The 119,654-nt window shown below is 54.7% G+C and overlaps 4 protein-coding genes and 1 long non-coding RNA gene across 22 annotated transcripts; 2 read left to right on the top strand and 3 right to left on the bottom strand.

The window, feature by feature from the left end:
• Positions 1-2,370: 2,370 nt before the first annotated feature.
• Positions 2,371-20,385, bottom strand: LOC116746007. Of its 11 annotated transcripts, none has more exons than XR_004347603.1 (7): positions 20,264-20,385; positions 18,429-19,616; positions 16,747-16,854; positions 16,449-16,556; positions 13,923-14,085; positions 3,817-3,942; positions 2,725-3,033 (listed from the first exon to the last, which is right to left on the bottom strand). It is a non-coding gene; the product is annotated as an uncharacterized LOC116746007 (long non-coding RNA). The 11 variants fall into 11 exon arrangements; XR_004347601.1 differs by having other exon boundaries at positions 20,152-20,280; XR_004347604.1 differs by lacking the exon at positions 20,264-20,385 and adding an exon at positions 19,752-19,868.
• Positions 19,914-24,581, top strand: SPHK1 (sphingosine kinase 1). 6 transcript variants are annotated; one of them, XM_032617187.1, is made up of 6 exons: positions 19,914-20,041; positions 22,127-22,330; positions 22,666-22,818; positions 22,924-23,018; positions 23,099-23,214; positions 23,510-24,581. In XM_032617187.1, exons 1-6 carry the CDS (start codon positions 20,026-20,028, stop codon positions 24,309-24,311), a joined length of 1,386 nt encoding a protein of 461 aa, XP_032473078.1. In that variant the 5' UTR covers positions 19,914-20,025; the 3' UTR covers positions 24,312-24,581. The 6 variants fall into 6 exon arrangements, with proteins under 6 accessions (XP_032473078.1, XP_032473077.1, XP_032473082.1 ...); XM_032617186.1 differs by lacking the exon at positions 19,914-20,041 and adding an exon at positions 20,048-20,428; XM_032617191.1 differs by lacking the exon at positions 19,914-20,041 and adding an exon at positions 20,048-20,565.
• Positions 24,582-25,457: 876 nt separating this feature from the next.
• On the bottom strand, positions 25,458-81,920 carry UBE2O (ubiquitin conjugating enzyme E2 O). 3 transcript variants are annotated; one of them, XM_032617183.1, is made up of 18 exons: positions 81,410-81,920; positions 38,600-38,659; positions 38,362-38,472; positions 36,283-36,401; positions 35,646-35,709; positions 34,834-34,977; positions 34,406-34,515; positions 34,119-34,269; positions 33,425-33,897; positions 32,946-33,100; positions 32,584-32,696; positions 32,362-32,490; positions 31,656-31,745; positions 30,196-30,892; positions 29,821-29,957; positions 27,988-28,191; positions 27,833-27,890; positions 25,458-27,686 (listed from the first exon to the last, which is right to left on the bottom strand). In XM_032617183.1, exons 1-18 carry the CDS (start codon positions 81,830-81,832, stop codon positions 27,016-27,018), a joined length of 3,909 nt encoding a protein of 1,302 aa, XP_032473074.1. In that variant the 5' UTR covers positions 81,833-81,920; the 3' UTR covers positions 25,458-27,015. The 3 variants fall into 3 exon arrangements, with proteins under 3 accessions (XP_032473074.1, XP_032473075.1, XP_032473076.1); XM_032617184.1 differs by having other exon boundaries at positions 36,283-36,380; XM_032617185.1 differs by lacking the exon at positions 81,410-81,920 and adding an exon at positions 38,886-39,307.
• A 9,515-nt stretch (positions 81,921-91,435) lies between these two features.
• Positions 91,436-93,666, top strand: AANAT (aralkylamine N-acetyltransferase). Its single transcript, XM_032617512.1, is given in 6 exon segments — positions 91,436-91,476; positions 92,275-92,510; positions 92,822-92,976; positions 93,369-93,432; positions 93,435-93,605; positions 93,608-93,666. Coding segments are annotated over 6 exon segments (726 nt in total).
• An 885-nt stretch (positions 93,667-94,551) lies between these two features.
• RHBDF2 (rhomboid 5 homolog 2) lies at positions 94,552-106,527 on the bottom strand. Its single transcript, XM_032616096.1, is given in 18 exon segments — positions 94,552-95,929; positions 96,630-96,783; positions 96,962-97,062; positions 97,214-97,289; positions 97,512-97,606; positions 97,701-97,764; positions 97,898-98,007; positions 98,366-98,527; positions 98,711-98,785; positions 99,008-99,119; positions 100,124-100,318; positions 100,478-100,596; positions 100,944-101,072; positions 103,408-103,545; positions 103,547-103,612; positions 103,697-103,892; positions 105,213-105,340; positions 106,361-106,527. Coding segments are annotated over 18 exon segments (2,484 nt in total). The 5' UTR covers positions 106,505-106,527; the 3' UTR covers positions 94,552-95,509.
• Positions 106,528-119,654: the final 13,127 nt, after the last annotated feature.

The raw sequence follows: 119,654 nt of genomic DNA, 5'->3' as shown, positions 1-119,654 counted from the left end.
TTGAACTGCCCCAGGGCCTGTAGCAGCCTGACCCACATTCCAGCTGGCTCTCCAGAATTACTGATGCACCCACCCCCTCTCTCCTAGAGCAGGTGAAAGAGAAAAAGAAAGAAAGAAAAGAAAGAAGGAAAGGGAAAAAGCAAATGGGCTATGGGGTAAATAGCTTAGACCAAATTATTTACCTGCACACAAGTTCAGCCGATGGACCCAGCCATAAGCCACGTTACCTTCTAAAACTAAAGAAAACCACTTCCCTTCACATTTTCCATATAGATATATTTTTTCCGTATATATATCCTACAGAACCCCTCAAACCTTAATATACCCAAAACTAAACCCATCTTCATTTTCTCAGTTCTCTCCAAACTGCACCTGCTCCTCTATTCCCTCTGTGAGTAAACATAACGTGAGGTTCCCAGTCAGTAAGTCTCAGGAGAATCCTTGACTCTTTCCTTTCTCTCGCTTTCTGCATGTATCCATTTATCCATCTATTAACATTTACTGAGCACCTACTGTTTGCCAGGCCCGTTTTAGCTGTTTGGGATACTTTAGAGGAAAAAAAAAAAAAAAAGACAAAAATTCCTACCCTGGAGAGGTACATCTAGCAGGGGGGAGAGCAATTTTTAAATAAACATAATAATTGAGTAAATTATGTAGTGTGTTAGAAGTTGTATTTGTTTCATATTGCTGTGGTAATAAATTACCACCAAGTGGCTTAAAACAACACAAACTTACACAATCTTAGTTCTGGAGGTCAAAAGTCCTAAAATCAAGGTGTTGGCAGGCTGATTTCCCTCCGGATGTTCTGGAAGAGAATCCATTTCCTTGCCTTTTCCACTCTCTAGAGGCCACTTCTCTCCTTGGCTAGTGGTCCCCATCCTCCATCTTCAAAACCAGCAGCCTAGCATCCTCAAATCTCTCTCTCTCTCTCTGATCTTTGCTTCCATTCACATATCCATACCCACTCTGACACCCTTGCTTCCCTCTTATTAAAAACTTTTGTGGGGGCTTCCCTGGTGGCACAGTGGCTGAGAATCTGCCTGTCAATGCAGGGGACAAGGGTTCGAGCCCTGGTCTGGGAGGATCCCACATGCCGCGGAGCAACTAGACCCGTGAGCCACAACTACTGAGCCTGCACGTCTGGAGCCTGTGCTCCGCAACAAGAGAGGCCGCGATAGTGAGAGGCCCGCGCACCGCAATGAAGAGTGGCCCCCGCTCGCCGCAACTAGAGAAAGCCCTCGCACAGAAATGAAGACCCAACACAGCCGAAAATAAATAAATAAATTTATTTAAAAAAAAAAAACTTTTGTGGTTTTTAATAATAAGTCCTCCCACCTTCTTCACCCTGCTGTGGGTCTCTCACTATGATTAATAATCAATTTCTCTGATGAGAAATCACAAAATTTAAGATTGGAAGTACCCACCTTCTCCAAGCCTCAGTTTCTAAGTTCCTACAAACTTACCTTATTTCTCCACTGATAAGATAGGGAAGAAGGGTCATAAAAGATGAATTTGGGATAACCATTTGGGAGCTACTTATGAGAAACAGCTGCCCTCACAGATTGGCTCAGGCATGGAGGGAGGAGGCTGGGATTTAGGCACAGAATGTCATGGGAAGCGCCCTCAGGCTAGGCATTTAATCTCAGCCTGGCATCAAGAACTACAGAACCAGGGCTTCCCTGGTGGCGCAGTGGTTGAGAGTCCGCCTGCCGATACAGGGAACACGGGTTCGTGCCCCGGTCCGGGAGGATCCCGCATGCCACGGAGAGGCTGGGCCCGTGAGCCATGGCCGCTGAGGCTGTGCGTCCAGAGCCTGTGCTCCGCAACAGGAGAGGCCACAGCGGTGAGAAGCCCGCGTACCTCAAAAAAAAAAAAAAAGAACTACAGAACCATGCTCTGTTTTAACATGAAGCCTCATAAAAAATGAACATTCAGATTACACTGTTGGAAGTTTTCCCGCTTTATGACCTATGTATAACAATCTGTGTGGTGCTGGGATGGCTCACAAAATGTATCTGGGAGAAGGAACCCCTAGTGACCTCCTGGTGCCTGGCACGTGGTAGGGGCTCTACTCGTATCTGTGGACCCAACGAGTGATACAGAGAACAGCTATTTTTTTAATATAATTTATTATTTTTATTTATTTATTTATTTTTGCCTGCGTTGGGTCTTTGTTGCTGCGTGCGGGCTTTCTCTAGTTGCAGCGAGCCGGGGCTACTCTTCGTTGTGGTGCGTGGGCTTCTCATTGCAGTGGCTTCTCTTGTTGCGGAGCACAGGCTGTAGGCACACGGGCCTCAGTAGTTGCGGCTCGTGGGCTCAGTAGCTGTGGCTCACGGGCTCTAGAGCGCAGGCTCAGTTGTTGCAGCGCACGGGCTTACTGGCTCCACGGCATGTGGGATCTTCACGGACCAGGGCTCGAACCCGTGCCCCCTGCATTGGCAGGCAGATTCTTAACCACTGTGCCACCAGGGAAGCCCCAGAGAACAGCTATTGAGATCTATTATTGATTTCTAATTTAATTCCACTTTGTGAGAGAACACACCCTAAGTGAATTCAATCCTCTGCTACGTGTTGAGACACGCTTGGTGGCCCGGCATGTGATCTATGTAGGTAAATACCCTATAGGCACCTGAAAAGAATATGTGTTCTACAGTTTGGGGGGTGTGTTTTACATCTGTTGGTTAGATCGTTTGTGAGTTGTGGTCAAATTCTCTATTACCTTAATTATTTTTCATCTGCTTGTTCTCTGATTGTGGAGTTTTTTTATTTTTCCTTTTAGCTCTTCAACATTTGCTCTCTAAATAGAGAGATATCATGTTGGTTCTGTTTCTTTTCTGGAGAACTCTGACCAGTACAGGGTCTGGACTGAGTAGAAAGACACTTCTGCTCATTTTGCAAAGAATGTGTTTTTTGCAGCTTGAAGTGAGACCTCTCTTGCTCAGTTCCAGTGGTTTTTTGTTGTTGTTGTTGTTGTTTTAATGTTTCTCTATAAAACAGGCTGATCCTTGAGGCTCCAAACCTGCTGGACATTTCCTGCAAAAACAAAGACAGCTCTGCTCAGTGCAAGTTGACATTTCCATATTCAACCCAATTTCAGTTTTCAAGTCATAAAAAAAAAAAAATCCTGTTGCTAACTGGGCTGCAGGTTCAGCATGAATTATGGAAATATAATCTCCTCTCTTCTAAAAACTAGAAGAGAAAGCACAGGTTCAGATTTGGCACGAAGAATTGTCCAAGAATGAGCAAAGACAAAGAGGGGTGTGTTCAGAATGGCTCAGCCTTGTCCCCAGGGAATGAATTATTCGGAAGACGAGGTCAGTCTTTGCAACAAAGGAGAACACTTTAGGCAATGATTCAGAGGTGTTGCTTCCATGTTGCACTACTCCGACATGAACTTTGGAAAAATGTGAGACTTTTCCCTGTTCTCGTTGCCTAAGCAGGCCCAAGCAAGCTGAGACCGAATGATCTTTAGTTCTAAAAATAATACCGACTTGGATCTCTAAGCTGATTCTCTCCATAGGACACCAGAAACCATGCTGGGGGCGAGGGCAAAATACTGGGCAGACAGAGCCGAGCGCGCTGGGAGTGACCCTTCCCAGCTTCAGCAAGGGCAGTGGTAGAGAGCAGCTGCCCTGCCGGCCGCAGCAAAGTCTGAAATGGAATCCAGCATAGAGTCTCAGTAGGACAGAACCTCTTCTGTCATGGGGTTTTCAGGAACTCTTGGTGGAGGCCTTTGGAGGCATTTCAGGGTATCACCAATACCCATACCTCGTTGAAGACTTTGATTCAAGGTGAGACCACAGTGCCTCCTAGTACCTTCTAGAGTCTGCCAAACAGGAGACGTCTCCTCGCCCATATCTCCAGATTTACAGCAGCACACTGGCAAGGCAGGCTCATAGGGGAAAGACATGGAAGGAGGAAATAGGCCACGGGGAGTCGGGGCTGAGAAGATAGAAGGTTAAACATTAAGGAGACAGGTTACAACAAATCATGGACCAAAATAATTCAGAAAGTTGTAAGGTTCCTGGCTCAAGTGACCTAACTGTGTCAGGTTCAAGGGGATCCAGGCTCTCTAATAGCTAAAACCCCCACATGATACAAATATCCAAAAATAGCTCTCGTCCATCCATAAACGGGAACATTATGTGGTCACTTAATGCCCCAGCTACACCAGCTCCCTGTCGGCAGTGAGACGCCACAGCGTGTGTAGATGAGTGTTATCTCGGGAGCCAGGCTCTTGGAGCCCACTCTTAACAGCTGTGTGATCCCGAGCAAACAATTATGTCTCCCTGTGCCTCAGTTTTCTCCCCTGTAAAGTGGGGATAATAATAATAAGTGAGTTAATACATGTCAAACCGAACAAGGTCTGGCACGTATGAGCTATTAGGTGAAGGGAGATGGGAAATGTTTATACGTATTTATTAGATCAGGGGCAACAAGGAAAACAAACCACGTTCTTTCTTTCTTTCTTTCTTTTTTTTTTTTTTTTTGGCCGCGCCTAGCAGCTTGCGGGATCTTAGTTCCCTGACCAGGCATTGAATCCTCGCCCTCCGCAGCGAAAGCGCAGAGGCCTAACCACTGGACCGCCAGGGAATCCCCAACACATTCATTATTTTAACAAAGAATTTAATATAGAGAATTGGTTAAATGGGTATTGCAAGACAGAAGCGGCAGAAAGCCGACACTGGGAGACCACCCCCATGAATGGGGAACCAAGAGGACAGGTTGGGATTATGGGATTCTAGAAGCCTGGAGGAGGGGTCCCACGGAGCTGGCACTCGGATCTCCGGCGAGGAGGCACTGCCCAGCTTGTGCGGTACCTCTGAGAGGCACAGAGGCAGGTTCTGGGAGCGCAGGGACACTGGGGCCTGGAGCCAGATGTCACCATTGCCAGGGTGACGCTCGGGTGACCAAGCAGAGCAGACAGGAAGCAGCGGCCCTTGCTCCCCTTCCAGCCGTGCGGGCCCCACTAGCGCCCCTGGCGGCAGAGGCTGGAAGGGAGCGGCCGCAGAGGACAAACGGGCTTCGCAGAGTCCCGGCAGCATCACGGAGCTGCGTGTGGTCCCCACTCGAAGCACTGCCCCTCCTCTCCTTCCCCACAGCCTCAGGACAGCGGATTGGAGGAGGAAGAGGGTGGGGTGCTCAAGGCCAGAGGTTTAGAGGCAAGCCTGAATGACAGTGTGGCCACAAGAGGGAGAAAGCAGGGCAGACTGGCATGTGGGTTTTAGCATTGGAGAAGGGGTGGTGGTCCGGCCGCGACCGCGAGAGCCGGGGCTGAGGTCAGACGCGGATGAAGATCATTCTAGGTCGGAGAGAGATTATGGCAGGCGTCCAACTCCCAGAACCTAATGTTTACGCGTTCTCAGAACTTGGAGCCAAGAAGATGGTGAGCAGGGAACAGAGGCGTCAGGAGTGGGCAACAGCAGAGGGGGTGTTCAGAGTGGTGAGCCCGGTGGCAGAGGGTCAGAACAGGGAGGGCTTTGCAGGAGGAAGAGAGGTGTTCTGGAGGCCGCCTGAGGAGCTGGTAGGACTACCAGTGCGGGGGCAGGAGGCAGGGCTCCGTCGCCCATGAGGGGGCAGCTCTGGAGTCAGACAGACCTGGACTCAGTCCTGTTCTGCTGGTTCACCTGGGGGAGTCCATCGACCTGTACCTACCTTTCTTCATCTGTGGAACAGTGATCACAATAATACCTGCCTGGGGGTGGTGGTGAGGACTAAATGAGGTGATGCATGTGTGACAAGGTGGAGGGAGGTGCCTGGCAGGATCTTTCCTGCCTTCCAAGAATTCCCAGAGCCTACTGCCAAGAATTAAAATGCACCCCACATTCTACATTCAGAGAACTACCAGCCGGGAGCTGGCTGGGAGATGCCATGCAGCACTGACTCTTTCAATCCTGTGTGTAATCCAGCATGTGGCTGGCCTTTGTCTGGTCCCTGGGAGGTCACCTCTAAATCCTTGGAATTTCCTGAGCGATAGAAGGGTCAGTTATTCATGGTGGGCCCCTCCAATTCTATCTGATAGTTTAGGATAAACCACGTGATATCAGCTCAAACTCTGGGGAAGGAAGGGGAGCTAGAGATTGAGTTCAATCAATGGTCAATGACTTAATCAACTGTGCCTCCATAATGAAACCCCAATAAAAACTCTAGACACCCAAGCTCGGTGAGCTTCCTTAGTTGGCAGTGCTCGGCCAACAGGGTAACGTGTCCCTGAGGACGCCAGAAGCTTCAAGTTTGGTACCTCCCCCCACCACGACCTCACCCTAGGTGTCTCTCCCTGTGGCTGGTTCAGATTTGCATCCTTTTGCTATCATTAAACTGTAATAGCAAGTACAGCACTTTCCTGAGTTCTGTGAGTCATTCTAGTGAATTATTGAACCTGAGGGGGTAGTGGGAACCCCCGAATTTGTAGCCAGCTGGTCAAAAGTGAGTGTGGCCAGGGGACCCCCAAACTTGCTGCTGGTGTCTGGACAGTCTTATGGAGGATGGTGGTCTTAACCTGTGAAGTTTGGCCCAACTATGGGTAGTTGGTGTCATGGCATCCTGCCTCAAGAAAAAGGGAGAGAGGAAGGGTGAGAGGCTGCTTCTTCATGAAGACTGGCTTTTCTTGAAACCAGGTGGGGGTGGGGAGGGTTGGGGACACAGTGGAGTCACTGTAAAGTGTGTGGGACAGTAGAGAGGAACATCTTGTCTCCCACTTGGCTGTCCACTTGGCCGTGGGCTGGTGGATCTGCCCTGGGGCTCCTGCAGTTTGGACAGTGCCCAGAGGAGCTGGCATGGTGGGCAGTCAGCCAGGAGGCAAAGGACTGGATCCACCCATCCCCTCAGAAGATGGGTGCAACCCCACAGCCCCAGAGTCGGATCCAGAGTGTGGATGGAATTGCAGATTCTGGGATTTGGGATTGGGGAACCTCCTCAGAGCAATAAATATGGCATGAGGCCACCTCCAAAGGTCAGCAAGAATGTGTAACCAGGGGAGCCCCTTGGGAGAGAGTCTCTGCTGGCAGTCCTGTGGGGCGCCCACTTGTCCACACCAAGTCTAAGGAGCACTGGTTCTCGGCCAGGGCAAGGTTGCTCCCAGGGGACATTGGCAATGACTGGAGACATTTTTGGTTGCACAACTTGGGAAGTACTACTGGCATCTAGTGGGCGGAGGCCAGGGATACTGCTAAACAATGCACAGGACAGGTCCCCACAACAGAGGCTAATCCAGCCCCCAGTGTCAATAGTGCTGAGGATGAGAAACCCTGCTCTACAGAATGAGTTGGGTCAGCAGTAAAGACCCAGGCACAGGACAGCCACATCACCGCCCCCAACTAGTCACCACAGGAAACACATCTGTTTTCTATTTCTCTCCCCTCCGCCTCAACCTCAGAAGTAAGCACAGAGCAGTGGGCGGCTTGTGAGAGATAGGCCTTGTCCCTGCTTCAGTGCTGGAGCCTGTGCTCGAGATAAGTTTCACTTTCTTTCTTTCTTTCTTTCTTTTTTTTTTTTTTTGGCCATGCCCACGGCTTGCGGGACCAGGTAATCAAACCCGGGGCCCCTGTAGTGAAAGTGCTGGGTCCGAACCACTGGACCACCAGGGAATTCCCAAGTTTGAGTTCCTAAATGGACCAGTCTTAAACTCCCAAGTGGGGCTGCCTTAATAACAAAAAAAAGTGACTGGATCAGTGGAATCAGATCGAGGTGCCTTAATGGGGAGTCTTTCAGCCAGTAACAAAGGGGGTTTGGACAGAGCACAGCTGGCGGTGGTTACTGGAAACAAACAAACAATCAACCTTTTCTTAATGGGCACTTCAACAAGACAAGTCTTCCTAATGAAACTGTGCTCAGCACAGTGTCTGGCACAAAGTAAGAGCGTGATGAATGTTAGCACTTGTATTAAGAAGGAAGTGGAAAAGCAGCAGCTTCCGGGGGTAGAGAGAAGGCTTAAGGATGAACGCCGTCAGGCAGGGTAGCTGGTTTCAGTTAAAGCAAGGAGACCCAAGGAAGCTGGGGCGTTGATCAACACGGCGCTGGGGTTCCTGAAAATATATTTGAAGGAATCTTGTTCTTAAGCTACAAACTAGTTTCCTTAAGGGTGAAGCAGTTCCCTAAATTTGTCCCAATTCTCAATTCCTAAGGTAAGTAACTGAGAGCCCCTAAATATGGCCTCCGTCAGTCCCTCCTCCCCGACCACGGGGGAAGGACCCTGGTTCCATTCCCTGGAACCTGGGCTGGCCTTAGTGACTTGCTTGAGCTGTAGAATGTGGCACAAGTGATGGCCTGGGACTTCCAAAACCAGGGCATGAGAAGCCACACAGCTTCCGCTGGGTGTCCTGGAATGATGCTCTTGAGACATTCCCTCTGGGAACCTAGCTGCCATGTCACATGGAGAGTCCACACAGGCACTCTGGCTGACAGCCCCAGCTGAACCAGCTGACAGCCTGCCCCATCTCAGATGTTCAGCCCACTGACATTGTAATCACCTGAGTCCCCAAGTGAGAACCACCTGGCTGAGCCCAATCAACCCACAATGGACCCAATAAATTATTGCTTCAAGCCACTACATCTTAGGGTGATTTCTCACTCGGAACAGATAATTAGAACACTTCCCTAGGGAGTCAAGTACTTGAAAGGTTTCTGAAGAAACATATGGTGCTTTCTTGGATGAAAACTTAATTGTCTTTCTAGTGATTGTCCAAGAAGGGTTTGCACAAGTGGGATATCTGGGCTGGTGGAAAGATACAGGTCAAACACCATTCCAAGCCCAAGTTCTAGCCTAGGCACAGTACCAGCTCACAAGCTGGGTAACCCTTGACATGAAAGCATTCCAGCTCCCCCCGCACCCCGCTCCCCGTCCTCCCCCACCTGCCCATTTCTTCCTCCTGTCACTCCTTTCCCATTCTTTCGTAAATTTTATTTAATTTATTTATTTATTTATTATTTTTTGCAGTACGCGGGCCTCTCGCTGTTGTGGCCTCTCCCGTTGCGGAGCACAGTCTCCGGACGTGCAGGCTCAGCGGCCATGGCTCACGGGCCTAACCGCTCCATGGCACGTGGGATCTTCCCAGACCGGGGCACAAACCCGTGTCCCCTGCATCGGCAGGCGGACTCTCAACCACTGCGCCACCAGGGAAGCCCCTTCCGTAAATTTTAAACCACTATTCCGAACAACCACCATAGAAACACAGGTTCTTAGAAATCTGACCTATATCATGAAGGTACAGTGTGATGAGGTGGAGGGGGCAGGAACTTCCAAGGCTGACCCTCAGGGTGAGAGTCCTCATGGTGGGAAGGTAACTGCATCTGCCTTTCAGGGAAGGTCGAATCCCCCCCGGTAATTAAATACCAATTCGATATTAAGAAAGAACATTTTCAAAATTGTATTACTGTCCAATGGGGAAATAAGATTTAATTGAGTTTTTTTTAATTCACAAGAGCATCTGCTTTGACACACCTAGTGGGAGTGACTGTAATAACTGCAGAGCCTCCCCTCCCCCCCTTTTTCCTGGAGCCTGGGTGGTAGCCAGGTTTGTCACTATTCCCACATTCCCAAGCCAGTGTCTGGGAGGATGTGGGGAGAGGCTGTAATAGTACGTGTCATTTCTGTACTATGCCTGACTCATTTCCAGACGTGAAATAGTCAGTGGGACCGTGACAATTCATGATGTTCTTGAATAAGAAAGTTTTTTGTGGCAGTTACAGAATCTCTGGGAGGCCTTTGAGTTTGCCTGCCTGCTTGGAAAACAGGCTTCAGATCTTCCTTTTATGCTAAGTCAGTAGTTCCCACATTTGTCTGCATATTTTTTTATCTATTTTTAATTTTTAAATTTTTTGGCCTCGCTGCACAGGATGTGGGATCCCCGACCAGGGATCAAACCTGCGTTCCCTGTATTGGAAGCGCAGAGTCTTAACTGCTGGACTGCCAGGGAAGCCCTGTCTGCATATTAGAATCACTTCAGAGCTTTGAAAAACTCTGAAGCTCGGGCTACACTCCAGACCAGTTAAATCACAATCTCTGGGGGTGGGACCCAGGTATCTGTAGTACTGAAGCTCCACCAGGGGGTTCCAATGTGCTGGCTAGTTTGGGAGCCCAGGTGCCAAATGACCCAGAAAGGAGATGGGTCCATCAGCTGATCCCGTGGCTATTGCCAACTACCTCCTGCTGTCCTTTAGGAATATCCCGAGGCCAAACCCACTTAGAGCCCTCAGCCCTTACCACGTCTGAGCCATTTGGAAGAGCCTTCACAAATAAAAAGGGCTGGATTTAAAATTTTTCCATCTCTAATGTATTTTCACTTTGTTTAAATTTTAAGTATATTTCTTCCCAAATATAAAAATACACTGGGCTTCCCTGGTGGCGCAGTGGTTGAGAGTCCGCCTGCCGATGCAGGGGACTCGGGTTCGTGCCACGGTCTGGGAGGATCCCACGTGCCGCGGAGCGGCTGGGCCCGTGAGCCATGGCCACTGAGCCTGCGCGTCCGGATCCTGTGCTCCGCAAGCGGGAGAGGTCTCAACAGTGAGAGGCCTGTGTACCGCAAAAAAAAAAAAAAAAAAAAAAAAAATACACTGCATGAGTGGTTATCCTGTGCGGGGCGGCGAGTGGCTGGGAGGGCGCACCAGGGGTCTCTAGGATGTGCTGTTTTATTAATGCAGGTGTGTTAGTGCATAAATTCATAGTTTATGATCTGTGTGCTTTCCTGTATATATTTATACTTCAATAAAAACTCCACACAGCAAAGTGCTTCAGTTATACACACACACACACACACACACACACACACACACATTCTTTAAAAAAAGCAAACCTCGCACATATTGCATAACTATGGGGGGAAATACAGAGAAATGAAAAGAAAATAACAGTGACCAAAGATCGGCATTTAGGGCCCCCACAAGGTGACACTACTTTTGAGACAAGATAAGTCCCTCCAAATAATGCCACCAAAGCACTGGCGGCCACCCCTCATCCCTGAAAGAAGAGGGAAGGAGCCTCTGAATGGTTCCATGAGGCGGACATTACTGGACTCTGAATAATTTAGTGACAAGAAAGATTCTCTCTTTGATCTAATCGGGCTCACCTGAGCCCTCTTCTGACTAGGTCTCGAACCCTGGGCTTCTGTGTCCTGCTTTGCAGAGTCCACTTCTAGCAAGAATCCTGCTAAGTCAGTTTAGCCAGAATCCCCCATCCTCCGTGTCTGGTCACCTTCAATACCTGTTGAGGTTCCCCATCCTCCACCACCCTGGGGTGATGTCTGAGCCCCCTGGCCTGCCTTCGGCAAGTTCAGGTAGGTCGGTTTAGCAAAAATCTCCCCTTTCCCCTGATGTTTCCTCTTAGTAATCTTCCATCCACTGACCCCGATCTGCTCCCTGGCTATACATTCCCACCTTTCCTTATATTCACAGTTGAGCCCAATCTCTACTCCCTCCCCCGCCACTGCAAGACCCCAGGTAGTGGTCCCTGCCCCCATCAAGATGGTCCTGAAGAAGTCCTCCTTCCCCTTCTTCAACAAATGCCTGGAATAAATATCTACCACCACCCAAATCAGAATTTCAACTGCATCCTTAGAAATGGACTTTTTGTGCATCACAAAAGAATGATCCTGAAAGGGTCAAGGCTGGTTCAAGTCCCTCATTTATTCTTTTTTTTTTTTTTTTTTTTTTTTTTTTGCGGTACAAGGGCCTCTCACTGCTGTGGCCTCTCCCGTTGCGGAGCACAGGCTCCGGACGCGTAGGCTCAGCGGCCATGGCTCACGGGTCCAGCCGCTCCGCGGCATGTGGGATCTTCCCGGACCGGGGCACGAACCCGTGTCCCCTGCATCAGCAGGCAGACTCCCAACCACTGCGCCATCAGGGAAGCCCCCAAGTCCCTCATTTAAAAAAAATAAAATAGGGCTTCCCTGGTGGCCCAGTGGTTGGGAGTCTGCCTGCTGATGCAGGGGACACGGGTTCGTGCCCCGGTCCGGGAAGATCCCACATGCCGCGGAGCGGCTGGACCCGTGAGCCATGGCCGCTGAGCCTGTGCTCTGCAACGGGAGAGGCCACAACAGTGAGAGGCCCGCGTACCGCAAAAAAAAAAAATAAATAAATGAAATAAAATAAAATAAAATAAAATTTGGGAATTCCCTAGAGGTCCGATGGTTAGGACTCTGCACTTTTATTGCCGAGGGCGCAGGTTCAGTTCCTGGTCAGGGAACTAAGATCCCACAAGCCAAGGCGTGGCCAAATAAAAAAAAAAAAGGAATAAATAAATAAAGTAAATGAATATTTAAAAAAAAATTCGGATGAATGCACATAACATAAAATAAACAAGTCAGTGGCATTTAACACATTCACAATAACTAGTTCCAAAACAAAACCCATAATACAACTGTCACCTAAAATAAAATCACCCAAAACACAACCCATATCCATTAAGCAGTATCTCCCCATACGCCGGCCAACCACCAGTCCGCTTTCTGTCTTTATGGATTTACCTATTCCGGACGTTTCATTTACATGGAATCACACAATATGTGGCCTTTTGTATACGGCTTCCGTCACTTCTTTCACATAATGTTCGTGTGGTACATCCACACTGTAGCATAGATCAGGACTTCATTCCTTTTTACGGCCAGATGCTATTCCTGAGTATGGATATGCCACATTTCTTTTACCCATTCCTCTGTTGATGGACACTTGGGTTGTTTCTACCTTTCAGTTATTGTGAATAGAGCTGCTATGAACATTCGTGTACAACTTTTTTTTTTTTTTTTTAATTTATTTTTATTTTTTTTGCGGTACGTGGGCCTCTCACTGTTGTGGCCTCTCCCGTTGCGGAGCACAGGCTCCGGACGCGCAGGCTCAGCGGCCATGGCTCACGGGCCCAGCCGCTCCGCGGCATGTGGGATCTTCCCGGACCGGGGCACGATCCTGTGTCCCCTGCATCGGCAGGTGGACTCTCAACCACTGCGCCACCAGGGAAGCCCTCGTGTACAACTTTTTGTGTGGACACATGTTCTCAGTTCCCTTGGTTAAGTACCCAGGAGTGAAACTGCTGGGTCATGCAGTAACTCTATGTTTAACTTTTTGAGGAACCTTGCGTCTCTCCTTTTTTGGGCCCCGCCACGTGGCATGCGGGATCTTAGCTCCCCAACCAGGGATAGATCCCGCACCCCCTGCAGTGGAAGCTCAGAGTCTTTAACCACTGGATTGCCAGGGAAGTCCCAAGGCTCTCCTTTCTAAAAGATATTTTTCAGGAATTCCCTGATGGTTCAGTGCTTAGGACTCCAAGCTTTCACTGCCGAGGGCTCGGGATCCCACAAGCCATGTGGCTCAGCCAAAAAGAAAAAAAACAAGATATTTTTCTTGGGGGTAGGGAGGAGGTTCAGTTAGGAATTTGGAATTAACAGATACACACCACTATATATAAAATAGAACAACAAAGACCTACTGTATAGCACAGGGAACTATATTCAATATCTTGTAACAACCTATAATGGAAAAGACTCTGAAAAAGAATATAGGTATATGTATAACTGAATCACTTTGCTATACACCTGAAACTAATACAACATTGTAAATCAACTATACTTCAATTAAAAAATTTTTAAGGTATTTTTCTCAAGGGCTGGTGGGTACTCCAGATTTGTTTTCCACATCTCTTAGGACCATTTCTTCACGGGCGACCTGCTAGTCATTGTTAAGTACACACAGATACCCAAGTCTTGGTTTAGAATCAGAATTAGGCTTCTGGTATTCCACTCAGGGTCCTCAGCATTTCAGAAATGCCTGAGACCTCAGAGACCCGGTCTTCAGTGTCCTGGGGTTTGCTTGTCTCCGGGCCGCCACTCAGCCTCTCCCCAGCCTGTGTGGCTCCTGCACCACTAATGGCTGCAAATCGGGGTAACAGATCTACCCCTGAGGACTCAACACACCTCTCCCCTTAGGATAACACTTACCCCTGCCAAGAGATGAAGGTGGCAGATCCGATTCCACGCTAAACATATTTTGCAGTTAGACTGTCTTCCCTCCTTAAGTGCTCAAAGTTCTCAGTCTGAGAACCGAGTGGTCACAGATACTTGTCACATGGCAACTGGAACCTCAGCTTAAAATGATGGGATCCTTAAAAAAAAAAAAAAAAAAGATAGGATCCTTGTGCTTGTTTGCAAATACCAAGTTCTGATGCTATGCATTTTTCTAGGTCTTGCCGAGTCAGGAAGATGGATTTGTCCTTCTAACTCTGCATCAGAGCCGTCTGTCTGTCCCTCCCTCCCTGGACCCATCAGCCTGCTGCGGGGAGCCAGGAGGAGGTGGGGTGTTGGACTGTGCCCTTCCTGGGCTCTGCATCACTGCAGCAGCCACCTGGCACCCGGATAGGGCTCCCTCCCCTGGATCCGCCAGAGGGATGCGGTTGGGAGAGCAGCCCACAAGCATTTCTCTCGAGGACTTCTGTGTACAGAACCGCAACGACTGCAGCTCTAGGAAGGAGACAGCAAGAGCAAAGAAAGGATATGTTCTTCAGCCCCCACCTATATGCTCCTCACGGTTCAGGAGCGCTCTCCAAGCCCATTCCATCTTCTGTTTGTTTTTTAAAAATAATTTCACTCCTTAGTCTGTAAGCTTTGACAGGTAATCACTAGGTTCCCCATTCTGTTTTGAAACGGGGAGTTTCAGAGGAGGCTGCTAGTGCCTTGAAGGAGAAATGACATCTCAGCTCATTTTCAAGGTGCTGGTCACGTTGCTCTGGTCAGCGCTTGTGGGCAATGAGCAAAAAGAACAACAAGCCGCTTTCGGAAACGGTTCTCCTGTCGGATCAGCACAGCATCACTCCCTTGGCTGCACAAAGCCTTGCGGGCACACGTGTGGAATGAGGTTACGGTGTCCCTTGCCCCGGGCCCCTCTCCTAGACCCCTGTCCAGCGCATCCTGTATACTCATTACTTAAACTACCAAGGCTGTGTCTGGACAGAATCGAAGGGTCTGACCTTCAGGAGGCCAGCCTCCAGGAAAGGGGAATTTCTGTTCTCAGGGTGTGGATAATAAGCCTCAGGCAGGCAAGCCCACTCCAGCCTCCCTCGCTTTGCAGCTTGGCAAAGAAGCACGCCGGCCCCTCTTTTGCCTCCAACAAATTGGCTTCTGTGGAGGAGGCCTGAGTGGCTGCACCGTTTGGATAAAAGACGAGAGAGGGACGCATCCCCAGGTGGCCACCAGGGGCCAGCAGGGCGCCTCGAAAGGGCGTTCCCAAGGCAGAGTGAGCATCTCCGGAGGGGGTGAGCTAGGACTTCACCTTTGCTCCGAGGAAGGGATCCATCCGCAGGTACCAGGAAACCACCCTAGACCGTTAGCGCTAACGCACTGTGTCCAGGCGGCTGTCTGTTTGCTTTGGGAACAACCCAAGGACATAGCTTAGCTTCAGAGAGATGTGAAAGTGGAAAACATTGCACAACAAAAAGCCCCCGGAAAACTGTGACACACCCATCCCCTCGGCCTGGACGCCAGGCTACTCCCAGATAAAAGCGGCTCGGCTCTCCTGCTGCCCGACCGACTGTAGAGGGGCCAAGCCCCTCTTCCCGCTTCCCAGAAGTTCTCCTTTTGGGAATCACCCAAAGCAGTTTGACACGTGGCTGATGGCTTCTCTTCCCTTGAATGAGAACGTTCACCAGTTACACAGTGTCTCCAAACCAGTATAAGCCAGTATAAACGAGTAAGTGATTACAAAGCACAGTTGGGTGGGGTGGGGACTGGCTGCAGCCTCAGAAGGGGATCATCTCTCCCCTCACAAGTATCCAGGATGGGGGATGGGGCGCTGGAGACCAGGCCAGAGCCCATGCTGGGCCCAAACCAGAGCTGATGTCAGCGGGAGCCTGTGGAAGGTTCCTAGCCACGGTTCTCCACGTGGCTGGCCTGGTCCAGACTTACCACAGAGGACAGAAGTAGCTGGACTGTCGGGTCACATGACAGGAGCTGAGCGGACCGCACATTTTGTGAAATACCCAGCAGGCTGCGCCCTGTGGTAAGCCCTTCCTGCCAGGCTGGAAATGGATGGGCTGGTCTGCTCCCCACCCCTTCCTCAGGTGAAAAGTCCTTTGCAAACCTATAATTACTATATTTAGTGAAGATGTCAATTTCTCTCTTTTGGGTAATTTGTTTTTTCCCTCCTGGGTAATTTAAAAAAATGGAAACCAGCTTTCTTTGCAGGGGCCTCTGCCGGATGAGTCAAAGACCAAAAAGTCTACAGAATCAGGTGTCGATGACCTCAGCAAGAGTGTTTTCGGTCCCACCACGACAAATGCTTATCTGGGGGAAACTAAGTTCCTGGTATGTGTTCAGTTGGTAGCACTGGGGAGGTAAGGAATGCTAGAACGAAGGTTCTGTAGCCAAGTAAGGACACGGTTCCCAGACTTTTCCTACCCAGCTGCGGTTAGCAAAATAACAGCCCCCCAAAGACGGCTGCGTCATAATCCTTGGGACCCATGAATATGTTACCTTATATGGCAAAAGGGATTTTGCAGACGCTATTGAGTTACGGCTCTTGAATGGGGAGATGATCCTGGGTTAGCCAGGTGGGGCCAATGTCATCACAGACAGGAGACCCTGTAAGAGGGAGGGAGAAAGGTCAAAGTCAGAGATGTGACAGCAGAAGCAGAAGTCAGACAGAGACCTGAAGATGCTGTGCTACCACCTTCGGAGGTGAAGGAGGGGGTCCTGAGCCGAGGAATGCAGGTCTCTAGAAGCTAGAGCAGGAAGACAGCACAGCCCCATCAATCCGTTTGAAACTTCTGACCTTCAGTACTGCAGGATAGTCAAGTGGTGCAGCGACAGGAACCCGGTGCACTAACACGAAACTCAGCTTTGTTCTCCCGAGGCCATAAGCCAAGGTGTGAGGTAAGATCTGAAAGTCAAGGTAGCCGGGGCACTGTGCAAGCCTGGGCAAAGCCACCCGGCAGCCAGTGCAGATATAAACAATTCCTCCCAACAGCGGAGGCGGGCAGGTCCAGCTCCCAGACACCTTTCCTGCGACACCCACACGAGCGTGCACTGTTGTCCTCTTTGGGGACACCTAGTATTGTTAGACTTTTTTAGTTTAAAGTGGATACCTCCATTCACACTAGAGTCCTGATAACTTATTGGTTTTCCCTCCCAGAGTAATTTGCTTTCGAAAAAGAACATGCCCGACAGAAGAGAAGGCAGACCCTGAAAGAACACATCTCGGCCAGATCTTTCACAAGGGAAGAGGGCCGTGTGACAATGAGGGCAGAGTCTGGGTGATGCATGTACAGGTCAAGGAACACCAAAGTTTGCCAGCCAACCACCAGAAGCTAGGAGAGCAGCCTGGGACAGACTCCCCCTCACAGCCCTCCAAAGGAACCGACCCTACCAACATCTTAATCTTGGATTTCTTGAGAACAGTGACACAGTAAATTTCTGTTAAGCCACCCAGTTTGTGGTACCTTGTTGCGATGATCCCAGGAAACTAATACAAATGCCTTCAGATGCCGGGCAAGCATCTGAAATGAGTGAAGTGGGTGAGGCTCGCAGGCTCCACGGGGAGGGCTGTGCCCGCGAATTCCCCTGAAAGGGATGTGTCCCTCTCAGCAGGCCTGCAGGTGGGGGTGTGTGGCAGGCAGAGCCCAGAGGCCCAGAAGAGACTTTGGTTCCCAGCCCTGGCGAGGACACCCGTGAGGAGAAGTAGGCCACGCAAGAGGTAGAGTTAAGCTCACTCCACCACACCCAGGGTGGCTGAACCGCCGCAGGGACAGAAACTCGTAACATTCCCTGCAAGCAGCCAAGAATCTTGTGTGACCAGTCTGCTCTCCTGGATATCCATGTGTGGCACACTCCTCAATGCCTGGCACGGTCACCAGGATCTCAGAATGGAAAACCACATCTGGGGCTGTCCCAGAACACAAGTCTTAAAAACAGTTTGCAGGACATCCCTGCAAACTGCGGTCCGGTGGTTAAGACCCCACGCTTCCAAAGCAGGGGACAGGGGTTCGATCCCTGGTCGGGGGGCTAAGATCCCACATGCCGCGCGGCGCGGCTAAAACAACAACAACCAAAACCAAACAAACAAAAAAATACATTAAAAACAACAACAACAACACAGTTTGCAGGGCTGGATACCTCCCTTCCCCTGCCCTTGCAGCCTCCCAGGCAGAAAGGACTTGAGGTCAAGGGAGGCCTCGAGGTCCTCCAGTTCAACTTGGGAGCTGAAAACCTCAGGAACAGGTGAGATGACAGGAAGCCTCTCCTAATAAAAGCAAGTCATTTGCCATCTGGCGGCCTTGGCTCCAAGTTTCCAGAGAGCCGGGCCAGGCCCTGTGAATGCCTGCTTTCTTTCTCTGAAGAAGAAAAAAAAAGGGGGTTCTCAGGTGTGTCCACCTGGGAAGGCTGCCCTCAAGCAGGAAGGAGGGTGGCTGGGGGAGATGGAAAGGCAGTCTCTTTCACCTGGGAGACAGGCGTTACCTGCGGGTTGGCGATCAGCGCAGATCAAGCCTGACTCCAGAGGCCCTTGGCCACAGCAGCTAGTTGCTTAACCAGAACCTGGATGATGAAGCCTGGAGAGGGCTTCGGGTTGCTTCCTCTTTCCCAGGGAGACCCAGCAGCTGGGTTACTGGGGCAGCTCTGTGGCAAGCAACCCACCCGGCCGACAGATACTCAGATATCAGCTAGAAGCCTGGGGTCAGCTGGGCCTCTCAGCCTGGGGGTTGGGACCTGTGTTTGCTTCTCAGCTCTGTCGGGAACTGGTTCAGTGGCTTAGGCGAGACCCTTCACCTCTCCGGGTTTCAGTTCCCCGTTATCAAAGGGGCAAAGCATCTTGCTTTGCTCAATCTTGTCTCTTGGGCCAGGGATGCTGACGAGTGTTTCTGGAGATGAAATAAAGCTCTTTAGAGAGGGGCTGGAGGGCGGTGTGGGCCTGGAGGGAGGCAGCCTGGAGGGGGGAGGTGACGGACAAGAATGAGGAGGGCAGAGCAGGGACCGTGGGGGTGGGGGCGGGGGCGAGGCCGCGGGGAGGACAGAGCAGCCATTGTGCAGACTGGAACCGGGGCCAGAGGGCTCGGCCCCTCACCTCCCTCCCGCTGGGCCCCCGGAGGCCGGATAATGAACCCAGCAGGCTGCTCCGCCTCCCTCGTCGCTCGGTTTCCAGTCAACCCCGCCCCCGTCCTGCCCCACGACCCCAAGGGCTCCAGCCCGGGACGCTGGGAGGCGGAGGGACCCAGTGGCAGGTGGGCTTTCTCCCTGCGGACTCGTGCACAGCCAGGTCTTCCTTTCCCGAGGGCCTCAGTTTCCCACCAGACTCCAAGGTTTAAGGCAGCAGCTTTTCAGGACTGATGGAAGTGCCCTCCCGAGCGGGGGAGAAGGGGGAGGCTGCCCTGGCGGTCTCCGCAGCACCCTCCCTCCAAGACTGAGATCTCGGGGAGCACCCCGCCCGCGTCCCGCGTCTTCTAGGCGCCAAAGCCCCGACTTTGAGCGGAGTCCTGGCGGGAGGAGAAGGCAGGCGAAGGGGGAGGAGAGGGATCGAGCCCCGGCTTCCGCAAGGAGCCCCCTCCTCCCGCAGGCGCTTGAGTCTCCGCGTCGCGTGACCGCAGCACTGTGGCCGCAGCGCCGCGCTCCCCTCCTGGCGCCGGATTCCTGGGGGTTGCGGGTGGGGGCCTGTAGGTTCAAGATCAGACCTCAGCGGACACCCGCCGCGGCCCTGCGAGAGGGCGATGCCGCCCCGCCCCCGCTTCCTCTCCCGGTTCCTAGTTTCGCATAGTTTCTCGACCCGTGAAAGCGTCGCTGAGTCACCTTCCCGGAACACGCTCGGGACGCTCAGGACCCAGCCAGGGCTGCCCGGGGGCCACGCAGGACGGAGGTGGCCACCACCCGGACGCGTGCCAGGCCAACGTGTCCCAGCCTGCGGCCTCCTCTCTACGTGGGGACACTTGGGCCCCGCCCTCCTCCCCTCCCAGGTGTTGGGAAACGGGGCCGGGCCGCCTGGGTCCTCTGTAAGAGGAGATGCGGCGGAGGCGCGCCCGAGTTACCGGGGCCGCAGAGACCTGCCTCTTCTCGACTTGAGGCGATGGGAAGAGAGAGTTGTGAGCGGGTGTCGGTGGGGGCAGGTGTGGGCGCGTGAGCACTTTGCAGCCTGGGCCTGTGCCACCTCAGCCTCCTACAGCGGTTTGGTTTTTCCTAACTTTGGCCCTACCTGGTCAGGTCGCCAAGTCCGCCTTGGTAACTTCCTCCTCTGGGTCGCCGCCAACAACCCCCCAGGGAGTTTACTCGAGTTGGTCGCGGACAAGTTCAGGTCAGACACTTACTTGCCGGTGATATGTTTATCACACAAGCTCCGATACACGAGTCCCGGGCCCGTTTGCATCTTCCCACTGAGCCAGTGGAGGCGGCGGGGGACACGCCCCCGATGCTTGGCTGCCCAATGCGGATGGGGACCCCTAGGCCTGTTTACACCGCCAAGCTCTTCTCGGGTGCGTGGGCCTGGATCGCCCGCTGCGGAGCAGCTTCTCTGGCCTAGGCGAGCCTCGATGTTGTCCTCTGTGAAAAAGATCCAACTTTTGAGGTTCTTGACAAGGATCCCTCCTCTGGACCTCATCCCCCGGCGCAGGTCGCCAGCCTTCCCCGGGACCGCTCGCCTGGCTGCCTCAGGCTCGGTGGCTGCGCTGCAGAGCTGCCTGGTCGGGAGGCTAAAAATAAGTCGTTGGGGGAGAACTGGAGCGGCTGGAGAGACGCCCCGTCACGGAGCGGGGGGCACCCGGCGGGGTCTGGGCCTCGAAATCCGGGTGGGATGGGACGGAGCGCGCGAAGCGGGCGCTGCTTGCCCGGAGCCGGCAGCGGGGCCAGTTCTGCCGGGAGACTTCGGGGCGGAAGGTCGCAGCGTCCAGGGACAGCCGAGGATCTGCCCGGAGCCCTGAGCCACGCGTGCCCGGAGTCCCACCCGGGGGCCGCTCCGACTTTGGGCGCCGAGGCGAGATCGCGTGAGGCCCGCGCCTCGGCCTGCGCTGCGCGTTCACCGTCGCGCGCCCGGGACGCCGCGCTCGCGGCGCGCCGCTCGTGGCCGGGCCTGGGGCTCCGCGCCTCGCCAACGGCCTCCGCCTCTCCTGCCGGGCCGCGGCGCCGCCTTCCGGCGGTCGCCTACTCCCAGCGTCCCGGGACCCAGGCAAAGGGCTGCGCGTGGCCGAGCCGTGGGCGCTGACCGTGCGGGGGGCGGCGCGGTGAGGCCGGGGACAGGCGGGCTCCAGCTATGCAGGGCGCGGGGTCCTCCCCCGCAAACGCGGGGAGCGCGGGGCGTGGCCAGGCCCGGGGGCGAGGCACAGGTCCCTCCCCGAAGTTGAGACAAAAGTTTGAGGCTGGAGACAGCGAGGCCGTGCAGTCAGCATTTGCCCGGCGCTCCAGTTGTCCCTCAGATGCGAGGCTAAGCCCGGGACGAGCTGCGTTCAGCCCTAGGCCACTGTGGGGAACGGAGGTGGCGCTTCCCCAGCAAAGCGGACCGACTGGGTAGGGCTGGCCGCCCGCCCTGTCCTCTCGCCGTGCGTGGCTCCTGGGCGGTCGGGGGAACTGCCGTGCACCGCATGGCCTCCGCGCCCACTCGGCTGCGGCCGAGGGAGGCGGCGGCTGGCGGCCGGGCTCCGGCTCAGCTCTTGCGCGACTCCGGCGCTGCTCCCACGAGCGCTGCGCGCGGCGCCGCAGAGCCTGGTCCTTAGAGGCGCGCGCGGCGACTCCGGCCGCTCCGGAGCTCAGGGTAGAGGACACGGCGACCCGGCTGTTTCGGGGCGGGGATCGCTCGCCCCGAACTTCGCGCCCTGCGATGTCCACTCACGTTCTGGGATTTTCACGCAACTGGACTCCCCTCCTCCTGGCAGCGCCCAGGGGGTGAGGACCTGATCCCCCCGCAGAGAGCCACGGGGCTCTGACTCATCGTCGGGCCGGAACCCGAGGCCCCAGGAAAGAAAGCCCCTCAGGAAGAGACCCTTTGCCTCTGGGGGTGGGAGCTCAGTTCTAGGACGGGAGCGCCCTTGGTGGCACTGGACCTCGGCTCTCAGGACCTCTCGGAAAACTAGGCGATGCCGGAGGCGCGGCTCCCCGCGCGTGGTCCCAGGACCTAGCAGGGCGCCCCCCACCTCAGGGGGCCGCTGCGGACTCCACCAGCGGTGTCTCCTCTCCCCCAGATCCGGCAACCGCAGGGAATGACGCGGGTGCCCCTACAGCCCCGGCTCCGGGCGGGGAGGGCGAGCCCCACAGCCGGCACCGAGACGCCCGCCTGGGCAGCACCGATAAGGAGCTGAAGGCAGGAGCCGCCGCCGCGGACAGCGCCCCGACAGCGCCGGGGACCCCCTGGCAGCGGGGGCCACGGGTCGAGGTTATGGATGCAGGTTTGTGGGGGCCTGGCGGGGAAGGCCTGTAGGGGGATCCCTTCTCTCTCTCGAGAGGAAGGTTGGCCCGAGTCAGCTGAACAAAAGAGGCTGGGGACGCCCGAGAGAAGCACTTTTCCCGACGAGACCGGAAGCGGGCCGAGGCTGAGCCAAGCCAAGCTGGCCGGGTGAGGAGCGCGGGGCTGCCGCTGGAGCTCCCCACCGCTCGAGGCCGCTGCCTCTGGTCAGACTCTGTTGGGTCAGTTACCCGTGGGTTTCAGGCACAGCGTTTCCACCCCGGTCCCCCTGCTGTGATCGTCAGCCCCCTAGTGGCCGGTTCGGGTTTGTCTTTACAGCGGGCGGCTCCCGGAACCCGCTCCCAAGGCCCTGCCGAGTGCTGGTGCTGTTAAATCCGCGCGGGGGCAAGGGCAAAGCCCTGCAGCTCTTCCGGAGCCACGTGCAGCCCCTGCTGGCCCAGGCCGATGTCTCCTACACGCTGACGCTCACTGGTGAGTGTCTCCCCGCGGGGATGCAGGGAGCATCCCCAGGCAGGGACCCGCCCCCACCCCCCCACCCCAGCCCCCGCCGTGATAGCCGCGCTGGTCTCTCCGCAGAGCGGCGGAACCACGCCCGGGAGCTGGTGCGGGCGGAGGACCTGAGACGTTGGGACGCGCTGGTGGTCATGTCTGGAGACGGGTTGATGCATGAGGTGAGGCCCGCACCGGGAGGCTGGGCCTGGGTCGTGGGGGTGGGGTGCTTCCCAGGCTGAGGCCACCTGCGCTCCAACAGGTGGTGAACGGGCTCATGGAGCGGCCTGACTGGGAGACCGCCATCCAGAAGCCCCTGTGTAGCCTCCCAGCCGGTTCTGGCAATGCACTGGCCGCTTCTGTGAACCATTATGCCGGGTGAGAGCCCAGGGCCACAGTGGCCCTTTTCCCCTTAGTGCCGCCCTACTGCCAGGCTTTCTTTTGTAAGTTACCATGCTCAGGGGTAACTTCCATGCCCTCTTCTCTGGCGCCTCGGCCCCTCCGTCTGGGGCCCTCTCCGTGACTCCAGCTGCTGCCTCCACCTGCTCCATCTGTCGCTCCTGCCAACTCCCTAGGGACTCAGTGTCGCTTCGCCCGCCCCAGCTCCCCAGGAGGAGGAAGGGGAGGACGTGTGAGGGCTCCTGCCCTCCCCATCTGACTTCTCCCTCTGCAGCTACGAGCAGGTGACTAATGAAGACCTCCTGACCAACTGCACCCGGCTGCTGTGCCGCCGACTGCTGGCGCCCATGGATCTGCTGTCCCTGCAGACAGCCTCCGGGCAGCGCCTCTTCTCCGTGCTCAGCCTGGCTTGGGGTTTCATCGCTGACGTGGATCTGGAGAGTGAGAAGTTTCGGCGCCTGGGTGAGATGCGCTTCACTCTGGGCACCTTTCTGCGCCTGGCGGCCCTGCGCACCTACCAGGGCTCCCTGGCCTACCTCCCTGTAGAAACGGTGGTCTCCAAGATGCCCCCCTGCCCCGCTCGGGACCAGCGGGCCCAGCAGGGCCCTGTGGACGCCCACCTGGTGCCCCTGGAGGAGGCAGTGCCCTCTCACTGGACGGTGGTGCCGGAGCAGGACTTCGTGCTGGTGCTGGCACTGCTGCACTCACACCTGGGCAGTGAGATGTTTGCTGCACCCATGGGCCGCTGTGCAGCCGGCGCTATGCATTTGTTCTACGTGCGAGCAGGTGTGTCTCGGGCCACACTGCTGCGTCTCTTCCTGGCCATGGAGAAAGGCAGGCACATGGAGTGTGACTGTCCCTACTTGGTGTACGTGCCCGTGGTTGCTTTCCGCCTGGAACCCAAGGACAGGAAGGGTGTGTTTGCTGTGGACGGGGAACTGATGATCAGTGAGGCTGTGCAGGGCCAGGTGCACCCAAACTACTTCTGGATGGTCAGTGGCTGCAGGGAGTCCCCACCCTCTGCGGAGCCACAGGCCTCACCCAGCCGGAGGCCACCTCCAGCGGAGCACTTATGACTCCACGGGCCTTGCTGTGCCTTAGTCTGTCTACTTGGTTTACTCTGAGCTTAGGCCCCTCCCTCCCACCCCAGGGACTGGAGGGCCTGTCCACAGCTCACATGGCCGGTCGGGAGGAGGAGGGAGACTCCTGGAGAAGGCTGGGAAGGATGGCTCTGCCCACCAAAGGCCAGGATGAGGTGCTGGGCTAGGAGTGTGGAGGCCACCGTGTTTTGTTTTGGGAGCCCCGCCCCCTGAATCAAATCCAAATAAAGCAACTTTCCCAGCCTACTGGTCTTATCCTAGGGGTTGGGGAGAGTGGGGTCTTGCTTCTTCCAGGGCTCTAGAATTTAACATGATGCCCAATGGTCCCTCCTGGATGGGGCAGTGCACACGGTACTGGCCCCTGGGAAGTCATTTTGGTGGTGGGCACAGGATCAGAGCTGGTCCCGGCTGCTTTTGTAGGGGTGGGGCCCTGCCCCAGTGATGATTATGCCACATCTGGCCTGCCTCTTCGCACAAGCGGGGAGACTGAGGCTCAGAGCGAGTATGTCTTACCTAGGGCCACACGGCCAGCGAGTCTCAGCGAAAAGAGAAAGTGCCTCCGAGTTAGGCGCACTGGGGAAAACTGGCAAGGAGCAACAGAGATCAAAATGGCAGGCAGCTGGAGGAATCTAGGGCTCCCTCAGCCTCCCCTGCCCTCCTCCAGCCCGTCCTTGTGGGAGAGTGGTGGGCAGGGGTTAAAAGGAAGCAGTAGGGAGGGGCAGATGCTACCCGCTCAAAGCGGGGAACCCTTTTGGCTTCAAGCCCAGGCCAGGTGCTGCCAAGTCAGCTCCCCCAGCATCTGGAAGGAGCTGAACCGGTGCAACTGGTCAGTCGCGGGCCCCTGGGGACCACGGCTACTGCTGACGCACTGCTGAAAGGTGGCTCTTGAGGAACGGGACACGGGCCCTGCTCGGAGGCAAAAGCACCGACCCACTGAACTTCTAGACCCTCATCTCCCTGCCCCCGTGAGTCCCCCCCGGACGGGAGGCGCGGAGGCGCAGAAGCAGGCTGGGAGGGGAAGGTGCCGCTGCCTCGAGCCTCCCCAGCAATAGGGATCTTTCCTTCCCCTGGGGAGGGTGTGTGAGGTGCCCCCGAGGGGAAGAAAGGCGACAGAGCCGGATGGATGGCAGAGGCAGGTTTAATGGTGCCACCTTGTCTTTTTTGTACATTGTAATGAGCCCAACAAAAAAAAAATGCAAGTAAAAAAAAAGTTTAATCACACCGCACTTTATACAGGTATCTTAAGCAGTAGGCATTCACATCTCCACATGAACAACGCACCGGGGAAGCACAGCCCCGGCGGCAGTCACCCCGGGTGATCCTCGAACAAGACACCGGCTCCGGCCCCGCCCTTCCCGCACTGCTGCCGGCCGCCCGCGCGGTGGCGGCAGCGCAGGTGCGGAGCCAGCGTAAGGCGGACAAGACGCATCATGCTTTGGCTTCTTATTTTGTCTTTTTTTTTTCTAGTAAGTTAATATCTTTGCTTTTGAGATTTATTTTCTTTCAATCTTAAATATTACATACATACACCAGAATTACACAGCTGCGATGGCTCAACAGCGTCCCACTCAACTGGAGCTTCACATTATCAAACGCTTAGAAAACTTGTAAACCTCTGGGCCCGTCTCCGCGAGGGAGAAGCCTGCCGGCCGCCTCTCCCACGTTGAGCCTGCAGCTTGTAAGTGAAGGGCTGACAGGCCTCGCTCTCATCCTCAGGGAGAGAGGGCTGGCTCGCTGTGTTCAGGGAGCTATATGCCGCCTCCCAGCGTTAACATTTGATAGTGGGAGGGGCACAGTCTACAGGAGGGGCCCTCGCACTTGCCCTGGCCTTGTCTGTGCTGCTGCCTCCCGGGGCCCTGGGATGGGGCTGAGCGGGGGAGCAGATGCGCAAGGCCCCATGGGACAGGAAGAGCAAGGCACCTACAGCTGTTTCCTTCCCAGCAGCTCCCTGGTCCTCACTCCATGTCAGCGTGTGAGGGCCACCACCTCTCCTGGGGGTCACCCTGAACCCAGCCTGGTCCCAACCTCTCTTAGAGAGCGAGTTCAACAGGCCCAAAGGCTCTCCTGTGCAAATGGGCCAGAGCAGAGCCAGGAGTCTGTAACGGCAGCTACAACTCCCAAGGGAGTGTTGGCGCTGGGAGACAGAGGGAGGAGGCGGTTGGTGATGGCAGCAGGAGGGCCTGGGACACTAGGAAGCTACAGTGGGACTGAAGAGGACAAAGGGGACCGGGGAACCGCTGGAGCAACCCACACTTCATGCAAGGCACGTCCACTCGTCCCAGGGGTCCGGCCCCGCGGGTCCGCACACACCTGGGCCCCGAGTTCTCCCGCGTCAGCCCCCACGAAAGGCCCACCTCCGACCTGAGGTGGAGATGGCGAGGGAGGAAGTGCTGGGACACCCTGCCTGGGGTGACAAGTGGAAAATCAGCAACAGGGTTCAGATTTTCTTTGCCACGCGGACCCTGCTTGCTGGAAGATTGCTTGGGAATAGAAATGGCAGCATCTCAAGAAACTTCCTGCACTTCAGCATCAAACTCACCTTGGGAAGAAAAGGGCAATGGGCGGGGCTTGCACTGAGGACGGAGGAGGAAAGGGAAGAGGGGAGGTTCCAGGGGAGGGAGTGAGCAGGCAGCAGCTGGCCTCTCCCCGCGGCGGCGCTCCTTCCTCCAGGGCTGGCTGACTACTTGTCCTCCAGGCTCTCGGGCATGCCTGCCTCCATCAGAGCGGCCCGGAACTGCGTCAGGACCCCCCGGATGCTCTTGATGAAACCCTTAGACAGCGGGAAGAGGGGGAAGCCGATGTCAGGGTAGCCACTCTTCTCAGGCAAGAAGCTCCGGTAGCTCTTTCTCCGCTTCTTTGGTTTGACACTGGGTGGCACTGAGGCGTCAGGCGCTGCCTCCGAAGTCTGGTCTGTGCGGTCCCTGCTGGCTGAGGCCGGGCCCTGCGCGCCGCCCTCCGAGTCTGAGCCCTGGGAGGCCTCTCCAGGGGCCAGCCCTCCGTCCTCAGGTTCTTCTCGGCCGTAGTCTGAGAGCTCGGCCAGAGCTGGCGGCTCTGGAGAGCTACTGTCCTTGGGAAGCCCGTTGGGCAGCGCTTGGGCCCTCTCCAGCAGGGCGTGGGTTTCCAGCCAGGACTCAATGCGGTTCACCAGCCGCCAGCCGCCAGTGCTGAAGTGCTGCCGGATCTCCTGCTCGAAGACCTCGGGCGGCCGCCGCACCAGCTGGGTCATGGACTGCACCACGCGGATGAGCGCCATCTCGTTGTAGCAGCGACTGTTCTCATAGCCCTCCTGCAGGCCGCGGTCGCTGTCAAAGCCGGCTTCGTTGTAGTACGGTTCATTCACCAGGATTAGACCTGCGGGGGGAGAAGCCCATCAGGCCCGCCCGATCTCAACCCCAGAGAGGAGACCAGAGCTACAGACAGGAGGTGGGGGACGCAAAAGCCAGAGTCACTGTGCCCTCTGGCAGCCCTGTCACCACCCCCGGCCCCGCCCACCGTACCTTGGATGGAGATGAGCACCTGGAGAAGGCTGGATTTGCTCGTCCACCTCTCTGTCCCCTAAAACACACACACAGTGCCATCGATCAACTCTGTCCCAGACACCCGTCCAGACTGGCCTCCCCCAGTCCTGACCAGGTGCCGGCACCGTACCCACCTTTCCAATCCAGGTGCCCAGGAGGCTGACGCACACCTTCCCATTGTCATACAGGTTGGGGTTCAGACGGCCACTGCACTGGGAGAGGTAGCAGAAGTGGGGGGGCACGGCTGGGTAGATGTTGGGGAGCTGGATGTCGAACAGGTAGAGCCCGTCCTCGTAGGGGGTGCGAGTGGGGCCCTTGATTAGGGCTGAGAAGAGGTCCTAGAGGAGGGAGGGAGGGAAGGCTGAGGTTGGCGGCGGGCTTCCACACGGGGCAGCTGGATGTGATCTTTTCCAGGGCGCTGTGCGGCTCCAGCAGGAGCAGCCCCCCTGGGACTCCAGACACTGCCCGCAACGGAGAAGCTAAACGCAAACATCTCTGTGCAGACCTGCTTGGCATCTTTTAACTCCTGGCACAAAAAGAATTTTCCAAGCCGGTTTGTATCCTACCAGGTTTTTTCCTTATACATCATTACTTGTAAGTTGCAGTCCTCAAAACAGCCCCCCACCCCCAGTGAAGCAAGCAACAATTACAACCCATCAGAAGATGAAAGAACATTCCAGGATGGCAAGGCTGCACTTGCTTTTAGGGAACTAGAAGGATGAGAGGAACTGGAGTCAGGGAAAATGCTGGGAGACCACTAGAAACTGAGGCTGTAAGTCATCAAGGAGACTCTCCACAGACACCAGAGATCCACACTGACTGTCGGGGTTGGGGGGGACCATCGCCAGGGCAACGTGCCGGGTGAGCAACGAGCTGGGAGCCGGCTAGGGCCGAGGACGAGCTGGTGACGGAATCCTCGCGTGTGCTTGGGACTGGAGCCACTCTGTGGGCCTCAAGATAACACACGATTTCCCTTTCCCTCTGAGTGAGATTTGGGTAGAAAGCGAACAAAAGAGTTCTTCCATCAGCAGAGCTGAGATGGGCTGGAATTTTCAAAAGGAATTTTACTAAAACCCAAGGAAAACGAAAAGCATCATCAAGAACCTCGAGCAGCCCTGACCACGCACGCGCTCCTGGCCCTGCCCTGGGGTCTCTGGCCGCCTGCAGGCCCATTTCAACAGTGCCTCTCTTTGTGGTCCCTTTCCTTTGGCCCCTTCCTCCAGGCCTGGGCTGGAGCTGAGGCCTCACTCGGACCCAAATTCAGTGTCTCGCATGGTGCCTGGCACACAGCAAGGCCCAGTGAAGGTCTGCTGAACAATAAGGTGGCAGATGGACCACGCTCGCTCACTTCTGGAACAAACAAGGAGGCACTCACACGCCTCCACCAGCATGACTCAAAACACGGGGCCCAGGTCACAGAGAAGTGGCAAATGGAGTGTGACGTGGCCACGGGAGGCTATACTGTCCTGTAGCTAAAAAGCAATGACCTACATCAGTGTGAATCAACATGGGTAGGTCTCAAAAATTACTCTGTTGACTGAAAAAAAAAAACAAGTTATAGATGACGTGTATGATGATGTGCTATTCGTGTAGAAGAAATCCTACAAGATAGGCTGGTTTATGGCGATGCACGAACACGTAAACACAGAAGTAGATCACCTAGAAGGAGACCCATGAAACTCCTGAAGTCATGGCCCCTGGGGGCAGGGTGAGGATTGGTCAAAGGCAACTATGACTTTTTCTAAAATGTTCTAGTTTTTCAAAAAACGAGAGAAGAGTCAGGTGATCATTACAATCTCAAGCTAACTTTTAAAAGGACGACCATCTGGTCTAGACACACACGTGGGACTCTTGCCAGCCGTGTGGCTCCCCCGGCAGAGCCTGTCCTGCCCCGTAAGGAGTCGCCGAGGCTGCAGCCTCTCGGGTGCCCGGCGGTCCCCAGGCCCGGCCCGCACCCGGCTACTTGCCATTCTGTCCTCGAAGGTCTTGACCATGATGCCGTCGGGCAGCGAGGTGGCCAGCAGGGCCATCTCCTTCCGCACCGTGCTGAAGAACTTCTTGGCTTCTGGAGGCTGGAACTCAATTTTCTTAAAAGAGTGATTTGCTAGAGGGGGAAAGAGAGTGGTCAGTTCCTTAGGGCGAGGCCTGGGAGCTCCACCTGGAGGTGCGGCGGCCGCTGGGAGCGCTCCCCCGACAGGTGGATGAACCCACATGCTCCCTGCCCTCCTCTTCTGGCATGGGGACTGGTGCCCAGGCCAGGGAAACGGCTCCCCCGCCCTGGGCGGCAGCCAGGGGCCAGCCACCTGGCCTCCAGATCTGGAACACACATGGGGCGAACTCACAGGGCGCAAACTCCAGCACCGAGAAGACCTCGCCCTTGGCGCTGGTGAAGGTGACCCCGGGCTTGCCGCCGCACTGCTGGCAGAGCACCGGGGTCTCGCTGGGCCACTCGGCCTTCACAGGCGACTGCCCCTCGGGCTTGTCCTCCTTGCGCTCAGTGTCTGGCACCGCCTCCATCTTCTCCTCCTCTGCGATGGCCACGTTGTCCAGGGTCTTCTTGAGGTTTTCCTGCAGCTTCTTGATGTCGTCCAGAAACTTCTTCTCCCGCGTCGGCTTCTCCGGCTCCGCCGTGGGCGAGGTGGGCGAGCCCGTCAGAAGCTGCTCCACGGTCATGTTCTTGAGGCTCTCCAGGATCTTGATGGCCTCTTTCAACTCCCGGAAGCTCTTCGGGGGCCCATCCTTGCCAGCCTTCTCCATCAGCCCAGCCACAGGGGCGGCCATGGCCACGGCTCCCTGGATGGCGGCCGTGGCAGCCTCCTCGCTGATCACCACTCCCTTGTCCTCCTCGGGGGCCGCTGGCTGCTCAGTGGCTGGGATGGGGGGCTCCTCTATCTTGGGGTGCTCGTCCTCCACCAGCCCATTGTCCGTCTCCCAGCTGTCACTGTCATCCTCCCACTCATCCGAGGACGCCCCACTGGTGCTGCCTTCTACCGAATCATAGTCTGACTCCTCGATCTCAGACTCGATGTTGTACAGGTGCTGGTGGGGGGAGATGGGGTGCGAGCCATTCAGGGGCGCTCTGCCAGGACCCCAACCCTCAGAGCTGATGGCGCCCTGAGGCCTCGGCAGCCACGCCACCCTTCCTCCCTTTCCTGCTCTGGCCTCCGCAGCTGGGCCTCTGTGCTTGGTGGGCCCTAGGCCCCTGAGAGGCACCTCCGCTGCCCCAGCCCCACCCATGGGCCCAAGGCCCAGCCAAGGCCTGTTCCAGCCTCCTGGCTGCTGGGCGCACTTGGTCAGCGGGGCTGTGTCACAGCCTGTTCCCGCCCCTGGAATGGCCTCCTGGACGAGGGGTGAGCCCCTTCCCCACCCCATGTTGGTGCCAGGAGAGGGGAGCTGGGGTGTGAGCATCAGCTCAAACAAGGGAGCGAAGAAGCAGCGTCAAAGACAGCCCTGCCGCTCAGAACCCATCTGCTTTCTCTCCCTGATCTGTGAAAGTTTTCCTAGAAGTGTTGGTGTGAAGGCTCTGTTTCTTAAAGGAAGCAACCTGTGTTTTCTTAGCACAGTGGATGGGGATCCAGGCAGATCTGGGAGGTCTGAGAAAATCTACACACGACTGGCAATCCAGCTGTAGGCTGCCTCTCTGCTTTCCCGACTCTCTCACCCCGGGGCTCTGGGTGTAACACTGCCTTTCCTTTCCCTGAGACCTTCCTCCCCCAAAGCAGACTCCCTGCCCAGGAAGATCTGAGCTCCCGGCCCGGCTGCCGCGGTCTGGAGCCGCGAGGTGGGCTCTGCAGGGGCTCACCTGGGGCAGGATGATGGTCTTTGAGTTATCAGCCCACACCACCTCCACCTTGCTGCTGACGTCCACACGGGCAACCTGGCCGACCGACGGCTGCAGGGCAAATGGGACAGGTTCAAAGGTGCAGCTCCCCAAGGGTGATGGCAGGGGCAAGGCCATGAGAACAGAAGGGATGTGGGCACCAGCCAGAGACCACCGTTGAGTAACTCGAGCACAGGATCCTTTGGTTGAAACACCCCCAATGCTCACCGTCCACTGAGCCCCCCACTCACTCCCTTCCTGCTCAGAGCACCCTGGTCTCTCCGGGCTTCCAGCCTCGGGACTCTCGTCCCCACTCTTCCTCTGCCTGGAATCTGCCCAACCCCACCCCGTGTCCCCACTTGGGCTCCAGGGCCCAGCTCAGACGCCACCTCCCCAGGCCTCTCCTGTGCTCCTGTAGCGCCTGACACCACGCTCGTGGCGCGGAGGACGGGAATGGGCTTCTCTAATAGGCCCGGGGAGCAGCTGTGTGAACGAGGCCTGAGCCCGGCAGGCAGGTGAGTCCTCGTGCAGGTGCTCGGACTGAGGGACCCCACTGCCGGCAGCCGCTCTCCTGGGGAAGGCGCTTGGGGTGGACACGCAGCCCGAAGGACTTGCAGGTCTTGGCTCCGGGTGCCACCTGGTGGCACCATGATGTACTGCAGCTGACACAAGGCCAGGGCGCACGTACCTCATCCTCCCTGTGAGGCCCTCCATCCTCAGTGTTGCCAATTCGGATAACAATATCGGTTGTGCGGAACCGGAAGTCAGGGTGATCGGCAATGTCGTAGACGCTCACATCTTCCTCCTCTCCAATCAGCTGGGAAAGGATGGGTGGTCGTGAGCGCAGGGGCCCTACATCCAGCCCACCAGAGCCCACCCTGAAGGAAACGTGGGGGCAGCACCCGCTCACCTCCACGTCGTCCCCACTCGGCCGCAGCTTGAACCACTTCACCATGCAGGTGCGGCCCACGTGGTCCCCAGACTGCACCACGCCGTAGACAGCAGGGTCCGGACAGCTCTGGACTGGGGACCCAGCGGGGAGGGGGGGGCGCATGACTAGCTAAGGCACCCTGGTGGTGCCACCTGCCACCCACCCACCCACCCCACTGCACGTCAACCACAACGGGGCCCAGAACCCACTGCTTCCCTGGCTCGGTCAGTGCAGGCCAGAAAGGCTCCCCGAGTCTTCAGAAGAGTGAGCCACCATCCAAGGGGAGTGTCCGTGATGCCCAGACCTCTCGCCCCTTCTTCCCAAGCCCCACCCGGCGCTACCTCGCTTGTCCACCACGAAGTCTCCAGGGCAGAACTCATTGTTGTCCAGGTGGTGCACAGGGAAGAGGTCGTTGGAGCGGACGTTGCACTCCACGGAGCCATCCTGCCACATCACGTCTGCTGAGGTCATCGTGGTCACCACCTCCACCGCCACCCTGCAGGGCAGGACCAGTGAGGAAAGGGCAGCTATGCTCTCTACCCACCGCCCCACCTCGCAGGCTTGGTAACCTGAAACCCTGAGCACCAGGCATCTCCTCCGGGAAGGGGCCCCCGTCCCACCCTCTCCCACTCCCAGATCCCTCCTTCCCACCCAGCCAAGCCCAGGCACCCATGTCATCTCGGCTGGGCGCCCCTGAGCCTTCGTGGGGCCTGCAGACCACGAACACACCCACGAGCATGTGAGCCTGGGTGTGCAGGCGTGTGGGGGCGGGGCGGGGGCAGGACACCCGGCCGGGAAAGGGAGGCGCCCCTGAGCTCACCTGTCCCCCGGCTTGAAGTCCCGACTGATCTTATTCTTCTTCCTCTTGTGTTTCCGCTTTAAGTTCTTGATGGACAAGGGGATGCTCTTCTTGCGACCTGCGCCGCTGCCGCTCTGGGAGGAGGTGGTGGAGCTGGCAGAGGAGGTCACCGAGCTGCTGTCGTCTGTGTCGTCGGCGGCCTCGTCATCGGCGTCCTGCTCGGCCGAGTGCAGCCGGTCGTCCCCGCCCTCCTTCAGTAGGAAGGGGGGCAGCTGCTCGCCCCCCTCGTGGGCCTCCTCGGGGCCCTCGTCCTGCATCTCCACGGGGCTGGCAGACCCATCGGGCGTCTCCTCAGGGCTGGCGGACCCTGCTTCGCTCTTGGCTTTGGCCGCCCCCTTCTTGCCTGTGTCCTCCACGGAATGGTCCCTGGAGCACCGGGAGTCCGGGGAGCAGGACATGATCCTCACAACCTGCTTCTTGAGGAGGCGCTTCACCTGCGGGGAAGGAATGGGGAGGGCGGGCGCTGTGGAGAGCCGGCTGACGCGGCCGGACCCCAGGCAGCTCGGTCTGAGGGGTGACAGCTGTACACACCTAACTGGCCTGCAAGGGTCATCGGGGCTGCCCCCCAAGGCCTAAAGCACAGACCTTCCTGCTGTGGAAATGGCTCCAGGCCAGTTCCTCAAACGCCCGCCAAGCCCCAAGCCCGAGGACATACCTTCTTGGCCACAGAGCCCTCCCCCTGGGCGCAGTGTTTTTCTGGACATTCACAGGCAATCCTGGCCGGCTCTACCTTGGCTGGGAAGACATACAGACAGCGCTCGCCGAGCTGCCGCTGAGCATGGTCAAAGCATCCGAGACGCTTCACCCTGGGAGGGGAGGGAGGAGAGGCAGGGGCTGGGCCAGGGGTTTCTCAGCCCCGCGCACCCGTGCCCGCGGCCCAGAGACTTGCTTGGGGACCGCCCCTGGGGGTGCTGGAGCGGGTGGCGCACTGGAGCCGCTCACCTGCCTAGGTTTTCCTGGGTGATGACAGAGGGCGGGGGGCTAACGCTGTCCGTGCCCCCTGGACAGAAGCTCTTGGTAATCCACGTGACCTTCAGCTCCACAACCTGCACCTGGGGGTGGCGGGCGGGACGGGGCCACGGTCAGCAGGCTCTAATGCCCTCTCTTTAAGCAGCTGTCCGGAGCCCACCTGCCCCCAGAGCAGGAAGCAGGTCCTCATCACGGTGCAGCACCAAGTCTGGACACCCCCAGAACAGGCCCACCCCTGCGGCCTCCTCACCTCCAGTCATGGCCCAGAGGACCTGCCACTCTCCACCCTCCCACCTTGCTCGGCCCGGGTTCCCTTGGTCCTCAGAGAAGCCCCACCCCAGGTGAGGCAGCGGGGGCGGGAGATCCAGGGCCTCACCCCCCTGTCCCGCCCCCACCCCTACCTCTTCGACCAATACGCGGAACTTGCTCTTGGTGCTGAGCACGGGCTTGACCCCTGACAGCCACTGGACACTGGAGAAGATCTTGGCAGGGCCAATGAGCACCTGGCCTGGGTAGAAGCCGTAGGAATCATCAAAGAAGAGACCCTGCAGGATTGGGGGCCAGAGAAAAGTCCCTGTGAGCACTGCCTCCTCAGGGGAGGGCGCTCTCCATACCCGCACCCCCCTGCTCTGCGCCTGGCTCCCGCTGGCCCCGCACCTCCAGCTCCACAGCCCCTAAGGCTCCGGAGCAGCACCTCCCAGACCTCAGGTGCATATAAATCACCACGGATCTTACTGAAATGCACGTCTGACCCATTCTGCTTCCAAGCCCTCAGGCCACAACAATGCTGCTGGTGCAGGGGAGGCACTTTAAGGACTAAAGCTCCAGAGGACAGGGGTCCCCAAACCTGCTTAATCACACACACTCCCCTAGTATTCTTACTGACAAACTGTGTCATGTACTACTGTTCTAAAATGTCAATTGCAGTAAAATATTGCGTACGCCCTAAGAAAACAGGAGACTTAAAAAGGATGAGATACAAAGTTAACGAAATGCAAAGAAAGGTCCTACTGCTTTCTGCCTACACCCAAACTTCCATACCTTTGGATACACACCGCCCCCTTTCTAGGAAAGCAACGGTGTAGAAGCAGTGGTTAGCCTGGGTCAGCTCCAAGCTCTCTGCTGAGAAGTCCCTCCTGCACAGCCCAGGGACTGAGGAACATGGGATGAGGGGCCCCCCACCCCCCAGGATCCTTGGGTGGTGCCAACGTACAGAGTCGCTGACATGCGGGCAGACATCGTAGAGCTTGGCACCATCCTCTGTGTTCATGGAGCACCTGCAACAGGGCACAGGGGCTTGGTTGGCACCTGACACAGTGCCTGAGTCTTAGGGGAGGCGAGGCAGCCAGGACCCCTTGTGGTGCCGGTCAGGATCTAAAGGGCTTGTCCAGAGGTGTCAATACGTCCACTCCCGCAAAACAGGCAATTCATCCTCCACCCACACCTCAGCCCCTGCACTGGTACAAGGAACTCTCCTAAAACAAACAAGACTCTACCCCCAGATCTGAGCGTTCACCACCATTAAGGTGCCTAAAATAAAGCATCAGCTCCTCTCGCGTGTCCTAAATGAAAATGCAGCTCTCCCGAAGCCACGGTACAGCCTAGACCAGAAACTGAGCCAGAGAACCAGGCCGGGCTGACAAGGAGACCAGCCCAGGGTCAGGTCCTGAGACTCGGGGCCCCGAAAGCCTGCAGCCCCTGGCATGACCCTCGAGGAAGCGAGACAACAGCCCCTGCCCCCCTTCCCGGGCCGCCCCGCTGGACGGGCTCCTCCGCGGGGAGATCAACAGCCCCTGCCCCCCTTCCCGGGCCGCCCCGCCGGACGGGCTCCTCCGCGGGGAGATCCGCACCTGGCGCCGTTGGATAGCTTGAGGATGATCTGGTTCTTCAGGTCGTAGACCTTCCCCAGCCAGCAGTCATAGGCGATGTAGTCCCCATACATGAAGGGCTGCAGGTCAGGGGGACAGGGCTGTGAGAGGTGGCCGATGAGGCTGGTGTCCAGGGCACCAGTTCCTCTTGGCCGCACAGACAGGTCCGACCTGATAGCTGCTGCAGCAGGCTTTCCCCTGAGTCCAGCTGCACCCCAGCTCCCCTCCCACGCAGAGGCAGAAGCTTGACGGCGTCCCAGGGACACAGGACACGTACGTGGGAGCGGGCGGGGGAGGGTGGTTATATAGACGAATAAGTAAAGTGATTTAAGCAAATAAATAACTCAACTGAGGATATCGAGAGCCAAGTCTCTCACTACTGGGGACGGCACTCACTAATACAGGAACAGGGAGGGCAAGAGAGGAGGGACCTGAGGAGCTGGACTGGGGCTGGAAGGATCAAGACGAACCCATACATCTTACACACACAGAACAGGCACGGACGTATTTAGACGTGTGTGTGTGTCTACCTATGTACACATACATGTATTCCCCCGTGTTGCCCTGAATAGGGCCTAGCAGCGATTAGCACACCCAGCGTGCATCCAGACCTTGGCTTTTGAAATACCATTTTCTGAAAGGAACCAGGGCTCCCTGAAGAAACAGCTGACTCTAGGCTGGATGAGAAAAAATACAAGATGGAAAGAAAGTGTTTAAAAAAAAAATGGTGGGGATATGTCAAAAGGACACACATGTCAGCTTGAAGGGGATCCGACTGGCCAAATGTGGGACCATTCAAGCAACAAAACAAATAATGACAGTAATAGGTTATTACCAACTGAACAAAACAGGAATCTCTGCATCCATACTGATGTAAAAAATGAATAAATAAATGGGACAGAAAGTACAGCTCTTCCGTACAGTAGATGCCAAACTGATAAAAACAAGTAGGCAACGATGGAGTCATAAAATCCCTATTTAGCAGCCACCGGAATGCTGGCTGATTCAGCTGGGAATTGTTAATGGAAGCTAAGGCTGATGTACGGGGGTCTGAGAAGTACCGGGTTATTGACACAATCCCGGAATATCTCCCCACAAAGCTGATACAGTCGCTTCCAACGGGGTGAATGCTGACTTTACGGTGGGGAGGCATGGCAGAGCCCCAGACGACTGGGGAGCAAACGGAATGTCCCCACCCTGCGGCCATGGGACGTTCCGGGCCAGCGAAGAGCTCAGCGGCACTTCCGTGGCAGTTCTGCCAAGAACGCAGGGCCCCAGGCTGGTCACGGGCACCGTCAGATGGCCCCACGCTCAGGGTCACCCGGGATAAGGAAGACAAAGCAAGAGTGGGGAACCTCTCCAGACTGAGGGAGATCAGAGAGCTGACAATTCTTGTGTGTGCTCCTGATGGAATCCTGGGTCAGAGGGGAAAAAGGAGATCGTTGGGACAACTGGATGAGGTCTGTGGATTGGACAGTATTGGGTCAAAGTCCTTGTCTGGGGCTCTGAATGGTGGTTAAACAGCAGAGTGTTTCTGTTTTGGGGAAATACACATTGTAGTACTTAGGGGTCATATAGCATCATACCTGTAGTTTGCTTTCAAACGTTTCAGAAAAGGGGAGGAGAGAGAGAGAGGGAGAGAAGGCAGTGGGAGGAGTGAGAAAGAGAGAGCGACAGAGGAGTACAGAGAGGTGGGGAAGGAGGGAGGAAAGGCGCTGGAGCCAATGCAGCGAAACGTCGCCAGCTAAGGAACCTGGATGTTGCAGGGGATAAAGGTACCTACAACTTTTCAGTAAGTTTGAAATCACTAAAAAAGTAAGCTGAAAAGAAATTTGTTCCAAAAAAAAGCATTAGAGGAGAAGGGAAACCAGCAGTCTCTGCTGGAGACGTAAAGCTGTGTCCTGACCTCGCGTCTCAATGGCTGACTCACAAGAAGCATGGTCAGGCTGCAGGGAGCGAGCTGACTGCTGGGCTTGGCCGCCCGGCCTGGGAAGGTGCCGCGGAGAGAACCAGAGCCCCGAGAGGGGAGGTCAGCAGGGGTGGCAGGCGGGGCGGGCTCACCCAGATGTGCTGCAGGTCCTTGCTGTTGACGGGGTAGACGATGCAGTTGGTGCCAATGAGCTTCACGGCGCAGTCGATGTTCACGTCGATCACCGTGCCACACTGGCTGTCCTGCGGGGGAGAAGGCATCCAGGTCCCGGCAGGCACCCCGCGGGGCCACCCGGCAGACCCGGCCAGCACATGCCCCAGGCCACCCCCGCCCCCAACCCTGCCCCACCAAGTGGGACGCGGGACTCACAGTGGAGCGCATGTGCCGGACCACATCCCGGGGCACCACGGAGCGGTCCTCCAGTTTCAACTGGAACAGAGAGCACAGGTGTCAGAGCACGGCCCCCAAAATCACCTACAGGATACAGTCTCCTCCCTACCTCTTAGTGAAGCGTAGCATACGTATAGCTAAGCGCACAAACCCTAAGCCCAGAGCTCGGCTTTGCCAAACCCCACGCGCCCCTCCAACAGCACCTGGATCAGGAGACAGCACGCCAGGTGCGACCTCCCGCACCAAAGGCAAACACCGTGCTCACCAGCGGTAACTCTGATCACGCTGAAAAGTGTGGCTACATGACAAACCACGTAAGGCCTCATTTTAAATTAAAGATTTAACAGCCCATTCTGCAGAGAGCCAAACATCTTGCTGTGAGTGGAATCCTTTTTCCAGCTTCTGCCTGCCCTGCACCCCTGCTGCCGAGTGCTGAGCAGGGTGGGTTGGAGGAGGAGTGTGACACTGGGCCGAGGGTCACCCTGAATCCGCTATCAGCCTCACCACCTTCTAATCTGGGCCCTCCTGCCCGGCCAGTCACAGCCTGCTCGTTATCGACTGCCCCGCAGAGGACTGCAAGCTGCTGAGTAACCGACTCTCGACTCTCGGGATGCCGGCTTCTGGAGCCTGGCCAACTGCGCAGCAAGCACTGACCCATCCCTCCATGACAAAGCCCCTCCCCCTGCCGGGCACCGGATGCCCCAGAGCAGCCCAGGCGGGAGACGCTTCTCCACTGGGCCAGTGCATCTTCCTTGCTGGCTCCCCAAACCTGGGGCCGCTCCTCTGTGGTTCTTCACTGAGTCCTGGGAACCGGTGCATCTCTGTGTGACTGCCCACCTCCCTGGCTCAGGCACCTCCAAGACCCCAAACCAGGGGGATGGAAGAGCTGTTCCCTCAAACACCCAACCAAACACTCAAGATCACTCCACCGCAGAACGTGGGGCCTGGAACGGTGACCTCACGAGAGGAGAACTGAGAAGGGAGACACGCGCTTAAGGGCACCGAAATCCTGGCAACGACTAAAGCAAACCCTGCTATTTAGTGGGATGTGACTTTAAAAAAAAGTAAAGGGGAAGCAATGGGCCCGCCATCAACAGGTGACAGAGATGCTCCTACAGGGACACAAGCCCGTGTTCCAGATGAGAGGGAGCCCCGGTGTTAAGCACACCGGACACTCACCTGCGCTGGCGCTGCAGCCTTGCAAAGCAGCCTCGCGAAGCCCTCGCTCCTGTAATAGGTGGGGTGAGTGGCTCAGAGGATTAACGAGGCAGTGAAAGCACAGACGGCCACCAGGCGCCTGGCCCACAGTAAGGGCTCAGCCAACGCTAAGTGCTGTGATCACCCCACCTGCCTCCTCTGCCCCCTAGGCGCAGGCTGAAGACCCTGAGCTCAGGATCCAAGATCCCAGGAGGCTGCAAGGGGCCACGTGGAACGCTGCTAAGGGTGTGCTGGGATGACAGTGCCCTTTTTCTAATTCAAAGAACCTCCCATCCTGGAACCCTCTGGGCCCCAATCCCTGGGTGGGACATGGTATTTTCAGTGCTGTCCCACCCTATGTCAAACCTCTGCTCTCATTTTAGACTTCAAAAAGCCACAACTGCAGGTCTTTCCAAGTTGCCATAGAAACCAGAAGTTGCAGTGAGGGGAAATCCACTGGGAGATGGCCAGTGCTGCATGGGGCGGGAGGTGACGCCATGCTTGGAGCAGCTGCGGCTGCGGGCACAGGCTGCCTCGCGGGCTCAGGGACCCTGAGGAGAGACCCAAGTTGAGTCTGCACATCATCCCAACCTCGGCGTCTGTGTCAGTCCCCGAGAGAGCTGCCAGGAAAGGAAGGGAGTGGGCCAAGTGCAGACCCTAAATCAGCACAGTCTTTGATGGGACACAGCCCAGCCTCGCTGCCCCCGATGGGGTACGGGAAACTGAGGCCCCTGCTCTGAGGCCGAAGCAGGAACAACACAGCCAGCGAAAGCTGTCACGGCAAGGACAGGGGTGGGTTTTCTCCCTCCTCCCTCTGTAGAACCTCTGCGAGGCTGTGGGGCAGGCAGGTCCCCGAGTTCCCAGGAGGGGGCCTGGTGAGCCAGCGTGTCCCCGGATGTGGCTCTCCTGACCTGCGCTTGGCCTCTTGCCCGAGCCTGACTCCCTTCCACCCTGAAGCTGGGTCTCCAGGCTCTTCTGATCTGGCATGACAATGACAATGACAGTGTAGAGCAGAGCGGTGTGGCAGGGAGGACAGAGGGGTGCAGGGGCCACTATTCTGGCTACGTTTCTTTTTTTTTTTCTTTTAATTTATTAATTTATTTTGGCTTCGTTGCTGCACGCGGACTTTCTCTAGTCGCGGCGAGCGGGGGCTACTCTTCATGGCGATGCACGGCCTTCTCATCGTGGTGGCTTCTCTCATTGCGGAGCACGGGCTCTAGGCATGTGGGCTCAGTAGTTGTGTCGGCCCCCGGGCTTAGTTGCTCCACGGCATGTGGGATCTTCCCGGACAGGGATAGAACCCGTGTCCCCTGCATTGGCAGGCGGATTCTTAACCACCGCGCCACCAGGGAAGTCCCTCTGGCTACATTTCTTTCCCTTGGGAATTCCAGAAAATGAGAACAAGACGCCTGGGAGGGCAAGGATGACTTGCAAGCCTCTCCATGCTCTTTCACAAGTTTCCCTTCCAGGTGCCCACGTCCCACCACACTGGGCACTGCTCCTTTCACATCCACCAGCCGCTCCAGCCGAGCAGCTCCCACGGAACAGCGCTTACCCACGTCCTCCTCGCCTCTCCCTGTTCCAGACACATGCTCCCTGCATCTCGAAGGCTTTCAGAACCCCTGCTCTGGAAGCCTCTCCTCACAGCGACAGCACAGCTGGTGTGTATTACACTCCATGCAGTTTTCTAGCACTTCCCGTGTTTTAACCTGAGAAATCCTCAACTCCACGAAATAAGCATACTGTCATTGTCTTTACAGATAAGTAAACCGAGACAAAGAGAAAATAAGTCATGTGTTCATGGTCACACGGCTCCTAAGTGGTGCCGCTGGGACTTCAACTCAGGCAGTCTAGCTCGAGTCCATTCGCTTAACCACAGAAAAAGCTCCTCCCTCCCCAGAGCAGTAGAGATAGGGACAGAGTAAAACACATTTCTGGCAGGTCCACACCCTCTGAAAGACAGTAATTCTTCTCCTGGTTATAAAAGCAACAACTGCTCTATTCATTTCTGGGGCACATGGCAGGCGGCTGTAGTGGCCTCTGCCTGCGGATCAGGGCCCTGAGCGCCCGCCGAGGCCGCCAGGTGGGAGACACCACCGGGTCTCAGCAGCCTGCCCTCCTCTGCTCCTCCCACCCTTGAGAGATCAGGCACCCAGATCACAGGCACCAGACACTGGAGGCTAACACCAGACGGCGCTGTGCCTGCCCTAGGAAAACGCCAGATTGTAAAGTGAAACTAAATCATGAAACGGAGCCACGTTTTTTGTCAGGCGCACCCTGGACGCAGTTTTAAAAAAACTGTTACCAGCGTGGGATCTGAGGTGGAAGGTGGATAGATTTTAACTGTCATTATTGGTTCTAGAATTCTGAACAACCTCTGAAGTGGTGAACTACTGTTTAACATTTCTTGAGGGAGAGCTGTAGCTATCAGAGGTTTCTGATTAACAAAAAAAAGCAAGACAAGAAAGGTAACACACCAAAATGTTAAAGTGTCTGAGTGAAGAGGGGCTACAGGTAGTTTTAAAAACGAACATCGGGGGCTTCCCTGGTGGCGCAGTGGTTGAGAGTCCGCCTGCCGATGCAGGGGACAAGGGTTCGTGCCCCGATTCGGGAAGATCCCACATGCCGCGGAGCGGCTGGGCCCGTGAGCCACGGCTGCTGGGCCTGCGTGTCTGGAGCCTGTGCTCCGCAGCGGGAGAGGCCACAACAGTGAGAGGCCCGCGTACCGCAAAAAACAAAAAAAAAAAACAATAAAAAACCGAACATGCATTACTTTGGAGACTTTTAACATGTTTTTAAATTGACGTATAGTTGATTTACAATATTGTGTTAGTTTCAAGTGTACAGCACAGCAATTTGTTTTTGTGGGTTCTTTGCAGATCGTATTCCGTTACAGGTTATTACAAGAGATTGGGTATAACTCCCTGTGCTCGGACACTTTTGTGACATGTCTGCGGGATGTGCCTGGTGGAATCCGAGAACCCACATCCTTTGCTTCCACTGCCTCCTCTGGAAACAGGAGTAGCAAACAACACACCTGCCCCGCATGGCGAGGATTCCTGCACCTGCTCTGGAGGAAGAGAGCCAGGCTTCAGGGAGGACAGGCACTGGTGAGATAAGTCCCGCTTCTGACTCAGCCTCCATTCTAGTGCAGCAGAGAAACAGACAGACAGGCACGTGTGTGCGTGCACACACACACACACACACACACACACACACAGAGGTCAGGTGGTGCTATGTGCCATACAGAAAACCAAGGCACTACCCAGGGTGTGTGGGGGAGAGGCTGGAAACGGGAGGGGAGCAAGTTATTTATTTTGAGAGGGTGACCAGGGAAGGCCGCTCCAAGGTGACATGTGACCAGAGGTCTGAGTGTATTAAGGGAGTGAGCTTTCCAAGCAGACAGAAGAGCCGCCCTGACGACCCTGGATGTTCGACGCCCAGCAGAGGCCAGCAGGGCTGCGACAGAGCAGCAAGGAACAGGAGGCGAGGCCAGGCGTCTCGGGCCTCAGAGAAAAAGCACCAGGGAAGGACCTGAGAGTCCGTCCTGAGTGACGGGAGCTCTTGCAGGTCTCTGAGCGGGGGCGGGGTCACGTTAAAAGCGTCATCTGGCTGTTGAGCAGGGCAGGGTGACCAGGTAGCCCAGTGGTTCTCAACTGGGGGCAACTCTGCCCCCGAGAGGACATCTGTAACGTCTGGAGACACGCTTGGCTGTCACAGCTGGGGGGTGGGTGGGTGGGGGCTGGTTCCTGGTGGTTAGAGGCCAGGGACACTGTTAAACATCCAACGATGCTCAGGACAGCCCCCCACAGCAGAGCATCAGCAGTGCTGAGGCTGAGGAGCCCTGAGGCTGTTCCCAGGAGAGCCTGGTGGCGCTGAGACCAGAGGAGGGTGAAAGGATCACTCTCCAGATCCTTTCTGAAGTTTGAGCTAATAGGTGCTCCAAGTGGGAAAGCAATTCAGTGGCAAAGGGAGGAGGGGGGACACCGCTGGAGGAAGGCAACATGGCAGGGGGGCTGAGCACTTCCGTCCCACCCCCATTTGAGCTCCAAGGAGCTCTGCCCTGGCCAGGAGGCCCACTCTCTGCCCCTTGCCCCGCGGGCTGCCCGAGGCGCACACTGCTTCCCTGAGCTGCAGCTCTGACGCCTAGCACTGACGGCACAGCAGGAACGACGAGCTGGTCCCGCAGCTCCTGGTCTTAGACTCTCATTCCCAACACTGCTCTCGATTGACCCTAACGCACCATATAAAAATGTTCCAAGGACAGAAAAAGGCAAACTGAGGCTGATCAACTGGTTCGAAGTACAAGGAAGCTGAAACAAGAAGTTACTTTAAAGTGGATTTGAACATCACATCCTGTAGGACTGGGTGGCCCTAAGGGCTGGCCTGCTCAGTGGGGGCTGAGCACCCACCTTAGGAAAAAAAGCAGGCTTCATACCTGGTCCCTAAGATCAGTATCCACTAACAGGGCTCCCAGTGTGAGAGGGGAAGAGGCAGGAAGTCCAACAATGGGCAAAGGAGGGCCATTAAAGGGGCCGAGCGTCTGCGTCAAGGCTGGAAGCCACCCGCCCGCCACTGCCATCTCCTGTCAAACTCCAGCAAGGCCAAAACACAGGGGAGGAGAGGCGGGTGTCCTTGGGACCCACAGCAAGAAAGCCGCACAGTCTTCCCTGGGGGTGAGTGACACGAGCTGTACCAGATCCTCGACTGACAATGGGTGTACCAGCACCCACAGCCTCGGGTCGCAAGGACGAGCTGTCTGCCAGTCCCACACTGTGCCCCTGGGAAGTGAGTGGGCGATGGGGGGGCCACGGCTTGCTGTGGCCCCCGGTTTGGGCAGTGTTCAGTGGCCTGAGCCAGGCCCTTCCTGGGGAGGGAGAGGAGAGAGGAGTGGAGTGCCAGGGCCAGCAGACACTCGGGAGATGAGGCTGTTTACCTAGGCCAGGACTCAAAGAACAGATTCCTAAAAGGAATGTAATGAGGTGAGGCCAGTGCTGGAAATTTCTAAAGGCTTGCTACTTCCCAAGGGGTAAAAAGAATCTGAGAAACACCATGCCTCCCACCTCTCATACAGCTAGAGCTGGGACAGTGGTCAATGTGGGGTGGGGTGGGGAGACTTCAGGGCCTCCTAACCAGCCCCTCTCACTCCCTCAGCCGAGGTCGCAGATGCTGAAGAAGGCCCCAGTCCCGCGGCCCCTGGGTCTACTTGGCTGCAAGCACCCCAGCTCACTGCGGTGGCCACCCAGCTGCACTCCAAGGCAAGATGGAATGGGCGACATGCTAGTCACTGGCTGAGAAGCCCAGCTCAGTCTAGGGGGTGAGAATAGAGGAAGCCATTCAGTAGGAACTTTGCTAATCCTAGGACTGAGGTCATGGAAATTTTTTTTAGTGCTTCCTATAGATTCAAGGCTAGAGAAGAATACAAATGTAAAATAAGGAATGTACACAGTCTTTAAGGAATTTAGAAGGATCTGGCACAGAGATGGGTGGGGAAAGGGGAAGGGCAGGCCCAGGGATATTAACTCCCTCCCTCCGACTCAAATACAATTTGGAGGCCAGAGAAGCTAAGATGCCAGATTGGGAAGTTTATCCCACACTGCAGAATCCTGAAAAGGCCTTGGAAATCCTAGAATGGAATGCTCCCTAGAGCAGTGTTTTTCCTTCTTTTTTTTTTTGTCTTTTTGCCGTGCCAGTCGGCCAGAGGGATCCCAGTTCCCCGGCCAGGGATTGAACCCAGGCCCTCGGCAGTGAAACTGCAGAATCCCAACCACTGGACCATCACGGAATTCCCAAGCAGTGTTTTTCAAACTGAGGGCTGTGACCCATTAGCGGGTTATGAGATCAATTTAGTGGGTCGTGGCCAACACTGGGTGTACCACATACAGGAAGGCTAGGTACCGTTTTTTTAATTTATTTTATTTTTGGTTGCATTGGGTCTTCGTTGTTGCACGCAGGCTTTCTCCCGTTGCGGCAGGCTACTCTTCGTTGCGGCGCGTGGGCTTCTTACTGCGGTGGTTTCTCTTGTTGCAGAGCTCGGGCTCTAGGTGCGCAGGCCTCAGTAGTTGTGGCACGTGGACTTCAGTAGTTGTGGCTCGCAGGCTCTAGCGTGCAGGCTCAGTAGTCGTGGCGCACGGGCTTAGTTGCTCTGCGGCATGTGGGACCTTCGAGACCACGGCTCGAACCCGTGTCCCCTGCATTGGCAGGCGGGTTCCCAACCACTGCGCCAGCAGTGAAGCCCCGAGGTACTGTTCTGAGAACCCTTTTCCAGGTGCGTATATAACATACATGTGTCCTGGGTCACGATGTATATATAATATGTTCTATGGCAGGTCACTTTCAAGAAGTCTGAGGGCCCCACCCTGCCTACCTGCTCTGCTGGCTCCCTCTGGCTAGGGTTTCAGCCAGTTACAAGCAGAGCGAGACCTCTCTTCTCGTCAGAAGCTGGTCTAGATCTAGCCCAAAACAAGAAAACAACCAAAAACCCTAGGATCTAAACGTTCACACACAGGTACTGTGGGAGTGGGGAACTTTTAATTCTTTCTGACATTACCTAAAATGTCAGTAAGTTGGCCTTCAGAAGAGTGGACCTGGGAGTGGCAGGAAATGGTACTAACTGTGGGTTGGAGCTGGGCTCCTCTTCCAGCTTCCAGTTCTGAATGGATGTGGGGATCTGACTGGCCAGTGAGTCTAGCGAATGCCCGTGTAATGACTTTCTCAGAGCAGTTGACCATCATGTGACTGAGTCCCTGAAAATCCAGCCATCAGCAAACTGCCCACCTGAGGATCGAAGGTTTTACCAGCAAACACCAATGGCCAGAGGGCCTCACATGCCGGGGGCAGGAGGAGAGCTGGAAATGGCTGGGCAGTGGAAGAAAAGGCAAATGCCGGTGCCCCTAACTGGAAAATTCTGTCAATCACGTGCTACAGAAACCATTCAACAGAAGCTCTGCTAAAACCCAAAGACTGGGGTCAATCAATTCAATAGTTCTTTAGTGTTTTCCATAGATTCAGAATGAGACAAGAATACAAACACATAGGTACGTGTCCTGGCTTTACAGAACTTACATTTAGATGGGGGAGACAAAATGAAAATACCTGAAAACATTTATACACGTAAATACACTGCCGAGCTGGGTAGAGAGCTAAAGATCCCTGTTTCCAAATGGCAGGTGGGGGAAGGCAGGAAGGGCCAGGCTGCAAAGGAAATGTGCATCAGAGATGCAGGCAAGGGATGCCACCCCCCGACCCCTGCAGATGAAAACTGGCCAGGCCTCTGTACTCTCAACCCCCAGGGGTAGCCCTGTCTCCAGGGACCCCTCTCTCTGATGGCACACCACAGTCCCGAAGCCTGTAATCAGGGCCGGCAATGCAGCATGACTGCATCACTGCTTGGAAACTGCAGCTGCGGCTTGCCAGCTTGCTGAAATGGTCCTTGCTGAAATGCTCTGCCCAAGGGGACAGAGAAAGGGGACTGAGTCCAACTGCCTGCTCAGTGAGGGGGAAGGACCGGGGAGCTGTGCCTGGCGCCAGGCCAGCTGGAGCCCAGGCAGCAGAGCTGGGTCTCTGCAGATGCTGCAGTGTTTGGGGTGCAGCACATGCGTTCCAGTGGCAAGAGCTGGCGTGGAGAAAGAACCCAGCACTACACCCAGTGTCTTGGCCCCGGGCTTATCAACCTGGCTCTAAAAAGGACAAAACAGCCCAGGACTCCCGGATTAGAAAGGAGGGTACAGACAGGCAGCTTTAGACTGAGAAGGCCTCCCTCCTCAAGAGGCATGACTAAAAGGTAGAAAAGTAAACAGCATGACGTCCTGTCTGTTCTCATGGCCGGGCTGCTGGGCATCCATCCCCGGGAGTAAGCAGACAGCAAGCCCACGGTCCAGGTGCAGATAGAGCCCAACACTGCCTTCCAGACCCCCACCCTAAGCCCCACGTGTCTGATGTCAGGTGAGTTCACAGAACAATGACCCAGGCTGGTAATCCCACGAATAGACCTTTACGGAGCCTGTGCTGTGCAGGAAAAAGCCCCACGTGGAGGTACTGCTCTGGTAGCTCTCATTCCACAGAGGAGGCTGGAGGCTCGGAGAGGTAAGTGACCTGCCCCAGGCCACCTGGCGCCAGGATTCCAGAGCCCTGGATCTGCTAGTGTCCTTCCTCATGTGCTGTGCGTGACCCTCTGCACGGCCCTTTCTACTCCAGGGCATCGTCCTGGATCTCGCTGAAAATGCAGACTCCCAGGCCCCAGCCCAGCTGCCTTAGAATCCACAGGTTAACAAGGTCTCCAGGTGACCCACGTGCACATCACCTCGTCTTCACGTAACAGTGGCTCTTAACAGAGGGGCATCAAGATGGAAGGAGGGCCCCATCCCAGGCTCACTGCCCACAGTCCCCAGGATGGTATTGTAAAAACAGGCATTCTGAAAAAGTTCCTAAAGTGATTTTGATACATATCTCCAAATCCTGGTTATTCTGACTGGCATTTTAAAGGCAGTAAGGGAGGAGGAGAAACAGCTAAAAGGGACTATTTCTGAGTCCAGTGGGGCAGGTCAAGCCCACTCTCAACTATAAGGGACCCCATGAGGAAGAAACACAGCCTCCCTGAACCCACACCAACCTCTGCTTGCTCCTCAAACACCTGTGGTTACTATTTCAAGGCATGAAATGGATCCCCAGCCTAGGGTACAGGGTATCACTCAGGCACCAACTGGCCTGGCAACTCTGGCACAGACCAAATGGCTCCTGGGGGCCGCTATTACCTCTTGGTTTGACCGTTAAGTCCTAAAAACCTGACTGACCGTGAAAAAGCAGAATCCCTGAGGCTGGGAGGAAGCGTCCCTCCATTCCTGCAGGCACAGTGAGACGAGGCTGCGGCTGGCCACACAGCCCAACGGCCAGGTCCTGCAGAGGCCACGGTGCTGCCACTCCCCAGCTGCATGCGCTAAGTCCTGTCACCTCCCTGGGCATCATCTGGCATGGGCAGCCCTGGGCTGGACAAGCTCTGGGCCCTTCCAGCCCCAGAGCTCATCCCCTGCAACGTCTCCAGAAGCCCTGGAGTCTACCTGCCCAGCACCTGTCCCTGCCGAGGGGCCACGTGGGTATTCCATTTGCAAAGTGAATCCCCTGAAAGGAAAAGATGGCACTGGTGCACACGGCCTGAGAAGGCCCCGGGACAGGAGCACCAGGGCAAAGCCTGGACGAGGCCCCTGACAGTTTCTCTCCCCAGGAACTTAGAGCTCAGCTGGAGAAAACAAGTACACAAAATAACATCTACAAAGACAGAAACAAGATGCAAAAATTAATGTACAGGGGCTCCCCTGGTGGCACAGTGGTTAAGAATCCGCCTGCCAATGCAAGGGACACGGGTTCAAGCCCTGGCCCGGGAAGATTCCACATGCCTCGGAGCAACTAAGCCCGTGCGCCACAACTACTGAGCCCACGTGCCACAACTACTGAAGCCTGCGCGCCTAGAGCCCGTGCTCTGCAACAAGAGAAGCCACCGCAATGAGAAGCCCGCACACCGCAACCAAGAGTAGGCCCTGCTCGCCGCAACCAGAGAAAGCCCGCGCACAGCAACGAAGACCCAATGCAGCCAAATATAAAAACAAATAAATAAATAAATTTATTTTAAAAAAATTAACGTACAGGTGCCTCTTGAGCTAGATGTCATTACTAAAAAGTCTTTTACAAATTGAAAGGATTTTAGAATCGGAGAGCTATTTCAAGAAAACCCACAGGAAATCTTATAGTATGCAAATTACCACCTTCTTATATGGTCGAAATTCTCCTCCCCTCTTAATGACTGCAGACACACCCACCTCAGCGATGAGCAGATACAGCCAAGAGAGAACCAGAGCGCGTGGGAGAGGGTGCGCTCAGCTGGATGGTGGGGTGGCACTAAGGTGCCTGCCTGGAGGAGGTGCGATCGGAGGAGGTGGCACCGCACGGGCCAGGGGGCCAGCAGGAGGTGCTCTCAGGCCCGGGTGAGCCTGGAGGGAGGGAGGGAGGAAGGGAGGGAAGGGTAAGGAGTGTCCGAGCGCCTCACAGACTTCATCTGGGCCTCACAGGCCCCTCAGGAGGAGGGTCCTGGAAACGATGTGCCAGGAGTGGGCACAGGGCTGGCACGCACCAAGTGAGCCTCTCCCCAGTCCGCCTCCTGGCACCAGGCCAGCCTCGCTGCCCCACGGCGCCCCTGAGCTGTCTGGGGAGAGAGGGTGACCAGTGAACAGACACCAGCACGCAAGACCCTGGCCTGATTCTCTTTTCTGTACGATTAAGCATGAAACTTCATTCCTTCCTTCCTTCCTTCCTCCGGGCTCCTCTAGGTCCGACATAGAAGGACTTCTCAGCCAGAATTCATATTATCACAAATCTGAAGGAGGACACACTTCCTGAAAGTGAGAGATCAAAATGTATTTGCACTATTGGACGCCCACCTCTAGACACCAAGCCCTGAAATCAGCAACTGCAAGGTACTGCTTTGGCCGACACACACCACTATGTTTGGTCTTGAAGGGCAACTGATGGAAACCACCCTATGGCCCCATAAAGACAGAGTGGAGGAGTCTAGATATATAACTCATCAGTGTGGAAACAGCAAAAGATTATGAAGAAGAACGGAGGCAGCCTCGACAGGCCCCTTGGGAGGAGGACTAGGCTTTACGACAACTATCAGAAGCCTCAGAACTCTTTCAAAAACACACATTCCTGGGCTTCCCTGGTGACTCAGTGGTTGAGAGTCCGCCTGCCGATGCAGGGGACACGGGTTCGTGCCCCGGTCCGGGAAGATCCCACATGCCGCGGAGCGGCTGGGCCCGTGAGCCATGGCTGCTGAGCCTGCGCGTCCGGAGCCTGTGCTCCGCAACGGGAGAGGCCACAACAGTGAGAGGCCCGCATACCGCAAAAAAACAAAACACATTCCTGATTTTTTTTTTTAACCCCAAACCTACTGAACGAATCTCTGGGTGAAGCCAGGAATCTATTTCTTAACATTCGCTGGGCGAGTCAGATAACCAGCCTGGTTAAAACAGCTCTACTTCAACCAGTATGCTTCCTTTTCTTCTAAAACAAAATAGGACTACTAGGGACATTTGGTTTTTTTGTTGTTTTTTCTTTGTTTTAATTTTATTTATTCATTTTTGGCTGCTTTGGGTCTTCATTGCTGCATGCGGGCTTTCTCTAGTTGTGGAGAGCGGGGACTGCTCTTCGATGCGGTGTGCGGGCTTCTCATTGCGTGGCTTCTCTTGTTGGGGAGCACAGGCTCTAGGTGCGTGGGCTTCAGTAGTTGTGGCATGTGGGCTCTAGAGCGCAGGCTCAGTAGTTGTGGCACACGGGCTTAGCTGCTCTGCGGCATGTGGGACCTTCCCGGACCCGGGCTCAAACCCGTGTCCCCTGCATTGGCAGGCGGATTCTTACCACTGTGCCACCAGGGAAGCCTCGGGACATTTGTTTTTAATTTTTAAAAAATTTAAAGATAAAAATCTGGGGATCAAGATGCAAAAAAGCAAGGTGGATTAAAATAGTGAACAAAGTGAGGTTCAGCTCATAGCCGGCCCTCAGTATCCCTGACACACTCCTCCTGCAGTTCAGCCCTTGAACAGACACACAGGCACCAGGTCCCCTAAACGATGTGGCCCCAACTCTGACCTCTGCTCAGGTGGTCCAGACCCTGGTCTAGGTCAGCTTCCAGACAGACACCAAGAACAAAGCCCCAGACCCTGCTGACCAAGAGCCCTGTGACCTGACCCAGGCCAGCTGCTGCCTAGATGGCAAAGAGCAGAACCTGCCAGTTCACATCCCCGGACACCTGGGGGACACGGTTTTCCCACCATAAAGACTTCCAGGCAGGAAGGCAGCTCCTAGGCCCATGCTGCGGCCACAAGAAACGTGATTTTTTAGAGCTGGGTTACTGGACGGGACGCAGCTGGTGCATCAAATGTGGCTCTTCTCTCCTGTAAGCACTCTGAATCTGAGAAAGAACTGCCCTGGCAGGAAGGCGAGTCACTGCCTGAGGCACATCCTCCAAGACAACCACGAGGACCTCGGCTCACAGACGCTCCCGCTCCCTTTTCTTCACCTTCCTCTCTTCACACCCACAGAAAAATGACAGCATCTTCAAAACGATGTCACCTCTGGTCAGCAGAGAGCTGGGGACTCATTCCCGCAGTGGCTCACGCCGCCGAGCCTTATCTCCACCCAGAACGTCTGTGGCTCCCGCGGTCCATGCTCCCAAACAGAACCAGCTGCTAATCAACGGCCACACTCCCGGCAGAACGCACCCCACCTTCTGAAGCTGACTCACACTGAAAGGGATCCACTCAGCACTGCTATTTCTAAAAATGCAAATATGGGAGGAAAAGACAGTACAAATAACACACCAGACCCCTGGTCCGAGGCCGAGTCCTTGCTCAGGAGTCAGGCTCTCACTGAGGTGGGCTGTGGGAGCAGGGTGGCTCATCTCCCCACGCGGCTTTGTTTTCATCATACCTGTGGGCTCAGAGCCCCCACCCCACCCGTTCCCTGAGCCACCCCCAGGCAGGTAAGGGGGATCCACACCAGACGGGCAGGAGCTTCACGACCCTCCCCAGAATGACTGTGTCAGAACCATGCTGGTCCTCTGCTTTCCTCAATTCCAAAACTACATCTTTCCGAGACAAACCGGGGTGGGTGCTGCAAACATCCCCTGCCCGCCCCCCACCCCGGAAGCAAGAGCTTGACGAAGGCACAGGAAGCCAAGGAGGAAGAGACACGAGACCCCCGGGATGGAGAGCGAGCCAGGGTCTCGCATCACCGAGTGATGGTCTTAACAGCCAGCTGGTCCCAAACTGCTGACAGCCCTCTGGACCTGCCTGATCCCCACCGTGGATGCCACAGCCACTGACAGGCACGCAGACAGGCTGGCCCCGCCACTCCCCAGTGCCAACCTCGACAGTCACATCTTCCTTTTCTCAGTCACCCCATGTCACTAGAATTAGGTCAGGAAGGCATCAGGTAGCCAGCCTTCTGAGCAAAGATTTCTAACAAAATGAAGCACAAATACTTAGCAGTCGGCTTCTGGGCTGAGTCGTGGTAACTGGCATGGCTGGGAAAGTGGAAAGGACTCACCACCACCCACTGGAGAGAGGTGAGGAGGAAACACCTACTGGCTCGGGCCTGCACGGTCACAACCCCTCCAAAGACTGAAACGCCAGCGTCGTCGTCATTTAAGCCACCAGAGCATGGAAGGTGACCATGTTCTGCTCTCCTAAGGATGGCAGTAATCAGCACCACTGAGATACACTAACGCATTACAATGGACGCACTAGGGTGTCAGCACCCCTGCTTGAGGAGGGCTGGAGGCTTGCCAGGAGTACGCAGTACACCTTTTTTTTTCTTTTTAAAATTTATTTTTGGCTGTGTTGGGTCTTCGTTGCTGCGCGCGGGCTTTCTCCTGTTGCTGCAGGCGGGGTCTACTCTTCGTTGTGGTGCACAGGTTTCTCACTGGAGTGGCTTCTCTTGTTGCAAGGCACAGGCTACAGGCGCGCAGGCTCAGCAGTCGTGGCTCACGGGCTCAGTAGTTGTGGCTCGCAGGCTCTAGAGCACAGGCTCAGTAGTTGTGGTGCACGGGCTTTGTTGCCCCGCGGCATGTGGGATCTTCCCAGACCAGGTCTTGAACCCATGTCCCCTGCATTGGCAGGCGGATTCTTAACCACTGCATCACCAGGGAAGCCCACAGTACACCTTTTACTATAAACATCTCAGCCTTCCTATCTCTCCTACCTGGGCTGTCCCTATTTCTCTAATCCCTGGGGCCTCAGAGCTGGCCAATGGTCTGCTGGACCAGAAATCTAAAGCAGAACCAGAAGACAACCCCAGACTGGCGTATCTGAAGAATCCTTCCCACTCCCGCAGGTGTATCCAGACGCCCTCAAGGACTCTGCTACGGTCCATCCTTCAAGGTCCAACCAAGCCACGTGAAGGTGACAGTAGGCCTGTGGAGATGGGTTTTGAGATCTAAGCCCCAGGACGTATGTGGCACGTGGTAAGTAATGGAAATAGTAGTTCTCTTGCCCTCCCACGCCCACCCCGCTTACGCTCTCCCAGCAATTTCAGTTTACTTCACCCATCAGTAGTTTGAACTAGCCTGAAACAGCAGGTAATATACAAAGCTGTGAAATGAACCACACAGGGAGAGGGCATGCCAGGTGTTTTAACCTGAACCTGGCTTTCCTCAGGCCTGGGCTTCAGACCTGCCCCTCCTCTCTCAGGGTCTCGACAGGGACAGAGCCCGCCCTGTAGGAAGTCTGAGTTGCTTCCTTTGACATCTGTCATACGGTGCTCACTCCATCGACAGTGGATAATCCATCCATCCACCCACTCATTCAACAGTCTGCATACCTACCAGGACGCCAAACGCTGTGCCTGGTGCTAGCAAGACACCAGGCCATGAGGAGCCAAGAGAAGGGGCGGGGGGCGGAAGTGCAACAAGCAGCTACACACGAGGAGCCGCCACGGCAACAATCACGGCCTTTACGTTTGCCCAGACAGCTGACTCAAGCCTCTGTCCAGACGTCACCCCCTCAGGAAGCCCTTCTCCGACCGCCTGTCCAGCGCTGCTGCTCCCTGCTCACCAGCCCCGCCTGGCACAGGGCGGCCCCAGCACAGCGCCTGGGAAACAGACAGCACTCAAACGCGTCCCCCAGGGCAGAGGCTGCAGGGGGACCCGCGGGAACGGGGACAGGTGGCTGAAAGCAGTGGTCAGCAACGCCCACGCTGGAGGACAACTGGCCACCCAGGAAGCAGGGACCAGAGAGGCTGGCGGGAGGAGAAAGGAAGAGGCAGGTGGAGGGGACGCGGGCTAGGCAAGGGCCTCTTTTTGAGACTTTAAAGTTAGGTGTGGCGGCGGCGGCTGAGGGGCAGTCTGGAGAGTCTAGGCTGCGAGGTACCCAGGGAGATGCCTCCAGCCCAGCCGTGCGAGAGCCAGAGCCTGGCAGCTCTACGAGGCTGGTGTCCCACGGGCACCCTGGAGTCCGGCCGCCGGGCCACCCCCGCCGCCCTCTCCGGGTGCAGGCAGGCTGCAGGGCCCGGCTTCTGCTCCCACTGCGCCCCCCTCCCTTCAGCCCCAAACGTCATGAGCAGCCAGTTCCCAGCAAGAGACCCTCGTCTGGCAGCCACCTCCGCATATGTGAGCTGCTCCCCCAAGCAGACCACCCGCGGCTCAAGGGCAGGGTCCCATCACACACAAGTCTGCACACACGGACTGCAGTCATCGGCCTGGCCCAGAGGCTCAGCTCCCCTCCCCACCCCCAGCGGCCCCCCTGTCTAAAATGACAGTTCCGGGCGTGACCGATGTCCACAGGTGCAGACACCGCCATTGGTGGTGCTCAGGGCCCACAGGCCGGGGCCTTTCCCAGGGTCTTGGAGGAGTGGGATGGAGACCCAGCAGCAGGCTGGAGGATGGGGAGACGCCTGCCCTTCCCTGCTTGTTATCACCCTGATGTGTTTCCTTCACTTCAAGCTTTAACAGAGCTTTAAGACTAGGCTTACACAACGGTGGCTTTTATGAAAACTGAGTCTTTTTTGGAAGGGGTGGGAAGCAGGAAGAGAAGCAAGGAAAAGGGCAAGGGGGGGCGCGCGTGTGTGCGTGTGCATGTAGTGGAAAAACCCACTGATTCTACAGACCTTTCCTGATTCTCAGGAGAGTTATATAAAAAAATAGGATAATAAAAGAAATGGGAGGGAGGGGATTACCAATAGCTTCAAAACACAAATCAATCCTAGCACCCTTAAAAAAAAAAAAACCTTCGGGCTTCCCTGGTGGCGCAGTGGTTAAGAATCACCTGCCAATGCAGGGGATTGGCAGGGACACGGGCTCGAGCCCTGGTCCGGGAAGATCCCCCATGCCGCAGAGCAACTAAGTCCGTGAGCCACAACTACTGTGCCTGCGCTCTAGAGCCTGCAAGCCACAACTACTGAGCCCATGTGCTACAACTACTGAAGCCCGTGCGCCTAGAGCCCGTGCTCCGCAACAAGAAAAGCCACTGCAGTGAGAAGCCCACGCACCGCAACAAAGAGTAGCCCCAGCTCACCACAACAAGAGAAAGCCCGCCCACAGGACGAAGACCCAATGCAGCCAAAAATAAAAACAACAACACAACAACAACAAAACCCTTCACAGCTTTCCACTGACTGAAATCTGAGGGTTGAGTTCCAGAAATCCAGGTAGAATAACCACTTAAGAAACAGACTTTAAAACAGTAATACTTCAACCTTCACTCTTAACACCCCAAGTTCCTCATGCTCCCAAAGCCAAGAGAAGGAAGCATTTCAGAAAAAGAGCTGCTCCACACGGATGACAGTGATCCGACAAGCAAAAACGACACTACTTCGGAGAAGAAGCAAGGTGAGGCCATCCGTCCCGCTGTTCTGTTCTGAGTCAGTCAGCCTTTCGACAATATTAAGTCCAGTTTTGATCACTACACTAAGAGAATGTGGAGAAGTCTGAGAAGGTTCAGAGCAGTGCTAGAAACAGTATCTATGAGGAAAGAGGGAAACAACTTCCAGGAGAGAAGCCCAGGACTGTAATTTCTGCCGTCAAGTCTATGACTTTCCTGGGAATATGGAACAATTCTAAATGTCAGTGGAGAATTTAAAGTAGGGGTGGCTGGGCTAAAGGAAGAAACCAGGGTCAGAAATTACTCTCCAGAACGGGCTTCCTGAATGTCGATCTGCATATCGTTAAAGACCCTCCCGGAGCAGACACCCTCCATCCCTCCTGCATCAGACCCGCCCTGCCCAGCAGGGCAGCCGCCAGCCTCATCTGGGGACTGAGCCCTTGAAATGTGATGTCTGAATCAGGATGTGCTGGAACACGGAGAGGATTACAAAGACTTACTACGAAGAATGCAAACTACCTCATTAATGTTTTTTACATCCGTTGTATGTTCAAACAATGTCTTGGCTCTATACTGGCTTAAATAAAATATATTACAATTAATTTCACCTGCTCCTTTTTACATTTAAAAAATTGAGGCCATGAGAAAAAAAACTTTCAATAGAAAGTGAGGCCACTTTCTATTGAACAGTGTTGGTTTAAACCAGTAAATTCTTTAAAAAAAAAAACAAAAAAAACCAAAGAGTTCCAAAGGGCTTAACGACACAAAACAGCAATGCCCTGTCTTACTGTCTCAATAGCGCTCCCCTGAGAAAACCACTTTCTAATTTCTTAGCAGTTTGAGTATTCACCCATATACATAAACAATATGCTTGCACCTCTAATTCCTAAGTTATTAACTGTGGACATTACCTAGGGACCTCCTGTTTCTTACCCGTCCCCTGACAACCCCTTACCTTGAGTCCATCCTTCCGACAGTTCTGCAGCTTTGACAGAAACAACCTGAACGTGCTGGAGTGGAGTAAATGCGGCTCACAGCTGGACTCCGTGTGCTCTGTGGATACACACAGCCTGTGTACGGATTGAGAATTCTATCAAAGAGCTGCCCCTAACTTTTCCAAACATGCTCACACAATCCATCAGGTGACTCTGGGTTCTGTCTCTCTTCCTTGGAGATCTCTCTCCTGCAGAATTCCAGCCTGCCTCTCCAACAGCCTGCCTGTGGGGGAATCTCGTTTTCTGGATCCCAGAAAACTCCCTTGTCTTGGTGGAGCACACCTCCCACCAGCTTCTGGAGGAAGGTCCACGGGAGGCACATTTTTCCAGTCCTTGCAGGCCTGAGAAGAAATACTCGTCAGGTAACTGGCTGCATGTGAAACTCCCACAGAACATCGAGGGCTTCGCTCTTGTCTTCCCACCCGAGGCCTCTGTCGTTAACTGGCACTTTTGCTCTGTTTATATTCATCGTGATCCGGGCGGATTTATTTCTGTTACCTTTAGGGCTTTCTGCCTACCACACTTTTTCTTTGTTCTTTTTTCTAGTGAAATGACCTAGTTTTTATCATTCTGGATATTCTCCCTCTATTGGTTTGAAGGCTTCCCATCCTATTTCTATCCTTAACATTTTAATATGTCTACTTGACTCAGACGATCTAAAGCAAATCAGTGTCCCTCCCACTCTTCCCAAACGGTTCAAAGATCTTAGAAAGCGTTAATTCAGATAATCCCCTCTCATTTCCATCGATTGTCGGGATTTCAGTTTTTGACTCTCCTCAAGTCAGTAATGATCACCGTTTTGTAAGTTAAAGATGATTTAGCTCTACCGCACGTTTCTGCCGTGTCTGTACGCCATTTCTTTTTGTCTCTCTCTCCTGGGTTTAGTTTCCTTCTTCCTGAAGTACAGAGAAGGTCTGTGAGTGAATGAACTTAGTTTTTCTTTCTGTGAAAAACGCCTGTATTTTGCTCTCACTATACTATGGAATGATAAGCTGGTCACTGAAAACTAAGCTTATTTTCCTCAGCACACTGAAGATTTTATTCCATCGTGGTCTGGCCTCACTGTTACTACTTAGACATCTGCTGAGTATCACTGCTGAACCTCGGGAGTAATCTGTCTTTTCCTCTCAAGCTGCTTTTAAGATGCTCTTGATTCCTCCTCTGGGAACTCCATCCGACTCTGCCCGGGCCCCTCCTCCCACCCTCTGAGCTTGGCACTTCCCTCCCTCAATACCATCTATACCATCTCTCTGGATCTCTGCTAATTCTACTTCACTTCTTCAGATCTATTTTCCAGTTCATGTAATTCTCTCTTGTGGTGTGTCTATTCTGCTATTTAACATCTCCACTGGGTTTTTTTTTTTGCGGTACGCGGGCCTCTCGCCGTTGTGGCCTCTCCCGTTGCGGAGCACAGGCTCCGGACGCGCAGGCTCAGCGGCCATGGCTCACGGGCCCAGCCGCTCCGCGGCACGTGGGATCTTCCCGGACCGGGGCACGAACCCGCGTCCCCTGCATCGGCAGGCGGACTCTCAACCACTGCGCCACCAGGGAAGCCCTCCACTGGGTTTTATATGCAACGATTAGAGTTTTCATCGTAGAGATTTGGTTCTTTTAAAAAACAGTCTCTAAAACGTACTGTATCTTATTCTTTCCTTGATTTCTATTCTTTCTTTAAGCCCTTCAATCACTTTAAACGTTATATTTAATCTCATTATCTGAAGTTTTAAAATGTTGGAAATCCTCCTGTTTGTTGTGACAGCTGACTCTTCTTTATGATTTTTCTGTATGTTTAGTAATTTCTCAGCACGAGCTCATCATTTGTGGAAATCACAGGATTCCAAGTGGCCTGCGTTGTGGAAGGGTCATTCTACGGAAGTTTTGCTTTTCTTTCTGCAAGGACCTCCAGGAGCGTCACCAGCCTCGTGCTGGCTTGGGGATTCCTGAAAGTGGGTATGATAAATACAGACCTCAAACTCAGATGTTTCAATCGCTCATGGGAGACTTCCCCTAACACCTCACGGTGTGGGGCAGTGATAAACTTCCTCGCCATTTCTCTGGCTTCATGGGGGAGATTCTGTCACATCTTTTTTTTTTTTTCCCCTTTTACCAGGGAATAGCCCTTTGAGGGGATTTCTATTTCAATTCTACACATTTTCATTAAAATCCAGACTTCTATTATTGTTAGGGCCTGTTTTAGGGCCCAATAAACACCCCCCAGGCTGCTACGACATCAGCAGCCTATTCTGCTCTAGTTTTAGGTTCCCTCTTTGATTCTGGTGTCCTGTTATCCCTTTTCTTTCTTATATGCTTAGCTACATTTAAAATGTTTGTTATATTTTACATAGCACTTCTAAGTGACTGTAGTTAAGAGTGGTTCTACGTTAGCTCAATCTACCATGTCAGATTGGAAACCTACTCCGTTGCCTCCTGCTTCCCAGGAGGTTGAAAATCCGATGCATCTTCATTCCCAATCTTTTTTTTTTTTTTTTTTGCGGTATGCGGGCCTCTCACTGTTGTGGCCTCTCCCATTGCGGAGCACAGGCTCTGGACGCGCAGGCCCAGCGGCCATGGTTCATGGGCCCAGCCGCTCCGTGGCATGCGGGATCCTCCCGGACCGGGGCACGAACCGGTATCCCCTGCATCGGCAGGCGGACTCTCAACCACTGCGCCACCAGGGAAGCCCCCCAATCTTTTTTATGCGACTGTTTTCTCTCTTTGGAAGCTTTATCCCCAGTGTTCTGGAATTACACAACGTGCCAGCTAGGACTTTTTCCATTCACCATCCTGGAACCTTGTGATCTTCAATTCTGGAAACATTTCCGATTTCCTTGATACATTTCTGCCCTTCATTTTCCCTTTCTCTCTTTATAGATCTCCTAGATGTCAGATATTTTATTGTATTTGCTGGGAGTCTTTGTCAACTCTTTTCTTCTAATATTATGTTTGTAATTTCCAAGAATTATTTCTTGTTCTGATTTTTATAGCATCCTGTTTTATTTCATTGACAAAATGTTGACTCTTATTTCAGGCTATTCACTATGTGTTCTGAGGGTTTCTTCTGTTCGCAGTATCAACTGCTTCCTCTGACACATCTTTCTCTTGTTTGTTCTAGCCTCTACCCTTCATGTTGGGAGCTTTCTGAATATGCTGTGATCCTTGGCTGTCCATTCCTATTTTAAAATGAGTCATCAGGGAAATCTTTGTGGTGATGGTACAGTCATGTACCTCAACTGCTGAGGTGGTTACATGAAGCTGCATGTGACAAAACGGCATAGAACTGTACACACATCGTATACATGTCAATTTCCTGGTTTTGCTATTGTCTGTGGTTATGTACAATGTAACCATTGGGGGAAACTGGATGAAAGGTGCAGGGGACCTCTCTGTATCATTTTTGCAACTTCTTATGAATCTATAATTATTTCAAAATAAAAAATATAAAAGTAGGGGCTTCCCTGGTGGCGCAGTGGTTGAGAGTCCGCCTGTCGATGCAGGGGACCCGGGTTCGTGCCCCGGTCCGGGAAGATTCCACATGCCGCTGGGAGCGGCTGGGCCCGTGAGCCATGGCCACTGAGCCTGTGCATCTGGAGCCTGTGCTCCGCAACGGGAGAGGCTGCAACAGTGAGAGGCCCATGTACCGCAAAAAAAAGAAAAAAAAAAAAATATATACACATACATACATAAAAGTTGAGGCAATAAAAAGATGATGGAAGCTTTGTGGACACAAGCAAGCCTTTGGACTAGGACTGATCATATTAGCTGGGGTAGCATCTAGCGTTTGCTGTGAGGGACTGCCAAACACTAGCAACTGCGGGCCTGTCTCCGACACTGTTCGTTCTCCCAGAGGGAAGTCCTCCAACCCCGCGCCTGGCCTGATCTCAGGCTATGGGATTTCCCCTTGAGCATACAGACGTCCATGAACCCCCCTTTCAGCCCAGGGTTACACTGACCCCTTCGCTCCACCTGAGGTTCCTCATCTAGAGTCTCTGGTTTGATTTCTCCGGAACATCAACCTCTGCGCTCGCGTGGGCAGAGGGGATAAGTATTCTCTGGTTTGTACTGGAGGGCAGGTAACTTGGGGAATTGAATTTCTCCCTATACAGACTCTCAGTTAATCCCTCTGTCTTTAGGCCCAGACCGCACTCCCGCCCTGAGGACACCAGGCTTCCCACACTGCTCCTCCCTGGGCCGAGTCTCTGAGGCACCAAACATTTCAGCTCCTGCTCTGCTGCTGCAGTCACCATCCATCATCCACAACTTGAAACCTACTGTCAATTGTCTTCTCTCGCATTCTTTCTCCTCGTGGGCTTAGACATTTTTTAAATTCTTTTTTTGAAAAAATAAATTTTATTTATTTATTTATTTTTGGCTGCGTTGGGTCTTCCTTGCTGCGCGTGGGCTTTCTCTGGTTGCGGTGAGCGGGGGCTACTCTTCGTTGCAGTGCACCGGCTTCTCATTGCAGTGGCTTCTCTTATTGCGGAGCACAGGCTCTAGGCGCGTGGGCTTCAGTAGCTGTGGCACGTGGGCTCTAGAGCGCAGGCTCAGTAGCTGTGGCGCACGGGCTTAGTTGCTCCGCAGCACGTGGGATCTTCCTGGGCCAGGGCTCAAACCCATGTCCCCTGCACTGGCAGGCGGATCCTTAACCACTGCACCACCAGGGAAGCCCTAAAAAATCCTTTTACTGTCATCTTAGAAGGGCTTCTGGAGGAAGTGGAAATAAATGTGTTCAATCGCCCCTGTTTACCTAAATATACCATGCCAACCAGAGCTCTTTAACCTTAATTTTCCAAAGTACTTACACATAACCATGGGACACATTTGAAGACGGAGAGACGGTAATGTGTCAACAAAAACAAGAAACCACAAATTCAAAAATTAGAAATCCTCAGTTGCGACAATCACGTACAAGTATTTGCACACTACCTACTAGACACCAGTGTATCTTTGAAGGGCTCTCCCAGTATTGCTGCTCCAAGATTCGAAACGGCGGGAAGGGAAAAGAAAGCACAACTCCCTTAGAAAGTGCCCCAGTCACCTGAAAAGGCCACCTGTCTGCTCCCACAAATAGCTTTTTGTTTCAAATGTCGGAGAAACTTTAAATTCCATAGATCGCTGTGATTCAACCATGACAGTCAGAACTGATCCAGGACAAAGCTGGGCTCCAGGTGGGAGAGACTCACTGTCAGTGTAGAGCAACAAGCACGAGTAATCAGCACTTTACACACTTGCAGAATTAAATTAGACTCTTAAATGCTAACCTAAAAACAATCCCTGAGAAAGTCTCAGGACATAAATAGCAGCACATGTGCCCCTCGGCAAGACAGTCATGCTGCTTCAGGAGGGAGGATCTGTGAAGCAGCAGCAGCTAAGACACACTCTGAAAGCCAAGGGCCTCTGTGAACCAAGCGCCGTTTGTCACACACAGGCAACCTCTCACTGTTTCGGCACAACCATGCCTTCAACCTGCCGAAGGGCTACAGAAACGACTCAGTTACCAAAGCACATGCATGTCAAGCATTTCATCGCCTACTGCGCAAGAAATATTATAATCCGTACTACGAGAGCGAGCCAAGGAAAACAAAAGAAAAGATGGTATGGGCTCTGCCTTTGAGAAACTTCAACTGTAAATGGCGTCCTACGCATAGTTCACGTGACTGGTACGTATGTGAAACGCTGCCCCACTGTCCAAGAAGCCCTATTCAACAACCCCTTTCTTATTCTAGAGTGACTGTGGAGCAACAGGTGGAAAACACTCAGAACTCAGTTCTTAGAAAGATTTAGAACTTAAAGACCTTTCAGTTTATAAGGGTCTCAAATCCTCTAGAGCATATTTAAGTAGGAAAGGAGGTTGAATCTCAATGTAATGCAAGACACCTGGCACAGACCCCTATGACATGCATAGGGCACCTACCACAGACCTGTGAGAGTCTAAAGAACACCCAAATGCAGGGTCTCAGAGGCAAGCCAACACATAACCCAATTAAAAAAATAGACATAAGGGGCTTCCCTGGTGGCGCAGTGGTTGAGAGTCCGCCTGCCGATGCAGGGGACGTGGGTTCAGCCCCGGTCCGGGAAGATCCCACATGCCGCAGAGCGGCTGGGCCCGTGAGCCATGGCCACTGAGCCTGTGCGTCCAGAGCCTGTGCTCCACGACGGAAGAGGCCACAACAGTGAGAGGCCCATGTACCGCAAAAAATAAAAAATAAAAAAATAAAAAATAAAAAAATAGACATAGGATTTATGTGAATAGACATTTCTCCAAAGAAAATATACAGATGGCTAACAAGCACATGAAAAGACACTCAACATCATTAGTCATAAGGCACATCGCATCACAATGTGATACCACTGCACTAGGATGGCTACAATCAAAAGACTGATAATAACAAGTGTTGGTGAGGATGTGGAAAAACTGGAACCCTCAAACACTGTTGGTGGAAATGTAAAATGGTGCAGCCACTCTGAAAAACAGTTTGGCAGGTGCTCAAAAGAATAAACACAACCCAGAAATCCTACTCCTGGGTATAGTACCCAAGAGAACTGAAATATATATGTCCACAGAAAAACTTGTACAGCACACAAATGCGCATAGGAGCACTATTCAAAATAGCCAAAAGGGGGCTTCCCTGGTGGCGCAGTTGTTGAGAGCCCACCTGCCAATGCAGGGGACGCGGGTTCGTGCCCCGGTCCGGGAAGATCCCACATGCCGCGGAGTGGCTGGGCCCGTGAGCCATGGCCGCTGAGCCTGCGTGTCGCAACCGGAAAGGCCACAACAGTGAGAGGCCCGCGTACCGCAAAAAAAAAAAAGAAAAAAAAACACCTCACAGGAAAAGAGTTTAGATTTGTGGTTACCAGAGGCAGCGGTGGGGTGGAGGGGGAACTGGAGGAAGGTGGTCAAAGGTATAAACTTTCAGTTATAAGGTAAATAAGCACTAAGGATGTAACGTACAACATGATAAATACAATTAACACTGCCGTACGTTATATATGAAAGTTGAGAGTGAAGCCTAAGAGTCCTCTTCACAAGGAAAACAACTGTTTTTCTTTTATTTTGTATCTATGAGATGATGGATGTTCACTAAACCTAGTGTGGTCATCATTTCATGATATATTTAAGTCAAATCATTGTGCTGCACACCTTAAATTTATACAATGCTGTATGTCAATTATATCTCAATAAAACTGGGGGGAAAAGCAGAGGCAAATTTTCAATATCATTTTTCTATGTTAATAGTTTAAAAAAATCTAATTCAGTCTCACTGCAGAACCATCACAGAGAAATTCTAAACAGGGTGTTAAAATATGCCTAGTCTCGTAAAAAAAATTATATATATATATATATATATGCACAGAATAGACTATATCTGGTCATAGTGGTGGAAATGGTAGGAAGGAAACAAACATTTCATTACATACTCTTTTAAACCTCTTGAATGTTGTTCCATCTGCATATATTATCTATTTAAACACACACACACACACACACACGCATTAAGATTTCAATTTAAAGTCAGTCTTACAGGGCAGACAAGCTAATTAGCAATATTCCCCTAAACCTGCAATCATACGTACTGTGCGGGCTCCCAAACATGACGAAGAAACTGAAGCAGAGATAAACGATTCCCCCGTTAGTAGTAACTGCTGGCCAGCGCTATGCTGAGCGGTGCTCAGGGTGATCTCATCCAATTCCCAGCAACTGTACAAGATTCTGTCTACGGGTCTGGCTGTGGACACAGCAATTGCAGGTCTACATGCTGACGCCAAGCCCTGTATCTGAACACCTCCTGTCCCTCCGCCTTCCCACCCCAGCTTACTCACTGCCTCCTCGTCCAGCCCTCTGCCTGGGGAATGCACACGCCCTGAACTGAAGGCACAACAGACCGGCCTGCCCATCCTGCAGGGCTCAGGGAAACCCTCTGGCACAAGAAGGGCTTATTTCTTGGCAACAGGGGCGCGGCCACAAAAAGGCCCAGTCAGCTAACCTGAGCTCTAGTCCTCGAGATGCTGCCAACTAGCTGGGTACTCCTGCATAAGTCACAAGAAGCCTCACCAAGGGGCTTCCCTGGTGGCGCAAGTGGTTGAGAGTCCGCCTGCCGATGCAGGGGATGCGGGTTCGTGCCCCGGTCCAGGGAGGATCCCACATGCCGCGGAGCGGCTGGGCCCGTGAGCCATGGCCGCTGAGCCTGCACGTCCGGAGCCTGTGCTCCGCAACGGGAGAGGCCACAACAGTGAGAGGCCCGCGTACCGCAAAAAAAAAAAAGCCTCACCATGGTGCTGGGAAATAGGCGTTCTAAGATGGAAGTGTAAGTGGGTACCACTTGGGGGGGTGACACTTTAGCAAAATGAATCAAATCTTAAAAATACGTTCTGGGGGGCTTCCCTGGTGGCGCAGTGGTTGAGAGTCCGCCTGCCGATGCAGGGGACGCGGGTTCGTGCCCCGGTCCGGGAAGATCCCACATGCCGCAGAGCGGCTGGGCCCGTGAGCCATGGCCGCTCAGCCTGCGCGTCCGGAGCCTGTGCTCCGCAACGGGAGAGGCCACAACAGTGAGAGGCCCGCATACCGCAAAAAAAAACCCAAAAAACATTCTGGGACTTCCCTGGTGGTCCAGTGGTTAAGACTCCGTGCTCCCAATGCAGCAGGCCCGGAATCGACCCCGATCAGGGAACTAGATCCCACACACATGGCGCAACTAAGAGTCCGCATGCCTCAACACTGTGTGCTGAAACAAAGATCCCGTGTTGCTGCAAAGAAGACCCGGCGCAGCCTAAATAAATATATAAATAAGTAAATAGATAAATAAATATTAAAAAAATGTACTCCTATCCCTTGACCAGTAATTTCATTTAGGAATTTATCCTAAGAAACTTAACAAGATAGAAAAAAAAGTAGTATAAGATGTTAGTCCCATCATTTAAAACTGTGAAAAACAGGCAACAAACTAGCTTGTCAAGAGACTGGTTAAAGAAATGGTTTCATCCATCTGATGGAATTATGGGCATTCATTAAAAATCACGCTGTCAAAAAAATTTTGTTTTTAGTATTTATTTATTTATTTAATTTGGTTGCACCGGGTCTTAGCTGTGACATGCATGTGGGATCTAGATCCCTGACTAGGGATCGAATCTGGGCCCCTGCATTGGGAGCTCGGAGTCTTAACCACTGCGCCACCTCAAAAAATTTTTTTGAAATGGGGAGAAAATGTTACGAAATAGAAACACCTCCACCTCTGAACACCCAACTTCGGAACACTGTAGACAGGCCCAAAGCTACATTCCAGAAAGAAAACAGTCCTACTCAGCCTTCCCAATTGTGCCTGCAGTGAGTCTGCATGTGTTCCACAAACGTTAATCCCATCACATCTGAAAAGAGCAAAGGCAGTGGGCACCACAGCTGCTGTTAAAAGAACTTGAATATGCAGGCTCCCAAGGTTACAGATGACAATTCCAATCAAGAGAACGCAGAAAGAGCATGATAAATCGTACTTGAAGAGTAGTTTATGGGATGAGCTGATCAACAGAGGAAATGATCCTGAAGGGCTGAGCAAACCCCTGTGAGGTGCCCACAGTGCCGGCCTCTGTGAGGAAGAGGGACGGATGGGTGCAAAGACCCGAGACCCGGGCACCTCCTCAGCCAATGTCTGTTGTGGGTTCAGCAGAAGGCTCGGACCTGAGACCCTAAAGCCGAGGCAAGGTAAAAGTGGCAAAGGTTTTTGTTATTGGTGTTCTTTGTTTCTGAAAGACAATCTGGGAATGAGTCTTTAGATTCGAGCCCAAGAGAATCAGTGTGCATCAAAGCATGAGGAGTCGCCTGCACACCGACAAATCTGACCGAGTTCCGACGCAGATGACACCGTTGTGGGAAACGTGCGTTTTAGAACACTGACCAGCAAAGGGAAGCAAACTGTCTGGGTTTAAAGCTTCCACTATTCTGTGGAAATACACGTGGGTACTGCAAACTTGAACTCCTCCTGGACACTTGCAAACGGTCCAGTTTACGTTTGTTAAGTGGTGTGGGACAGGGGGAGGGATTAAGCACAGCATGTATTTGCGAAAACGAATAGTTATGTGTTCATAGAAGACTAGAATAACCGTCCACTGAAATGATAAAAAGCAGTTATACTTGAGTGGTGGAATCATAGGAGACTTTTTTTAACCTACTTTTTGTATGTTCTTGCAATTTTGTATCAAGTATGTATAAGTAACTTAATATAACTTGCAATCAGAAAAAATAAAAAAGCTATCAATCTAAGACAAATAAGAGAATAATCCCACCAATTTTTCTTCAGTGTTGGACCACAGAGGCTGAACAACAGGATGTTAAGTCTGCACTTTCCCTACGTCCCTGACCCTGGGTGCCTACACTCCCACGCCCTCTGCATTCACCTGTCTACCCACTGCCGCTCTTTCTGCCAGCGGCTGCCCTCTACTCTCCACAAGTGCTCTCCATGGTTACAGGTGGCTTCCGACTGCCTTCTCTCAGAGAGCATCTTGCTTGACCCCTTCTCTCTGGCATCAAAAGCTGTTGAACAAAGTTCTTCAGTAAGATAACTCTTAGGGAAGAGGATGAAGTGTGGATTAGGTAAAGAAAGATCAATTAGAAGGGTTTTTCCAACATTTGAAAGGCAATTATGCTAAATGCAATGTAGTACCATAGATTTGGACCCTGGAACAGAAAAAAGACATTAGTGGAAAACTAATCCAAGTAGAAGTGTGTAGTTTAGCTAATCGTGTGGAACCAATGTTAGCTTCTTGCTTTTGACAAATATACCGTGTTACATAAGACGTTAACATTGGGGGGAAGCTGGGTGAAGGGTATACCAGGATCTTTGCAACTTTTCTGTAAATCTAAATAGTGTCTTTTTTTTTTTTTTTTTTTTTTGCGGTACACGGGCTTCTCACTGTTGTGGCCTCTCCCGTTGCAGAGCACAGGCTACGGATGCACAGGCTCAGCGGCCATGGCTCATGGGCCTAGCCGGACTGGGGCACGAACCCGTGTCCCCTGCATCGGCAGGCGGACTCTCAACCACTGTGCCACCAGGGAAGCCCAGTGTTTATTTTTAAAATGCAATTATGAGGGCATGAAATAGGACAACAATAAGCATAAAAGAAAGATGGGGGACAGACTGAACACATATTTCCAAGGCAGGTATCTCCCTAAGACACAGCACATCCAAAACAGAGTCCTCACCCTCTGTCCCCATCGCTATTACTGGAGGGACATCACCTGGTCGTGCCCTTGGGAAGCACGGGTCTCTGCCACATGTCCCCTCACTCCCTGAATGCTGGGGGACCACACGTCTGCAGTGAATGGCTATTACTCTTGCAAATGGTTATTACCGTTTAATGAGGACAGAGCTTCAGTTTGGGGAGATGAAAAAGTCCTGGAGATGGATGGTGGAGAAGGTCGCACAAAAACGTGACTATAGGGGCTTCCCTGGTGGCACGGTGGTTGAGAGTTCGCCTGCCAACGCAGGGGATGCGGGTTCGTGTCCCGGTCTGGGAGGATCCCACGTGCCACGGAGCGGCTGGGCCCGTGAGCCATGGCCGCTGAGCCTAAGTGTCCGGAGCCTGTGCTCCGCAACAGGAGGGGCCACAACAGTGAGGGGCCCGCGTACCACAAAAAAAAAAAAAAAACGTGACTATACTTAATGCCACTGAACTGTGCACTTAAAAATGGTAAATTTTATGTTATGCATACTTTGCCACAATAAAAAACAAGAAACGTAATGGCTCCTCGACTCCCTCCTGATCATCCCGGCACCTGGCCTGCCGACGCCCACTGCTGCAGCCCTGTCAGTGCTACACGTGCTCTGCTTCTTACTCCCCAGAAGCCCTTCCTGCCTTTGTGCCCCGCTGAGCAAAGCTTCCCCAACACCCCTCCACCTCTCTAACCCCACGACCCTGACTCAAAGCTTTATGACTGCTGTCTCAGATTCAACAGAGTCCTGATTTCACTTGGGAGTTAGGTCCCCAGGTCAAACTGAGCATCATCAAAATTATCCTTGAAAAATTCCTGACGCCATCACTAAGTCCAACACACCAGCTTTCCCTCTGAAGTCCTTGGTTTACACTTAGGGGCCATTTTGTTTGAAAAATCAGTACTTTCAACACTCTGCGTGAGCCATGCATATATATATGTATGTGCAAATTCAACGTACAGAAGACACAACTCACTTGCCCTGTATGTAAAAGCCTCCTAACTGGTCTCCAGGATCCCCAGCTCCCCTACCTAATCCATCTTGTGAGCTGCTGCCAGGTCATTCACTCATTCACTGCAAACTTTGAAGTGGCTCCTCATTATGTAAAAAAAAAAAACACAAAACAAAACCGGAAACAGAAAAACCAAACTCCTGAGTCTATCATTCAAAGACCTTTATAAACACAGAGCAAGTGTGATGCAGTCTTTGAGGGGCAACTGCCTGGTTTAACCCAAGCTCTTCCACTTACTACGTGACCCTGGGCAGCCTCAGACTCGTCCTCATCTGTTAAATAATAACACCTGTTTCACAGGGTTTTCCCACTTGAGCTAACACATGTAAAGTGCTTACAACAGTGCCTAGAACTTAGCAGGTACATGATAAACGCTGACTGTTATTATTTGCAATCAGATTCAAGCACATTTGCTGGCACTCTCTCTCTCACCTGCCTTCTCCTCACCCCCACCTTTAGCTCAGCAGTTCTCAAAATGTGGCCTAGGGATCCCTGAGGCCCTTTAAGGAGGTCCAAAGCCAAAACTTCCTCAAAACACTATCAAGGTGTTACTTGCTCTGTTCACTCTCGTCCTCTCACAAGTCTATGGTGGAATTTTCCAGAGGCGACATGATGTGATGATGTCACTGTTCTGATGGCTAACAGAATGTGTGCCTGGGTATTCCTGAGTTTTAAATTTTGTTTAAATTTCTTATATGGTAAATATCGATACAACCCATATAAATGAAAGCTCACTGGGGGCCTCAATAATTTTTAAGTCTAAAGGAGCTCTAAGGCCAAGTGAACTATCGCTCCGGAATGTTTTCCAAACTTCCGGCCTCTCTTGTCTTTGTTCACATTGGTCTTCCCACTTAGGACACCCTTCTCTCCCAGCACTGTGATTCCAAATTCTTACCTTTCAAGAGCTAGCCCAAAACCTGCCTCCAGGAAAGCTTTTCCTAATGCTCTCCTACCAAACTCTCGAGTGTTCACTGCACCTTCAGACGGAACCTTATGTGCACTCCTTCATTCACTCATGAAACAAACATCAGTGCTGCTTTGGGCCAGTCCTGTTCTAGGCACTGAGAACAGAGACGTTTCTGACCCCTTCCTTTCTGGTGGGGGAGACAGCAAAGAAGGAAATGAAGTAATAAAATCTCAGAGACTGCAGGTGCTATGAAGAAAATAAAGCACTCTAAGGGGTTAGAGGGATGCTGTTCTCTCCTATCAGACTCAGTTTCTTGAGCAGTGCTATCCAATATAGTCGCCGTTAGAGAAAGGAGAATGTAAAATATTTCAATAGTAATTTTTATACTGATTACACGTTGGCATGATATTTTTGATACACTGGAGTAAAATACATTACAATTAATTTCACCTGTTTTCTGTTTTCTTTTCAAATGTGGTTCCTTATTAAGGTTAAAATTACAAGACCTGGCTTACATCATATGTCCATTGCTCAGGACCCTTCCAGAGCACAGGCTGGCCAACTGTGGCTTACAGGCCAAATCCACCCTGCTGCCTCTTTTTTTTTTTTTTTTTTTTTTGTGGTACGCGGGCCTCTCACTGTTGTGGCCTCTCCCGTTGCGGAGCACAGGCTCCAGACGCGCAGGCTCAGCGGCCATGGCTCACGGGCCCAGCCGCTCCGCGGCACGTGGGATCTTCCCGGACCGGGGCACGAACCCGCGTCCCCTGCATCGGCAGGCGGACTCTCAACCACTGCGCCACCAGGGAAGCCCCGGTGCCTCTTTTTTAAAGTAAAATCTTACTGGAACACAGCCCATACCCACTTGTTTGCTTAATGTCTCAGTGTTTTCACACTGCCACAGCAAAGGTGAGTAGATGTGAAGGAGACAGTATAGCCTGCTAAGCCGAAAATATTTCTACCTGGCCCTTTATGGAAGTCTGCTGGCCCCTGATCTAGAGGGCAGGGTCTGGGGGGTGTCTCCACCTTCCACAGCACCCAGCAGTTGCAGGGGCAGCTGTGTACCCAGTGCAAAGAGCCCAAGGGATTTCCCTGGCGGTCCAGTGGCTAAGAATCCACTTCCAATGCAGGGGACTCGGTTCAAGGGGAACTAAGATCCCACATGCCTCGGGGCAACTAAGCCCACGCACAGCGACGAAAGAGCCACGAAAGATCCCGCGTGCGGCGAGCAAGACACGACACAGCCAAAAATAAATACATTAATTAATTAATTAAAAAAGAAAGAAAGAAAGAGGAAAGAGAAAAGAGCCCAAGCTTTGGCAGCACAAACACCCAGGCCAGCCCCTCACTAGCTGTGTGCCTTGAGTGAGTTACAGGCATCCTCCCGGTTTTAATCTCTTCCTCTCTAAAATGGGGACACTGGCCACTTTAGGGAAAGAGAAAGATGACGCACGCAAAGCAAGCATTCCACTTCCTGGCACACGGCAGGCACCCCGCTGGTCCTGGCTGGATGAAGGACAGCAATTTCCATCATTTTTCTCTTGGACTGGTTACATTATACTCATGACAACTGTCATATATTTTCACCCTAAAAAGAAATTAAGTCCAATGGAGCGCCTCAGCGACAGCTGTGCATTAATACTGGTCAGTAGGCAAAAGGGCAGTGGGGAAGAAAACAGGTCTTCCTACCACTATGACCTGAAAGCACTGCCTGGTTTTTAAAGGCAACTTAATTTCCCTTCCCTCCTGTGGTCCCACCTTTTGACAATTTCTGGCATTAACACTGCTACTAGAAGACTAAGCAGAAGGGAGACAAAAACCTCAAACCAGCTGTATATGCTTAAAACTTGGGATGGGGGTAGATTAAAAACTGAAACTACTGACATCAACAGGGTTTTTAAGGACCTACGTCAGTCCAATTCAAAGGGCAGTTAGTCCCAACAAGCAGAATCTGTATCACAGGGAGCATATTAGACGTGCAGGTCCTCAGGCCCACCCACCCCAGTCTGTTTCAGAAGAATCTGCATTAACAAGAGCCAGGTGATTCCAGGTGATTCCATGCAATCAGCCTTTACAAGTGCCGATCAGATATCATTTACCCACGCTTTCCCCACTCCCCCACCACTGATAAACAGGGATGGTTAGATCCATTTTTTTTTTTTTTTTTTTGCGGTACGCGGGTCTCTCACCGCTGTGGCCTCTCCCGCTGCGGAGCACAGGCTCCAGACGCGCAGGCTCAGCGCCCATGGCTCATGGGCCCAGCCGCTCCGCAGCATGTGGGATCTTCCCGGACCGGGGCACGAACCCGCGTCCCCTGCATCGGCAGGCGGACTCTCACCCACCGCGCCACCAGGGAAGCCCCCAGATCCATTTTTGATTGAAGGAGTTACTCACTCCTACACGTGAGTCACTCAGAATATAAGCTTTCACAGAAAGCTCTCTTTCTCAAGAAGCGTCCAACCCAGGGAGAGAACCCGAGTGTGTCGTCTAAGTACCATGGGGCTTGAGACGCAGGGAACAGTGCAACTGATTTGGGGAAACAGATTAGCTGGAGTCACCTGAAGAGGCTGGAGGCCATGTGAAACATAGGTGAGGAGCCTTGAAGACAAGCTAAGGCATGACAAGCGGCTGGGGGGTCAGCCTGGGATCCTGGGTCTGGAGGCAGGGAGACCAGGAGAGGAGTCTGGACACCAGGCAAGCAGAGAGCGAACCAGTCCAGGAGAAAGGACATGCAGAGGATGCAAGAGGCGTTTCAAACAAAGATTTAATGGCAAATTAGAATGGGGGCCTGACACCAAAGGTACAGACAACAAAAGAAAAAACAGACAGATTTGGGCTTCATGAAAATTTTAAAACTGTATGCGTCAAGACATTACCAACAGAGTAAAAAGGCAACCCAGAGAATGGGGGAAAATATTTGCAAATCACATATCTGATAAAGGGTTAATATCCAGAATACAGAGAGAACTCCTAAAACGCAACAACAACGAAAAAACAAACAACCCAATTCAAACATGGGCAAATGACTTGGAATAAAAGGTTCTTCAAAGAAGATATACAAGTGACCAATAAGCACGTGAAAAGATGCCCAACATCGCTTATCATCTGGGAAACGCAAATCAAAACTACAATGAGATATTACCTCACACCCAGCAGGATGGCTATGATCAAAAAATAAATAAATAAAAAACAAACTAGGATATGGAGAAATTGGGACCCTTGTGCCCTGTTGGTGGGAATGTAAAATGGTATCACTGCTATGGAAAAACAGTGTGGCAGTTGCTCAAAAAAGTAAAAATGGAATTACTATATGATCCAGCAATTCCACTTCTGAGTATATCCCAAAAGAACTGAAAACAGGATCTCAAAGAAATATCTGTACACCCATTTTCATAGCAGCATGATTCATAATAGGGGGGAAAAGTTAGAATGGGAGCCCAGAAAGGTAAATTTAAAATGATCCCAAATGTTCTGATTTTTACAAGATGTACACTTGATTATTTAGAGGTGACCGTCACCATGTCTGCTACTAACTTACCAATGGCTCAGGAGGAAACATATTCGCATACTCTCACACACACAGATAAAGCAAACTTGGCAGAAGGTTAACTGCTGACTCAAGATGGTTGTTGGTAATTAGTAATCACTGGACTAGTCATCCAACTTTTCTGTATGTTTGAAATTTTTTCATAATAAAAAGTTGGGAAAAGGCATTTTTAAAATTCCATAGATTTGGGGTGGGGAGGGCAGTTACACGTGAGAAGTCTGAGGCTCTAGAGGACAGGACAGGGCTCGCAAGTAAGCAGCTGGGAACGCGCTGTGGACGTGGAAGTCGTGTAAATGCAGGTACCAGCTGCGCTGCAGGAGCCGATGACAGCACTGAAGAGAAGACAGGAGGAGAGGAGAATCTCTGAGAGAGGTAAGAGGAAAAAGGTAAGAGAGAAAACTTCACTACAGCCAGTATAGTGGAACCCAGTAGAAGAAAGGTGCCAGTGGGAGGGTGATGGACCATATCAACAAGGCTGGCAGGTCAAAAGGACAGGAACTGAGAAAAAAATCAGTGAGTACAGGGACCAGGAATTCACTAGTCCTTTGTGACCTTCAGAAGAGCTGTTCACACCCAGTGGTGTGAGGCCAGAAGGAGAAAGGCTTGGGGTGTGCCAGTCACAAGGAAATGCAGACACACCCCCCTTCTCATCACGGGGTGCTGGGGTGCCCCCCAAAGCACACCAGGGTGGGCGAGATGCTCTTCCTTCCTCACCCTGAAGGTGATATCATCAGCCTTCAGGGCCCTCGAACTCCCTTAAGTAATTAAACAGAGCAGACAAATAGGATGCTTTCAACACGGAGTATGTCACGTCCTGATGCTGCCAGAAGCCACGCAAGAGACACAGATGTGTGTGTGTCTGTATTCCTTCCCGCCTGTACTTTCAGGGGGCCGGCAAGGACAGTCCTGTGGATATGCCTGTCAAGACGGCTTCACTAGCCCTCATCACAGCAGCATCTCCCACAAAGAGGATCAAAATTAAAACAAGGAGGAAGAACCTCATCAGAGCTGCGGAGTGTGAAAGACCAGCTCTCGCTTGCAGGATGCAAATGCAGAACGCTCTTTATACTGCAGGAACTCTCTCCAGCAGCTGGGGGGGGGGGGTTCATTTTATTGTTGAATAGGATTGAATGCCTTTTCCTTTTTTTTTTTTTAAAGCACTACTCAGTTAAATTTTTTTAACTGCTCAGATTGTCACAGTTAGAATGGATTTTTACCAGATATAGTTATGCTATCAATTTAAACCAGAAGCGAGCTGGTAAGTGTCTCATTCCTTTGACTTCGCTGCAGAAAATAAAAGGTTTCCGTCTCTCAAAATATGCAAACCAAAAACCCCTCAACCACTCAACTGGATTTAACCCCAAAAGGACACGCATTCCAGCACTTACTGCCTAGCTGAATACTCCTGAACAGTGTATCGTTTGCCTCAATGTTTAAATCATAAAAACTTTTTCACAATCCTGCCTCAGAAGAACACAGTATACCTGCGGACAAAACTGACCAAAAGATCCATTCAACACAGTCAGCCTGCACTGAAGGACACGAAATCCTCAACTGCAGAGTGCAGCTGGAGAGCAAAACAAGGGCAAAGGAGCTTGGAGTAGATAAATGCAGAGGGCTCCCCGTTAACGTGATTCAGTCCTATGCTGAACTACAAGAAATTCCAGTAAGCGTTTTGCTCTTCTCTGTCTGTAACCACACGTCAGGTGGCTCCTAATAAAGCCCCCGGAGGCTGGGGGAAATGTCAGCAAGAGAAGAAATTCTGAACGTGTGTCCCTGCTCAGTAAGAGCTGCCACTGTGGACGCAGCAGCGTGAAAACCTCGACTCTCTCAGGGCTTAGCATCGAGCCGCCAGGCCAGTGAAGCCTCAGGGAGGAGCTACAGTTAAAAACACCAAACTGCTAGTAAGTACAAGTGACAGCACCTTGTAAACTGAAAAGCACTTTGTTAACGGTCCTGATGGCCATTTCCCCCTTTTGAGCACCCTCCCACCCCGATCCAGAAGCAGCCTAACCTCTGGGCAGCAAACTCCGAAAGTTCTTTCAATCGGAACAGAAGCACAGATTATGTCTTCCAAGGGTTAAGGCTTTTTAAGAGAACCCACTCATCACCGAAATCACCCTAAATTCAACTCTGAGGGGACCACAGGGTCAGCTAACACTGATCACGGGTCCAGCATTGTTGTGACAGCAATTCACGTCACACACTATACCTGCACCCCTCTTGTAAAGTACTGGCCCCATAGATGTTCCACTGGACTCCATGAGGCCCCCGGGGAAAAGAGTAAAAAAGAGAAAAAGTTCCTTTCAATGGAACAGGAAAATGACAAAGAAGAAAGTAGGAATACCAGCGATGTGGGGATGGGGAAAGCACTAAAAGACCTTCAATGTCCTAAAGCCAAAACAGGTGGGGAGCAGAGTCTGCTGGGAAACTGACAGGAGAAGGGACTGGAACTGAGCGGAACTCAGCCTCTCTCCGAGGAGTCCTTCCAAACCTGAACCTGACTCGTGACTCGGCATTCCCAGCCGGAGGGTGACAACAGCAGCAGGAGAGGGGGCACGAGGTCAGGCTGGATTTCCTAACACCAACCTTTTCTAAGACAACACAGAAAGACCAGTTACTCAGACCTGCTCTGCTGCGGGAGATGCAGGTGGGGAATCAGACTTACAAAGGTTCCTTACACTCAACATCTAGGGGTGTTCACAAGTTCTCCGGAAATAAAATGTGTTTTCTGACCATTATTTTGATAACGACCGAGGGGCCAGGGAATGACAACTGTAGAAGAGAAGCGCCCTGCAGCGCCAACATGGTGTTTCCCCCACACGCCTGCTCCCAGCCATGATCCCCTCCCTCGCGGCCGCTGGTCCACCTCCCACCCATCCCAATGCCCTGCCCTTTCTCCTCACCTGCGCTTCCCGCCTACTCCACTATGACTTCTAAGTGTGCAAAGACTGGATGATTAATGCCAATCACAGGGTCTGTGACTCACGTTTGATTAGGGAACTCGATATAGTAACGACCTATGAATCCTCAGATGACAGCAAACTATATTTACTTCCATTTGTATTTGGGTTCCTCCACTTATTAGCAGTGTGACATTGGACAAGTTACTCAACTTCTCTGTTCCTCAGTTTCCTCCTCTGAAATACAGGGATGATAACAGTACCTAATTCACAGGGGTACTGCAAGCATTAAGTGAGCAATACACATAAAGCACTTATGGAGTGCCCAGCACATAGTACCACAATAATGAGAAGAACAAACATTATGTAATCTTTAAGTACAAAAGCAATACTCTGTCATCCCTATAATTCATAATCCCATTACCTGTCTTTTGGGAATTTCAAAAGAACGCCTCCTGGATTCTGCAAGATATACATAACATACATACATACATACATACATATTCATCCCCTCCCCCTCCTGGAGGTTGGTGGACTTCGGCAGACGTCACTTTAAACGTGCACTACTGAATTTCTTATAAAGTAACAGAGAAGTGAAGATCATGAGTATTTATAGAAGAGGCTTAATAAAGAAATCAAATCTATAATCCACCAGGTCACAAGCAACAACATCATCAAACAGGAATTCCTACACCCCTGAAACAAACCCCTGTGGTGCACCTTTTGCTTCCCTTTCGAGTGGCATCACCCTATGACACATGGACGTGATCTCCTGCAGGGACGGGGCTGGCTCTGTCTGATGGACATCAGGATGGTGTCTGCTAAGAGCCAAGTGGCTGCTACGGGCACCACCTGGCGACACTTCTGGTTATTCCACCTGTGCAGGCTCATTTCCGGGGCTAGAAAGACAGACCTCGTATTTTATTGCAGAGAGACAAAATGAGGCAGTGACAAGGCCAAGGTCATTCAGAGTAGGTGACAGACAGGAAGAGCACCCAAGGGTTTTGACTTCCAATCACGGGACACAAACACACGCCCTTCATCTGGTGAAAGTGCCCTTGAGTCAGGTGGCGAGCCAGACAGAGGCACCACGAAGGCACTGAGGCCTAGGAGTTAGAAACCGGAAGCCAAGGGGCGAAGACTAAAATCACAGAACAACGGTGAGATGCCACAAGCGCTGTGATCCTACCTGAATAAAATGCAATTAGATGCACTTAGTCCTGCATCTTGCTTAACCTTACATCACTAAGAACAACTGCTTTTAATGAGCCCAGCACCTGGACAAGCGAAGGAAGCAAACTTCGCACGCTGTGATGCGACACTTAAATAGCTTTCCCCATGGAAATGATGGCCTGAGTAGGAGACAAAAATAGACTGAAAAGCCAATTCCTGACATCAGGGATGCTCTACACACACACACACACACACACACACACACACACACACACACCCCACACAAAACATCTCACAAAAGCAGGATGATCACGAACAGACAGCTTTAATTTAGACATGAAATTTCAAGCCAGGTAAGACCTTGAAAGTTGTGGCAACTGAGAGCAAAAGACAACACACAAGAGATGGGAAAGCAAAGGAAAGCTAAAGCAGTGTAAACAGGAAGGCCCTAAACCTGGACAGACAGCAGTTAGCTCTCTTCCTTATAGGGGCCACTCTGTCCAACCATCTCACGTGGAGACCAGAAAGACCCACCACATCTAGCCAATGCTCAAGAAGGGGAAGAGGCTATCGGCATTTGGCTTTATTCCAAACATTTACTCAAAGGATGACCGCTGATGGGGATGGGGCAAATCTCCGCATAGGAGATCCATGGCCAAATGGGAAAAGTTTCAAGTAGATAAATCAGCTACCATACTGAAGGGGTCAGGAGCTCAGGGAAAGGAAGGAGCACGAACTGCGCGCTTCTTTTACGTCCTGAAGAAGCGTAACTTTGGCTGCTTGAAGCCTCAGGAGCTGGACCATAAATTCCAGTTTCTAGGAAGAACTCCTTATTTTATTTCTGTTGATAATTTTCATGGTAGTGGCCAGGAGGGGGTAGGACTTGTTGGCCAGGCTCTTCATCTCTCTCTCTGAATTTTCTGAATTTGTTCACTAAAAACTTAAAAGAAATTAAGAGACTAAGATTACTCATTGTCTACCGTACTAACACGAAAACTACAAAAACACTCCACAGCCTACTAAACAATCCACACTAACAGGACACTACTTACAAAATGCCAATAGCAGCTTTAAAAAGAAATGTTTCCCAAGATTGTCACTATTGTATTCTATCAATAACTGGGTTCTCAAATCTCATAACCAGATTAGTGGGGGACTAGGAATCAGAACCTAAATGCTCAGTCTCGGTCTAATGGTCTTTCCTTTACGGCACACCGTCACCTCAATGGATTTATAAGGAGTGGGAGGTGAGAAGGAAAACCTTCCTAAACCACAATGCTGCAAGGTCCCAGGACCCACCCATCACCCTAGTGTGTGGTCAGGAGCAAAGCAAGAGAGACATTCAGCTGACCAGGGTCATCTGTGCCTACGGCTCTGGGTAACAGAGAGGTGCCTATCAGGTATAAACTCGCCTCTCCCTCCCCAGTAAGCCTACTCTCAAATCCTAAAAGCAGCAGTGGGTCCTGCCATCCATGAATAGACACTGCATGTCACCACTTCCTAGAATTCTTACATCCCTTAGCTTCTGCCAAGCTCAGAAGCTGCAGAAACTACAATGGCAAAGAAAACATCACCACTGGAGCCACGATGGATTTCAACAAATTCAAATCAAGTCAAGACGGCAGCTTCAAGATATATCCAAGCTGGTGCCTCGAAGCTACTTTCTACTAAATTCCAAAATAGGTATTTTAAGTCAAACTTCGTATAATTACACATGGTGGGGGGAGGCGGACTGAACATAAATGTAAACAAAGTTAACCACCAGTGTCAAGACGAACAGGAACAACAACCGATAGACATGGCAGCTCCCGGCAGTGAGCTAGGCCTGCCTCCCTGAGTCCCAGGGCAGGAGGCCATGACAGAGTAAAATGAGTTCCGTTCCAAAGTCACAAACCTTTAGAGAAGATGGTTCGGGAAAAACATTTTTTAAGAACCCACGGGAAAACGCTAGCAACCATTTGCTAGTGTGACAGCGTAAAGAGCAAAAATCTTCCCTTCCCAACACGGCAATACTGGTGGTAATTTTTAAGAAGCATTCTGCCGCGAAAAGTAATCTTTTCCACATACTTTTGCGTGAACTTATCGTTTTCTCTCTGAGTCAGAGAAGCTACCGCCTGATTTGTATTTCTCTAAGGGGAAGCCAGGGGTCCTGTGTGCAGATTTCTATGTCTGTGGATGCCCGTGCGCTGGCCAGGAAAAAGACCTTGCTGGTATCAGCAGTCACTTCTGCCACTAGGAAATGGATCATAGGCTCTTCCTGGGAGTGGGGCCTTTTCCCCCGCCTGAGCTGTCATCACAGACCCCCTGTGCAGGTCACCTTTGTCTCCCAGGGTGTGAGAAACCCAGATTAACTTCTAAAGTGCCCTCCCCTGAAATCACACCACTCAACATCCCAGGCAGCTAAACCAGCCCAGGCCTGATTCCTGCTTCCCAACACAGCGATACTGGTGGTAATTTTTAAGAAGCATTCGAAATGTTTTCTTGAAGGAGAGGAGGAGGAGGAGATGAAGAAGGGGTGAAAAATACAGGGTGTGTGTGTGTCTGTCTGAATCACTGATAGGAATTCACACTCAAGAAAACAAGTCATGAAAACCACCAAACCAACCTTGGTTCACAGTTTCAGGTTTATGACAATGAATGCTTTTTGCAGTTTTGTAAAACTGCAGTATTCACCAACATCATAAGGGAGTGTGACGTTTCCTTAATGGCCTCAGGTAAAAAAAAAAACCCTTCAGGTTTCCAAATGGGTGGCTCTCCTCCATCCATAGTTCTATAGTTTTTTTTTTTTTTCAATTAGTCCAACTGTACTTAAGAGTCATCAATCCCAGTCAGCAGCTGTCACATCCCTCCCTGCTCCCCCAGTACTATTAATATCACAGCTCTGATTGTTAATGATTTACTCAAAGTTCCCTGCAGCAATTAAAACGAGACAACAAGGTAAAACACAAAGGAGTTGGTTTTCTTCACCCATAATAACGCATTCTGTAATCTAGTGAACTTCTTGCGGTTTTATGTCGGCCGCGATTTTCACCTCTATCTTTGTTTTGGAATGCCACAACCCCTCCCTGCACGGACCGGACCGGCACGGCCTTCCTTTCTGGATGCACAATGCAGCATGTAGCTCTTTGGGGGTCAGCAAAACGCCGCACCGGTGTAAAGCCGAGCGCGCCCGAGAGCCCCAGGAGTTCCCCCCACTAGAGTGGGTCCCCATACACAATCTTGAGGCCGACACCGCAGCCTAGTACGGCTTGGAAGTCCTCCGTGTGCGGAAGCCCGGGGCCCGGTGGCCCAGGGCTGGTGCAATGACTTTGCACCGGAGCGTCCCCTCCGCTGAGGCTTGTCCTCCCACCTCGGCCCACTGCAGTTGCACCATTCCGGGCAGCGACCCGCACGTCTCCACTCCTACCCTAGGGCTCTAGCTGCCAACTCGGTCTTCCGTCGGCCCCCGGCCCCGGCCCCGGCCCCCGCCCGCCGGCCCGCCGCCCAGCCGCACCTTGGTCTCCTTCACGTGCTGCTTGACGCCCTCCGGGTACCACTGGACGCGCACGTAGCCGCGGCGCAGCGGGCTGGCCCGGCCCTCCTCGTGGCCCGCGCCCCCCGCCTCGGAGCAGCCCGAGCTCCCGCGGCCCTCCTCCTCGCCCTCCGAGTCCGAGTCCTCGCCGTGGATGAGGCGCACCAGCCCGAAGTGCACCGAGCCGCGGTAACGGCCCGACACCAGGTCGTGAGAGAACAGCAGCCGCTGCGAGCCGGCTTCGGGACCGGAGTCCGAGGACGGCCCGGAGGCCGAGTCCGGGGCGGGCGCCGGGGCCGGGGCGGGGGCTGCGTCCGGGGCCGAGGTCTCGTCCGGGGCCGTGTCTGGGACCTGGGCGGGAGCCGAGACTGCGGGCGCGGGTGCGGGTGCTGCTGGATCCGCCATAACTGCTCTGCGCGAGTCTCGGGCGGCGGCGGCGGTGGCGGCAGCAGCAGCGGCAGCAGAAACGGCACCAGCGGCGGCGACGAAAGAGGCGCGGGCAGGCGGGGCCAGCCGGCGCCGGGGGCGGAACCACGGCGCGCTGACGTGACCTTACGTGCCGTCGTCGTCAGGAAACCGAGATGCGGTTGCTAGGGGCTACCGCCTTGTCGCTAGGGGACGCTGGAGATTCTGCCTGGGGCGGGGGACGTGGTGGGGACGTGGTGGGAACGGATGAACTCCACGAGGGCGAGCTGGGCCAGAGAGGATAAAAGTAGAGGGAGCGGGCTGGGGTGGGGACCCAGCAGGAGGAAGTAGAGTGGTCACCGAGGAAAAGGGGAGTGGCCGAGGTGGGACGGAGGATGGTCCGAAGAGTGTCAACAACACTTAATGAGCTCCCCTGGCGTCTCCAGTCTAGTCATAGGCACTGAGAGGGATACAGAAAGAACAAGGTAAAGTTTCTGTCCTCTAGTTGTTTACAATCTAGTTGGGGAGGCAAAACATGTACTGTACACATTAAATAGCTTAAAAGCAGCTCCAAGGCAGCTTGTAAGCAAGGCCACATAGTGTATCTAGAGTGTATTGCGTTAGGGAATTCCGTGCACAGCCTGGAAGGTTATGACCCCTCAGGGATTGGTCAAGGGGTTGGTGAAGGAGTCCCAGAGAAAGATCAGAAAGGTAAGCAAGTTGGGCTTCCCTGGTGGCGCAGTGGTTTAGAATCCGCCTGCCAATGCAGGGGACACGGGTTCGAGCCCTGGTCCGGGAAGATCCCACATGCCGCAGAGCAACTAAGCCCGTGCACCACAACTGTTGAGCCTGCGCTCTAGAGCCCGAGAGCCACAACTACTGAGCCCGCGCGGCGAAACTACTGAAGCTTGAGTGCCTAGAGCCCGTGCTCCGCAACAAGAGAAGCCACCGCAATGAGAAGCCCGTGCACCACAATGAAGAGTAGCCCCCGCTCGCCGCAACTAGAGAAAGCCCGCGCGCAACAATGATGACCCAACGCAGCCAAAAATAAATTAAATTAAATAAATAAATAAGAAAGGTAAGCAAGTGTTAGTGGCCCCTGTGGTTTGACTTTAAATACATCTAAATGAGTAAATAAGCCTCAAGCTCTAAATAAGCCTCAAGCTCCTTGAGGCTTATGCATGGCAAGAGGTAGGATAGTGAGGTAGTTAAGAGTAGAAGCCATAGGGGATTCCCCGGTGGCGCAGTGTGAGAATCTGCCTGCCAATGCAGGGTACATGCGTTCAGTCCCAGGCCCGGGAAGATCCCACATGCTGTGGAGGTACTGAGCCCGCGCACCTAGAGCCCGTGCTCCGCAACAAGAGAAGCCACCACAATGAGAAGCCTGCGTGCCGCAAGGAAGAGTAGCCCCTGCTCACCACAACTAGAGAAAGCCCGCATAACGAACAAGAAGAGTTTGATTCCAATTTTCAAGCACTGCCACTTACTAGTCTTATAAAGTTGGCAAGCTGATAAACTTGTTTTCACCTTAATTTTCTCATCTGTAAAATTGGGGAGGTAATAGCAGTACCCGTCTCATCTGGCATTTGAGAGGATTAAGTGAAATAGAGCAGTGCCTGGCATATAGTTCCCTCAATAAAGGAACTTTTTTTATAATATTACATTATTATAATATTTCAAGCCCCCTGCCTAGACTAAAATTCTAGATTGAAAGAACTCTTAGACCTATGATCTGCTCCAGATTGCCATTTTAAAATATAAAAAGTAATTATACTAATGTGTCTCCTAAGTAAGTTCCAAAAGATTTAGATGTATTCTCAGCAGACAGATTCATAATGGGTTGTTGAAAGGAAATTAGGAATAATCAAGATATAGCGCTCACCTTTCTCAGTTAAAATCTTTTTTCTTTTTCCACAATTTTCTGCAAGACCATCAATGGAAGATTAGTAAGATGATTCGATATTACAGTATTTAGGTTCTTCCCAAAAGTCATTGGGTACATTTTTTTTTTTTTTTTTTTTTTTTTTTTTTTTTGGTGTACGCGGGCCTCTCACTGCTGTGGCCTCTCCCGTTGCGGAGCACAGGCTCCGGACGCACAGGCTTAGCTGCCATGGCTCACAGGCCCAGCTGCTCTGCAGCATGTGGGATCTCCCTGGACCGGGGCACGAACCCATGTCCCCTGCATCGGCAGGCGGACTCTCAACCACTGCGCCACCAGGGAAGCCCCATTGGGTACTTTATAGGCTGCCGAGGATACAGACTACACTCATGGAAAAGTTATAAGAACACTCATGAAAGAAAAAAACATTTTAAAAAAATAGAAAAAAAAAAAAGAAGAACATGCATGAAGCACAGATGGCAACCTGAGTACATGAGATGCCCTGAGCCAAGTACTTATTGAGTAATAAGTAATATTGGTAATTATTGGGCTTGGGGCGGGGGGGGGCCCAATACGGGCCTGTATCTTAGAAAACTCACATACTAAGACATGGACCTGTATCTTAGAAAACTCACATACTAAGATATAGAAAAAGAGCTTAAGGGGAATTAGTATATGATTCAGGGCCACAGCTGGGTTCCCAAATCATCGGCTTCCCATCACAGACCACAGTGCAGAATGGCCATCTGGAATCATTGCTGTAAGGACACAGTTCCCCACTCCCTTCCCCATAAGGACCTGGGAGGCTTAGTAGCAGTGACATAGTAACTTCTATTCCATCTACCATGTCCCTTTAGCTCTGTCTCCTTGGCCCCGATCACCTAACATTTATTGATCACCTATTATTGACCAGGCACTTTGCCAGGCACATTCACATACATTATCTTGTTTGTTATCACAATCTGGAATATAGGTGTAATTAACCCTCTTGTACCAGTGAGGAAACAGAACCCAAGGAATTCAGCACCTAAGGTCACAAGGTAGAAACTGGCAGAGCCAGGTTGGAACCCAGGTTTCCCGACTCAAGTGCAGGGTCTCTTTTTTTGGCCACGCCGCGTGGCTTGTGGGATGTTAGTTCCCCAACCAGGGATTGAACCCAACCCCGGGCCCTCAGCAGTGAGAGCATGGAGTCCTAACCACTGGACCGCCAGGGAAGTCCCTGCAGGGGCTTTTCTAGTCCTGTGTCCATCAAGGGATGGGGGGGTCAGGGCAAGTCGTTAGGAGGGTCAGGGCAATGAACGCCCGAAATCTTTGTTTGAGGTCAAAAATCCAAGTGAGCTTTGCGTTCTACTCCAGCTTATGCCAGTGTTTGTTTTAATATAAAAAGAATGTCCTTTTTTCCCTAATCGTTGAGTAAAATTAGCACTCCAGGAAGATGTGCCGTGTTTATTCTGTGACTTCTTATAATAACAGCTAATAATAGCAACCATTTATTGAGCTGTAACTTAATGCCAGGTACTATGATAAGTGCTTGCATAGATTACCCACCTTTACGTAGATTATCTGCCTGTGAGGGAGGAAGTATGAGCCCCTACTTTGTGAAGCACTGCACCAGACTGTGCTGTGCCCCGCTCCCGCACCACCACCAAGAACGTTCTAGGCTGTAGGCAAGAGACCTAGATTTCAAATGCTGACCCCTCCCTTGCTAAACTTGTTTTGAGCACGTGGATCCTCTTGTATTTATATGTGTAACCCTGGTGCCTAGTGAGTGCCTGGCACAGCACTGGCACGCAATAATGTAACATCTTGGTGGGTACAGTCTGAGGTTTCTGTACTTCCACTTGGCCAGTTTCCCATCCTCTCTGTATACCTGAGGAGTTGAAGCTGGGGTGGGGGAGAGCAGCGCTCTCTAGCCCTCTCCTGCCCATGCTATCTCAAAGCCCTTTCTTCTCTTTTTTTCATATTTTATTTATTTGGCTGCGCCGGGTCTTTGTTGCTACATGCAGGATCTTCGTTGCCACGTGCGCGATATTTGTTGCGGCATGCGGGATCTTTTAGTTGTGGCATGCGAACTCGTAGTTGCAGCACGTGGTGTCTAGTTCCCCAACCAAAGGTCAAACCCGGGCCCCCTGCATTAGGAAGGCAGAGTCTTAGGCACTGGACCACCAGGGAAGTCCCTCAAAGCCCGTTCTATCACCCCCAGTTTGAGCTTCATCCGAGCCCTTTTACAGAGAGAGGCTCAGTGCATTCCTCCCCACCTCGTGGTGACCTTCAGTGCCCTCACTCAGACCTGAGATGCCCTGGACAAGGTTTGAGTCTTGACTCCTTCCCAAACCCCAAACCCCCAGACAGTGTCTCTTTACATCCAGGCTGGCGAGTGGGGTGAGCCTGGATGGAAGCGACTGCCTGATTTTTATTTTCACTATTGTTGAATGAAAAAAACCCTTTATTCCCCAATGGAGAAACCCCCTTCTCTCATGGCCCCAACACCTAGCCCTTCTTGGCGAATAGAGATGCTTCTTGGGAGAATTTTGCTTATTTACAAATGTGCCTGCCAGAAACTGAGCTAGCCTGGCCACTCCCCTTGCTAAGGAGCTGGCCAGGTGCAGGAGGCAGCAGAGCTGACAGCAAAGTGAGCTGATCTCTGGGAAGCAGGCCGTGTCTTGTCCCTATCTTAACTGGCCACTGGCTGCCTCTCCAGACCCATGCATGAAGTGCGCATGGGCCCCACACCGCCCCCTGGGGGTGCCTTACCCTGCCCGGCCTCTCCAAACCTCCGTGTAGGAGCAAATTCAGACGGGCTCAGAGAGGTCCTTCTACCCTGCAATGAGTGTTTGGGGGGCTCTAGGCTGGCTTCAGCACTGGGGGCTTTAGTTCAGAAAGTGGGACAGGAGGGGAGCTGCCCTGGAGAGTCCTCCCACACCTCAGTGGCTGGCTGGAGAAACACCTCTGAGATCCAGCTGTGTGTTGCTCTCTAGAATCACGGGCTCTTAGAGTTAAAGGGGCTCTTCTTGTCCCTGGAGCCTCACCTCTCCTTGCATTGATGCCCTGGGAGAACCAAGTGTGGGGTCTTCCCAAGGTCACCCTGCAGTACAGTCAGAATCAGGACCCAGACCAGCTGGCCTTTGGCCATTCTCACTCCTGACTCTGAGGATGGGTTGCAATCCACTGCATGAAACACTTTGTGCTGAGGGCAACAGTGGGAAGGCTGAGCCATAGTGAGAGCCCAGGCTTGGCAGGCTCATCCTGCTTCCCTCCTTCTTGAGGATACAGGGGCCAAAGACAGCAAATCCACCAGACCAGCTTGCAGAACAACAGGGCTGCAGTGGTTTACTCAGGCCATGCTCTTCACCACCGACACCCCAGCACCAACACGTGGGTGTTTCCTGGATGACCAGCCACGGGTGCCAAGTGGCATCTTCTCCCCAAACCCCTTCCTTTTCTCAGAGTCCTCATCCAGGTTGATGGCAGGGTCACTTACCTGGGTACCGAGTTGGCCACCTGAGGGTCAGCCCTCGATATTGAGCTCCGTAAGTCATCAAAGCCCAGGTCATGGTCCCTCTACTCCCTTTTCACAACCCCAAATCCAGAGCTGCTCCTCGGAGGGCAGCTCCACGGGGGCTGGTGCGGGAGTGGTGATGGGATGGTACAGTGGCTAAGGCTGGGGTTCTGCCGTTAGATGAACGTGGGTTTGAAGCTTGTGCTGCCGCTGACTCACTATGTGACCTTGGGCAACTTATTTTACTTCTCTGAGCCTTGGTTTCCTTTCTGTAAAATGGGAATAATAACTACCTACTAGATAGGGCTATTGAGAATTTAACTGACGTGATGAATGGGAGGTGCTTTGCACCTGCCTGCACAATGTAGGAGCTTGATCAACGTTAGCTGCTGCTATTAATTCATCTCCATCCCTTGCCTACGCCATTGCTGTAGTCGCCTCACCACCTAGTTCCCGGGAGATTGAAAATATAAACATGACCATTCGACTTCTTAGTTTAGCGTCTTTCTGTGGCTTTCCATGGTCCACCAGAGAATGGCACAAGGGCCCCTTTATGAATTGGTTCCTTCCACCTACCTCCCACCCCGCCTTCCAGCTCTGCACCCAGTGCACACAGTCCACGCTCTGGCCTCAGCTGCTCACGCCAGTATCCCAACGTTTTGGGGCCACCATGCCTTTGCACTTGCTTCACCATCTGCTTGTAATTTTTTCTTTTCTTTTCTTTTCTTTTTTTTTTGCGGTACACGGGCCTCTCACTGTTGTGGCCTCTCCCGTTGCGGAGCACAGGCTCCGGATGCGCAGGCTCAGCGGCCATGGCTCACGGGCCCAGCCGCTCCGCGGCATGTGGGATCTTCCCGGACCAGGGCACGAACCCACGTCCCCCTGCATCGGCAGACAGACTCTCAACCACTGCTCCACCAAGGCAGCCCTGCTTGTAATTTTTTATTCCTCTACTTCAACCCATGGTTTTACCTAAAGAACTCCTTTTCATCTTACAATACTCAGCTTGGGGCTTCTTTTTATTCTATCTATCTATCTATTTATTTATTTATGGCTGAGTTGCGTCTTTGTTGCTGCACACGGGCCTTCTCTAGTTGCTGAGAGCAGGGGCTACTCTTCATTGCGGTGTGCAGCCTTCTCATTGCAGTGGCTTCTCTTGATGCGGAGCATGGGCTCCAGTACTTGTGACTGGCGGGCTCTAGAGCGCAGGCTCAGCAGTTGTGGTGCATGGGCTTTATTGCTCCACAGCATGTGGGATCTTCCCGGACCAGGGCTCAAACCCGTGTGTCCTGCATTGGCAGGCGTATTCTTAACCACTGCGCCACCAGGGAAGCCCCAGCTTGGGGCTTCTTATCTATGAAGTCTTCCAAGAGCCCTATTTTCCCCGCTTACCTGGTCATACCTGTCTGATTGCATTTATTTCCCTCTATTACAACCATTTATTTGCATGCCTGTCTCTCCTGTGGGACCGTATCTTCTTTGTACCTTTGTATTCCAGCATCCAGCATAGTTCTGATTCATAGTAGGTACTCAAAAGATTTTTGTTGAGAAAAAGACTCACAGACATAGAAAACAGACTTGCGGTTGTCAGAGGGGTAGGGGGTGGGGGAGGGATGGATTAGGAGTTTGGGGTTAGCAGATGCAAACTATTATATATAGAATGGATAAACAACAAGGTCCTACTGCACGGCCCAGGGAACTATATTCAATATCCTGTGATAAACCATAACGGAAAATATATGAAAAAGACTGTATATATATGTATAACTGAATCACTTTGCTATACAGCAGAAATTAACACAACATTGTAAATCAACTATATGTCAATTTTAAAAAAATTTTGTTGAATGATTGAACAAAACAAACCAACTTCTCTCAAAGGTCCCGATGGTGCCAACAGGTCTCTGGGACACCTCTGTCTTTGCTCAAGTCCCAAGTTCTCCATTTGTCCTAGACACACACCCTACACAGGCACATTCACCCCACGTGCACATACGTACATATACACATGTATACACACACGTGCACACACATACACATGTGCCTCCCCCCACCATTGCTCTCTCCTTAAACTTCAGTTTCTAGATCTGGACTGCCCACTGCCGTGGCCCCTAACCACCTGTGGGTCTTGAGCACTTGAGATGTGGCTGGTCTGAATTGACACTGGATTATGAAGACTCAGTGTATAAAAGAACAAAAAAACCAGAGTATGAAACATGTCTAATAATTTTTATATTGATTACTTGTTGAAATGACAATAACTTTATATATATTGGGTTAAATACAATATTTTTTTAAAATCAAATTAACCTGTTTCTTTTGGCTTTTTCTCACGTGGCTACTAGAAAATTGAAAATCACATATGCGGCTCACGGGATCTTTCCGTTGGAGAGTGGGGCTCCAGATGCTCAGGAAGCCGTAGGTCCCCTCTTTCTCCAGGAGGTGGCGAACTCTTCCTGCTTTTGACACCTCCGTTGCAGAAAGGTCTGGAAAGTTCCTGAGGAAACTGCCTGTGTAATGTGGCAGATTTTGAACCCTAAATAAGGACGGGGCCACATTCAGCCCTGCAGTGATGTCAGCCTATCTATGCAAAGGAGGCTTCAAAATAAATCCACAGAAAATCAACGAGCTAAGTGTCATCCTCCTCAACAGAATCGCCACCTAGTTGATAGGCTCCTGGTCTCTGTATCTAGCACATCGCCACACGTTCAATACAATTTCTGTTTTCCAGAGGTTTATACGCTCCCGGGAGCTCGCCCAGTGAAACTCCTGCACACAATTCTCCATCTCAGCCTCTGTCCCCTGCTAGTGACAGATTATGGTTGGAAAAGTAAATATGATTAGGCAAAATGTGCTCCGTGCCAGGTGTGCAGAGCCTATCTTAAGTGCAGGGGAGGAATGAGAAAAGGATGCCACCCTCAAAACCACCAGAAAATGCAACTAGTTGCCCAAGTGCCTGAACTGAGGGCTGCCTTCCCTGCCTGTCCAGGCCTTTTGGTTGCTCTGCTGGGAAAACTGGGGTCTCAGAGGCATCATCAGAGTGTTTCGGGGCCCCCCAAAACACTGCATCTGGTCCCCACCCCACCCCACCCCACCCCTCTGTCCTGGAAGGACTTTTTTTTTTTTTTTTGCGGTACGCGGGCCTCTCACTGTTGTGGCCTCTCCCGTTGCGGAGCACAGGCTCTGGACGCGCAGGCTCAGCGGCCATGGCTCACGGGCCCAGCCGCTCCGCGGCATGTGGGATCTTCCCGACCGGGGCACGAACCTGCGTCCCCCGCATCGGCAGGAGGACTCTCAACCACTGCGCCACCAGGGAAGCCCTGGAAGGACTCTTAACAGCCATCAGAAGCCTCCTTGCTAGGGGAATCTAAGATCTTTTCTCCACTCTGGGCTGCATGAGTTGCTGCTGGCCCCTCCTTGGGTTCTGGGGTGTGTCCTGATCCTGGGTCTGCTCATTTCCTCATCTTTCTTCCTGTTAATGGTTGCCCCCTCCAACCCAGAGAGAACATCCCCAAGCTTGGGCCCCAGCTTCCCTGTGGAGACACGCGGTCCCTCAGAATGTTCTTCCCATACTGTGACTCAGATGTCCACTCCATCGTGAGGACAGCCAAGTCTGTACCCGTCATCCCACCGCTATGGAGCATTAGTGGGATGGGGGCTCAGCCGGATCAGAGGCCAGGCTCTGCTGGGGCAGGTGGGCAGTCAGGTCCCATGGCCCTCTGGGGTTCACCATGTGCCCTGGACAACCTGCCTCCAATTGTCATAGAATGTTCTGGAGCCCTGGAACAGGAGCCCAGCCATAGCCCAGGATTTGCCTGGGACTACAGAGCCTGTAGGAGAGATCTGGCAGCCAGCCACAGCTGTTGCCCAGATGTGTGTATCCCTGTCTGGCGGGCCAGGAGGCCCCAAAGGAGACCAGGCTGGAGGGGGTGACGGTGGGACCCCTAAATGGGAGCCATCATGGGAGAAGAAGTGCAGAGTGGGGGCAGGATGAGCAGTCAGAGCTGGGGGAGCCGTGGTCGCAGGACCCTCTCAAGGGAGCTGGTGCTGGAGGGAGACTGTGGCACAAAGAGCAAAACCCTACCAACAGGGGTCTGGAGAGAAGCCCCTGAGCCGTCCCCACACCGGGACATTTGATGACGTTGACTTTACATCCAGTACCCGGACTGTCCCCTCCCCTCTGGGTCTGCAGTTCTAATTGGCCACCAGGCAAGTGCTCTAAATGATGGCACACTCAGGCTGCCAGAGCCGGAAGGACCCTCAGAGGTGGGCTTGCCCAGGCTTCCAGGGGACAGAGGGTGAATGCCTGTGCCAGCCAGTTGGCGCCAAGGCAGGGATTAGAGAGGACCCATGAGGCTTAGCCCCGCGCTCTTCCCCCAAAACTCTGGGGCCTCAGCCAGCCACTGTAATCCCCTGCAACCGTGTGCCATCTGAGGTTTCACCCTCAGCACGCAGGGACAAGGCACAGGGTGGCCGGAGCCCTGCTGACTTCGACCTTTCTGTAATATGGAGGCGGGGCGGGTGGGGGATTAGAAATCTCTGAGGTCAGCATCACGTGCTGCCCGGCCACACTTGCTACAACAGCCGTGTACCCAGGAGTCTGGATTTTTCTGGTCCTGAGCCTGTGGATGACCCCTGGGGTGATTGGCTCTGTGGGGGGAACATTGGAGCCCCTGCCCCACAGTCGTGATAAGTGGGACCCCTGCCCCTGGGCTCCCAGAATTCAAGAACGGGAGTCCCCTGCTTGGGGCTTGGAGATGTGGGGAGAGAAGGTGGAGGAGGGAGGTCAGGGCGACGTGCAGGACTTGGGGCTTTGTAAGGGAGGGACGGCCACCTCTAAGAAGTGCACATCAGCAGACGGTCAGGGAAAGAGACAAACAGTGAGCCGGGGACCCAGTGAACAGGGACAGGGTAGGAAGTGTCCACGCCCTGCTTGCCCGCTCCACCCCGGCCCCCAGACTCCCCACTCCAGGTCCCCTACAAAAGAGGCAAGATGCACCATCACCCTGGACGGCCCCCCGGGAGTTGAGGACCAGACCCCTGACCGTCGCTCCTCCACAACAGGTGCAGAGGGGCCCTCCTCATCACAGAGGCCACTTCTGAAGCTGGGGCCCCCAGGGTAGCAGCGGCGGCCAGGAGGTCCACTCAGAGCATCCACTACCTGAAGCCTGTGGCTCTGCGCCTGCCACCCGGGATCCCGGAGCCCCCAAGTCACCAGCGGCGCCACACGCTCCCCACCGAGTTTTGCTGCCTCACCCCAGAGGATGCTCCTGGCGGCGTGTCTGAGATTGAGTGAGAGGGTGGGTAACCCCCCAACAGGGTCCAGGACGCTGCTGAACTCTGTCGCTGTTGCCCTTGGAGAGAAGACCCTCGAGCCTCCTGCCCTTGGCAGTTGGGAGCCCAGAGTATCTGACTCTGGGCGTTTCTGTGCGTGTGCAAGAACGCACGTGTGTTCAGCAAAGTGTGGGGAGAGCAGCCCTGAATCCTCTGCTTTCCTGTGGGCAGGGCTGGGGGCTGAGGGAGCCTGCCCCCAGCATCCGAGCAGAAGCTCAGTGGACAGTGGGCATGTGGTACAGTGACCACGGAGTCACCGCCAGGCCCGGCTCCACAGCCTGCATCTCTGTCTCGGGCATCTGCCCCCTGAACCTGGACCAGGTCCGGCACTTACTGGCCCTGTGTCCTGAGCTGCCCCTGGACTGGTTCGTGGAGGGCCGCCTCGTGGCCTTCATCGTCGGCTCCCTGTGGGCTGAGGAGAGACTCACTCTGGTGAGGAAGGGGCTGGGGGCAGAGATGCCCAGCCCCAGGAGGGTCTCCAGGGGAGAGACCACTGCCCGATGGCGCCAGCTCCTCCTGCGCTCACAGAGGCAGCCAGGTGGGGGGAGGAGCCTGGAGGCTGGGATTTCTTCCTCCGAGATAAGAGATGAGCACAGACGTGGGTCCTCTCCAGGGCAAGACCAGTCCTTTGCGGTCTCAAGGCCCTCATGAAGGGACCGCCATAGGGCTGGGAATGTAGGTCTCAATTTGGGGTCTCCTTGGGTAGGAGGGGGGTCCTGATCAGAGGCACTCAGGGGCACCTGCCCTTGGCCCAGGTGGGGGTGGTTTGGGGGTGCAGGTGTCCACAGAGGTGACCTGGACTCGTGTCCGCCTCTCGCCCCCAGGAGTCGCTGACACTGCACAGGCCCGGGGGCCGCACGGCCCACCTGCACGTGCTGGCCGCGCACCGCCCCTCTGGAGGCAGGGCAAGGGCTCCGTCCTGCTCCGGCGCCACCTGCACCACCTGGGCGGCCATCCGGGCGTGCGCCTGGCCGTGCTCACGTGCGAGGACAGGCTGGTGCCCTTCTACCAGAGGTTCGGCTTCCACCCCGTGGGCCCGTGTGCTGTGGGCTCACTCGCCTTCGGGAGATGCAGTGCTCCCTGCGGGGCCACGCCTCCCCGCGCAGGCACACCGACTGCTGAACTGGCCGCCCCCGGGGAGCCCACGGACGGGTGCCAGGGGTGTGGGGAGGCAGGCTGGGGGCTCCTACCCAGTCCCGCTGTCCCCTTCTCTGCCCTGCTGTCGCTCAGCTCAGCTCAGCCTGAAGGGAGACAGTGATTCCCAGAGGGTCCTGGGGTGGGGTGTCGGGGTGAAATAAAGAGAGGGCAGGGCGGCTGCTCCCGGCCCAGGCTGCCCTGCTGGGGCACGAGTGCTGTATCCTCCAGTCTGTCCACGCAAGGCCTCCTGGACCCCCTGCATCCAAACTGTGCCCACACGTGGCTGGGTGGGTGAATTGGGGACAGTGGGAGGCGGCCTGCAGCCCTGCTTCAGCGTCCTCACCAAAGGAGCCGGGTGCCCAGGGGGCCCTTATTCCCCCAGGCCCAGGGCTGCCCCTTCCCATCCTCATCCCTGGAATGGAGGCAGCCGGGAGCAGGGAAGGGCAGGGGCCACCTCCCAGCTCCCCCACCCACCCACCCTGGGCACCCACGGTTACTGTGGGTCCTCTGTCCCACGGGGTGTGGGATGAAGGGCTGGGGGGCGCAGGGAATGGACCGCACTGCTTCTGCCAGGACGGCCCTCCCCTCCACCCAGCCAGACCCCTGATGGGGCTCGGGGAACACAGGGGTCTAGAGATTTGACACCATCTTCTCAAGGACCCCCTTGAGCCCCTCCATGTGACCCCAACCTGGCTTCTTCTCCAACCAAATCTCCCACAAGACCCACAGGCATCCACTATCCCTTTGGGCCAAGCCCCTGCCCCCTAGCTCCTCACGGCTGACCCTGCCTCCCCCCACTCCCAAAATAAAGTTCCAGTTTTTATTCTATGTGAGGCTGGAGGTCAAAAGACGATACTTTCTTAAAGAATATCATTTAATACATTTCAGACACCGTCCATACAAAGTTAGCGTTACTTTAAAAAAAATTAGGACCATAATATAAACTGGTAAAAAAAAAAAAAAAAAAAAAAGGCCTGAGTGACCTTGGGCAACCCCTGGACACAGGTCCTTGGGGTGGCCCTGCCCTCACCTGGGCAGGAGTGAGGCAGAGGATGGCTGGCTGGCTGGTGTCAGTCCAGCCCCAGGAGGCAGAACACTGACTTGAAGGAAGGGACTGGGCTGGGAGGGGCTGGGGGGCCTGGGCGCGGGGCAGGTTCAGCCTCTATTTGCTGAGATCAGCGGAGGCTCTCGGATTGCCAGTCTGTGTCTCTTTGCTCCTTCTCTGCCCCAGACCACTGCCAAACCCTGTCCCAGAAGGTTTGGACCCGGAGCGTTATGGGCAGGCTCACCAGGCCACGGATGAGTGCAGGGCGTGGATTCACAGGGCAGAGATGGGAGGGGAAACAGGTAGGGGCCGTGGCCGGGCAGGGCTGGGAACCTGGTGGGAACCCCAGCCAGGTCCCCAGGAAGGGCAGGCTCACAGCAATGGGGAGGGGGAACGTACCAGCAGAGCCAGAGGTGGGAGACGGGCAGCAGCCCAGGACCTTGGGAAGAAAGGAGCCCACCCCCCAGGAAGTGGTCCTGACAGCAGGGGAGCAGGGTGATGTCAGGGCCTGGGCCCTGAGCTGCAGAGAAACACATGTTCAGAGTGTCCCCCAGCCCAGGCCTGGGGAAGGGGGCCCTCAGTCCCCCAAGGAGCCGCCCTTGATGACCATCTCCCGCAGACTCAGCCTCTCCTGGGGGCAGAGCTCCTGGGAGCAGGGCCGGCCCCACAGGGTCTCCGGAGCGGGGGGTGGGCGCTGTGCAGGCAGGCAGCCTGACCCGGGCACAGTCTCCGTGTCCTCAGCGCTGCGTGGGAGCAGCCGTGCCGGCCCCGCCAGGCAGGTGGTCAGTGCAGCACCTGGTCCAGCTCGTACTTCTCGCAGAAGTGGCTGGTGAAGGGGAAGCAGGTGAGGTACTCGATCCAGGGCCAGTGGATGGGGTAGACGTAGAGCCAGATGACCAGCGAGGCGAAGAGGCCGGCGAAGACCAGCAGCGACACGAGGATGAGGGCGCGCTTGCGGTACTTGTCGCTCGTGCCGAAGGTGATGTAGGGCAGGAAGGCGAAGGCCAGCAGCAGGCCGCTGAGGAAGCCAAAGATGTGGGCGATGTTGTCGATCCAGGGCAGGAGGCCACAGATGAACAGGAAGAGCACGATGGCCGACAGGTTCAGGAAGGCCTTCCAGGGCCGCTCCAGCAGCTGCCAGCTCTGGAAGAGCTCCACGAAGAGGCAGGCCAGGAGGCCGAACTGCGACCCTGCCGGGCCCACCTGCGGTGGGTGGACGGGGAGGGGACAGGGTCACTTCCGGGTGCCACGTGGGAGCCTGTGGGGAGGCCTGGGCACAGCCAGGCTGGAGCCCCAGGACCTGAGTCATCCTCTCCGTGAGCCCCTCCCAGGGTGGGGACCCCGAGCCTGACGGCCGGGGGGCAGGAGAGGTGCAGCTGGAGCTGCTGGAATAAAGCTGGGCTCGTTCCACCCACCCTTTCTGCAACACTGAGCACCTACTATGCGCACGCCCAGTGCCATAAGCAAGACAGACTGCTCCAGGCAGCGCACGTGGGGAGGGACAGACACTGAACAAGCCCACAGCGTGAGGCTGACTGTTCAAAACGCTGCCGTTTCTTTGGGTCAAGAACGGTTGCACGAGGGCAACTTCATATGGCCCAACTCACAGCTACGGGACGCGCTGCAGGTGGTGGTCATGGTCACGGAGAGAAATGAAGCAAAGAGGCAGAGTGAGGGACGGGGTCCAGGTCTTCCTGGAGGTGACCGCTACACGTGACCCAGGGGCATCGCTGCTCCCTTGCGCCTCGGGATGGACCAAGGAATTGGCCGGGAAGCCCCCAGCTTAGCTGTCCACCCGCCGTTGAGCCTGACGTGGCAGGGGCTGTGCGTCCCTCAGGCCAAGCCAGGCGGGAGGCGTGGAAGCAGTAGAGCTAGCCCTCCCTGCCGCATCCTGAGTCCCTACCTCCGCGCGGTACGGGAGGAAGATGGCACTGGCAAGGTTGCCGGTGATGCCGCTGAGAACGAAGATGATGGCGATGCGGTGCCAGCCGGCCAGCTTCTCCAGGTCTCGTAGGATGGTCATTTGGAAGATCACAGACACGAGGCAGTGCACCACACTGGGCGGGGACACACCGGGCATCAGCCCCCCGCCCCGTCTGCCAGCCAGCGACTTCGGGAGCAGCGGGGTCTGGCAGGTCGTGCCGGCTGCGCCCTGGCCCAGGGGCCCCTCCTCCGGGAGTCCAGGTGGGTGGGCACCACAGGGGTCTGGGGGGTGGGCACCGAGGCACCTCTTACCCAGCGTGGAGGAACAGAGACAGCCAGAGCCTGTAGAACTGATCTGGGACCTCAGGATTGAGGAAGGGCAGCAGCCCACACACCTTGTCCAAGCAGTGCACCTGGGGGTGAGAGCATGGCAGTCAGCGCCTAGGATCCCGCTGGGTCCGAGGCCCCGATGTAGGGGGCAGGACCAGATACCCGCTGCAGGAGAGCATACAGGCTGCTGCACCTGGCTGCTCGCGCGCAGGGCCCCACCAGACCCCACCTCACCTGGGAGCAGAGCGTGGCCTCTTCGTGGAAGTAGCCATGCACGAACTCACAGTATTCCCGGGTGGTGACCTCACAGCTGGGGGACAGGGAGGCAAGGCGAACGCCAGGGCCCTGAGTCCTGCCCGTCCCCGCCCAGTGCCCGGCAGCAGCAGGCACCACTGGCAGGACGCGGTGCCCCTCTGCAGGAACCTGCCCACACCACGGACGGCCCCCGAGTGGGGAGGGAGGACGCCAGCTGCGGGGTGGGTGACAGAGGGGGAGCACAGGGGCTCCGGGTCCAGGGCCCAGGCCGGCTCACCTGCCCTTGGTGCCGATGCAGCAGGGGCGGCCCCGAATCTGGCAGTCCATGTGCGGGAAGCCCGAGCGGTTACTCCTGGCCTGCTCCGTGCAGATCTGCCAGGAGGGGCACAGACAGCGGCTAGGGCTGTGCAGCAGCACGCAGGCCCTCCCCACCCTTCCCGGACCACTCTCCCCCCTGGACACTCACCGGCCACTTGGTGATGTCATCGGGCCAGATGTGGGCACCACTGGAGGCCGGCTCCTCGCAGGTTCTGGAAGCAGAGGTCGGAGGGGGCAAAATGAGGGGCGACGGCATCCCCAGCCTGCCACGCCCCCTGGCCAACATCCCCATGGGTGGCACAGCCCCATCTCCTCAGCTCAGCTGTGGGTCTCCCGGGACTGTACCTGGGGTCCTGGTTGCACACGGCCCCCGATGTCCGCTTTTGGCCCAGCGCAGACTTGTCCATGGGGGGCCCCGTATCATCCTGCCACTTGACAAAAGTGGCCAAAGTCTCCTGGAGGATGGAGGCAGGCTGGTCATGGCTAGGACAAGGTCACCACCATCAGAGCGGGCAAGGGCCGCTCCAGGGCCGGGGCTCTTGCCCTGCCGTCCAGGGCTCAGGCTCATCTCCCAGACCCCCACCCCCACGGACACTCCCAAGACCCAGCTTTCCCCGCTCTGGGGCTGGGGAGGTTGGCGCCCTCCATGTGCTGAGCTGCGTGCAGGGGTGTGTGATACCAGGGAGGGCAGAGGAAGGACAGAGGCAACGTAGACACCGCCCTTGAAGGGCCCCTCCCCCAGGCTGGGGCAAATGGAGATGGTGCAGGGGACCAGGGTGGGGCTCGCAGGGGTCGGAGGGCCTCTGCCCCCACCGAGCAGTCCTGCTGCAGTGTCTGGATGCAGCCCGAGTGGTCATTCTGGACACAGCAGCCCGAGTCCCGCTCCAGGTCTCGCTCCCGCAGCACCAGCTGCTCGATCTGCTGGTCCTTCCGGATGCAGGGTGAGAACTTGGCTCCCAGGTGGATCAAGTCAATCTGGGGGCGGAGGGCGGTGGGGAGTGAGCTCGGGTCCAGACCTGGCTGCTCCGTTGAGAGTCTCCCCCTAGGGGCCCCTGATGAGGGGGGCTTCCAAGCAAGCCAACCCCCTTCCTGCCCAGCTGGGGGTGGCAGAGACCAGAGGCTCCCTGCTGAGATGCTGTCCCTGCCTGGGCCCCTTACCGAGCTGGGGCCAATCCAGAAGTTCTCCTGCTGGATGTACTTCATGCTCTCGTACACACCTCTATTCCTGAGTACCTGGTGCAGAGGTGGAAGGATGGGGGTGGTCAGGGGTTTCTCTGTCCCAGGGAAGGGCCTCCGGGGAAGGGGCTGAGAAGCAAAGCAATGGTGAACCCAGAGCACTCTCCTGCTTGGGCCAGGTTGTTGCCGTGGAAGGGACTGGGTGGCCCAAGATGCTGGCGCCTCTTGGGGGAGGCTAGGATCCCCAGGGCGGAGCCCCCCTTCCCTAGCCCCACTCACCAGCTGGGTGGTGACGTGCTGGGCGAAGCCCACAGGCGCGATGCCGTACGTGCAAATCACCAGCAGTGTGATGATGACGTGGACGAAGGTCAGCCAGTAGGTGAAGTAGGGCCTGCGGGCAGAGGCCTCGGGTCAGCGGAGCCAAAGTCACATCCCAACCCTCAGCCCCAGCCGCCAACAGCTCGCACCTGCTCCCTATCCTCCACTACTCCCCTCCAACTCATCCTTCTCCACAGCAACTCTTAAAATGCACCTCTCTGCGTCTCTCCCAGCTTAAATCCTTTCCATGGCTTCTCGCTGCCCTGGGGATAAAGTCTAACATGGCTCCTTCCCCACTGGTTGCAAGGCCTTGTTACATCTGCCCACCTCCCTGGCCTCCTTCCTCTCCTTCTCCTGCAGTTCCTGGAACAAACCCCAATCCCTGCAGCCCCAGGGCCTTTGCACATGACGCTTCCTTTGCCTGGGATGCCCTTGCCGTCTCTCTTCACCCAGCTAACTGCTGCTGCTCCTGACGACGGTCCCCTCAACCAGTTGTTCACTCCCACCCTCTGTCCTCCTTCTCCAGGACACTCACCACACCTGCTATCACTTAATTTTTTTTAACTTAGGGTCCAGTGTCTATCAGGTTGCTGCTAATTGTACGTTCTTTGAGAATGGCCTCTTCCCAATCCTCTGGCTTCCCCCAAGGTCTCTGTGCAGGCCTCTTCACAGTCCCTTCACTCGCGGTCACAACTTCTAACTGCCCCTCTGACCTACCCTGCCCGTCCTGCTCCGCTGTTCCAGGGCCTGTGTGGTGGTGCTCAGTGAACACTTGTTGCCGGGCTGCCGTCTGGGAGCCCCGCAGAGGAGGCAGGCCCAGAAAGCGGGGAGGGTGGAGAAGAGGCGGCAACACCCGACAACCCTTCCCAGGTGACGTGCATGCTTGTAGGGTGACCCTAGGGGCTGTCCCTGCTCCCCTGACCCAAAGGCTCGATGAACAATAAGGGGAGCTTCGGGAGGGGCCCCAGGGGAACCTGGAAGCTCCCAGGCCCTCCTGGACGGCTCTCAGCCCTTCTCCCCTGGGCCTACGCCTGGGCGTGGCTCTCCCCGCACTGTCACAGAGTGGGCGGGGCTCACCGGTGGCTGTCGAAGCTCTCCAGCTGGCGCTGCACGGTGCTGCTGATGCTGCGGCGGTAGCTGCGGTTCAGCCAGTTGCCCACAACACCCAGCCCGTAGTGCCGCTTCTTCCGGTCGAAGGCAAAGTGCTTCACCTTGGATGCGATACGCTTGCCACGTTTGGCCGCGGGCACCGGGGCTCGGTCAGACTCCTTCCTGGTGAGGACGGTGGTCTCAGCCTGGTGTCCTCCCCTCCCACATCCCATGAGGGGGGTCAGGAGGGACCTGTGGTCTAGGGAAGCCCCCTGGCAGGGCTGTTGGGCTCTTCCTCCACGGTGCCGCCTCCCTCCACCTGGAGGATTGCCCAGAACTCACAGAGGGATCTGCATCTCTTCGGGGGAGGCCGGGGAGGCCGAGCGTGGGATGCCCCGGAAGTAGCTGGCAGAGAGTGGGGGCGACTCAAACACATCGTCAGGCACCGAGCTCATCTCTTCCTGGAGTGGGTGTGGAGCCGGGACACAAAAAGAGACAGTGTGAGGAGTCACCGTCTCCAGCACTGCCCCCAGTGGCTCAATTAAAGGGCAGGACAAAGCCGGACAGGCTCTTTGGAAGGGAGGTAGAAGGCACGTGTTTGTGGGCCCTGATGGGGACTTTCCCGGCTGGCACCCTTCCTCACCCCAGGTCCTTGCCCTGCCGACAGAAAGACGCACCCCCATCCCACCGACGGGCCTTTGGACATCTCAGGGGCTCCCAGCAGAGCATGACTGAGGCCGGGTGACCTCTCCTGGCTCCCATCCACCCCGGTCCCCCGACCCCGAGGGCCCACACACCCCATGCTTGCCTTACTAAAAAATGAGGAGTAGAATGTCTCTGCTCCATCGACCACATCCTCCTCCAGGAAGCTGGGGTAGGCAAAGCTGCGCTTGACCACCCGGCACCTCTGTCCTGTGGCATCCATTACCGAGCGCCCCTATGCCAGACAGAAGCATGGGCGTCAAGCCCAGGTCAGGTACCCCTGCCCCTGACACCAAAGGAGTCTGTCAAGCCCATCTGTCTGGGGAGGTGGGACCCTGCCCAGAGCACGTGCATCTGTGAGAGAGGCCAGGACCGAGCTCCGGCTCCTGCGTAGCCTGACTGCAGCCATCTCTACATGGTTGGCTCTTAACTTCACCCTGGTGACCTCCGGCCCTCTGGCTTGGGCACCTGACACCCCACCACTCATCCTGCACCCTCATTCCCACGGGCTTCTTGGCACGGCACACTAGGCCCCTGCTGACCTTCTGATCCCATCTCCTGCCATTCCTCTTGTGACCACCCTTCACTAAAACCACCTGCTACTCCCTCCTACCTCCAGGCCTTTGCATAGGCCGTTCCCCCTGCTGACAATGCTGTTCCCTTCCTGGCAAACCTTTCCTTATATTTCTCAAGTGCCTTCCCTGACACCAGCCTCTCCTATGGGTGGGCCCCAGCACTTATCACACTGAATGGTGACACCTGCTCTCACCCGAGCTGAGGGCTCCTCTAGGGCAGTGACACTGGCTCAACTCACTCTGTAGCCCCTGTGCCCAGCACATAAGGGGGTTCAGTAAACACAGGTCAGTGAGTGGTGCCTGCACATTTCACTTCCTACTTACCACCTTATGTGTCAGTGCAGAAACCAGCTGTCCACACTAGGGACAACTAGAAGTGGACCACTTCTAGTGGGACCACTAGAAGGATGTGGGTCTGGCACCCAGGGATCCTGGAGCAACCACTGCCCTTGGCACGGAGGAAGATGCCTGGGGACAGAGGTGCTCTGGAGAGAGAGATGCTCTGGGGAGAGAGATGCTCTGAGGAGAGAGATGCCTGGGGAGTGAGATGCTCTGGGGAGAGAGATGCCTGGGGAGAGAGATGCCTGGGGAGAGAGATGCCTGGGGAAAGAGATGCTCTGGGGAGAGAGATGCTCTGGGGAGAGAGATGCTCTGGGGAGAGAGATGCCTGGGGAGAGAGATGCCTCGGGAGAGAGATGCTCTGAGGAGAGAGATGCCTGGGGAGTGAGATGCTCTGGGGAGAGAGATGCCTGGGGAGTGAGATGCTCTGGGGAGATAGATGCCTGGGGAGAGAGATGCTCTGGGGAGAGAGATGCCTGGGGAGAGAGATGCTCTGGGGAGAGAGATGCTCTGAGGAGAGAGATGCTCTGGAGAGACAGATGCTCTGGAGAGAGAGATGCTCTGGGGAGAGAGATGCTCTGGGGAGAGAGATGCTCTGGGGAGAGAGATGCCTGGGGAGTGAGATGCTCTGGAGAGAGAGATGCTCTGGGGAGAGAGATGCTCTGGGGAGAGAGATGCCTGGGGAGAGAGATGCTCTGGGGAGAGAGATGCTCTGGGGAGAGAGATGCTCTGGGGAGAGAGATGCCTGGGGAGAGAGATGCTCTGGGGAGAGAGATGCTCTGAGGAGAGAGATGCCTGGGGAGTGAGATGCTCTGGGGAGAGAGATGCCTGGGGAGTGAGATGCTCTGGGGAGAGAGATGCCTGGGGAGAGAGATGCTCTGGGGAGAGAGATGCCTGGGGAGAGAGATGCTCTGGGGAGAGAGATGCTCTGAGGAGAGAGATGCTCTGGAGAGACAGATGCTCTGGGGAGAGAGATGCTCTGGGGAGAGAGATGCTCTGGGGAGAGAGATGCTCTGGGGAGAGAGATGCCTGGGGAGTGAGATGCTCTGGAGAGAGAGATGCTCTGGGGAGAGAGATGCTCTGGGGAGAGAGATGCTCTGGGGAGAGAGATGCTCTGAGGAGAGAGAGATGCCTGGGGAGAGAGATGCCTGGGGAGAGAGATGCCTGGGGAGTGAGATGCTCTGGGGAGAGAGATGCCTGGGGAGAGAGATGCCTGGGGAGAGAGATGCCTGGGGAGAGAGATGCCTGGGGAGAGAGATGCTCTGGAGAGAGAGATGCTCTGGGGAGAGAGATGCTCTGGGGAGAGAGATGCTCTGGGGAGAGAAATGCCTGGGGAGTGAGATGCTCTGGGGAGTGAGATGCCTGGGGAGAGAGATGCTCTGGGGAGAGAGATGCTCTGGGGAGTGAGAAGCCTGGGGAGAGAGATGCTCTGGGGAGTGAGATGCTCTGGGGAGAGAGATGCTCTGAGGAGAGAGAGATGCTCTGGGGAGAGAGATGCTCTGGGGAGTGAGATGCCTGGGGAGAGAGATGCTCTGGGGAGAGAGATGCCTGGGGAGTGAGATGCTCTGGGGAGAGAGATGCCTGGGGAGGGAGATGCCTGGGGAATGAGATGCTCTGGGGAGAGAGAGGGAGCAGGCTGGGCAGAGGTGTCTTTACCTTGAGGAAGGCCGTGGCAGCTTGAAAGCTCATGTGGGCCACAGAGATCCTCTTGCGGTGGAGGTGGGAATAGCCGCCGGAGCGGACGCTGGTGAAGGAGGTGAGGGACAGGACCCCAGGGGTCAGGGGTGGGTGCGGGGGCGTGGGGCCGGTCCACCTCGTCCGGGTGGCGGAACGCCCGTCCTCGGGCCAGGGGATCCACAATCTGGATGGGAGGGAGGTGGTGAGCAGAGTCAACTGGGCCCTGGGCCAAGTCATCTGCCGCCCCGCACCCCCCGCTGGAGCCCACCTTGGGCATCTTGCAGGGTCTTGGAGACTCGGTGCCCTGGAAGGAGGGCACCTCTTGGCTGGGGAGCTCCAGGTCCCGCTGGCTCGAGGCCTTGAGCCGGCCGTAGCGGGCGCTGCAGTGGTGCAGGCTCCTGCGCTGCCAGTGCTGGCGCTTCAGCTCCCAGTCGTCGCTGACCCCGAACCACTGGGCCGTGCCCCTGCGGGAGCAACCACAACGACAGAAAGGCCATGTGCGCAGAGAGGAGACAAGGGAGGTGATGGGCACGTGTGTGTGCAGGGGAGGTGACAGGGCACGTGTGTGTGTGCAGTGGGAGGTGACGGGCACTAGTGTGTGTGTACAGGGGAGGTGACGGGGCACGAATGTGTGTGTAGGGGAGGTGACGGGCACGAGTGTGTGTGCAAGGGAGGTGACGGGGCACGTGTGTGTGTGCAGGGGAGGTGACGGGGCACGTGTGTGTGTGCAGGGGAGGTGACGGGGCACGAGTGTGTGTGCAGGGGAGGTGACAGGGCACGTGTGTGTGTGCAGTGGGAGGTGACGGGGCACGTGTGTGTGTGCAGGGGAGGTGCCGGGGCACGAGTGTGTGTGCAGGGGAGGTGACAGGGCACGTGTGTGTGTGCAGGGGTGGTGCCAGGGCACGAGTGTGTGTGTACAGGGGAGGTGACGGGGCACGATTGTGTGTACAAGGGAGGTGACGGGGCACGTGTGTGTGTGCAGGGGAGGTGACGGGCACGAGTGTGTGTGCAAGGGAGGTGACGGGCACGTGTGTGTGTGCAAGGGAGGTGACGGGACACGTGCGTGTGTGCAGGGGAGGTGACGGGCACGAGTGTGTGTGTGCAGGGGAGGTGACGGGGCACGTGTGTGTGTGCAGTGGGAGGTGACGGGCACGAGTGTGTGTACAAGGGAGGTGACGGGGCACGTGTGTGTGTGCAGTGGGAGGTGACGGGGCACGTGCGTGTGTGCAGGGGAGGTGACGGGACACGTGCGTGTGTGCAGGGGAGGTGACGGGCACGAGTGTGTGTGTGCAGGGGAGGTGCCGGGGCACGTGCGTGTGTGCAGGGGAGGTGATGGGGCACGTGTGTGTGTGCAGTGGGAGGTGACGGGCACGAGTGTGTGTGCAAGGGAGGTGACAGGCACGTGCGTGTGTGCAGGGGAGGTGACGGGGCACGTGTGTGTGTGTACGCAGTGGGAGGGGCAGATCAGCTTCCCCTTGACCCCTGGTTCGGTGCCCAGGAACCAGATGGGCAGAGGGGGATTCAAGTCAAGAGCCTGAGGGCTGAGCTGGGAAGGCCCCGGGAGCTGCTCTGAAGGGCAGTGGTCCACCCCCAGATCCCTGACTCCCCTCAGCCTCCTCACTGTGGCTTCCTACCAGGCACAGAGCAGCTTGGGCCTCAGTTTCCCCGCCTGGACCATGGGCTGCCTGCCCGTGCCTCCCGGGAAGGGCCCAGGGCCCAGGTCCCAAGAGTTGACTGGCCCAGGGTGGGTGGGGAGGAGGTGGAGACGCGGCGGGCGTGCTCACCTGCGGATGTTCTGGGACAGGGAGGCCTGTCGGCGGAAGCCGGGGCGCTTCTCCGAGCCACCCTCCTGCCATCGTGCCCTCGGCTCCTGGAGGCTGACGCTCTTCAGGAAGGCTGGGTTCCTGGGTCTCTGTGAACAGCGGGCAGGAGCGTGGGCTGTGACTGCCTGCAGCCCAGATCCCAGGCTGGCTCTGCTCTGGCTCCCAATGTGAAGACCCAGACAGAACAAACCTCGACCCGAGTCTACCCCAAGCTGCTTTCATTCCGAGGGTCAAATCGTCATTTTCTAGTGTCTTTGGCGATCCCAGCACACGCTTCCCTAGCTCCCTATCCAGCGCTCCTGCCTTAGGCCTTAGCCGTGGCTAAGCCTTGGCCTCGCCTGGCTTTACATGTTTGAAAGAGCCCTTGGCATGAGTGGACGGCATGAGACAGCCTCCCCGGTGCCCCAGGATGCGCGGGAGCCCACGCTGCTTTTTTTTTTTTTTTTTTTTTTGCGGTACACGGGCCTCTCACTGTTGTGGCCTCTCCCGTTGCGGAACACGGGCTCCGGACGGGCAGGCTCAGCGGCCACGGCTCACGGGCCCACCCGCTCTGCAGCATGTGGGATCTTCCCGGACCTGGGCACGAACCCATGTCCCCTGCATCGGCAAGCGGACTCTCAACCACTCTGCCACCAGGGAAGCTTTTTTTAGCCCATGCTCTTTGCAGCTAGCTCTCAATGAGCTCTTTATGGAACGCTGGTCTGGACTGCTGGCAACGTTGATTCCCCCCCCGTCCCCCCGCAGGAGCCGGGTGCTGGGATCCAGCTGCTGGTGCTGCAGGCGCGCTGTGCCCCTTCCCCCAAGTCACAGGCAGCCCACCGCCCGCAGAAGGGCCAGTGCTCGGGCAAGGGAACGGAAACAGCCAATTCCCAGGCGGAACCGGCAAGTGTTTCTTATTTTCCCTGGCCCACCATGAGACAGAGACTGAGCTCAGGGCCCACCCCCTGTGAAGTGTGGGGCCAGGAAGGATGGGGTACAGCCTACAGCCGGGACACAGGGCAGCTGTGGCTCCAGAAGGCCCTCCTCCGGAAGTGAAACTGCCCGAAAGGTCTCATGGGAGCACAGCGGTGGCCGGTGGCAGGGCGCCGAGCACCCAGCTGCTCCCTTACCTGGGGCAGCATGCTGGCCTGCTCACTGGGGTCCGGGGTCCCGGGCGGAGGGATGGTGATGGATAGGTTGGGTGGCTTCCGGCTCTGCAGGCGGCTACTGGACACCGAGGAGATGCTCTCGCCATTCTTGTCAGCGGAGGCCATGGTGGGCGGGGGGGGTGGGGCAGCTGGAATGGAAACAGGGAGGGGGCACAGGTGTGTCAAGAGGCGGCAGGACAGGAGGGGACACGGGGACAGTCCAGGGTGTCAGGGTGGTACCTGGGCCGGCAGCCCAGACTGAGAACAACCTGTAGAAAGTTGGTTCAAACCTAACTCTGGATTTCCGGGAAGGGAGGCGAAGGTTGAAAGAAGTGCAGCCGAAATTGTAACCAAAGGAGGCATTATGCTTCCAGAAAAATCACAAGGAAAAGTATTGCAAGCAACGGTGGTAGCTGTTGGATCAGGCTCTAAAGGAAAGGGTGGAGAGATTCAACCAGTTAGTGGGAAAGTTGGAGATAAAGTTCTTCTCCCAGAATATGGAGGCACCAAAGTAGTTCTAGATGGCAAGGATGACTTCTTATTTAGAGATGGTGACATTCTTGGAAAATACGTCGACTAAAATAAGTCACTATTGAAATGGCATCACGTGAAGCTGCCGCTGAAGTTCTGAAATCTTTCGTCGTTAAATAATTTCCGTGTTTCTTTTACAATAAAGTCATGATGTCCAAACTAATGTATTCAGTGTCTCTGAAACTTAGTTTCTCTGTATTGATTTAAACATTCCCAAATAAAAGTATATAATGAAAAAACAAAACAGAACAAAAAACCTAACTCTGCACACTAAACCATGAAGCAGAGACTGACTCTGGGCTGCGTGGGGTAGGGTGAGAAGGTGTATTTTCATCCTTCATTTGCATTCCAGGGCAGCAGGGGTCTGGGAGGTCCCCAGCTCACCACCTCGTTCCATTTCCAGTCTCTCTGCTTCAGGCAAGGACCTCACCCAGAAAGGAACATTGAGGGCCAGGGATGCAGAGCTGCCGTGATCTTGGCCACCGCATCAGCCTGGCCAGAGCAGGCCAGGGGGCCGGAGGCAGCCTCCTTGGCCAAAGAGCCCTGCCTTCGTCCTGGGGGCAGGGCTTGGGGGAGGACAAGGGGAAAGGCTCCAGGCAGCCCACAGACAAGGGGCCCACAGCTGTGCAGGGAGGAGGTGGTTCTCAGAGGAGAGATCCCTGGGCTTTGAGCAAGGAAGGAGCAGCTCAGCCTGATTTCCAGGTAGATGAGAAAGCCACCATACTGGTCCCTGTCCCCCAGGGTTGGCAGGTTCCTCTTTCAAAGGAAAGTGAAACTACCACCTGTCTGGTACTTTTTTCTCTTCACAAAGGAAGAATATTAGATCTTAAGGATAAAGATGATATATGAACCTTGCCAAAAAAAAAAGACTCAGAAGACTGTAAAGCAGAAAAGTGAACTCCTGGCCTGCCTGTCACCCCACGTTCCAGGAAAGAGCTCGGTGTGCACCCCTCTCCAGGTGCCTCTCTGCACTTGGAAAAGGACACGTGTACTTAACATTTTACATGCACTCATACCTTTTCTTCTATAGCATGGACATCCTTCCCTGTCAATGCAGACAGATAGCTTGACCTGATCTTTCTTGATGACTGGGAAGGTTTCACTGAGTGGAATGTACCAAGATTTACTTAATTCCAGACTGATGGTTGTTTAGGTTCATGTCCAGTGTTAACGAACACCCTTGCCTATACCGTGTGTACTTGTCCCAGTATTATCGCAAGACGAACTTCTAGAAGTGGAGTTGCTGGATTGAAGAGTAATTGCATCTTGAATTTCAATGGATCTTGCCAAATGGCCCAGCCAGGAGGAAGTAGCAGTTTACCTCCACCCGGGGCTTTTCCATAGCCATCCCACACCCACTTTGACCCACCAGAACTAACACCTCCGCCTCATCTATTCTCTCCATTTCATCTCTCACACTGCCCGTGACCTTTTTCTTGCTAAAACCCTTCACTATGTCCTCTCCCCACGTCCCAAGGCTGCTGGGGCAGGTTTGATTTCTTCTCCCCTCGCACAAGGCCAGGGACCTCACATCCATCTGCCAACTCAGGGGAGAGTCACACAGGAGCCCTCCAGCCATGGGACGGGCGCCGAGGTGTGGGACGGCCGGGCAAGGCAGCAGCCACCTCTGTTCCCAGTCTGTCCGCTCCCCACTCTCTGTCCAGCTCCTAGAAGAGCCACCGTTGCCTCTCATCTGAGGACCACAGCCTCCAGACTCCTCTACCTGCTGCCCCCCGAGCTCCCACCCCGGGACCATTTTCCACACGGTGGCAGAATCCACCTTTGAAACGTGCAAATCATACCACGTCACTCCCCGCTCAACGCTAGGCCAGGATCTCCAGCTCTCACTTAAAGCAAAGTCCAAACTTCTCACTGGGGCCTCTGGACCCTTTGTGGCTTTGTCTCCTCCTTGCTCCTTCCCCACCCCATCAGGCCACCCTGGGCCCCTCACCGCCCCGCACCTGCCAAGCCTCTGTGAGGAGGTGCTGAGGGCTTGTGGTCAACAGCACAGACTGGAGCCGGGTGGCCAGGGTTTGACCTGCACTTGACCACGGGTCACCCAAGTCCTCACCTTACGAGGGAGGAATAACCCGCTCCGCCGGAGAGGTGTCCTGGGCATCAAACGACTGTACGCATGACACACACTCAGGCAGCATGGCCACAGAAACTTGTTCAGGAACGTTCACAGCGGCCTGTTCATTGCGGCCCAAAGGTATAAACAACCCAAATGCTCACCGACATACAAATGGATGGGGGGAGGGATAAATTAGGAGGTTGGGATTAACATACACACACCACTACACATAAAATAATCAACAAGGACCTCCTGTATAGCACAGGGAACTCTATTCAGGTTATTCAGGTTATTCAGGTTATAACTCTATACAGGTTATTCTGTAATAACCTATATAGGAAAAGAATCTTAAAAAGAAGAGATAAATGTACACGTATAACTGAATCATTTTGCTGTACACCTGAAACTAACACATTGTAAATCAACTATAATATAAAGAGTTTTTTTAAAGTGTACTATAATCGGTGGAAAAAAAACATACAAGTGGATAAAAAGAAATGTGCTAAATCTACACAGTGGACTATTACTCAGCCACGAACAGGAATGCTACGCTGAGACAGGCTACAATATGGATGAACCTGGGGGATGTTGTGCTAGGTGAAAGAAGCCAGACACAAAGAGACCACTTACTCCAGGGGTCCAAATACCAGTCCAGAAGAGGCAAATCTATACACACAGAAGGATGAGTCGTGGCTTAGGGCTGGGGGAGGGGGCTGGAGGATGACAGCTAAGGGGCGTGGGTTTCACTCTGAGATGATGAAAATGTTCTACAGTTGACAGTGGTGATGGTTACATACACCTGTGAATATACTAAAAACCATTCAACTGTACACTTTAAATGGATGAGTTTTATGTGAATTACATAAATTAAATGTGAACTATATCTCGGTAAAGCTGGTTAAAAAAAAAGTCTCCAGCAGGTGCTCCAGAAACGTTGGGCCTCTGCCCCTGCTGGTCCCTTCCTCCCCAGATAAGATCATCACACAGCAGAGCAGGTAGCTCCTTCCCATCATTCTGGTCCCAGCTCGAGCGCCACCTCCTCCAAGCAGCCCTCCCTGGCTGCCTGAGGCAGCTCCCCCTCTACCCCATGTGCCTCTCCATCACTTCACCCTGCTCACCTCCCTCGCTGCCCTCTTTCTGACTCATTCGCAGCTGCATCTCCACCGCCAGAAGAGTGCTGGCCCCCATGCAGCATTAGTACGTATTTGTTGAAAATCAGATGAGCGAGCAAGCGAAACAGCTGGTACCTGGGGTCCAGCCGACTCGGCTACCCAGCTTCCTACCTTCAGGGTTTGTGCTGAGCTCACACCTTCCTGGGTCTTGCTGCAGAGGACTTTAGAGCATGTTCTAGTCCTTTCCTCACTCCGCACAGATGCTCTGGGGTGAAGCCTCAGCTCTGCAGAGAGGTGGATGGATGCAGAGACAGAAGGAAAGATGGACGGATGGCTCCAGGTCAAGCAGGGCAGCTCCCTTGGTGCTCACAGCCCATAAGGAAGGGAGGGCAGGCTCAAGGGTGCATGTCAGGACTACTGCACCTTTTAATCTTACTGACCTCAGTCTCCTCATCTATAAAATGGGGATAATTCCACCAGCTTCATAGGTGAGGGATCAAGAGATATATTCTCCTCCTCCTCCCCCTGGAGTAAAGGCCCTTGTGGTGATGAGCTGGATGCTTCAGAGTGCCTGGAGGCCAGCAGCCTCTGGGCATTTACCTAATAAAACCACCTAAAGACCTGGGCTCTGGGCTGGGAACCATAATCAAGATGGTCCCTACTTTCTTTTCCTGTTTCTACAGAACTTTACTAGAAACATTTAACTTTAAAAAACGCAGGCATTATTGGCTATCTTCTGATTAAGAGCTGTTTTCAATTAAAGTAAGCCAAATATTCAAGGCAGTGTTCAAATGATTCGGAAATGTTTTGCTGTTGTTTTGGTTCTTTAAATTAATAATTTTTTTAAGGTAAAATCCACACAACATAAAAGTAAGGATTAAAAAGCGAACAACTTGTGGACTTCCCTCGTGGTCCAGGGGTTAAGAGACTGTGCTTCCACGGCAGGGGGCACGGGTTCTAGCCCTAGTCGGGGAGCTAAGATGTCACATACGCAGCTTGGTGCAAAAAAAGTGAACAACTCCAGGGTAAGCCTTTGTTTCTGAGAAGTCCCGCATAGGGGACATTGCCATGTAGCAGAGCACTCGGCAGCCCCGGCTTGGTAGAACGCCGAGGGCCGTCGGGGGCAGGACAGGGTCAGGGCTCCAGGTGGGCCAGGCCTCGCTCGGCCCTTCGCGTGCATTATCCTGCTTTGTCCTCAAAACACCCTTCGAGATAGACATTATCATCACTTTCATTTTGTGGATAAGAATGGAAGCTCAGGGCTTCCCTGGTGGCGCAGTGGTTGAGAGTCTGCCTGCCGATGCAGGGGACACAGGTTCGTGCCCCGGTCCGGGAAGATCCCACGTGCCGCAGAGCGGCTGGGCCCGTGAGCCATGGCCGTTGAGGCTGCGCGTCCGGAGCCTGTGCTCCGCAACTGGAGAGGCCACGACAGTGAGAGGCCCGCGTACGGTAAAAACAAAAACAAAAACAGAAAAAGAATGGAAGCTCAGAGGGGTTGAGTAACTTGCCCAAGCTCACACAGCCAGGAAGGGGAGCAGCTGGGACTCAAACTGCTCTGGCTATAGGGCCTGAAGTCTCCTCAGGAAACAGGCGCCCCCCCTCTCCTTAAAGCTGGGGTACACTTCGGGCTGGACAGCCTCCTATCAGGAGACAGAGTAGAGAGTCCAGCCTGGAGGGAAACTTGGTTGAGCATCTCAGCACTTTGCAAACTGTGTTCCTCAGAGGGCTGGGGTTACCCAGAGGTGCCCAAGGGGCTGCCATGGGGTGAACTGGAGGCCAGGGGAGGGTTTGGGCTCCCCTCTGATTCCATGGGGCAGCACCCCTCTGGCTTTACGTATTAGAGCGGGGTCTTTCACTTGGTTGCTGAAGTCGTCCAACTAAAGGTGAGTGAGAGGAACTCTGGGTGCGGAGGGGGTGCCAGAGAGGGATCTGAGGCAGAGCTGGAGGCCCAGGACGCTCCCTGCTTAAGGCCTGAGCAAGACCTGGACATCACCCTTCTACCCTTAGCGCAGGGAGTCCTGACCCTTCATCCCAGGGCAGACAGGCCATGGATGATGAGGCCACTCGGAGATCACAGACGGGACGTGGTGCTGGCCTGGCTGGCGCCTCGGACGCCACTCTGCACCACTCTGGGGACAGCTCCAAGACAACAGCCTCACCTGGGACGCCTGCACAGAAAGCTCTCCAGCTTGGCCTCCTCTGGGACCAGGGTACAGCGAGAAGGCACCAGGTGGGCACTGCCCTTGGAAACTGGCACCAAGGAGGGAGGGATGCAGTGGAGGAAGGCTGGTGGTAAGCGTGGGGCTGCCAGGTTTGAGCTTGGGTAAGGTCACCAAGCAGGTAGGATCCTTCTGGAGCTCACAGCTGATTACATCTCCCCACAGTCAACACCAGTGCCCTTCAAAACCTGCCCCACACACCACTGGACACACCACATCCCCCACAGCTCCCCAAGCTCCTGCTTCCTCTCATCTGAGGCCCTGCACCTGGCCCACCAGGCTCCACCCCATCTGCCTGGCCAACACCTACCAGCTGCTTTAAGGAGGGTAAAGTGTCATCTCCTCCAGGGAGCCTGTTGCATTACCACCAGCCCAAATCAACCACTTTCTCATAGCATCCTACAGAGATTTGCCTACATGTAGGTATCTCCCACCCACCCCTGGGCAACACAGGGTCCACAACCCAGTTAGCCCTGTTAATGGCTAACTGGATGGAAGGCGGGGGAGAGGGTGGGCGCATGCACGGCTGCAGATGGTCAGTCCACACTGACCCTGAACAGAAACTCTTTCAGAATCCCGCAGCCAGCCCAGGAAGTGGCTCATTCTGGAAGGCCCTACCGAGTGCTGCTTGCCCCACCCCTGCTCTGTGACCACTGCCCGGCCAAGGATGGAGGATGCTGTCCCAGGATGAGTCCCCAGAGGACCTCCTGTTTCCCCGCTTCTCCAGCACAGCCCAGATTCCCCAACTAGCCCTCCCATCCCAAGGCCATACCACCCCTGGCTGGGACCCGTAGCCCAGGACTTGCCGTGCTGCTGGCATCTGTCCCAATCTTCTGACAGGAAGAAGGGCAGACTCAATCCAAGGCCGAAGGACTGGTGAGACCGGACCAACCCCAGGGAAATCCTAGGGATCCCAAAGAGAAGTGGCGCGGCCCTGGAGAGCAGAGGCAGGGCTGGGGCACATCTTCCCAGGGAGCCACTTAACTATCTTCATAGGGCAGTGCTGAGAGCCCTGGCCTGTAAGCAGCGTGACCGGCACAGCCTCAGTTTCCTTCTCTGTTAAGCGAAGGGATTGGACAAGGTGATGGCTCAGCTTTGACACACATGAGGCCCACACATTTGGCATAAAAACACCACTTTGGGGACTTCCCTGGTGGTCCAGTGGTTAAGCCTCCGTGCTTCCATCGCAGGGGGCACGAGTTCTATCCCTGTTTGGGGAACTGAGATCCCGCATGCTGCAGGGCGCGGCCAAAAAACAAATGCACAAAAACACACCACTTTGCCCCAGTCGCTCTCCACCACAGATGGGAGGGCCTGCTCCTGAGGCCGCGTGCCCCCAACTTGTGCAGAGATGGTAGGCAGGTGCACCAGAAGCCCAGCCCCTGCCTCGGGGCTCAGGGAGGGAGGGGGAGGGGGCGGCAAGTGCTCGGGGCAGATGCAGGGGTCGTCAGACCCACTCTGGCCACCTGCGTAACCCAAGTCCAGGGCGTGGGGCAGCCCAGACGGCAGAGACCAGACAGAAAAAGTGCTGGAACACTGGGAGCACTGCCCCGCCCAGCCCTTACCTCCCGTGCCCTCAAAGTGCTTCCTCACTGCAGAGGAAGCTGTGACAGCCTGGGACCAGGCTTCCTCCTGGCCCAGTCACATCCACTGCTCTCTGAGACCCCCAGGCTTGCGAAGGCGCCCAGACCGTGGGCGGGGGGGCGGGGTTTGAGGGCCTGGCCCACCCGGCTGGCCACTGTCACTTGCCCGCAACAATTTTGGCTTCGGTGGGGCCTTCCCCAGAAAAAAGCCTTCAGCCCAGGATACCTAGGAGAGCCCCAAAGGGCCCTGGGTAGAGAGAGGGGGTCCAGCATGGGGAAGCAGGGGTGCATATCCAAAGAAGCAGTGCACTAGAGAGCTCACATCACCCGGAGGCACCCACGGGTTGACCAACCCAGGGTCTGAACCACCACTGTGCCCACACCCAGTAGCATAACCCCTTTAGCAGCAGCCAGGAGCTGGTACATATAGCAGAAACACAGACTCAGAAACTACAAGCTGGTGCGGCCGGGGAAGCCGGTTTCCCCACAGAGGGTGGAGCTGGGCACGGCCAGCTGAGCCCGGTCCCGGCAGCCACAGCCAGGGTGAGCCGGGCCTCCCCTGCGGGTCCCCTGCCAGAGCACTACCAGGGCACATGCTGGCAGGGTGCCCCCTCCCCAGGCTGCATGGGCCCACCGTCCCCTCCCCACCTGCCCCCACGTGTGCTTCCGCGGTCCTGAGGAGTCTGGCTCTGGTGCCCGCCTTCCCTCTCCACCTGCCGGCCACCGACACACTAGCAGGTTTCTGAAAGCTCCCCTGGTCTTGCTAACGGTGGATGGATTCTCCATACCCCCAGCTGTGAGGACCTCATGAGCCGGAAGCAGGCGACTGACACGAGGACTCAGCCTGCGTGTGGTCAGAAACGGGGACAGAGAGAAGGGAGGGGTCCTTGGAGGAGGGGCGAGCAGCCCCTCCAGAGGGGAAACAGGCTTTCTGAACCACGAGACATGGTCAGGAAGTTTACGGGACCCCCACGGGGAGGGCCTCAGGCCCCCTGAACAGAGGAAGGGAAGAAACCACCACCTGGCCCAGAGGTTCCTCCCAGCTGGCGGTGGGCAGGCAGTCTGCAGGGAAGCGAGGCGGCCAGGGCTGCTGGGACCTGCCTGTCCCCCGCTGAATCACAGGATGTCGGGGTGAGGGCAGGGGGCAAGGAAGTGGCCTCTCTCCCTGGCTTCCCTGTCACAGAAACCGAAACCCGATGTTTCCCTCCCCACAGCCCTTCTGGGAACTGGGTCATTTTTAGAAAGCAGCAAGGAGGAAGCTGGCCCTCGCCCAGGGTGCAATCCCCAGTGAAACCCCTGGTTCTGCTGATCTCGGAGCCACTCCGGCTGCCACGAGGCCCGGCAGGAGCAGCTTATGTAAAGACTGCAACCTCGCCCAGGCTCCCTACCCTCTGGCCCGCAGAGCCGGTGACTCACCAAGGACGCCTCCCTGCCCTGGCGAGAGCTGGTGGGGACAGGAGCTCCAGGCAGGAGGGAGCAAAGGCACCCAGCTGGGGGTCACACAGGATTAGGAAGACAAAAAATGGACAGACCAAGAGGGAGGGAAGCAAAGTGTGCCAGACCCTATCATCAGAGCTAGAGAAGGCGGGGGGGGGGGGGGGGGGGGGCGCCTATCTATCTTCAGAACCCAGCAGGAGCCGTCCCTGTGGCCACCCTCCCTCCCGGCAAGCAGCCACTTCCCTAGAGGTGCCAGTCGGCACACTTCACAGGCTGCCCCAACGCACGCTCACCCTTCAGCCCAGCTGCCCCCAATGGAGAGGAAAAACGAAACCACCTGTGGGTTTGTGCTCCAGCCACAGGGAGAGGCCCCACTCACAGAGGGCCCTGGCCTGGGGAGGCCCCGATTTCTCCCCCACCTTTAACGGCTTTGCTCAAACTCTAGAAGATAAAGAACCTGGGGACAGGTTCAGGGACCTGGTGACCTTCCCCATCAGACCCCAGGCTCTGGGCTCCCCGTGACTCAGTTAGAGTGGCTTGGGCGTCACGGCTGACCCCAGACACGGGAAGCAGGAGCTGGGTACACGCTCTTGGTGGCAGCCTGGAACCCAGTGTCCGCCAAGAGCGTGTGCGTGCGAGGAGGACGGGTTGCCATGTTCACAACCCCACTCTGTTCCACCCGGAGGCTTTCTCAGGACCACACGCCAGCAGGGCTGGCAGAGATGTGAATACCCCCATATTCTGTGGGGACCCCAATTCCAGAAAGCCAGCTGGGAGTGCCTGAGCCCCACGTCCCCACAGCCTAAGGTGTGGCAGCTACTGGCAACATACAGGGACAGGCATTAATGGAAGTGGAAGCGGCACCAGACCTCCCCAACTGACCACAATGCTGGGCCCTGCCCACCGTGGTGCCCTCTCAGAGGCCCCTCTGGGAATCTCTGGACTCCAGAAGCTGCTGATGGAAGCAGATCGGGGGAGAGCAGTTGAGCAGAGACCTTCCAGACCCCAGGCAGTAGCGGCTTCCAGAGCCTGGGGGCCGATGGCAGCTTAAGGACAACAGCGGGAAGGGAGCAGAGTGGCCGGGTACTAGGATGCTCTACCCAGCAGCCTTTGGGAAGGTGGCCTATTCTGTCCCAATCCTGCTGTTCCCTGAGCATTGCTGTGAAGGAGAGGAGTCAGAAGTGGCCCCTAGGGGTGCAGAAGGTTCTGGTCCTTCCAGGCTAGACACCAGGGCACAGGAGGGATCCTGGAGAGGGATCAGCACCTCTGGGCACCATGCTGTCCCAGGTGTGATGTGAACCAGGCTTTGCTCCAAACACTCGTGAGGATTTGCCTCTCTTGGGATCTTGAAGCAGTGGGAGTTGGGTTTCCACTGGACCTTGGAACAGGCAGAGGCTTAGCACATGCTCAGTGGTGGGGGAGAAGGGGGTGCAGCATGGATGGGGGAGCAGGAGAGGCTCACCTCACTCCTGCTGGGGCTCCCACACCCCGAGGTGCGACCAGGCTGTTTCCAGACACGACTAACCTCGGCACACAGAGCAGGCCTCTGTCCCGTGCTTGCAAGGGTGGAGTCCACCCAGCTTCCACCCACTCCTCGTGGCCTGGCTCCAGACAATGAAAACACTGTCCAGCTGGGGGAGGCACAGGGTCAGAGTCCCAGCCCTAACCACTGTGTGATCCTGGGCAAGCCACTTGGCGTCTCTGAGCCCTCAGTATGTCTATGCATAAGATGCTAAGGAGCGTCCCAAGGGTCTGAAATCTAGGTGGCTTTGTCACCACTAGCTAGGGGTCGCCCTGGGAGCACAGGCAGCTGCGGGACAAAGTCTGACCACATCTCACAGAGAGGTAAGCACCTTACCCAACGTCACTCAGCCGGAAGTCAGGCCCTGGGCTGCCCTGAGTTCCTCACCTCAACACACTCAGGACAGGGCGCTGGGTGCCCCTCACTTCTGGAGGCCCAGGTCAGCCGTCAGCAGGGAGGGAACATGCCAGGCAAACACTTTTCAGCTTGTAAACAGTCATTAAGGAGCTAATAAACCAGACTTCCCAGAATCCTGCCCTGGGGCTTTGCTCCTTCCCTGGAAGAGGCTGGCCCCAGCCCCAAAGGCTGCTGCAAGGGCTTCGGGGCACATGGACGTGGGCCATCCAGGCCACTCAGACCACGGGAGCTCTCCACACACGTCACCAACCCCATCCCCCCATCTTGCTTTGGAGCTGTATGGGTTCTCTTGTTGAGAAATGAGGGCTGGCGAGCTGGAGACAGGGCTCAAACCCTGGCTTGGCCACCTACCCGCTGGGAGACTGGGCAAGTTATCACTTCCGAGCGTCAGTTTCCTGCTGCAAAATGATACGATGCAGCCCCCATCCCCAGGGATGACACGAGATCATGAGTGAACAGTGCCTGGGACACAACTGGTGGCTGGGAACTGGTAGCTTCTATTATTCCCAGTGACCTCTGCCACCATCGCTCACGTGTTTCCACATCTGAGCCGACAGTTCCAGAGATGACAGATCTCTGTTTGACAGGTGGGGAGACTGAGGCTCAAAGCGGTGAAGTCCCCTGTCCAAGGTTACAGTCACATGGTGGGGCTGTGGCCTCCTGCCACCTCGGAACTGGTCAAGCAAAGTGGCAAAAGAACGGGCAGTGGGGGGTGACTCAGGTGCTGCGGACGAGTTTTAGGTGCACAGGCCTTTGACTCATGAATCCCTCCCAGCCCGCCAAGCAGAAATGACATCACCTAAGGCTTGATGCCGCTTCCCAGCTTATCTAAGGACTTTCACAAACATCCTCTCACCCTTGTCCTTATCTCACGATTGTCATTGGCTGATAAAGCCGTGAGCTAAACAGCCAGGGCTCAGGCCAGACTGCAGCTCCAAGTCCTGCCTCTGCCCGGTCCCTCGGCAGCTCTCCCATCTTCTCTTCCAGGCCTTTGGGGCCCACACTAGAGGCATGACCTGGGGAGAGCCACCAGGAGTGGGAAAAGGTGCTTCTTGCTGGCAGCCGGGCAGGACCACCTGAGGACCTTCTCGTCACAAGCTCCGGGGCCACACGTGGGAGGCAGAGAAAACCAAGCTTACCCTGCTCCCACCTCCAAGAAGCCCGGCCAGAGGGAGCAAGGGCTGAAGGACACGGCCTCCACGACCAGCACCCCCACCGTCATGACGCACATGCTGGAGGGCGGGGGCCAGCAGTTCACAGCCTGATCCCCCACTCCCAGATGGAAACCCACCGCTGTTCCCATGGCCTCCGTGATGCTGGGGGTCCCCTCCCCCCCAGACACAGCCACTTCTGCAGGATAACAGCGGTGCTGCCGTTCTGAAGTATGTTCTCACCTCATCCCCCCAACAGCTCAAGAGACGAGGTAAGACCTCTGGCATCACCATGAGTCTGTGCCAGGGCACACAGACACGTTCCTGTTATTGTGACAGCTCGCCCACTGCACTCTTAGTGCAGCCGGGCGCCTGCCCAGGCTTTACATGAATCACCACTGGAATCCTCACAGCAACCCTCCCAAGCAGACTACTGTGAGCCCACTGGGGAAACTGAGGCACGGACTACTTAAGTGACCCCCATCCTACTGACCACACTCTCATAGCCCAGGTGCCTGCCAGCCTTTGGGCCTGGCTCCCCAAGCTGGGAATCACCCCCTCCCACTGCTGCCCCTCACCCTCAGACCAGCGTCCCTGATGGCCCACCTCGTCTGCCCTGCCCGCTTAGCTCCAACCACTTTCCTAGAGGGGCTTGGAATGTGCCTTCCCGTAGCTTTGAAACCTCAAGTCTTGCATCTGGGTCCCTGGATAAACTTACTGCATGAGGGAATGTGGACACAGTGGCTGTCTATACTGCCCTGAAGTTGAAAAGAAACTGTTTCCTTTATGCCAGTCCTGAGAGCTGCCCTTGCATGGCAGCCTCCCTGCCGGGGTCCCCACGCACTAGGTCAGCCGGCACTGACGTCCCCGCCACTCCTCCCCCGGCCTGGCCCAGCCGGATGGGAAACTGGGAGCAGAGGCGTGAGCTCACTCTGGAAATCCCCACGGTGGCCGGGGCAAAACTGAGGCCTGCTCCAAAGTGGGTGTCACAGAGACCCGAGGGGGACTGCAACCTGGAGAGTACATCTCCCCTGATGCTGCACCAGGTGGCAGGCAGGGGGCCGGGGCCACCCCAATCCCGCAACTGCTCATCCCGACCCAAAGGGAAGCGCCAGGTGGCTCATCCAAGTCACATGCACAAACATACACCCCTGACTTCCTGCTGTCATCTGGGGTCTCGCCTGGGGACACGTGTGCACAGCAAATCAACAGGAACCGTGAAGAGCTCTG

The sequence above is a fragment of the Phocoena sinus genome, chromosome 20 (genome assembly GCF_008692025.1).
Source record: "Phocoena sinus isolate mPhoSin1 chromosome 20, mPhoSin1.pri, whole genome shotgun sequence".
Lineage (NCBI taxonomy): Eukaryota > Metazoa > Chordata > Mammalia > Artiodactyla > Phocoenidae > Phocoena > Phocoena sinus.
The sequence above is the reverse complement of the archived record's forward strand: the minus strand, read 5'-3'. Positions and strand labels throughout refer to the sequence as shown.

Excerpts from the sequence above, each read along its gene's own strand:
- UBE2O (XM_032617183.1), bottom strand. The coding sequence starts at position 81,832 with ATGGCGGATCCAGCAGCACCCGCACCCGCGCCCGCAGTCTCGGCTCCC. Across the intron at positions 34,270-34,405 it reads ACCCAGGAAAACCTAGGCAG|GGTGAAGCGTCTCGGATGCT; the intron begins GTGAGCGGCTCC and ends CTCCCCTCCCAG. Across the intron at positions 31,746-32,361 it reads GGCCTCACAGGGAGGATGAG|CCGTCGGTCGGCCAGGTTGC; the intron begins GTACGTGCGCCC and ends TTTGCCCTGCAG.
- SPHK1 (XM_032617186.1), top strand. The coding sequence starts at position 20,275 with ATGTTTATCACACAAGCTCCGATACACGAGTCCCGGGCCCGTTTGCAT. Across the intron at positions 20,429-22,126 it reads CACCGCCAAGCTCTTCTCGG|ATCCGGCAACCGCAGGGAAT; the intron begins GTGCGTGGGCCT and ends CCTCTCCCCCAG. Across the intron at positions 23,019-23,098 it reads GAGACGGGTTGATGCATGAG|GTGGTGAACGGGCTCATGGA; the intron begins GTGAGGCCCGCA and ends GCGCTCCAACAG.